Consider the following 141,505-nt stretch of genomic DNA (forward strand, 5'->3'; position numbering starts at 1 on the left):
CAGGAAGTGAGCCAAGAATAGTTCTTTTGAAAACCAACACAACTAGGCCATTGGCCTACAAAATTGGGGGAGAGGGCATTCCTTTCACAAATCTGACCCACCATGTTATTTATAGTATTTTTAAAAAGCTTTCCAGAGTTGGGTATTCAAAAAGCAGCATACATACAAGCGCAGACAGATACAAGATGCAACAGCCTCATTAGCAAGCATACAGAATACTTTGCAAAGCTACTTTGACCACACGATACAGTTATAAATTCAGCCAAAGGCAGCTTTAAACAGAAATATCTTTATAGTTTGCCTACACATTGTTGTGCCCACCACCAAGAAGACCCTATCTCTTGCATATATGACTTAATAATTTATTTATTTATTTATTTATTTATTACATTTTTATACCACCTAATAGCCAAAGCTCTCTGGGCGGTTCACAAAAATTAAAACCATAATAAAACAACCAACAGGTTAAAAGTACAAATACAAAACCAACAGTATAAAAAGCACAACCAGGATAAAAACCACGCAGCAAAATTGATATAACATTAAAATACAGAGTTTAAACAGTAAAATTTAAATTTAAGTTAAAATTAAGTGTTAAAATACTGAGAGAATAAAAAGGTCTTCAGATGGTGATGAAAGGAGTACAGTGTAGGCGCCAGGCGGACCTCTCTGGGGAACTCTTAATGGGCAGGCACTCAACAATGGCTCTTGGTGTTCTAGAAGTTAGGGCATGGGCAGAATTATATGGGGTGAAGGCAGTCCTTCCAATAGCCTGGCTCCAAGCTATTTAGAGCTTTAAAGATTAAGATCAGCATTTTGAATTGAGACTAGAAATGTATTGGCATTCAGTGTAGCCAGCACAAAATTGGTGTTAAGTGTTCCCTAGCCAAATTTTTGAACCATCTTCAGAGCCAGGCCACATAAAGCACATTGCAGTAGTATAGGTTAGAGGTAACCAGTGGAGGTAAAATGTCTTCTTGACTAAAAAACGGAACTGATGCATCAGAATAAAAGTCAGAAGATAGCTTGATAAATGTATTGAACCAGCCTTAAAACAAGTGAGACTCTTCCCTCTTCTAGGAAGATTATTCCAAAATAGAGTTGTAGGGCTAGTGAGATGTCCACCAAGCTCGGTTGTACGGCAGGAGCAAGGACAACTTACATGCTTATAGATAAATATTCTGTTTAAAAACAACTCAGTCTGAGAAGTATCTTTCCAGACCATCTCTGTTGAGGAACCAAGGGCTCTTCCCCCATTTCTTCGTAGGATGGAGTCCCTGTGATTTAGATGGGGCTCCTTCCCATGGGCACAGGCTAGCAGCACAGATAGTTTATTCAGTAGGATACAATGGCCAATGGTACTAAAAGTCACTGAGGGGCCAAATAAACCAACAAGGTCTCGCTCCCCATCCCTCTCCCAGAAAAGGTCATTCCACAGGGTGACCAAGACAGTTTCCCTTTCAAAACCAAGCCTGAAGCCTGATTGAAATAGATCTATATAATCCATTTCATTCAAGAGTGCCCAGAGTTGGCCGGCAACCACCCACTTATCTTTGGCACATTTCAATTTAATTAGATTCAAATCATCTGTTGCAATGACTGGCAACAGGTTAAGCAGGATCTGGATCTGGACCACAAGTCCATCTGCATACTCCATTCCACATTTTGTGGATAACTGTGTCACAATGCAGTGCAGAGCAACACATGCACACACACACATGGCAGGCACTGGGCAGCCAAAGGAAACAGGCAGATGGTCTGGCTGCTTTGCCGTAAGCAGAAGGCAATCAGGGAGGCAGCAGTACAAGCCAGAATAATAATAATAATAATAATAATAATAATAATAATAATAATAATAATAACAACAATAATAATTTTATTTCCCATCTCTCCCTTTGGATTGAGGTGGGGAACAACATTAAGTACTACAATACAATCTAAATCAAGCACATTAAAGTGATTAAAAGAGCATATAGAACCGATACAATATTAAAATAACAATGAGGATATTTTAAAATTCTTAGGTTTAACATTCATCTGGGTAGGCCTGCCAGAAGAGACTAGTCTTTATAGCTGTCTTAAACTCGGAGAGAGATTAACGAATCTCCTCCAGCAGGCCATTCCACAGTCTGGGAGCAGCAGAAGAAAAGTTCTCTTGGTAACAGTTGCCAACCTAGTTTTGGCTGACTGAAGTAAATTCTCCCCAGAGGACCTGAGTGTGCAGGGTGGATTGTATGGGAGAAGGCGATCCTGCAGGCAACCTGGACCCAAACCATGTAGGACTTTAAAGGTAATAACCAACACTTTGTACTTCACCTGGAACTAATCGGCATCCAATGGAGTGATTTTAATGTTGGTGTAGTATGGATGGAGCTCTTTAAGTGTATGTTTGCATGGGGAACTGAAACACTATTTGTGACAGCAGAACCAAAGAGTGATATTTTTTTCAGATGAACCAATCTGGAGAGAAGCAGGATTATCTATTGTGTTGATTAGCTTCTCTGATTTGCTTTATGCCATTTCTGGGCTCCGTCACAACTACTTTTGTGACATTCATGAATAGTGATTGATCCCTGCCCCCCGCCCCGCATCTGCTACATGGATTAGTCCAGGGGTAGGGAACAGGTTTCAGCCCAAGGGCTACATTTGATTGTGTCTAGCTTTCCAGGCCCCGTATGCTATTGATGGGCAGGGCAGAAACAAAAGTGGTCTCTCATACATTCACACATGCATCCACCATCCCATTCATACAAATCCACGTATCTCCATCACCACACACATCCATTCATAGACATGCATATACTCTTTCACAGGCATATTCCCACCCATTCTTGTGCATGCACATGCACACATGCGCGCACACACATTCACACAAAACTGAAAGAAGCTCTGGTAATGAAAGATAAATATCATTATGGGATTGGCCCTGGGGTTGGTCAGAAAGATGGGTGCCTTCAGGCCATATTTCGTAAGACCTGACAGAGGATGGTTAATAGCTGGTAACATTCTGGTAATAAGTTTGAATGGGAGCTAAGATTCCCCCAGAAAGGCAGAGATGATGGGCTGAGATGACTCATCTTTCTTTCTCCCCTGAGACAAGAGAAGAGGATGAGTGATGCCTGCGTGCGTAGCTGCACAGAAGTCAATCTTCTTACTTTAATGGATCAGTATTTGGCACTCTAGGCCACATACTGATCAAAGGTGCCCAATCCAGTTGAGCATTGCAGTAGGTGGGGAGAGTTAAAGTCCCCCTTCCACCCAGGCTAGGGCTTCATCTTTAAAGTCATGTCTCCTTTGGCCCTTAGTTTCAAATGAATGCAACAATTTTAAGCAAGGTGAAGAGATGATGGGGCCCCCACCCATGCCACTCTTCCCCCACCCTTACCAATTGGCCATCTGGTGCCCCATTCTCTCCATTCTTCCCCTTGCCCCAATTGGCAATACGCTGGTGACATGTCCTCAGGTTCCCTGCTGCTCCCTCCATGCCATTCTGTCCAGTGCTTGTCGATCGATTGTCAGGTGCACTTGGCTTCACTTCCTCCATAATGCATCCAAAAATTGATGAGCCCTAGCAATGATTACCAAGCACTTCTGGAGATTGACGAGCGCTGGTGATGACTGGTGAGCACGTCCAACCATTGACAACTGATGAGCACTGAACTGAATGGAGAGGGAGGCACAGCAGGGAGCGTGAGGAAGTGGTGCTGATTGCTTGAGAAGATACCGGTTCACTGCCAAAGAACTTGGAGGGGAGTCGTCATGATGGTGATGGGTGTTATTATTATTATTATTATTATTTATTTATTTATTTATTTATATAGCACCATCAATGTACATGGTGCTGTACAGAGTAAAACAGTAAATAGCAAGACCCTGCCGCATAGGCTTACATTCTAATAAAATCATAATAAAACAATAAGGAGGGGAAGAGAATGTAGCCAAGAAAAGGGGTGTAGCCCAGGGGGCTGGTAGGCTGGGCTGAGAGGGCCGGTGGGCCACGTTGGGCATATCGGCCAGAGATTCCCCATTGCTGTGTTAGACCATGGGAGGTGATTTGGATATGGAATATCCTGCCAGAGTGCACACTGTTGGTTCTGATGTCACTCCCTCTGTAGGTTTCTTCCAGCTGGTGGCTCTGATTTTGGTAGCGCTGTGAATCCATCCTGGGTTTCAGTCAGAACCATCCAGAACACTAAAGGATCCATCCAAGCTGCCAAACCCTATTTCCAAAATAAGTTCAATAGGAAATCTTTTAGAGTTTGGGTGGTGATGACTGAAATCCAGAATGGATTCATAGCCTCACCTAAATCGAAGCCACCAGCCTCCACCGCATACAACCAATGACTCTTTTTCCTCAGAGCAGAAAGGTGTACGGGCACTACCCGTAGTTTTAGCCAGGCTCCCCGGCTGTGTGTGAGGCAGATTAAGCAACTCTCAGCCAGCCTGGTGTGGCTGGAGAGATTTTTCAAATCAGCAAGTAGTGCTGATGTTATCTCTGGGGAATTGGAGCTCTCTCTCATAAGCAATAATGCACAAAGAAAAGCTGAAGACCAGCTTTCATGTACTTGTAGGTTTGTATATAACAACATATGTTGCTATATGTTAATAATATTTGAATTATGTTAAGAAAATAATTTCTTTAGCCTGCTCTGCGTTAATTAGTTAATTCCATTTAATAATTCAATTCCAGTTTAAGTGAGCTTTACCATTTTTGTCGAAAGCACAGGAAGAAAACAGAAAGCACCTTAGACTGGGGACCTGAGTCACATTTTAGTCCTCATTTTGAACCCAAATTATTTATTTATTTATTTATTACATTTATATACCGCCCCACAGCCGAAGCTCTCTGGGCAGTTTACAACAATTAAAAATAGTAAACATTAAAAGTATACAAAAATTAAAAAAAACATAAAAACAGTATAAAAACAACAGTATCCATTTAAAAACAACAATTCTGGGGTCCATTAAAAACAAACTTAACGTTGTTAAATGCTGTTAAAATGCCTGGGAGAAGAGAAAAGTCTTGACCTGGCGCCGAAAAGATAACAACTTTGTTACTTATATATCTCACAGCAGGTTTTAACTATATATGGGATTTTGTCATTACATATGTGTGTGTGTGTCATCACAAGTCTTTCAGATTAATTGGAAATATATGGCTACAGTCTGCTGAGAACCAGCTATAAAGAGGATTATGATGCACTTGTATTTCAGGAGCTAAGAGCACTGCTCCTATTGATTACATTGACTCAATACATTCGTTATTACATTTAAACGCTCCAATATATTCTCTCACTCCACTTATGGCTTGATTGCATTGGCACATTTGGAATGTCCCCTTTTATATCACCACATCTGTTTAATCAAGCTTATATTCCATCTGTTGCTTTGTTACGGTAAACTCAAGTTTGCAACGATGAGCAACTCATTTATTTCCTTCTCAGAGTGCTTGCACTGCAGTTTGAATTTTAAGCGCTAGGAAGGTAGTTCCTTCTTTGGCACAGTGTTACATTTTGTGTATGGTGGGGGAGAATCCATCTTTTGTTAAAATATTTTGCGGGATTTCAGAATTCACTTTTGGAGTTCCCTTAAATATCCCTCTGTTTTGCCTGCAGATACCGTTATAGAGCTGGCTACAAATTGTATTGTGGTTACTATAAAATGAATAATTGCTTGTTGTCACCAAAGCTCAGTGTTGAAGAATTTGTTTTGCCTGCATCTGCTGGTACTCCAGGTCATCAGGAGAAATGAACTACTCCCTATGTTTCCCAGCAAGGATTTTGAATGAGAACATCACCCTCTATAGTGAATTGAGGGTTAATTCTACTTTCTCTTTGGATAAACCTTCTTTGCAAATCCTGCAAGAATGGATCATTTACCCTCCATACTCCAAGACGAAGATGTTCCTGATCCCACCAATTTTTTGCCTTCTGGCAGCCATCCTGGTTATCCCTTTCATCTTATTTGTGATTTTTTCTCGTGACAACATCCGTCAGGAAACAAGGTACCTGCTGCTGGCAAATGCTTTGCTTTGTGATTTAATATATCTGATACTCTATGCTCTATCTGCCATTTTCAGTGTGTCCAACCTCAAGTTCTCAAAATTTGCCTGTGTGATCCTGTTGTTTTCGCTGGCAATGACTTACTGTGGAGGGTTATTAACAGCTGTAGCAATGGTGCTGGACACCTACTTGGCCATTTTGTGGCCTTTACATTATATCTCCATCATGCCCTCTTCACGGACAAAAGTGCTGATACTGCTGCTATGGATCTTCTCTGGGATTTTCCCTGGGATTGTCTTCTTAATACTAGAGGTCACTCAGAAATCCAATGTATGCCCAGTGGAAAACTGTTCTGTCCCAGTAATATTGGTCATGACTTTACAAGGAAATGATGCCGTGAAATTCTGCTATGTACTTTCAGTCTCAGCCCTTTTTCTCTGTCTGTCCCTCATTCTCTGCTGTTATATGATCCTGTATTTTAAAACAAAACAGTCAGGAATCTGGAAGAGCATCTTCTCTAGAGCCAGCGTGACCTTCCTGATGCATCACACGATCTTGTTCTTTCATTTCTCTCCTCTCTTGGCTGCGGTGGTGGAGTCACTGCTTTACGTCAATGCTGTCATTGGGCCACAGACAGGAGTGTGGATCTCTCTGATCATCTGCAATGTGCTGATCATTCTGCCCAAAGCCTTGTCGCCGTATCTGTGTGCGCTTCGATACCGGGAGCTATCCTCACCCCTCAAGTCCTTCCTCAGATGGAAGCGCATGACTGCGGTGTCTCCTGCTTCATCCACTTGAGCACAAATATGCACACCAGGGCAATTGTGATTCGGAGCTGTATTGGACCACTTCTAACAAACTGGAAACATTCATTTGTTGTATCAATCTGCTGACTAAGTCATTCATATTTTTTTCTCAGCCAATACTTTGTGCATGTGAAAGCAATACTGTCATGCTGAGATTTTAGCCTAATCATAGGTTGTGTTGGATCAGGTGTCCTGGTGCAGCAGTAAACTAGAAGGAAGAATTTAACCAAACGAAAGTCTTGTCCTGTGGAGAAAACTGGGAAACAAACGGACCAGGGTAACAGTCATGACTATTCTGACTTCAGGGTCACCTAACGTGCCTGGTTTTCAAGTAGGTCCAGCACGTATACTCTTCCTATATTCGTAATGGTGATCACCTACATTTCCAATTGGATCTCTGAAATACAAATATCTCCCAATCTTGTGGAATCCTATATACAGGTCAGTCCTATGCACTGTCACCTTGATTGCTGTGTTATCTGTTTGGCTTTTATTCTGTTGTTTGAGCAGAAAAATGTTGGTATTAAGCCAGAGTTATGGAATTTCTGACTTCTATACATAAATAGAAGAGAAATAGTGAGATACTGTGGGGGAAGTTTTAACAGGAAATATATTTACAATTTCCCATATTTCACCTTTATTACATTTTTTTTTTAAGCGGTCTCATCAAATACATGAATAAAGAGTTTTGAAATACTGTGACTGGATCATAGGGGGAAACTACTTTTCACAGCATTATCTAGACCAAGGGCTTGATTTGCCACTCAGAGTAGCTGTTTACAACTTAGGCGGGATCTACACTACTGCTTTAAAGCGCTTTAAAGTGCTTTATAACAGTTTTGACAACTGTTGGGGCCCAGGACACACTGCATATACAGGTTTCAAAACGTTTTCAAAGCGCTTTAAAGCGCTTTAAAAGCAGTAATGTAGATCCCCCCTTAGCCAGGTGAATGCAGAATGCTACTGTGTGTTGCTGTGTGCTTATCTTATAGACTGGAAAATCAAGACCTAAGTATGCTTAGTAAACCAGCCGTGCTGGACTAGTTTCTCAGACTGGACAGGTGGCTCCAGGCATCCACCAAGGGTTGACAAACACTAGTGAGAACCACTTTCTGTCAAAAGCAACTTGCAGCAAATGTTTTTTGTTACCAGCTTAAATTTTTTATCTGTATGTTTTATAGGTGCTGCTTGTTTATATAGGATTGGATCCAGACTTACAGTGAAATCAATGGGACAAGTTAAGCATAATGAGTAACTTAAGCCCCACTGATTTCAGTGGTTCTGTTCTAAGTATGACTAGGTCTGGATTCAACCCGTGGTTGAATGTATGGAAAAATTTGAATTTGTCTATACAGCCATTCTTCAGGAATCTACCCTGTTAATGCCATGCTGTGTTATTCACTTTTCTGTTTCTATATTCCCTTTCATAAAGAAGTATAAATACTAATTATTACTGATGTTATTCATGTTCTTAAGAGTAACCTGAGTGATTTTATCTTGACTCAAAGATGAGCATAATGGTCCTTGGGGGCCCAAAGTGTTGTGCATGGTTCAAAGAGAGAATATCATTGGAAGCTTGAGAAGGGAACCATAGCTAGACAGGGCTGTATCCCGGGGCAATCCCTGGGATCATCCTTGTGCATTCACATGACACACAGGGGATCCCGGGATCAGGGAGGGATGATCCCTCCCTTGCCCCAAGATCTTGCCCTCCCCTTCGGCCCGGCTTTTCCACGGTTCCGGGCTGAGCCCGAGACTGTGGAATGTGTGGCTGGGTGTCGCTGTTTGTCCCAGCTCCTCGCGAGTAACCACAAGGACCCGGGAACTGCACCCATTGGGGGTGGGGTGGGGGGAACGGGGGAAATATTTTTTAAAAAATATCCCTACCTTGGAGTGCACGAGCGTTCGTGCACATCTTCTGTTGTCATTAAAAAAAGAAAATGGTGGCTACGACGTCCTATCCTTCCGAGGCCGTTGCATGCCATGTGTAAACAGAGGGGGGATCTCGCGTTAAACACATCGCGAGATCTTCACCCCTCCATCGTGCAATAACAGGTAGGTCTAGCTGAGGCCGAACATGTATGTAAGCTATGGGAAAGACATGTCCAGGTTACATCATGTTTTGTCTGGGTCACATCACGACTGGGCACTTCCTTGCCCCATTGTTAACAGTATTTCCTCCCAAGATTTAAAGGTGCATGGACTTATCTACACAATCAGGATCTCAGCTTGTTATTTAAGGGTTGTTGTCCCAGAACTGCTATCCAAACAGTACAAAAATTCTGCACACATAGAAGGGACTCCAGAATGTTTCAGTTATGCACACTTGCTGAGTACCTTTGCATCATTCACAGACAAGTATTTCTGATAATGAACTCTATTCTGAAGGGGTAACAATGTTGCCATTGCTTAGATGCTGATATGAAAGAGAGGCGTCTGAAGAGCTCATGGTCTTGGTAAGGATTGTTGACTTTCAGCCTCAACCTCTGTTTCACCTCTTAAACATGCAAATCAAGAATTGAAGGGTTTATTGACCCAGGACAACGGATGGCATAAAGATGCCTAGAGTCTCAGCCATATGGGGTTGCACAAAGCAAAGAAATGCACAGAAAGGAAATGTGATGGTACTTCAAGGAGCATCATGGCCTTGAGTTCCATTTTTGGTGGAAAGTTGGGATGGAAATAAAACAAATAAATGTTGATTGATGTGTGCAGGCAAGGCCAGCCCAAGACATTTTGCTGTTTGAGGCAAAGGACACCAAGATGCCTCTCCCCATTCCATCTACAGAAGCCAACTAGAGTGTCACAGTGGTGACAGGACAGAGTCTTTCACCACACTTGAGGACAGCAGGCTAACTTAGGGGCCACAAGGCAAGCCAGGTGGCTTGCACACAGCTCTGCCCTATGACATCTTGCTGCTGCCCCTACATCTCCTGCATGAGGCAGCTGCCTCACTCCACCTAACGGTAGGGCTGGCACTATGTGCAGGACTCAGTCTCAGGATAAGATTTGAGATTACATTGTTCTGGATCCTTCATCCATATGGCTCTATGATCACCACAGTACCATGATGCTCTGTTGATTAAGGTTGTGAGAAATTAACATACAGTAGGCTTCTCTCCCAATAGTTCAGAGAAGTATTGCTAATTCAAGAAGAATTGCTAATGTAAGAACAGTAAGAAGGGCTCACTGTGGTATGCTGGCAGTGGGAATCATCTAGGCTGCCATCCTGCACTACAAGAGACATCCTAAATCATCAGTAATATTGAAGAGAAAGAGCCCTAGAACACAGGGCATAGTAGCCACATCACTTTTCAAAATGCTCTTTTGATGCATCCATCAGTGGCTCAAATCAATAACCCAACTATCTGGGGAAGAAAGTAAACATTCAACAGTACATCCTTTAATCCTTTGTAAGACTACTTTGTTTCCACAGCAACATTAAGAAAAGCATAGAAACATATACAGGGACCCTTTCTACTGAGGAGTGGATAAATAATGCTCTGTTGACACAGAAAGTTGGGCTACCAGCCAATTTGCAGGCTTAGTATGGACATAAACCACATCCGGGCAGGTGCTGTATTAGGAAAGTTCTCTTTCCCCATGAAAATGTATCGGTCATTATGCTAAGAAGATTTGGGGCCTTCCTAGACAGGGCTTTAGCCCAGTGCGAGCCCCAGGCTCACCCCTGTGCATCCAGATGATGCACAGGGTATCCCGGGCTCAGGCAGGGGTGAACCCTCCCTGGGCCCCGGGTAACCAGCACCACTTCAGGCACGGTTTTTCCTGCAGTCTCGGGCTGAGCCTGAGACCACAGGTGTGTAGCCAGGTCCGCCACTTTTCCCAGCTACCGGATTTACTCCCGAGTAGCCAGGAAAATCAGCAGAGGGGCTGCAGCGCTCCACAGAAGCGCTGTGGCCATCAGGGCTATGGTAGGGACATGGGGGGGCAGGAAACAGAGGCTGGGGAGATTGGGGGGAACCGCAGCCCAGGGAACATCGGGGGGGATTGCGGGCAGGGGACATCGGGGGATTGGACATTGCAGACGGGGGGCAGGCGGTGGATCAGACATCACAGGTGGGGGCGGGCGGGGGGAAGGAGAATGGGGCCAGGCGGGCGGATGGGGGAAGGAGAATGGGGCCGGGGGGAGATTGAGGATGGGGGGGAAGGAGAATTAACAACAACAAAAAACCTACTTACCTTTTCTGGCTCCTGCGCTGCTGCTGCCACTTTAAGAATAATAAAAAAATAGTGGCCGCAACAGCTCTCCTCCAATAAGGGCGAGATCTCACGTTATTCATAAAGTGAGTTCTCCCCTCCTCTCCCCCAGATTTTCCACCAGGTCTAGCAAGGCTCTTACAGGCATTTGAGAAACGTTCTAAAAGTGGCTAAAATGTGTTGTTATCTAAATTCCTCAAAACAAGGTCATTTTCATACAGCATTTAGACTTCCAAGGTCTATGGTCAATTTCAAACCAACATTGGCAACAGAGTGTATTCAATGTATGATCAGCTCTCCCTGCGCACTGCAACCCTTGCACAGCAAGTAGGCTTAGGAAAATGGAGCCAGTGGAAAGCATCTTTCAAGCCTAAATGCAGTTCAAGATGATTAGGGGCATCGAAATTTGGGAGGGAAAGGTACCCCTTGCCCTGCCCATATACTATAACATACACACACCAAAAATCCCCTGCACACAGCAATGAGGGGCTTCTTTGAGCCAATAGGAGCCTTTTTCCAGGTTTTACTCTCTTTATTATTTAAATTATTATTATTATTATTATTATTATTATTATTATTATTATTATTATTATTATTATTAAGCCAATGGGAGCCTTTTTCAAGCAAATGGGAGGCATTTGAGCCAATGGGAGGCTTTTTTCAAGCCCAATTGCAACAAAGGGTGTGATTTGGCAGGGGTCACAGCTGGGGAAGGAAGGATTAACCCTCCCCATGTGCTATGATCCCCCTGCCTTCCATTTGCTCCAGAGGAAAACTTTTTTCAAACTTGATCCTGGTTGGGGGTGGTATCTTCATGTGTAGTGTGTGTGAGAGAGAGAGAGGGGAGGGAGGGATATCGCCGGGATATCGCCCTACAGTTGTAGCCCACTTTTTCCGCAGTCTCGGGCTGATCCCGAGCCGGCAGAATGTGTGGGCAGACATCGCAGTTTGTCCCGGCTCCTTGCGATTACATTGGGGGTAGGGTAGGGGGAGTGGGGGAAATTGTTTAAAATAAAAACAATTTATTTTAAAAATTGATTATTTTTAAAATGTTTAAAAATTGATTATTTTAAAAATTGCACTCTTCTCCTTTAAGAAAATAAAAAACAAAATGGCAGGCACAACATCCTGTTCCTCTGAGGCCGTTGCACACCACGTGTAAATAGAGGGGGAGATCTCCCGATGACAATATCACGAGATTCTCACCCCTCCATTGGGCTAGATCTGTAAGTCTAGCTGATGCCTTTTTCTATATCTGCTTATATCTATTGTCTAGTAGAGATCGGTTTAGAGTCTTAGCCAATCAGATGGCACCATATCACAATCCAAGCAATGTTGATTTAGAAAGTGCCAAGAAAAGATTTCCTTGGAAGGACTTGGAGGCTAACTGCCAGGAAAAGGGGAGAAAAGAACATTCTTTCCCAGAATTTGTTGACCTCCCTCTGGGTAGAGAAATGTCAAAACAAAGCAATGAGATCCTGGAGTAGTGACGGAGGGGGTGGGTGTTAGGTATGTGATTTTTTGTTTTTGTTTTAATCGACTTTTCATTGTGGATGTTGGAATTGTGTGCAGTGGCGCATATGCAGGATCTTGGTTCATTGTCAAATAGCAGCAGCACTGACAATTAGTTCCTAGACAGGGGGGGGGGGGGTCTGCTTGGGGAGCCATCAAAGGTACAAATTCAGCAAGAAACAGGAACACAAACTTGTTAAAGTATTTGTGCTTCTGACTACCTGCTTATTTGATGCCTGGAGGGGGGATAATCTTTACAATGTCCCTTTACTACTTGTTTCCTCAAAACCCCGCGGCATCGCAGCTGCAGGGTGGGAATGGTAAGTCCGATGGCAGGAGGGAGCACAGGCTTTCCAGACAAAAATGCCACAATGCCAGCAGCCATTCAGGTCGTCAAGCCTGCCCCTGCCCTCTGCCTGGCCTTCCTGTGCTTCCCTTGACCATTCCTGGTGTTGATCCACCCTGGAACTGCCCAGCCTTAACCCAAAACGAGGCCACCACTGTCAGATGGAGGAAAGGAAGTGGTGACCTTTGGGCAAAGGAAAAGGTCGCAGTAAGTCAGTCACTTTTAAAAAGCAGTTCCTGGGGGGGGAACCCACGGTGGCTACAAGTTGACAGCTACGTCATATAAACAATGCAGCGCCAACTCGCAGCCACATGGACTAAACACTGCGAATAGACAAGCCCCAGGTTACAGAACTTAATCTTGCACTTCTTTCTTTTGACCTGATGATGATGATGATGATTGAATAAGTTGTTTAAGACCTACCCTTACGTAGGACATGCATAATAGGTGAGGAATGTGGAAGCACTTGTAAAGTGTGGAATGATGATGAGGGGCTGGGGAGAGGACGAATGTTAGTTCTGTTCTTCATAATTGAAGTAATACACATGGTTTTTTTTAAAGGGCCCCCCTATGATACCATTTCTTCCTGTCTCCTACTCAGATTACTGGGCACAGTACTTTAACAGTCAACATGCCCTTAAGGAAAGAGGGGCATATTAGGTGAAGAATATGTTGCGGGGGGGGAGGGGGCAAGGAGGTTTAATAGCAACAAATATTGAGAGAGAGAGAGAGAGAGAGAGAGAGAGGGAGGGAGGGAGAGAGAGAGAGAGAGAGGGCTACAAATAAGTCCAAGATGAATTCCCAAGGGAAATTAGTAAGTGTCAAAGAGAAAATAAATAATAATTAGCATGCGTTCCATGAGAAAATGATTCTACTCTGTGCCGTACTGACTGTGTCCTACGCCAGTCTCACAAACTCACTTTTCAATCCCTGTCCTCTCCCTCCATGTCTGTGTTGTCTCTTCTACAATGGCTTGTAAGTCTCTTGGCAGGGGACCACATCCTGCAATGTTCCACTCAAAATTTGGCAACGGTCCTGTCTGATACCAAACAAAATGTGAAATGTTACTAGGAACGATCTGCACAGTGCTTGAATGAATAATATTGGAGGCGGAATCAGAAATGATGTGGTTGGATCCCAGTGGTGTAGTGGTACATTCTAAAGTGCAGGAATTCATCATGACAATCCCCATTGCCCTAAAATTCAAGCAGCTGTGTTGGTGGATATATATATATATATATATATATATATATATATATATATATATTCATTCATTCATTCATTCATTCATTCATTTCTTCCAGGAGCAGGTCTTTTGTAAAGCTAAGAGGTCTTGATTTCCCATTAACCTGGCAAAATATTTTGCATTACAACAGGAATAGCTCCCAAACTTCATCGTTAGGAAAACTCATTCCCCCGCCCCAAGCTACTGTGAGAATTGCAGCTAAGCTCAGAGGGAAAGGGGAACCCGGGGGGTGGGGTGGGGGGGACTGTGGCAGAGGTCATCAGCATCCCTGCTAATAAAAATGTGCCAGCTCCACTACACCACTATTGGATCCAGACTGAGTCATTCTTCAAGTAGATCCACTGAAATCAACGAGACTCAATTTATTCATGACTAAGGTTAATGCAGTCCGTTAACCATTTTGTGGTTAGGCAGCATGGTTTAGTGCATTGTCTGAACAGGGCCTATGTCTGGATGATCCAACCTATGACCTTTAGAGAATTACACATACACCTGTCTGATAGAGAACTGCAAGCACAAAGCAGCTGTTTCAATGCATGATGCTAGTTTGCCTGTTTTTCAAAACCGAAGGGGCTTCACCGTGAGTGGATTGCCACCTGTGTTTGCATGCACTTGTGCTGATTCTGGAGTCCCTGGTCTATTCCTGGCTACGGTTCCAACTTTTCCCAACCTCCCCTACCTGGGCACTGAATCCCAGTAAGAATTGTATAATTGCCAGTAAAAGCTGGTGGCTCGGATGTCAATGGGGCGGTGAATCTGCTCTGAGTTTCAGTCATAACCACAAGTTCAATAGCTCCTTTACTGCCCTACTGACATCGGAGTCACCAGCCTCCACCAATAACTGCACATTCTACATATATACTAATGGCAAACGCATTCTCTGAGTTCCAAATCTTATCTAATCAAGTTGGCACCATCTACAAACAAGTGGGATGTATCAGCAGGCTTTGGGGAACCCTGCAGTTTGCAGAAGAACAGAAACACTTCAGGGAGGAAAACCTAAGGAGGGGAACCCCAAAACCAACACCATGAGGACCAATCCTATCAGATGACACAGAACACCAAGAGATCTCTACATTTTTTAAAAAAAAACACTGCTTTCTGCTTCCATTTTAATCTCGAGATCACTATCAGGAATACTTCCTAACTCTGCCTTGAGTTTGAACTTCCATTCAAATCAATGAAAAAAACAGGGCCTTCCAATGTCAGAATTATAGAGCATCATCAGACGAACGTTTTATCACATGCTTGTTGCTGCCCATTCACAGTTTTTCGTGGGTCCTTTTGACAATGATGTCCACAGTAGGGAACCATGATTCCCCCCCCTTTGCCATCTGATGAAGCCCATAGTGCAACGCCACTAATATACAAGGCAATTTGTTGGATTTATTTTTTTAAAGCTGATTTTATCTGTGTTTTCTGATAGCAGGATAAGGGGGGAAGCAGGAGACATCCTGCTTGATAATGATGTAATAAAATCACCCCAATAACTTCTGTGAGTGGCCTGTCATGAGTGCTCTATAAATCGCTTGTTTAGGGACAGCCTAAACAATTGGAAGAAAAGTGGGAGGGGCAGGCACCTTGGCAGATGTCAAGAAAGAAAGCCCACGGCTCTATGTTGCCTACCCCTGATTTACAGTAGGGATGGGCAACTCAGTGCCCTCCAGATGTTTTGGACTACAGTTCCCATCAGCTCAAAACACCTTGGCCAATTTTTGGGACTGATGGGAGTTGTAGTCCAAAACATCCGGAGGGCACCGAGTTGCCCACCCCTGGTCCACCTAAATGCCACCAAAAACAGCAGCCCTGCATGGCATGTTATATACATGCTACTAGAAACAGAAGCTTCCCAAATGCACTTGTCTTTGCAAGATGATCAACAGGCATACCAAAAGAAAAGATCCCCATGATATGTGTGGGTGGGTGGATGCATGAAAGTCTCCATGCGCATATGAGAGAGAGAGAGAGAGAGAGAGAGAGAGAGAGAGAGAGAGAGAGAGAGAGAGGCTCTGCATCATTTGATTATGAGAAACTAAGCCCCATGCTTAGATTAATTTGTTTTCCCTTTTTACATTATATATCATTTCTGCCGTTCCTGGAAATCATATTGCAACATCAAGCATTTTTTCCTTATTCAAGGGATTGTTTTGTACCTTCGTTCCTGGAAATTAAAAGTCCATTTAAAAATAGTATAACAGTGCCATCTACTGGGCCACAGATGGAGTTTTAGAAAAGAAAAAGAAAATGGACCTCTGATTGTACATGAAAGCAAAGAAAACAGTGGTCAAAATCCATTAACACAATGCATATTTTGATTTGATTTTGGAGCGTGTGTGTGTGTGTGTGAGAGAGAGAGAGAGAGAGAGAGAGAGAGAAAGAGAGAGAGAGAGGACGGACTTTGGCAAATAAATTAATATGTTGCCTATGTCAATAACGAGTGGAAACAGGCTGTCAGCAGCATAGCAAAATAGACATCAGAATGCTAAGTTTTCAACTAGAGAATGTGACAATAGAGGTAAAGCATGAACAAAGAAATTGAGAGGAGCAGAGCTGAAACATAGTCTTTATTAGCCATACTCTTTTTTCTAGCATGTGGTTGCTTTCTCTTTTGTGTATGCAGCAGATGGCTTATTATCCAGCGATGACCTTTCACAACAGGAAATGACACACATTATAGTACAGTGTAAGTCTGCGTATCCAATCCTATTCACGAGCAAAACATTGGCAAGAAAAAAGAGGTATTAGATTAAAGGGATGGAGCACCGTTTCAAAGGCAGCAACAGCTTGGTGAAATGATCCTTATCCCAATCACTGTTGACACCAAAAAAGTGCTCCTTCTATCTATTGAAGCACTGCCTTCCCCAATAAGAACCATCCAGAGATTTCAGATTCGCAGGGAAGGCTTTGCTTGTAGTATCCTCGAGGAATGTGGCCCGTGGGGCTACCACAGGTGGCACAGCCTTTTCGGTGGTGGCACTTTCTTCTGGTAGAGGTTTGTCTGACCCTCTGCCAAGCTGTTGTCATTTTGTTGCCAGTTGAAGACCTATTTCTTTGAGTAGGCTTTGGGGGGGTATAGACAATTGCTGATAGTTTTACTGTATTTTATTATACATCTGATTTTAGAGTGATAATTTTAATGTTGTTTGTGTGGTGTATTGTATTTTATATAGGTTGTTAGCTGCCCTGGACTCTTTGTGCAGAAGGGAGGGATATAACTTACATAAATAAATATGGGTCTTGGGATTGCCCAAGAGTATTATTTACTTAATCTCTTACATTTCTTCTATCATGGAGCTCAAGGTAGTGTACATGGGATTCCCAAGGGGTCTCCCATCCAGGCACTGATCAGCCCTGCTTAGTTTCAGCAAGCTGGCTGCATCATGTGCCTTCTCAACACAGACTGCTCAATGATGTGCTGAAGCTGTAATGAAAGTGTGGGCCTGTATTAGGAGCAGATAGGTCCCTATACCCCTGTGAGATGTCCCCCACCCACCCCCCAGAGCCTGCTGTGACATTATGGCAACCCAACCAGTATTTCATGTTGAGAGGGTGAGGGGTTCGGTGGACAAATTTTCAGCCATGCCCTATCTCTTCATTCTCCTTACTCTGTGCCCAATATCTTTCACCATCCTATCTTCTTCTACTAGTTCCTAGGTACTGTTCTTGCTTAGTCAGGCTGTTGGTCCATCTAGTTCAGTACTGTGTACACTGACAGTGGATCTCCAGGCTTTCAGGCATGGGTCTTTTCTGGTTCTCTTAAAGGTGCCAGGGTTTGAGCCTGGGACCTTTGGCATGCACATCAGGTCTCTACCACTGAACTCTGGCCCTTCCCCATATATTATTGTCTTCCCTTTCCTTTCATAGGGCTTTTCTACACGAGGCGTTTATCATGGACTTGTCATTCCCTATTCATGGGTCTTTACAGGCTCCTTAGATGATGTCATGACCCTCCAGGTTTTTTAGATCAGGGAAAGTGCAATATTTAATTGTAAAAGCAAAAGAAAATGCTTTTTTCACTTGTGTCTTTGCACTATACTGCTGTGCCACAGTGCTACCTAGAGGTTATATAGTGCAAAAGCAGGAAAGAAAATGCTCTTCATCTAGTTCTAGGATCCCAATTCTGTGATGAAACCAAAAGTAGATATAGTGGATTAACAGCTTTGTTCAGAAAAGATCCTAATCTTTTTGTGAAGAAGAGAATGTACTCATTTTGTCTTTGGACTCATTTGCTATTGTGATCAAGAACTTATTTGATCTTTAGGGTAGTGCAAAATTAAAAGAGCCCTTTAAATATGACAAAGGTTGACTTTATTTATTTAAAACATTTCTATCCCCCCTTTTCAGTAAAAATAACTTCTAAGGTAGCTAGCAAGAAAAATTGATACAAATATCCAAAGTGACATCTACCAAAAGGAAAGAAAGAAAGAAAGAAAGAAAGAAAGAAAGAAAGAAAGAAAGAAAGAAAGGAGAATGAGAGAGAGAGAGAGAGAGAGAGAGAAGAATTGCAACTCATAGAGCTCAGCTTTGCTAACTATAGGGGCATCTCACTGGTTGAACATCTCATTAGTTGACACTATAGGTCAATAAATAGCCTAGTCCGTATAGGAAGATAATTTAACACATACGCTATGCAGCAGGAAATTGAGCAAATATACACATGTTTCTTGCAAGGACTGTGACAGCCCCCTGGTTTCATCCCAATCGGACTCTTTAAAACCTTGCGGGAAATGAGGTATTTCGTGATCACTTGTCCATCTTCTTTCCTTCTCCTGAGTCTTCCTCCAAAGTCAGACAGAGACTGCCCCAGGCACGATCTTGCGGATGTATGTGTAGGACTTCCGGAGGGTGACACTCCCGTGATGGGAGACTCCACGGGGGAGGACGCATTCCTCCGTCAGTTTCCCGGTCTTGGCATCCCAGCATAGCACCGTGGCAATGACTTCGTTCTTCTCATCTCGGCCTCCAGTGATGAACAGCTTATTGTTGCAAGGAGAAATCCCGCAGCTTGCTCGTTCGTGATTTAACTGAGTCACCAGACACCACGTGTCCGTGAGCGGACTGTATGAGTAGACTGCCCTCATTGCCCCACCTGGAATGGGAAGAGAGCAGATGATTCCTCCTAACCATGTGTTTGGTTTTAAAGAAAGCCTAGGCTTCACTCCAATAAGCTAGTGTCAGATTTCCTCCACCCGCAATGCAAAGAGAGGAGAAGAGACCATCATTCTGAAGAGATAGACAGCCAACAGCTAATATCTTATACTTCTAATCCACAGCAACTGTGATTCTTCATGGCAGATCACATTAGTATAAAAATGTCCACCAGATACACTTCGAAAGGGCACTGAATATAAGAAGAGCTGTGCTGGATTAGACCTACAGTCCATCTAATCCAGCATTCTGTTCACACAGTGGTCAACCAGCTGTCAACAGGAAACCCACTAGCAGGACAAGAGTGAAATAGCACCCTCCCAACTATGTTCCCCAGCAACTGGTATACACAGGCATACTGCCTCTAATAGTAGAGGTAGCATAGAGGCATCAGGACCAGTAACCATTAATGGTCTTCTAGGACTCTTGCATAGCATTTCGACCTTCTGCCGAATTTTGGATCCTCTCCTCAAGGTAAGGAGACTCTGCAAAGGAGGCATGTGGTGCAGTCCTATGCCAGTCCATTCGGAAATGAGACCCACTGTAAACATACTCCCAGGTAAGTGTGCATAGGATTGCTACCTGAGGGAAGGCATAGAAGCAGCACCAACATTAAATGCTTCTTAGCATTATACACTGTTTTCCGAGAGCAGTGAATATGAGTTTTGTTCAAGTGCCGATTTACCGAGCTAAATGTTGTCCAATCAAAAAAATAATAGCAGATTTGAATTCCTGACATCAAAAGACATATTTTTAGATCCCCTTATTCAAAAATTTGTGAAAAATATTTTTTAACCCTCTAAATGACACTCCCTACCAATTCATACCGTTTCAGCCCTATTTGATGGTTGTTTTTGATAGGAGTAACCGGTGGTAAATTTTGAAGTACAGGCAATCATATGACAGTACCCATCGCCACACCTCCAAGGGAGAATCCAAAGTTATGTTGACCCACATCAACAAACCAGTTCTAGCAGTTTTCATCTCAATTGCCCATTCAAGACCAAGCCACCCCCAAAATACTTTGAATTACAACAATTTATTGTTGCTGGGAAAATTAATCCACCCACTGCCTGCTCCTCTTGGACTCTCTCTCTCTCTCTCTCTCTCTCTCTCTCTCTCTCCTCCCTCCCTCCCTCCTTGACTCCTTTTCCTTGTGTGTCATGTCTTTATTAGACTGTAAGCCTGAGGGCAGGGACTGTCTTTTTTGCTAAATGTAAGCCGCTCGGAGAGCCTTTTTTGGCTGAGGAGCGGGGTATAAGTATGATAAATAAAATAAATAAATAAAATACTGTGAGGATAAGAGCTAAGCTCAGAGGGAAGAGGAAACTCTGATGGGCGGGGGAGGGCAGATGCTGGCAGATGCCCTGGGAGGCCTGGCTCCACTACACCACTGGGAATACCCACATGTGCAGTGTTGTTTACATCTTTAAGAAATTTTGTAAATGTTGACATTCACATAAGGAGACTAACAATCCTAAATGACTTTTGTCAATGTTCAAAGTCATACCAGTCCATCTTGACAGTCACTTAAATGTGATTGTGAACAGCTCACAGTTCTGAATATGGCATGAATATGCCTCTATTTCCTTGCATTTAAAAAGCATGTAGGATTAACAGCATTCCCATATGAATGTCATCATTCACCAAAGTTTGGACATTCATTACAGCACATGCATGAGCAAGCATCATAACCACCATTTTTAACATTGTACCACCAGATGATTTATTATTATTATTATTATTATTATTGTTGTTGTTGTTGTTGTTGTTGTTATTAACATTTATATACTGACCCATAGCCAAAACTCTCTGGGCGGTTTACAAAGATTAAAACACTGAACATTAAAAACGATATACAAAGTTTTAAACCATAAAAAGCATTAAAATAGTTTAGATATTATCCACTTAAAACAACTATTCTGATCAGTTAAAACACAACACATGCTGTTAAATGCCTGGGAGAAGAGAAAAGTCTTGACCTGGCACTGAAAAGATAACAATGTTGGCACCAGATAATAGAAGCATATTCACAGTCCTATGAGGGAATCCTTCTGCAGCCAGTAGCCCTTATTTATTTATTTATTTATTTAAGGATTTTTATGCCGCCATTCAGCCAAAAAAGGCTCTCATGGCGGCTTACAAACGTATTTCTTGACAGTCCCTGCCTACAGGCTTACAATCTAAAAGACATGACACAAAAGGAAAGGGGATTGGGAGGGAGGAGGAGGGGGGGAAAGGAAAGCAAATTCAGGCACTACAATCTTAGTTGCAAAGTTCAGCAGTTACAGTTGACAGCAGGAGGGAGGGGGCTCTGAGCTGGAGCTGGACCCAGGCACGGTGGAGAGGTGCCTGGCTGCTGCTTCCTCCCTCACTGGTGGCCTCTCCAGAGACAGTTGGTAGCAGGAGGGAGGGGGCTCTCAGCTGGAGCTGGACCCAGGCACGGTGGAGAGGTGCCTGGCTGCTGCTTCCTCCCTCACTGGTGGCCTCTGCAGAGACAGTTGGTAGCAGGAGGGAGGGGGCTCTCAGCTGGAGCTAATATACTTATTATCATCAGTATATCACCAGCAGTAATCTTACTAAAGTATACCAGGTACTATTACTTTAATTCTTCTTATTTATACTTCTGGAAGTATTTATGTGATCCATTTAAAAACAATAGCACCAGTACCATTCCCTTACCCCAGGTGGTATTTGATTGTGTAGATTCTAAGGTTTAGTTACTGGCAGTAAGAGCATTAAGCTAAAATATACTGTGGGTGTGGGTGTGTTTGGCCCTGCCCCTTTTTGCCTTTGGCCCCGCCCACCACTGGAATGCAGCCCCCAAGAGCTTCTCCGAAATTGAATTTGGCTCTTGGGCTAAAAGAGGTTCCACACCTCTGGTGTAGACACACCAGAGCTTGATTACATTGCTTGCTTGACTTTCAACCAAAATTTTACGAAGAGTCTTCCAAGGCCACGAAACATACAACATTCATATACATATGGGGGAATGGCTGATGTACCTACCCACAACGTAGATATGGTCATGGAAACTTGTCGCATTGACACACTTTGCTTCAACAGGCATAGGGGATTTCAAGCACCAGTTGTTTGTTTTGGGGTCATAACACTGTGTTTTGTCCGTAGCCAGCTTCCCGTTGGGTCCTCCTCCGATCACATAGAGTCTCTTCTTGTAACTGGCTGCCCCAAACGAGCTCACATTAACCATGAGAGGAGCTGCCTGTATTAATTCCAAGCAAAACAAAATAATTCAAGAACATGTGCGAGATGAACTTTGATTTCGTGTGTCACGTATAATCGTTTGCTTTTATGGGAGAGTGGAAATAGACAGGGGCCAAGCGAGGATGACGGGGTGAACGGCTGAGTGTAAGATGAAGGTAAGATGCTCAAGATAAGAAATCGGTGGACCAGGAAGAAAAAGATTACAATAACTGAGGCAGGAAATAATAAGAAACTTGGCCAAAGTCTTTGCAAAATCAGGAAAAAATAAGGAAGGAATGTTTACAATGTTAAGAAAAAGGCCTCAAGACATGCAACTGAGTTTATTTGAAGGGGGAGCAGAATTAAAGCACTGGGTCAAATATGCACCTAAGGAGAAAAATTAAGGAAGAGGTTGTCAGTGTTGTGTGAAAAGGAAGATGGAAAAGAGTTTTCACAGGATAAACGATGTAGTTAGTGGCCAATAACAAAACAGTTTAATCTAATTAAATACCTGCTATAGTATGTAATATATTGCTAAACATGTGATACTAACACTGCAATTCTACATGTATCTATTCAGAAGTAAGTGTGTATAGGATTGCCAAATTTGTCTGTCTTGTGCATCCCCATCTGTGATGACTGATAATGTAGGCATTTTAATATCCAATGTATCTTCTGGCTAATTTTACAATGCATGATGAAAAATGCAAAAAATAAAAAAATTCAAAAGCATTTCCAATGCCTTGTGTGAAAACACCATTTGCCTGTTAACTAACACCTGATACTATAATGTCTTTATTTTAGTCTTATTTCCTGTTTCACCACTACTGAAAGTACATCTGTACTTTACCTCTGACCAACAGTTGTGAAAAGAATCATAGGTCTCCACACTGTTGATTCTTTGTATGCCATCGAAACCACCAAGCACATACACTTTGCCACCCAACACGGCCATTTTGTGTCTCCATCTTCCAACGTTCAAATATTCAATTTGGATCCATTTGTTAATGGATGAATTATATTTCCAGACTTCATGCTGTGTTTCTTTTCCTCCTGCAATGAATGGAATACACCAAACTAGAACCAAACATCCAGTATTTTTCCTAGGATCTTTTCATGGCCAGACCCAAAACGCCACCCACTTTACAATCCCTATAGCACTTTTTTGTAGCCCATGGGCTGTTTGTTAGAATCTTGAGAATTCTGTTGCTCATTTTTTAACTTATTTTTTACCAAAAAAAATTACTCCTTATGCCTGCCAAGATAAGCTGGACAGAATGCTTATCTGAAAAAGCTCTGAAACAAATCAACAGAAGCTAAAAAACAGTGTTATGGATGCTCAGATTTCAAAGAGCCAGGTCAAGTATTTGTCTGATTCTGTTGACTTGTGGGTAAAACTTGCAAAACAAAATTCTCATAGAAAAAGTGCAATATGATTTTGTAATTCCCCTGGGAGGAATGGAAATAATAATAATAATAATAATAATAATAATGATGATGATGATGATGATGATGATGCACATGTGAAAGAGCTGTGGAAATTGCTTTAGCAATTACTCATAAATAGAATATATAATTGGCTTCAGTAATTGATTTATGATATCTTTGCAATGGATTCCTACACAGGGCTTTTCTCATCACTCACAGGGCTAGAGCCTTGAAACTTCTTACATTTTTGCAGTCTACCTGTGTATGGATGATGCCTTGGCTGTGCGTGTGTAAGGAAGAGAAGAGAAGAGGGTGGATGACATGAGGTGGAAGCTACTTGTATCTATCAACAGTCTCTAAAATATGCTGAAACTACTTCACTACTCTCATTTACTGTATTTCCTGAACATTATCATGGGAGGGCTCTTGCCCCAAAAGGCAGCCTAGAAATATTTCAAATAAATACATAATGTTCCTTACCTGATATGTAGACTTCATTTTTTAATGTAACACAAGCAAACTCCACCCATTTTTTAAGCTCGCCCTCGATTTCTTGTTCTGAGTTGGGCAGTTTTGCCACTTCCAAACGACTGCGCCTCAACGGGTCAAAGCAAGTTACTTCTGCTACAAATTTCTCATCCTTTGTGCAGCCACCTATGATCATAAAGACCTCTGACTGGAATTCATGCATCCTGGGCTTTGTTCTTTCAGAAATGATCTAAATAAAAGCAAGAGGTAAACAGACTGGTGTCTTCTGACAGTATTACGAAAGGCCCCATTCACTCATAATCAGTCAAGGGTGGCCAATTTGTGGCACTCCAGAGGTTTTGGCCCAGAACTCCCGTCATCCCTCCTCATTGGCTACTCTGGCTAGGGATGGTGGAAGTGGCAGGCCAAAACATCTGGAAGGCAGAGTAACACTCTGCCACAAACAGAAACCAGGTATACAACAGAAATCTGATTATAGAACAAGTAGCTCTGGTTGATTCATGGAGCTCACAGAATGATCAGGCGGCACTCTCCCTTTATATGCTCCAACTGTTACTCACCTCATTCCCTGATAGATGGTACATTCTGGCTTCTTGAAGCAGAGGAAATACATCTGGGCACTGCCTGATGATTGGATCAGCTTCTACAGTCTCTACAAAATACCAAGGGTCCAGAAGAGGCAGCCGGACACTCTCGAGGACGTATGGCAGGAGAGGGAGCCTTTCCACAATGTTGTAACACACCCAGTTTATAACCGTCTCAAACACCTGAGCTTCTTCGGTGACACAGAGTTCATCACTCTTTAGCATGCAATACAGGACGTCCGCAGGCAACTCTAAGAACTCATCATAATTCAGTACTTGGGTAAAATTCTGGATAATGTAGTTCTTGACCTGCTGCTTCAGCTTATCAAGTGAATGAGCATCAGCCAATCTCAGAATGCCAACACAGTTTTCTGGATGAAGAGCTTCATTGAGGAAACTGGAGCAAGCTTCCACCATCCGCAAAAACTACAAGAGGATGCAGAATCATGTTAATAGGCACACATGCCCTGTGTTTGTCTATTTATTTTACTGCTCTTGAGAAACCTTCAAAAAGTGAGGAAGCAATGGCACTGGCTGGTATAAGATAGGCAAATGCTGTTTTTATTACATGTGGCTAGTTTATTTGGACATGCTTACTGTGGTCCACCTGTATCACCTGTGTCCTGGTATCACCACTGCACTCACACCACCCAACCCCTTGTCCTTCCCCCTCCAGTTCATTGGTTCTTGTGGTTGATGGACATTGTGATGGATGTGAGCACCTTCCCCCCACCTCCCTCTGGTTTTGTTGTCTACTGTTTTAACAATTTAGCATTTGATCGATTAGGAGCTGTTTCTGCCTTTCAAGGGGGAGAAATTGCAATGGCAGAGCAATGAGAATGGGGTTGGAGCAGCAGAAGTACGTTTGAGTGACTCAGCTCAAGCCTGGCCTCCTCTTTCATCAACAAGACTGCCTTTCAAAGCAGATGCCCCCAAGAAGGGAGGCTTTGTGACATAGCATGAGGACAGCAATACACGGTGATGGAAGGGAGGTTCAATCCCGTGTGGAGAAAAACATGGAAAATGGAGGCGAGGAGGCGAGATGACAGCAGGACAGGGATGACGTCGTGTGAGGTTGCAGGGCAAAACGGTAAACAAGGCAGGACAACAGTGCGATAAAATGCTGATGTGATGGAGCTCCATGTTTCATGTTCTGTTAAAAATGAGCACTGAAATTCTAAAGTGCCATGTTTTGTGATGTTGCATTGTTAGAGTTCTTTCCACCACACTCATATGGCCTCTTGCACTTCCTATCAAACCTGAATGCAATGCAGTCTCCGAGTTCAAATTCCATCAGCCCCAGCCAACATGGCCAATGGTCAGGGATGATGTGAGTTGTAGTCCAACATCTAGAGGGCCCAACCCTGCTTGAACAGGGTAAAAATGGGCTGGAGGATGGGAATGAGAATAGGGAGGCAATACAGTAAAATAGATAACTATAGAATTTAAAAACTGAATAGCAGTGGCTTGCATAAAAACATACAGAGAAAACTAAATGAAGCAAACAAATTTTAAGGATCTGTTTAAAGACATCCAAAGGAAGCCTGATACAGATCTCAGAGTAGGGATTTCCACAAATATGGGTCCACCACTGAAAAGCTCTGTTTTGGATAGCCACTAACCCAGTGAGCAGGGCCTCAGAGGTTACTCCTAAGGCCTGAGCAGGTTCATAGAGTTGCAGGCAATCCTTCAAATACTCTGATACCAAATCACTGTAAAGAAGCAACACTGGAATTGACAAATCACTTGGCCAGGCAGGACTGATATAGAAGAGAGGAAATGGAAAATTTTGACAGAAAGTTCTTTTAAATGTTTTGCCTAGGAGTCTGAAACACCCCAAACAGATAATGTAATGAATTATGTTTGGGATTTATGTTTGGAGGTGAATGGGGAGGAGATCACTTGGAGTATAGAATGTTAAGGTAACTGGAGGAGTGAAGTTGGAACGAAAAAGACTTAGGCCATTTCTACACCAGTCCGATAGTCTGGGCTGGTCACGGCTGAATCCCTGTGCATCCAAATGACACACAGGGACTCCCAGGGGCAGGGGGGATGGGCACAGGTTTTCCCAGGGACAAAACAACCCTGGGAAAACCCGATTCTTCCCATGGTCTCAGGATCATCCCGAGACCGCAGGAGGTATGGGCACCCATTCCACCTGGTGCCGCGCTTACTTGTGAGTAAGCATAGCACCAGAATGGGCACAAAGCCACACAGTGCAGCTTCATGCCCATCTGGTGAGGGGGTGGCAGCAATTTTGCCACCCTTGGGATGCCAGGGAGGGGATTTGGAGGGTGGTTTCGGGGTTGTTGTGCTTTTTTAAACTCACATTTCCGATGGAGTAGGGCCTTGCTCTTAAGTGACCAGCCCCAATGCTGGGGGGGGGGATGGCGCCTGTACCATTCCTGGACATGGTGTGGGTGTGTGGACCCAGGGGGAGGATCTTGGAACCAGGAAATCCTGAGATCCTCCCCCTCCCTCCCAGAAGGCCAGGAGGTGTAGAAAGGGCCATAGAGCATCATCACATGGGGGGAAATAGTGTTTCCTTACCATTATTTCTCCACCTATGCTTCTGCCCCTCATTACGTCCTCATTCTTCCCAGTTGGGAAAGAGGAAGTAAAGAAAGACCATGTGGCCCATTCAGGGGCTGCTTTTATCATGCTGCTTTTCCTGCACACAGCAGGAGATCATGGCATATTGCTTTTTTAAGAAGAAAAAAGTCAGATTTTTGTGACCTATTTTGCAACAAAAAAGATGAGAAGAAGGAGCAGGAGGCACATGAGTGGTGGACAATTTTTGTCTAAAGGATGCACACACATCCATAAGTGGGCAGCTAGCAGCTACTAGCAGCTCGTCATGTTGAGAGTTGCAATCCAACACATCTGATGGGCACCAGGTTGGGGGATGCTGTTCTAGAGCAAGGGCAGGCAGAATGTAGATCTCCAGATGTTTTGGAGTTCAACTCATAAATATCCCTATCAGCATGGGCAGTGATCAGGAATTCTGCGAGTCGATGTCCAAAACATCAGGATAGATCTATTTTCTGCCCTCATCTGTTCTAAAGTATGATGTTTTCCAGCCTTAAAGAACTCCAAAAGAGCTGCATCACATTAAATAAACTTTCTTAAACCAAATGAAGTGACAATGAATTAATCTTGAATACCTAAGCCTTGAATACTCTTCTCCCAGGCTTTTAACAGCATTTAACAACATGAGCTGAGTTTGTTTGTTTTAATGGACCCCAGAATAGCTGTTTTTATAAGGATACTGTTGTTTTTATGCTTTTTATGTTTTTAAACTTTGTATATTTGTTTTTAATGTTTACTGTTTTTAACTTTTGTAAACCGCCCAGAAAGCTTCAGCTATGGGTGGTATATAAATGCAATAAATAAATAAATAAATAAATAAAGCCAGATAGTTCTTCAGACGTCAAAATTAATTTTCAACACAAAATTAATTTTCAACACAAAATTAATTTTCAAGGCAATGGCGCTATAAAAACCTCATCTGGAAATACCTCCTATCTGTTGTTAACCATGAGTAATTGTCAGTGAAACCCACGCTTAAAGGATTTGAATACCTGCCCCAGTACTTATACAGTGCTGTTAACACAGTAAGACTGTGATAATAATGTATTTTGAGTATGTGAATGTTTTTCTAAACTGTGATGAAAGTGGTCACACTGAAAGTGATAATGAATCATGAAAGTGTATATTTTTTTGTCTGATTATATTGAGTTCATGATGACAGTTTGCAAGTATAGGTAACGACGCAATGAGTGTGAGGAATAATGTGGTTAGGATCAGGGCTTTACCAAATTATGACTTGATAGTACAATAACTGTGTCATTGTTTCTTGTGTGTTGTATGGGATCCAGAGGACTTTAGTAAAGGAAGAGCCTCTATTCCCCACCCCTTAGCTAGCAGGGCCTTTGCAAACTCAAGCGCTGCCTTGGAACCTGGTTTGCACAAGTGTCACAGGATTGGATAGAGCCTCCATTATCCCTGACGACAAATGATCCAACCCTTCCTACTGTGCTACTGCAGCCATGATTGCACTATGCGGTGCCCTTTAATACTAGACAGGACTCACATGGAAGTGGAAACTGACTAGTCTTACCCCCAAATCTAGGGATGTCCATCGTAAACAACATGAGCCCAGCTAAAATGTCAAGGCAACATCTGAATCCTCATATTGTGGAGGTCAGGCAGTGGTGGGGCAGGATGACAACTGACACAAAGCTTCTTCTTCACCTCTGCCTTGAAATTAGGTTCAGTTTCATCTCCCACGTAAGGGTGCTTCCAGTGCTACCAATCAAAAGTCACGTGTAGCCATTATTCATTCTTTTCTTCCTTAATGGGCTTGTGTATATGTGTAAAGAAAAAGGACAGAAGAAGTAGTGGGAAAACACTTTTACAAGTGGAAGATGTCATCATCTGGATCCTGCTACCCCCATAAGATTCCATGAATTAGGCAGGACGATCACATAGTAAAACCTTGTCTGGAACAGAGCTTTAATCCCTTATTTTCAGCCTGAGTGTTCTTCATTTCAGTATCAGAAGCACACATCAAAAGGTTGGAGATGAGAGACATACGACCTTGCAACAATCTCCTTCAGCCACCACACCCTCAGTCTATTATCTGTGGACTAGATGTTGGCATTAGGACTTAGGGTGCTTCCAGATGAGTATTTTATTGAGTGATCACCCTGCCTCATTCACAGAATTGGGTTTTTTTTCCCCCAGACAACATCATCATCCATTTGTAATCCTCCCATGTTTTAACTCTGTTTCTTCTGTCTTTTTTCTTAAAGCAGAAAATCTGTTAAGGAGAAAAAAGATGAATAGCTGCACTGTCCCTTCTAATTTTATTTCATTCATTTTTCATTTATTACATTTCTGTGCCACCCAATAGTCTGGGTGGCACAGAACCCTGGGCATTTTATAAAGATTAAACGCCTTAAAACAGAATACTGAAATATAATATAAAAAACATTTACATACAAAATACAAACACACACACGCACATACACACACTTATTAAGAATCAACAATGCGAAATCCCAGGACCTATTAAATACCTTGTCAAGAATGCCTGAGAGTATAGGAAGGTCTCTTAACCTGGTACCAAAAAGATAACAGTGTTGGCACCAGGCAGGCCACACTGCGAAGACTGTTTCATAATTGGGGCATGGGGGGGCACCACCGAGAAGGCCCTCTTCCTTGTTATCACCCCCCAAGCTTCCTTCAGAGCAGGCACTTAGAGGAGTTCTCTGTCTTGAAGCACCCTTACAACACTGTTCTACAAGGACTAAAAATGTGGGAAAGGTATGATTTAACCTGATCGTTTCGTTAGGGCACCCAATTTATTTATTTATTTATTTATTACATTTCTATACTGCTCAATAGCCAAAGCTCTCTGGGAGGTTCACAAAAACTAAAACCATAAAGTACATCTTAAAGTATTAAACTTAAACCACAATATAAAACCCCAATATAGAAGTACAACCAAAATAAAACTGAACAGCAATGCAGAGATTAAAAATACAGATTTAAAACAGCAAAGTTAAAAGACTAGAATGGTAAAATGGGAAAATACTGGGAAAATAAAAAGGTCTTCACCTGGCATCAGAAGGGTATAACATAGGTGCCAGGCGAATCTCCCTAGGGAGCTCACTCCATAGCCAAGGTGCCAAAGCAGAAAAGGCCCTTTTCCTTGTAGCCACCCGCCTCCCTTTTTTTGGCAAGGGCTTAAAGAGTTGGCAGAGATTTCAAGGGGCACTTGGTCCATAACTGGCATATATTTCCGAAGTGCGCATTTAATTACACACATCCTTCCTGAACCTGGTGCCCAGTGCCAGCTTCACATTTTTGAGTGCCCTTCAGCAAGACACCAGGTATCAACTCCCTCCCTCAGTGAGTCTATCTTCTCATCACCATTGTCCCCAGCTGCTATGGCTCCTTGCCCACTTATCATTGCTATCACTTGCTTGCTTGACAAGCAGAGAACCAGTGAGCAAAAAGGCAGGGGCAATGACTGCTCCTCTTTCTCACCACAACTGTTGTCTGAGGCAGGTGAACAAGTAGGTTGCAATGAGGAATAGCAACTCCAGGGAGGATCTTGGTGGGGACCTACTTGGCTATGAACCTTCAGCATGGACTGAACCATGACCCATGATGCCACCCTGCTGGTGTTCTCCAGGTGTTGGATTATAACCCCCATCATTCCCAGTCAGCATGAACATTGCCATGTTCAACACATCTGGAGAGCATTAAGGAAGGCTGCTGGGGATACTGATAGCTCAGCAGTTTTATCCCTAATGGTTGATAAAATCCCATAAATGTTTTGTTGTGTGCATGTGTTTTAATGCATCTACCCTCAAAATTGGCTAAGTATAAAGCAGAGCATGGTTTTAAAATGTAATTAAAAGGAAAAGAGAGAAGTGAAAAACCAGAGACACAATTTTTAAAGGGTCTGTGGATTTTTCAAAGTATTTACAGCAGAGTCTTGTGCTCAGAGCCGTGTCCTGTTGACACATTTAGGCTGCTTACGAAAACTGAAAGATAACAGACTTAGCCTATAAACCACTTGGTTCCTGTTTTTAAAGGTATCTGTGGGCAAATGCATAGGGAAACGAAGCTCACAAATTGGTTGTCTACATAGATTGCTAACATTAAACATATTTACTCCATTTTATCGACGTTCTCCTTTACATTATACCATCATCTCCTATTTATACCCAGCTATATCTCCCACACAGGGGTTCTAGCCATGTAGGATCAGAATTACTAGTTAATGGGGGCAAGGGGGGGGAGAAAAATAATAATCCAAAGGCAACAGTGCTGTAGTATTTGTATTAGAACCAACTAAAATATCATGAAGTTGTGAGCAAGCTTGAAAATTTACTTGAAGAACTCAAAAGCTTTGTGATATGTTAGCAGGTCCTCGTTACACCAGTCCCATCAGGGTGGGCCAGTTGGAATCAAAATGGCAGCCCCAGAAAGTCCAGATGTGCAGGCCTGGCTCCAAACAGCACCATCGCTGGGCAGACCATCTGCCTACCCCATGCGCATACTACAGAGTGGCCAGTGCCGCCATCTTAATTTAGCTGGCCCCACCTGGCATATGCATACCAAGAGTGAGAGCAGCATTATTAAGTTGGCAGTGCCATTGATGCAATTAAATCAATGCATGTTGGGATAATGCTCCAGCCAGCCCTGCCATGGGCAAGCAGCAGGCTGCCTGCCAACTGGCTAGCCACATGGAGAACATGGGTAACTGGGGGAAGGAGATCTGGAGCAGCTTGTCGAGGGCCCACCCCACAAAACCTGGAGTGGCAGTGAAGGCAGGTGGCTCCCGTTTCAGGGGGGGTGGGCAGTGTATCCGCTCTAGGTTTCAGTCAGAACTCTAATAGAGTTATCCAAAGTGCTGAACGCTATCCTGAAAATGGTTTCAGTAGCTAGAATTGCTCTTTAGAGCTCTGACTGGTTCTGACTGAAACCCAGAGTGATTCACACACATCCAACTGACATAGAAGCCCCCATCTTCCACTGGGGAATCAGCCCTAGATGTTGTGAGAAATACTAAAACCAATTTTGGTTGCAATCCTATGCACTTCTATGCTCACTTAGTGGATTAATTGATGCACACTTAATTTGTTAACTGATAAAATTAAGAGAGAGCGTGTGGTATAGTGGTTGGAGTGTTGGACTGGAAGTCAGGAGATCCAGGTTCTAGTCCCCACTCAGCCATGGAAGCCCACTTTGGGCCAGTCACAAACTCTCAGCCCAACCTACCTCACAGGATTGTTGTTGTGAGGATAAAATGGAGAGGAGGAAGATTATGTATACCGTCTTGGATTCCTTGGAGGAAAAATGTGAGATATAACTGCAATAAATAAATAAATAAATAAAATGTTCAGGGCACTGTCACAAGCAAGGCATTTATTCCCAAGTGAGTCCTACTGAACCCAGGGGGACTCATGTCTGAGTAAACATATTTAGAGTCATACTGCACACCTTGCTTGTGAAAGTGGCCTGAACATCAGTTAATCACATTTTAAGACTAGATGGAGCAGCCAATGAAAACTTAGAGTGAATCATTTCACAGTAAAATTTAGATTGCCCAAAATCTAACCCAACAGTTACCAATTGGCCATGCTTGCATTAGATTAATGGGTTAAAAGTAGCATCCAAACAAATTTAGTTCTGACACTATCCATTGATTTCGTGTAGGTCCATGTCTTAGTGCCACATGTGAATCGGGCCTATGCGTATTTTCCATATGCTAGAAGTATTTACTAACCTGAAAAAGACTGGCTGCTTCAAGGACTTTCTGCACATTTTCCTTAGTGATCAGCACTTTGCTTGTGTATGTGTAATCCAAGAGGATCTGCATTGTTTCTTCATCAACTCCCTTAATTACTATTTTTTCTTCATACTTTTCTTTTAAATCATTGCAAAACATTGCCCTAGAAAAAGAGGTCATCTGTTACAGTAAATCTAGAAAGACCAGTCATTCTGAAATAGGTTCTGGACACAATACTACTCAAATCACTTCACTTACATATATCATTTATTTGTTTTAAAGTACTTTTATCCTGTTTTTCAGCTTTAAAATATTCAAAGTGACTAACGATATATATCGGATCAGAACAAGAATAAAAGTTAACGACCAAAGCAAAACAAAAAAAGCAAACATCTAAAACATCATCAAACTGATCCATAAAACGGATGACACAACCTCGACACACTGTGGTTAAACGATGGCATCTAATTATTTTGAAAATTGTACTATTAAACAGATTGTATTAAATTGTTTTTATCTTCCTTGTTTGTATAAGTACTGTGTTGGGCTATTGTTACTTACATTGTGTACTTTAAAAAGTAAATATAAAATAAAATGCAGCATCTATTCACCTAAGGCAACCAGGGGGCCGTCTTCAAGGCACCAAATTGGTGCTGCCTTCCCCCAAACCCCTATGATTTCCTTTACCTGATGGGGTGTAATCCCAATGCCAAGGAAGGAGAGCAGGGTTTCTGGCTTTCATCAGGGTACCAGAGCCACTCTTTTTGGTTTCCGGTCACCTTCCACCATAACTGCCCCCACCCCAGATCAGCCCTGGAGCAAGGTCAGATGGCAGAACAGCCATACTGACCTCGCTCCCACCGAAAAAATTGGGCTGAGTCCCTGCCTTTTTCAAAGCGCAGCTTCACAGGAAAGCCCCGTGGTGGCTGCGAATCTGTGGCTGTGTCATTTTGCTGACGCAGCACATATTTGCTGCCACCGTGGGACTTTGGCCCTATATACCATGGGACTTTGACCCTGTATACCATGGGATTTTGGCCCAGTTGCCCTCCAGATATGTGTGTCTGCAACTCTCATCAATCCCAGCCAGCATAGCCTTGGCTGATAGGTATTGCAGACCAACACTTGTGGAGGGCACCAGGTTATGGAAGGCTGAGCTAATGTGTGCTTCAAAAGCCTGCTGGAATAAACGTGTTTTTACAGCCTACTGAAAGGCAAGCGGAGAGGCAGTCAGTTCTACTATCAAACAGCTTGTGCCATCAGAAAGTACTTCCTAATGTTCATTTGAAGCCCCCTTTCTTGTAATAAGAACCTCTTGGACCCAAACCCAATGGGTGGGGTCCTATCCTCTGGAGCAACAGAAAACAAATTTGCTCCATCATCTATGTGACAGCCCGACAAATATTTGAACATGGCTCATTGTTGTGACTCTTAATTGTCTCTTCTGCAGGCTAAACATAACTAATTCCATCAACCTTTCCTCATAGGACATCTGTGAGAGAAGGGGGATTTCTCCTCTAAAATGGGGGCTACCACCTGTAGATGTGCTTGTAATAAAAAGAGTAATTTTTCCAAACATTCTGCTGCTGGGGACACATTTTAATCCAGCAAAAAAGGGGTTTTAATTGGTTAATTGGAAGTTTGCAATTTGCTTGTTTTCCAAAAATTAGAGTGTAGGAAATCATTTTTATCCTTGACAAATCCTAAACATTTAGAAAAGGAGGGAAGAAAAATTCATGCAAAAATGTTAGTGGAGTGGGGTTGTCAGACACATTTCCTCCAATTGAATGATTGATCAAGACCTACAGGGATATCTGAATGTCATATATGAGATATAAGTGTCAGGAGATTAGCAATTAATCCAGAATTTTGGAGTGCTAATGCATACCAATACATGTAGCATAGTGGTGAAGAACATATCTAGCAGCCTTCCTCAACCTGGGGCGCTCCAGATGTGTTGGACTACAATTCACAAAATGCCCCAGCCAGCTCTGCTGGCTGGGGCATTCTGGGAGATGCAGTCCAACACATCTGGAGCGCCCCAGGTTGAGGAAGGCTGTGCTAGAGGCTAGGAGGTTCACAGATGAAGTGTCAATTCAGTCTTGAACTTCACTGGGAAGCCTTAGGCAAGTCATTATTCCTCAGTTTCAGTCCCCATCTGTAATGTGGATATAAGATAATAAAGGTTTACAGGGTTATTGTAAGGATCATGGCTGCCATCAAGGATAGGCATGGTCAGTGCCCACACCCAGCAGGGGTCTACTGACAACAGCCCCCTTGAGTTTCTTCTCCTCTTCACCATTGCAACCTGTTTGTTCACCTGCCTCTCGCTTTGGCCTAGACAACAGTGGTGGTGAGAAGGAGGAGCAGTAGATGCCAGTGCCTACATGCTCACTGCCTGTTTGCAAAGAAGCAAACAAATGGTAGCAATGTTGAAAAAGAGGATGAGGACCAATAGCAGTTTGTGACAATGGAGGTGAGAAGGCAGACTCACTGAAGGAGGGGGCCTATTGAGGGTATGTTGCCCAAGAGCCCTCAAAAACCTGAGGCCAGCACTGGTAAGGATAACTGAGTTCTGGTGCTATATCTGGATAAGATTCAGGCATGTTGTATTGGCCCCATTCTAGTTTTTTCTTGATGAGACTCGTTATTTAGATCCCTTTCAACCTGGCTTCCATCTCAGACTTTGGACTGAAGCTGTGTTGGATGGCCTACACTGGGAAATGGGCAGGGGACTGAAATTATGTTCATTTTTCTAGACTTCTCAGTAGCATTTGAGACCATTGACTATGGTATCTTTCTGGACTGCTTGGCCAGAATGGGACTGTGTGGTTCCAGGTCTAGTCATTCCTTCCTGGAGGGTTCCTCTCAGGTGGTCTAAGGACTGGGAGACTACGGCTCCACCCCTAACTTCTAACAGAATCATAGAATAGCAGAGTTGGAAGGGGACCACAAGGCCATTGAGTCCAACCCCCTGCTCAATGCAGGAATCCACCCTAAAGCATCCCTGACAGATGGTTGTCCAGCTGCCTCTTGAAGGCCTCTAGTCTGGGAGAGCCCACAACCTCCCTAGGTAACTGATTCCATTGTCGTACTGCTCTAACAGTCAGGAAGTTTTTATTATTATTATTATTATTATTATTATTTATTTATATAGCACCATCAATGTACATGGTGCTGTACAGATAACACAGTACATAGCAAGACCCTGCCGCATAGGCTTACAATCTAATAAGTTGTAGTTAACAATAAAGAGGGAAGGAGAATGCAAACAGGCACAGGGAAGTGTAAACAGGCACCGGGTAGGGTAAAGCTAATAGTATAGAGTCAGAACAAACTCAATATTTGAAGGCTATAGGGAAAAGAAAAGTTTTTAGCTGAGATGTCCAGCTGGAATCTGGCTTCCTTTAACTTGAGCCCGTTATTCCGTGTCCTGCACTCTGGGAGGATCAAGAAGAGATCCTGGCCCTCCTCTGTGTGACAACCTTTTAAGTATTTGAAGAGTGCTATCATGTCTCCCCTCAATCTTCTCTTCTCCAGGCTAAACATGCCCAGTTCTTTCAGTCTCTCTTCATAGGGCTTTGTTTCCAGACCCCTGATCATCCTGGTTGCCCTCCTCTGAACACGTTCCAGCTTGTCTGCGTCCTTCTTGAATTGTGGAGCCCAGAACTGGACGCAATACTCTAGATGAGGCCTAACCAGGGCCGAATAGAGAGAAACCAGTACCTCACGTGATTTGGAAGCTATACTTCTATTAATGCAGCCCAAAATAGCATTTGCCTTCCTTGCAGCCATATCACACTGTTGGCTCATATTCAGCTTGTGATCTACAACAATTCCAAGATCCTTCTCATTTGTAGTATTGTAGTATTGCTGAGCCAAGTATGTTCAACACATACAGGTGCTGAAAAGGTCCATCTTGACTCTCATGCTATTTAATACTTCAGCTAACCATCTCCTGAATGAGATTTGGGCAGGATCTACACTACTGCTTTAAAACAGTTTATAACAGTAGTGACAACTATTGGGGCCCAGACACACTCCATATGGAGTTTTCAAACCATTTTCAAAGTGTCATATCCTGCTTGATGTAGAGAGTGTTAAAGAAAAATGTTCTGACCAATTGTAATTTGCCTAATCAGAATTTAAAATGGTAGTGTTTGGGTGGGGTGGGGGTTCTATTACAATGTATCCTGTCTTCTTATTCTGTCCAGAAGATGGTCAGAATTTGGACGTTTTGCACAGATGTTATACCTTGTGACAGACTTATTGACCTGGTCCCTGGATCTTCGGGTGGCAGCAGTGGCAAGGAGCAGATTTGCACAACCGCATCTAGTGCACCATTCCTAAATTAGTCTGATCTGGCAAAAAGCTCTCCATGTTTTGGATACATCATGATTTCACTATTGAAATGTGCTCTCCATGGGGCTACCCTTGAAGATCGTCTGGAAGCTTCAGTTGGTGCAATAGGTTGCTAACTAGTGCACAGCATCATGATCTCAACACTCCAATACTGAAAGATCTGCAGCAGTTGCCAATTGTTTTCCGGGCTCAGTTCAAGGTGTTGGTTTTAACCTTTAAAGCTGTAAATGGCTTAAGACCTGGATATCCGAGAAACTGCCTATCTTGGTATAAACCTGCTCCATTACTCAGATCAGCAGGAGAGGCCGTTTTGAGGACGCCCTCACTTACATATGACCCAGGAGCACTCCCAAGCTACGAAGCTGCTCTTTCAGGGGAGCGCAAACTCATCCAGGACAGGCTGAATACCTCTCAGGCGCACCTCTGTCTTTTCTGTATTTAATCTCCCCTAGTTCACAATCATCCAGCCCATTCTTGAACTTAGACAACATTCAAGGGAGTAGACTTTACCTTAGAAATTCACAGCGCTGCCTGTAACGTTTTGGCCTGTTTCATTTTCACAACCCTAATGTAAAAAAGAGAGGATTCCCCTCAAACCTCGCAAAGACTGTAACACTGGCCCCAATCATGACAAAAGCAGGAACCTTTTTCTTGCAGATTTTTATTATTATTTCTCAGATCGCTTCTTAAAATGTCGGAACTTAGATAAAGTTAGGAAACTTTAACACATTCTTTCCCCCGTTATTGATTGCTTTTGCAATGTATTGTCTTCCACATGGAAGCAGCCTCCACACATGAAAGGAAAAGCTACCTAGCATTTTGAGCTAATTTTCCTCTGCCTTTGTACAGTGGTCTTAACATCTGGCTATGAATGGCTTCTAACATACCACCAAATATGGACCACTGGGAAAGCATAGAGTTCAAATCAAGTGTTTGAAAATTTTGTTTTCCCATTTCATCTGCCCGACTTCCATTGGTAGCCCTTGTACATCCAAATGGGAAAAATCTCTTTAAAAAATATATCTCTTACCTAAAATAATTGCTCGCCGCTGCAAGGACCACACGGTGGCACGAGAATTTCATGCTGCCCACACACAGGGTAACGTCCGTGAGAGAGTTTTCCAGCCGGAGGTTCTCCAAGCCATTCTGCAGCACCATGGATAGGCCTGTGTCATCAAATTTAACCCTTTCATTGACAGAGACTTCCACTAGCTCTCCCATGGTCCTGGAACACTCATTTTCCAAAGGCACCAGAGGTTCCTCCTCCAGGTTCTTCTTCACCATGTCTTCCATGTTTCTGATCAGCAGCAGCAGCAGCACATCATGCCATTGATCCTTCAATCTAAGATGGTTCCTGAGCTTCAGACAACTCACGCTGCAGAAGTAAGAAGGATTTCCTGTTTGGGCCTCCCCACTTATCTACAGCTGTCACACACACATAACAGGAAGCCTTGCACTTTCTCATCCTGTTAACACAAACAAAGTCAGTTGAGTTGTTTTTGGATCCTGCACATTTTGAGCAGTTTTAGTGTCTTTAAAGAAGACTTTAAGGTGCCTTTGAAAGAGAGGTTACAGTTAATACCAAAAACTAATATTAAAACTGTTCTGAAATCAGGTTTCTGCAGCAAAATTTGGCTGAAGTTTATCCAGACATATGTGACCAGCATGATAGGGTCATCTTGGGGTATAAACTTCATTTTATTTAATTATTGTGCATAGTACAATGAGGTTATAGTCAACAAGTGCAATAAAGGTCAACTATTCAAACAAAATTAAAAGGAACTGTGTTCCCATTCTTGTCTGAGTTACATTAACACTAGAATGTTGTTAGAGTACCCCTCATTTAATTAGATCCCTCCAAAATGATGTTTGGAGTATTGGAGGCTTATAGGCCACCATACCTTTTATTGACCAAACAATGAAAGAAAGCCGGATTTCCATGAAATGGTCATGTTTGGCCACCTCCCTCAGAACTCTGGTATGGTGGGTTAGCGTTAGTCTCTAAATTTTTGTGAACCGCCTAGAGAGCTCCGGCTATTGGGCGGTATAGAAATGTAATAAATAAATAAATAAATAAATAAAAGTACAATTTTCCAGAAATAGGTGAATCGGCCCTGTCTTGTGCAGCCCACACTTGTTTTCCAATGTTATAATATTTCTAGGCACTTGTCTAACAAACTCACACACACCCCCAAGAAACCCAGGACGACCTCACCATGTGGCAATTGCCTCTTACATTATCTATTAGAGCTAGCAGTACTAAGAAGGTCTCTGGGTCAGTGATGCAACCAAAATATTTGAAATCACCCCAAATACATAGACCACAAGTGTTGAATCTGGGGGTGGTTCCACCACAAGTGGACCAGTGTCCCAACACTCCCATCCCTTCTGGCAAAGTGGGAAGAGGAAAGGGTTCATCTGCTGAAGTATGGTTGGAGTTAAGTGTCATCTGCATATTGTTTTGATTGTCAACTCTTGGCAGAGATAATCTTAAAAGTTAGTTTGGTCCAACTGTCATTGTCTATTTGGCACTGCAGATCAGTTTTTCAACTTTGCCTATCACCCTTAGATAAGAGTCCTTTTATGTTCTCCATGGTTTGAAAGCACAAAGATTCAAAATTTGTTCGTGACCTGACGAATGCCATGGTTTTGGCCACTTTAATCTGGAATTTCTGCATCCACCCAACTCATGTTCCAACTAATAGATCATTCAGTTTTGCAACTGAAATGGGCTGCCCTTTGCCTACAAGATCCCTCAGTCAAACTCATAGTACTTTCTGTTGGCACGTGGTTTGCCACTGTGAAAACAGAACGCTGCATTAGAAGGGCTTTGGTCTGATCCGGTATGGCTCTTATGTTCTCATGTGAAACGACAGTGTTCTCAATGCAAAGTGTGAACAATTGCTAGGCGATGCAAAAAAATCTCCTTGACCTCCTTCTAATCCACTTTATATGTGTGTTGATTGAGCAGGATTTGGACCAGACGCCAGGCAGCCCATATAACAGTCAGCATATCACAAAAGATTCTCTACATCCCTGCTTATAATATTGATTAACAGCAGTAGGGGGGAAAATAGATCTATTGGCTCGGTGCTGGAGTGACTTCAATGACTGAGTCATCTTTATTATGTCTTCAGACAGGAGACTTCTGTGAGATAACACCTACTCTCCTCACCCTGGCCATAAAGCCTAAGGCAGCTTGCCACATGGTTTCTTAGAATTGCTTGGAGAATTTCCATTCCTCTGCTTGTTACTTCTAACAATACCTGGCGGAAACTTTCCACATGACTGAAAGGATCCACATGGCAAGAAGTACTATATGCAGCTGCTGTGAATAACAACATCATGCAGTCCCTCACAGGGATAAGGTTATGTGTAGGCCAGCCCTTTAATCTTTTGCTTCTTGAGTTTCCTTTAAAAGATCAAATTAGTACTATTTCCTTTCTCTTGCTGTATTAGAATGCATTGACATAAAAATTAATTTGCCTTCTAATTGGTAGCATTGGTTATAAAATCCTATGTAATTCAAATTGTAGTATCTGCTTATAAAAATTGATGAATTTGTGATGTCTTGGTAGTTGCTGCTGCTCCATTTCAGCATTGGTACCCATCATAGTTATTGATGAGTGGGGCGGAAGCCGAAACGTTTAGCTCTAAATACATTTTGAAATATATTTTGAAATTGTTCGTCTATCTATCTTTTATCCACTGCTGTGCATCCCTGTGAGTGCATACACAGCAGTTGATGATTTTTGACCCCGGTCTAAAATAGGCACGTAAAACGACACACGGCACTGTTTGTCCCAGCGAACTACATATCCCAAGACCTTTTGCAGCTGCCCCCTCGCCTGATTGGCCGGTATGTGCGTGACATCATGTGTTTTGGCTCTGGAAGGTCACATGTTTCGGGGTCTCCTTTGTTTTGAGTTGAGCTCGAACTTGAATCAGACAAAAAGAGAGAGCGAAGAAGGAGCATCGTTGCCCGGCTTTTTCTAATCCGCCCGATTCACAGGTAACGTCTTGGCTAAAAACAGCTGCCGAGTCATCTGATGCCAAAAAAATATATGCAATTGGGATCGGGTGACGGACGCAAGGCTTATTTCCATTTTGAAATGTACAGGAAGAAGTGCAAAGCAGAAATAATGCCCTTAATCGTAAGGAGTTCGAATTTAGTGTTTATAGTAACTCTCTATGTAATAATAATAATTAATAATAAATTACAACGATAGGAAAGATGCCCCTCCTAACATCTCTCCTCTCCCCTCCCCCTCTCTTCCAGGAAACTTCTTGTCAAATGAATTTCAGCGAAGTTTTAAATGTTTCTGGTTTCTGCTCTGGTTTTCTAGTTTCAAGGCAGTTCTTTGTGAAACCTACAGCACAGAGAAAATTCCTAGGTATTGTTATGTGATCAGAACAGAGATAATTATATCCTTCGTGGCGCAATTTCCTTCTTTATCTTCGTTGCTTATATTAAGCGCGCGCACGCACACGCAAATCAAAACACCGTTAGCATTGTTGAGTGCCTTGTTCGTGCACAGAGAAAGGAAGTGGAGTTCATCTGGAGGTGGAAAACAATGTGCGTGGCGGGAGGAGGGGTGACTGGAACGAGAGCTTGTTTTCTGGATCGGTTCTTTAAGGACACGTAAATACTGGATTTGCTCTATAGGGAGCGACACTGTAAATACTGTTTTCGGACTTGTACAGTTGCTAGACTTCCTGTTATCTCAAGGGACGTCTAGTATTTCGAAATCCAAAGAGATTCTGCAGTAAACTAAAGGACAGGTTTCCCCTTCTGTCCCCACTTTAAATAGACCTCTCTGCAGGACACCTATTTGCCGGGCCGGTATTAAAAGCCTACGTTGGCTAGAGGCTGCTGGCGCATCTGGATTAATCTTGCCGACATCTGGAAAGTTTGATATTATTCCTCTCCTCCCTTCCATGGCCCTACATGTTGATGTGTGCGGGGTGGGGGGAACCTTCTCGAAATCTGCTAGCTGTTTTATGCGTAGTGATAGAAGCGCAGCCCGAGAGACAGGCTGGGGCATATGTTCCCCCTCCCCACTTCCTTGCCGCAACAACATACTCGGGCTGAACCCGGGTGTTTGAACTCACTCCCCCACCCACCCCCTAGAGGTGCTTGTAAAGTGGCTAGGTTGGCTGGTAGTTCTTCTGGACCAGACCACTTTTTGGGGAGGGGGAAGTGAGGCCGCTCAGGCCTTTGTGTAGAAATGGAAATTCGACGTTTTGTTTCGAGCGAACCGCAAACGAGTGTGGGGAGGTGGAGAGAGGCGGAAAAGGATCTTTTTTTTCTCCGTCTCCCCCCCCCCCATCCCACCATTTTATAGTTTGTTCCCATCTCCTCCTCTCGACAACTGAAGGAGAGAGGGTGGGAAAGGTTGATGCGGATTGGATCACACAACAGCCGAAGAAGCGGCGGGGGTGGGGGAGATAGAGCGCTTGAAAAGTTGCCTTCTCTAGTTGGACATAAAATGTGAGGGGGCGGGGCTTGTCTGCAGGATTGTTTGGGGTGAAGGTGAACTGGAGGGTGTGCGCGGGCGCGCGAGACCGAGCAACTGCTCGGGTTCGAACCGAGGCCAGTTGCGTAACGGGCGGCGCGCGCTCTGGAGCAAGAAGGCCGGTTATTTCGCTTTGGGAACGGCTTAAGTAAGGCCTGCTGTCCTATCGGCTTGCGTACCTTCGAACACTTTCCAGCTCCTCGAGTGCCTTGAGGAGATCGAACGGCCTTTTCTCCCGTTCGGTCAGCACTAGGCAGCGTAAATACCTTTTTTAAAAAGCTATAAGGGACTGGAGGTGCTGCAAAAATCCCTAAACGAGTGGATGTCTTTTACAGTTGTGTCGCTGCAGTCTCGAAGCGACTTACAAAAGCAATACAGATATCCATAATTAATATAACAGGAGGAAAAACCAAAATCAGTACAAACCATCATTAGCACAGTGATACAAATAAAAATAAAGCATATTTCCCGCTCACCCTTTTACAGTTCAAGCCTACTAGGAAGTAAATCCCATGGAGTTCAATAGGACTTACTCCCAGGTAAGCGTGGGTAAGATTGCAGCCTTAGAAACTGCAGGGCAGGATCTACACTACTGTTTTAAAGTGCTTTATAACAGTTTTGACAACTGTTGGGGCCCAGGACACACTGCATATACAGTTTTCAAAACGTTTTTAAAGAAGTAGTGAATGGGAAATAGTGAAATCTCGGAAGAGAAACGAGAGTGAAGCTTTTCAGCCAGAGTGGTGTTTTTGTTTTTTATGAAATCAAACCAAAACCTCCTTGCAAAGGGGCTGGGTGAGATGTCTAGAGGAAAATGTCCTCAGGCACTGTTTGCAATGTGCTGTGCTATGTTGTGCTTGGGTAAGGCTGAAACCCAACCTGGTCCTGACTCTGCTCTCTTTAAGATGCTTATTTTCCCTACCTGTTGTAAGTAAGGAAAGCATCCAGAGTAGCCACAGATGATACCAAGGTGACTGAATTAGAACAAATCAAAATCAAGTCATATTTACTCATGATAGTTTCTGCAGTTGTCAATTCTTTTATAAGAACAAATGGAATGAAATTTACACTCCCAAAATAACAAAACATGGAGTAATAATACTTTGATACATTGGGCTAAATCCTGTGATATGGTGGAAGGACACCATTGAATACAACCCATTATAAAAATATTGAGCAAACCTTAAAGCTCCATGAAATGTACACTTTTTACTGATGTTAGTTAAATATCAGACTAGTTAAATACTAATACTTTTGTTTGACTCACCAACAAAATGCAAATGAAGGTTGACATAGTTTTACCTGTGTTCAACCATAGATATGCTTTATTTTATTTATGAATTGGCACTGATTCGCATGGCGCTTTGCAGAGTAACATGAACACACACACAAAAACTCCACAAGGCCTTGCTGTACGGAGTTACAATTTCAAATTTCAGCCCAGGCGTAGAGGGGCACATGGGATGAAGGAACAAAGTGAAGGAAGTAAGTTACAAGGGTAACAAAAATGAACCTGTTCAGAAGACACCTTAAACCACGGCTTTAACCACAGTGAATAAGCCTTTTTGCTTTATTCACCATGGTTAAAGCCGTGGTTTAAAGTGTCTTCTGAACAGGGCCACTGTGAGGAGATGCAGTTAGGAATACTTAAACCTCGAGGAAATCAGTGACACTATAATTCCTTTCTGCCACTTTACCTAATCTCAAATGTATCATTAGAAAAACTATCTTAAAACTGTGTGCAAGCTATAACAGTCTCACCTACACTGGAATGCTGCCGAGCAAGGTCAAGCTATCTAAAATTAAATGTTTTTGCAGAGACTGGTAGTGGTAAAGAGACTTGAGGCCACAGCTAGACCTAAGGTTTATCCTGGGACCATCTAGGGTTCGCCCCTGCCTGAGCACTGGATCCCCTGTGTGTCACCTAGATGAACAGGTTTGACCCCTGGACGATCCAGGGATCAACCTTAGGTCTAGCTATGGCCTGAGCTGTGAACCAGGAAATAAAGGCTTGCCTTAGCCATTAACTTATTTAGGTGGCCTTAAGCAAGCCATGTTCTTCCTTTGGAATATCTTATTTACTTTACAGGTATTTATTTATTTATAATTTGTTTTTAAAGCATTTATCCAGTTCTTCAGCCAAAAAGACATGACACAAAAAGAAAAAGGGATGGGGAGGATTTATATCTCAGCTTTCTATAAGTTGGCTTAGAGTCAAAATGCAAATAATATATTATTCATGGTCTAAAATACAATAAAGCATCCAATGTAATTTAAAGGTAGGAGGATTCAAAAATATTTAAAAGTGGCCCTGTTCTAAGAGAGCCCACTGGAGCAAGACAGTTTTCAAAGCTTGCCTAAAAGCAGACTATGATAGGGATGTACTTCTCTTGAAAGGTCATTCCATATTCTGGGTGCCATAAAGAAAAGGGCCCTATCTCTCATATGCACTTTTTGCCCTTCATATGGTGGGGCGACAGAAGTAAGGACATCAGAGGTAGAGTAAAGGTTATTGGGACGGTTCATATAGGAGGAGACAGTCCTGAAATACTCTGGTCGTAGTACCTTAAATTGGGCCTGGAAGCAAAGTGGCAACTAGTGAAACTAGTAAAGGAACGACTTTTTATAGTCTGCCCTGCTGGTCTCAGTTGAAACTGTGGTAACCACACTCTGGGCCTTTGGAGTTCCTAAACTGTCTTCAAGGGCAGCCTTGTGTGAAGTATATTACCACACTTTAATCTGGAAATGACTAGGTCAGAAAGGGTGCAGCTGGTGTACTAGGAGAACTTGGTAAAATATACTCCTGGCTACTGCATATCCAAGAAAAGGACAAAATCTATGAGGGCCCCTAAACTACTAACCTACTTCAAGAGGAGTGGGACTCTATACCTCCTCCAGGTTGTGTAAAGATTATTGAAATAGTGTATGTGAAGCATTGTTCTAAAATGCTATATAAATGTTAAATATTGTTGGTATAATTTAACTATTGATAGTCTCTAAGATTATATATGAAACCAGTGCTGAATGTACATAATAGCAATCAAGTGCCTTTTATGTTTAATAATAAATAGGTATAATCCAGCAAAAGATAAACAGTTTTAAGTGCCAGTTAAATCAAAGAAGCAACTTAAAGGCACTTATTTGACTAGAATCAAAGGCTGACATGTTTGAAATGAAATTATGGCAACTTGTACTCATATCTCTATAAGCTTTCTATAGGTCTGGGTAATAGTCATCATGTCTTCTAGTTGGAAACGCACCTGGCAAATTCAGTTCGTTGATTTGCGAGATAATAATACTTGCATGCGTAACTAATATATTCATATTGTTTCCATTTCAGATGCCCTAGTCATAATCAAGTTATGCCTCAAGAGTTTTGAATTGAGAGGGGAACTTCCATTTTAATTGTTAGGTATGTTCAGAAAACCCAGGAATGAATATTAAATAAGAGAACGTACGTATGGTAATTTGGGCAGCGCAGAGTGAGAAGAAAGTTTTTTCTTTTAGCCCACGTCCATCTTGCTAGCCTTCACTTCTGGATGGCTGCCAGTAGTCACTTATGCACTGGCTGCCCCATGGTAATCTGAATGTCCTGATTTTGATGACTGCTGTTGTTTTCCATCTTTAGTTTACTTCATATTATGCAGTTTTAAATGAAAATTGCATAAGCATTGCTGTTCTAATGATAAAGCTGCCTTGGGAGGGCTTCTGCCATGAAAGGTAGCCTAGAAATATTTTAAATTAATAAATAAAATTCGCCTAAGCTTCACTAAAACAATCTTATAACTTAAGCCAAAAATGCTTCTCAAGAATCTTTGGATCCTTTAGGCAGAACAATCTTAAGTGAGGTGAGAAGTTAAATAGTGTACGACCTGCTCATGTTACTCAGGGTAGAAAGTGGGAGGACAGTTTTTCCAACACAGTTCTCTGGCTGCTTCCCCCTGCCCCCAGTCTCCCTGCACAATTGGTTTCAGTGGAGAGAAAATTATCTATGGAAACTCCAGGCTGGCTTAGGTAATGGGCCCAGTCATAGGGCCTCGCAGGGGAGGTGGGTGATCCAAGGCTGCTTCTGACCTGCCCCAGAACGCCCTGCTTTGGGTGTTCAGCTGCCAGAAATATTGTCGGTGGTAATTCTTTACTTGTAGACCTCTCTATGAGCGTTCTAGGGGGCTCTGGGGTAGACATGTCCCTACCAGTGGCGTTGCTTTCTGGTAAAGGGTTACTTCTGCCTCATCCTAATCCCTTCCAGCCAGGAGATTTGAGCACTATGATTGCTCTCTTGAGTAAAATGTTAGCTCTGAAATAACACAAAGCTAATGCTAGTCCTAATGGTTAACATAAAAGTGATGGTTGTAGGAGGTATTAACCTCTTTCTCTTTGAAAGTCTTTTATGCTGAGACAAAAAGATCCAGTATAAATAATGAGCTTAGCTGTGTTAGGGAGCCTAGCTACATACATTTTCTTTGCCCCTTTTAACTGGGTTACATCACCATCATCATCTATTTATTTCTTACCCGCGTCTCCCTCTGGATCGAGGCGGGGAACAACATTAAATTCAATATAATACATAAAACTAGTTAAAAGAGCATAAAACTTGTGTGTTGAATGTGTGTTGCTCGGTGGTGTTATATGCACAACTTCTGGGAGCTTTATGTTTATAGGACTAAACCTAATTACTGACATAATGTAATGATGGTATTTGTGGTTTGAAGTAATTTTTAAACATTTTTTTTATTTTTAGCACCCAAAAGAAGATACTCATCAATCTTTTCTCCATGATATTATAAACAGTTGATGTAACAATGGTACTAATACTGGGACGCAGATTGAACAGAGGGGATAGCCGGGCCCAGGAATCCCCAGTAACCAAGCGTAAAGTTTTTGAAATGGATCCAAAGTCCTTATCAGGCCATGAATTCTTTGATTTCTCCTCTGGATCATCCCATGCTGAAAGCATACTTCAGATCTTCAATGAATTTCGCGACAGTCGCCTGTTCACAGATGTAATTATCTGTGTAGAAGGTAGAGAATTTCCCTGTCATCGAGCTGTTCTCTCAGCCTGCAGTAGCTACTTCAGAGCTATGTTTTGTAACGACCATAGAGAAAGCCGGGAGATGTTGGTAGAAATCAATGGAATTTTTGCAGAAGCTATGGATTGTTTTTTACAATACGTGTATACAGGGAAAGTAAAAATCACAACAGAGAATGTGCAATACCTCTTTGAGACATCAAGTCTCTTTCAGATAAGTGTTTTGCGTGATGCTTGTGCTAAGTTCCTGGAAGAGCAGCTGGATCCTTGCAACTGCCTAGGAATCCAGCGTTTTGCTGATACTCATTCTCTGAAAACGCTTTTTACTAAATGCAGAAATTTTGCACTGCAGAATTTTGAGGTTGTGTCCCAACATGAAGAATTTCTTGAGCTTGGAAAAGATGAACTTATTGATTATATTTGCAGTGATGAACTGGTAATCAGTAAAGAGGAGATGGTTTTTGAAGCAGTCATGCGTTGGGTTTACCGGGCTGTTGACCTCAGGCGTTCAGTGCTCCAGGAGCTCCTCACACACGTGAGGTTGCCTTTGTTACACCCTAACTACTTTGTTCAGACAGTTGAAGTGGACCAGTTGATCCAAAACTCCCCTGACTGTTATCAGCTGCTGCATGAAGCAAGAAGATACCATGTACTGGGAAACGAAATGATGTCCCCAAGAACTAGGCCGCGGAGGTAAGAGAGCTTGGTTGATTATCTTTATGTTGCATTGCAAAATAAATTCTTCATGCCTAGGACTTTAAATCTGTTAAAAATCTTTTAGTCAGATGACTAGTTAATTGACTAAAAGTGCGATCTTACCTGCAGCGGAGGTTGATAGCTCTGATTTTGGTGGGGCTGTGAATCCATTCCAGGTTTTGATCAGAACTAGTTGGAACTATAAAGGAGCTATACAAGATGCTGAACCTATTTTGGGTCTAAGGTTCAGCACCATGTATAGCTCCTTTAAAATTCTGGCCAAAACCCAGAATGGATTCACAGCCCCACTGAAATTGGAGAATCCAGCCCCCAAACCTGATAGTCCCATTAAACTCAATGAAGCTTACTTTTGAGTAGACATATATAGGATGGCACCTTTAATTGATTCTGTGCTCTGTATTACCTCTATAAAGGTATGGTCTGCTTTTTTGCTTTCATAGAAATCTGTATGTTGACAAAGTAAAAACAATATGAGGCAGAATAAGTAACTTTGGAGTGGAGAGTAATAAACATATAAGGTACAGTCCAAAGAAGGTATAGTTCAATTAAGTCTTATTGATTTCAATTATTTCAGTCTTTAGTCTTGAAAGAGCCACAGGAGTCTGTTGCAACAAAACAACAAACATGGCTCGCTTCCTGTAAACAGGACTTATTAGGAAAGTTAGCATGTTTAATAATAATTATTAATAATATATTTATTTCTTACTTGCCTCTCCCTCTGGATGGAGGTGGAGAACGACATAGAATACAAAAATATTATAAAATACATAAAACTGATTAAAACATATAAAAGTAATATATTATTAAAATAACAGGCAAACATCTTAAAATTCTACTGGGCAGGCCTGCCAGAAGAATCAGTCTTTATAGCTTTTTTATATTCAGAAAGACTGTTGAGTTGGCAAATCTCTCCCGGCAGGCCTTCCCACAGTCTGGGAGCGGCAGAAGAGAAGGTCCTCTGGGTGACAGTTGTCAATCTAGTTTTAGCTGGATGAAGTAAATTCTTTCCAGAGGACCTGAGTGTGTGGTGCGGATTATATGGAAGAAGGTGATCCTGCAGGTAACCTGGACCCAAACCATGTAGGGCTTTAAAGGTAATAACCAACACTTTATACTTCGCCTGGAAACTAATTGGCAGCCAGTGAAGTGATTTTAAAGTTGGTATAATATGGTCACCCCTAGGTGTACTGGTGAACTACCTGGCTGCCATATTTTGAACTAGTTGAAGTTTCCAGACTAGGCACAAAGGTAGCCCTATGTAAAGCGCATTGCAGAAATCAAGCCTCGAAGTTAGCAGCACATGCACTTTAGGTCTTCCAACTCTAGGAATGGGCGCAGCTAGCGTATCAGCCGAAGCTGATAGTAGGCACTTTCTTTAGTATGTGCCTGTAGATTAGGAATAATTTTTCTTGCTTTGTGATACTCAAGTTTACCGAGTGTTACCTTTTCTGAAATAATAAATATTATTTTGAGGTGTGGGGATCATACTTATTTCAATACATCAAGAGGGCAAAGCTTGAGCACTCATTTTGTTTTTCAGTTTTTTTCTGGTATTAAATTTTTCAATCAACTTTCAGGTATTGTAACTGTAAGATATTGGAGTTTCTTTTCAATATGTGCCATCTTTATTTATCTGTATCTAGATCAACTGGCTATTCTGAAGTGATAGTTGTTGTCGGAGGCTGTGAACGAGTTGGGGGGTTTAATTTGCCATACACCGAATGTTATGACCCTGTGACTGGAGAGTGGAAATCACTGGCTAAATTACCAGAATTTACAAAGTCAGAGTATGCTGTATGTGCTTTACGGAATGATATCCTTGTTTCAGGTATATATATTTTATATTAAACATGAGAGCACTAGGAGAAGATTACTATTATTGTTTTTAAAAGTCATTTTATGGAAGTACGTATCTCTTGTGGGAAACAGATGTGCAAAGCAGCACTAAGTGCATATTAGTATTGAAAAGTGAACACACAAGTTATTCATGTATCTGCTTCTTGATAATATAAAAAGTGGTAACCTGTACAACTCCCCTGAAGTTCCAAGCAAGTTCCAAGCATATGTGAAATGCACCTTTCCACAGGGAAGATGCACATTTCCCCATTCTATGTCTCTGTGGAAGCTGGTCAAGCAGATGCAATATCCAAAGTCATCCTCTGTAAACTGCTCCAGAAAGAAATGTTCTTTGGTAGAAAGAGGTAACATTGCTCAGTGGCCAAGAACGCTTGAAAACATTTACATTTAACTGATTGTTGTGAATTCTATCTTTAGAAGCATACTGGAATCACAATGTGATATTTTTCATGATTGGTAACAATAGCACACACCCCTTGTTTAATAATAATGAATATTATTGCCTCTTGTTCTTTTTAATAAGGTGGAAGAATCAACAGTCGTGATGTGTGGATTTATAATTCTCAGCTTAACATATGGATCAGAGTTGCCTCTCTAAATAAAGGGAGATGGCGTCATAAGATGGCTGTCCTTCTTGGTAAAGTAAGAGATCTTTGTTACTAAAGATACTTAATTTCCTAAGCAAGGTTGAAATGAAATAACAAAATTAGGTCTCATTTTACAAACAGATTAGTTTGCTGTAGAAGCAATTGTTCTCTTGGTTCTGATTTTGAGCCTATGCTGTGTGGAGTTGGTGTTGAAAAAGGACTGGGTTCACACAACATAAGTTACAGTGAAATGTGAGCCATGTTTCTTTCAGAGTAGCTTATTGTGTTGTTTGAACCCAGCAGGATGGCTTCAACATGGTTTGTTAACCACGCATGAGCCACCCTTGAGAACCCATGGTTTGTGGTTGGGTTATTCAGGGTGACTTGTTTTCAGACTGGCTTGTTATGATGAACAAAAAGAACTCCAAGAGGTGACCACCTCTTGGGGTTCTTTTTGTTCATATTAATTGCACCACTGCCTTGCGTTTATTTGTTATTGGCTTGTTATGATGTCTGAACCCAGCAGAGTGGCTTCAGCATGGTTTGTTTGAAGGGGCTACAGAATCACCTGACAAAAATATTGTTTGCTAAAGTCCGCCTGGCAACAGTGTGTGCTACTGCTGCCTTCCTCCCTCGTCACTGCCCCCTGCCCCTTCTCCTGCAGTTTAGGGCTTCAGCTAACAGCACATAGTTAAACTATTGAATTCACTACCAAAAGATGTCGTGATGGCAACCAATTTGGATGGCTTTAAAAGGGTGTTGGGTACATTCCTGGGGGAAATGTCTATCAATGGCTACTAGTCCTGATGGCTTTGTGCTACCTCCAATATCAGAGGCAGCAAGCCTATGTACATCACTTATTGGGGAACATGGGCGGTAGGCGGGTACTGCACCTGTGTCGTGCTTGTGGGTTCATGGTTGACAGCTGGTTGGCACTGTGTGAACAGAGTGCTGGACTAGATGAATCTTGATCCAGCATGGCTCTTCTTATGTTCTTTCAGTGACCTGCTTTTTCCGTTGTAATTCAAGAGGTTCCTCTTCCTTGCAGAACTTTGTGGGCAGGGTGTGTTTGTCTTACTCCTGGATAGGCGTGCACAACCCCAATTTGGAAATGTGGTGATTTGGGAAGGAGGGACTCCCTATCCCCAAAGGGGGGTTGAAATTCACCACCTCCAGCAGAGGGTTAAAAAAAGAAATAAAATGTCTCAAAATGTGTGGGAGGAGGAGGGAATTACAGCATGAAAACAGGAGGGGGAAAACTTAAATCCCCACTTCCTGAACTGCCGTGGACCTGAATTGGGGCCACGCACAGTTACTCAGAGGTAAGTCAATCATGCATACACACGTAGCTCTGCTTGGAAGAAGGTCACTTGTCTCACAGCTGTCAGGAGCAACTAAGGTTCCTTTTTCTTTAAGAATCAAAGGGCACCCAAAAGCTTAAAAAAAGAAAACACCTGGTTGGGATGGGGAAGGCTTTTATTCTTATTGCTTAGAAAACTCTTTGCAGTTGGTGGAGAAGGAGGAGGGTGAACAAAAGCTGCTTCTCTGGCAGGTGCAGCAAAAGGCTTAAAAAGAAAAAAAACCACTTGGCTTAATTTTAATTTCTCACAAAAGCCTGTGCAGGTACCAAAATGACAGATGTTGGGGGAGCAGTTGGAATAGTAAATAGTACTAATCGTAAAAAGGCTGCTGATATAACAAAGCTGGGAGGGGTCCTGGGATACCTCCCGGGAGTAGGCAGGATGACTAAGGAAAAACAAACTAGGCCAGGTGCCTAATCGTCTGTCAGGAGTAACGTGGGTTAGCAAGTGAACAACCAACCCACCATGGTATATTTTCAGCATGGCTTATCATGACATGTGAACCAGCCCATTTCCTTGTCAAATTTTCTCTCATAACACATAGGATCATAGAATCATAGAATAGCAGAGTTGGAAGGGGCCTACAAGGCCATCGAGTCCAACCCCCTGCTCAATGCAGGAATCCACCCTAAAGCATCCCTGACAGATGGTTGAGAAGATCACTTACCCTTTGTAGCAGCATCCTCATGTTGCATTTTCTGAATCAATATCACTGGCTGTTGCGAATAATGAGGGAGTGGGACATAGAATATGATGATGTCTTGATATAAACCTAAGGTAAATTATCCTGTCGGTTAGCAGGGGGGAATTTGACGTAGGGGTGCTGTCTTTGGCAATAATAAAAATGTGCATGTTCTTTCAGTAACCATGGTTGGTCTCATCTTGCCTACTTTATGTCTCCCCCATTCATTTATGCAGACTTTTTTCATTAAAAAAATAGTAAAATGGCTATCATTAGTACTGATGGGTGTATGCGTGGTGAGGGGGGAGTGTCTGTATATGGACCTGTATGGACCTTAGATGTGTGCAGTGTCACACCCCTGTGTGATCCATGTCAGAGTTAGGCCACGCACAAGGATTGTGAATGTAGTCCCCCAAGTGCAGTACACTTCTCCACAGGAATAAATGGATGTCATCTATTCCTAGAGTAGAAAGTCAAGGGATGTACTCGGAAACATTCCTTGCACGGGGGCTAAACCTGTTCCCTGCCTTTGGCGACCCCAACTGTCAATCAGGCCTGCTTCTATTAGTCCCATTCTCGATTGTTTCTTGGTTACACTATAGCAAATGTTGAGAAGAACTACCTTTTATTTATAGAGCCTCTCCTACTATTCCGTAATAGAGGCAGAGGTTTTTTTTAGTTCTACCATTATGAAAAAAATCTGTTCCTTATATATAAAGAATCTCCTTAATAAGATGTACAAACTGTTTAAATTTCTGAAAATAGCTCTTAAGTGGTGGTGAGGGTCATGTTTTATTGATAAAAATGGATAGGGAACAAAATTCAAGGAGGCTGGATTTTTTAGAAAATGTAAGTATGTGAGTGAGATATACCTTTTAATGGTTTTGTGGAATCTTTTGTGTAGTTATGAAGTTAAAAAGTGTCAATTTTATTCAGTGGTGAGAGGTGTGTGGTAATGTTATCCAGCACATTTATTTTATTATTTATTTACTTAAAACATTTATATCCTGTCCTATATCAATAAGATCTCAGGGCGGCATACAGATAAAAGCATACAGTATAAAACAGTAAATATACACAGCTAAAAACAAATTAAACCATAAACCAAATTAAAACAATATATAATTTAAAAGCAGTAAAACTATTAAAACAGTTAAAACAATGTGCCAATTTAATGAATTCAACCATTAAAAGCTTTGTTTAAAAGCCATGTTTTCACTTGGCGCTGGAATAAAATCAGCGTTGGCGCCAGTCGGGCCTCCAAGGGGAGGGCATTCCACAGTCGGGGTGCCACAACAGAGAAAGCCCTCTCCCTTGTCCCATCATAGCAAATGTGTTGTGCTGGTGGGATGCGGAGAAGGGCTCCTCCAACAGATCTCAAGTCTCGGGCAGGCATATATAAGGAGAGGCGCTCCCTCAAGTATCGAGATCCCAAGCCGTTTAGGGCTTTAAATGTCATTACCAACACTTTGAATTCCACCTGGAAGTGTATAGGCAGCCAGTGTAATTCCTTTAAGACTGGTGTTATGTAGTCTCTGTAAGATGTACCCGCCAGCAGTCTAGCTGCTGCATTTTGCACTAATTGCAACTTCCGAGTCGTCTTCAAGGGCAGCCCCACGTAGAGTGCATTGCAGTAGTCTAATCGGGAAGTTACCAGTGCATGCACTACTGTAGCTAGGTTGTCCCTTTCCAGGAAAGGCCATAGTTGGCAGATCAGCCGAAGCTGACCCCAAGTACTCCATGCCACAGAGTCCACCTGGGCCTCCAGTGACAAAGATGGATCTAGGAGTACTCCCAAGCTACGCACCTGCTCCTTCAGAGGGAGCGCCACCTCATCCAGAACAGGTCACTTACCCAATTCCCGGACTCGGGAACCACCAATCCACAGAGCTTCTGTCTTATTTCATTAAATAATGAAATTGATAATGTGTGACAATTGTTAAGTGTAACAATCAAAGCTGTCGTGTGAGTGTGGGAGAGGGGAAGGAAGTTGTGTGGCAGTAGCCTGATTCCTTTTGCAGCCCAACAACATGGTGGAAGAAGCAGATTATGGCAGGTTCAGCCATAGTCAAAGTAGCAGCTACCACTCACTGCTAGGACAGTTAAGGTATGTGTAAGAGTGTGTGAGGGCGTCCAAAGAATACATGGAACAACTTTTGCACCGTCTGTGAGACTGTACATTGTCTTTACTGTGTATCCAATTTTAAAGTTAAGGAAGGTGGCTTAACTTACAATTTCCACACACGAATTTGTAAGTGTCTTAATTTTCTCTTTTTTAACTGGTTTAATCCCAGAACACACATTTAAGCTTCACAATCCAACAACTTAAAACTGAAAATACTGAAGCTTTGAGGAATTTTACACTTGTGTTTGCTAAAATAAGCATGGAATAAGCATGTCCTGGTAACATTTTCTTTCTACTTTTTAAAGGTATATGTAGTTGGAGGATATGATGGGCAAAGTCGACTGAGCAGTGTAGAGTGTTACGATTCATTTTCCAATCGATGGACAGAGGTAGCATCTCTTAAAGAAGCTGTGAGTTCTCCAGCAGTTACCAGCTGTGCGGGAAAACTTTTCGTGATTGGTGGAGGTCCTGATGACAACACGTGTTCTGATAAGGTTGGGTAATTGGATTAACTTTATTTTCTGCGTACCAGTATTTTTTAAAGAACATTTGAAAATCAGTAAAAGTTACAAACAAATGAGAGTCCACAATACTCACGGTGGATCCCCAGTCCCTAACTGGAATGTCCTGTTCAGTGCTCTAGTAAGCTTGAAACAAAAAATGTTGTAGTTCTGTTCAGGGGTTGGGTTGGGAGATTACTGGAGGGAGAAAAGGAATATGAATACTAACTTCTTCTTTTTTTGTTTTGTTTTCCCACTCTCCTGATACTTTCCTTGCTTTGTTTTATAATGCTAAAAGACTTGGTGTATCAGTGTAAGAATCAGAGAAAGCTGAATTGACAGCCTCTATATTAAATATATTCAATAGACTAAAGCAGAACTAAAGTGTATTTCCTTCTTTTTAGGTTCAGTCATATGATCCTGATACTAATTCTTGGCTGCTCCGCGCAACAATACCCATTGCAAAGAGATGTATAACAGCTGTATCACTGAACAATCTCATTTATGTTGCGGGAGGACTCACAAAGGCAATATATTGCTATGATCCAGTTGAAGATTATTGGATGCACGTGCAGAATACATTCAGCAGACAGGTAGCAACCAAGAACTAATAAATATGCTCATTTCTACAATGTAGTTTCTTAACTATGGATATTTTTATATAAAATGATTGCAGAGTGGTAACTCTGTAAGATTGCATCTGTGAGAGTTCATCCATGTGAAAAACCTTATTTTTTAAAAAATATTAAGTTTACTGAAATTGCCTTTCTGTAACACTTTCAACTGGCCAAATACCAGGATTCCTGGCATGCTCAATTGGATTCCTTTTGTTTTGTTCAAATTATAAATGGATTCAAGTGAGTCTGAAGAAGTTTTTGAACAATTGTACGACAATACTGAAGCAGAGCATGAAACAGTCACTATTCCCCAATGTGTTTATCAAAATTTGAAACACATTACATGTAAATAAATAATATATTCAATTGGGACTTTAAAATGTTTACTTGAGCAGGAGCAACACAAAATCATTCTGTGATATAGGGTGCTTCATAGAAGCTTTGCAGATATCAGTCTCAGCAGAATGCCCATTGCCGAAAAGTTACTTCTTTTAGATTATAGTTCTTCATCACCTTTCCTAATTATTTAGTTAGTTATTTTTATTCTACACCTGCCAAGAAAGGTAGCAGCCAAGAAATAAAACTAGGAGTTTTATAATAAATAAATGTTTCCAACTTTTTATATAATAAAACTAGGTTTTTATGCTCAAATCTTACTGAAATCAGTGGGGAATAAGAATGCAAAAGTGCAAGATTGAATTCACTGGCAGTTGTACTAGTATAATCTCACTGCCTTGAGGGGCAGGATACTCCTCTACACCTGAGCTTCAGATTGTGCTTTATCTAACACTGTACATGCCGTTTAGCTGGTATTTTAAATAATAAATGCTCTATTGGTTCCACTTTCTATATACTACCCCATACTTCAAGTAAACAGTGGAACAGGCTAATGCTATTTTTCCTTATGGTTAAGACAAATCAAAGCTCTTCTAGTTCTGTTCCTTGTCTATTGTTCTGACATCCTTCCTCATTTGCTGCACTTATCTGCCTTAATTTTGTTTTCTCTCTATTCTTATTCTCCTATACAGGGCTTCTGTTATCTTATCCATTGTTTAATATTTATCTAGCCTCTTCCCACTATAACCCATGGAAGTTCGAGTCAGCCACAGCTGTCTACTTTGGGACAGGAATAACTAATTATTTACAAAATTATTACCTGCTGTTCCCTCTGGAGTTTATAGAAATCATTTTCCTGGGCTGAGGCTAATACGATGGCTTACTTCCAGGGGGGAAAACATAATATACTGTAGAATTCACACACCTTCAGACATTCCAGGAACATACTTATTTGTCAGCAATGAAGGGTGAATAATGTATGTAAGTGTATATTAGTAGAAAACATAAACCAAGCCCAGACCAAGGAAATATCTGATTTAGAAAGAGGTTTTATTGTAGCCTAGCATATCTCTTTCAAGGCTGTCAAAGGTAAGCTTTATTTCTACCAGACAATCAGTATGTTTTGTTCTAATTATCACATATGTCTTCATATATTTGATGAACAGGAAAACTGTGGCATGTCCGTGTGTAATGGCAAAATCTATATCCTTGGTGGGAGGCGAGAAAATGGAGACGCCACAGATACCATTCTTTGTTATGATCCTGCAACCAGCATCATCACAGGAGTAGCAGCCATGCCCAGGCCGGTCTCATATCATGGCTGCGTAACTATTCACAGATACAATGAGAAGTCCTTTAAGCTTTAAAAAGAAGAGTGTTTGAATAAAAAAAATCAGTGCATTTTACAACCGGGATTTGAAAGATTTCTGTTAAGAAAAGGAAAGCTTCCTTTTCCAAAATGTCATGTGGAAAGAAACACCATTGTGCTCATTAAAATTTAAAAAATGTGTTCAAATATAACTGTTAAATATTTCCTGTAACTATAGTTCAGTGGTTTCTGACATGTTCTGAAAATAATAGTTTATATTATTAATTTGATCAAATTCACCTTCTGTATTATCTGTAATCTAAACCTTGGATTTGGGTATGGAACAATACATTTGCAAATATTCTTGCCTATTTTATACTGAGCATTATCTGCATACTTTCATATCTTTGTGGTAAGTAGTTTTAAGTACTGTCAGCTGTATTGAAGCTTGACTTCATACCTGTGACTCACGAGATAATGGTCTAAAAAGTCACTGCTGGTCTTGTCAAACTGGCCTATTTCAATTTCTTACTTTAATTGGGCTTCTATTTATAGAACACCCATTAAAATATGTGGAAAAAACACTCTTTGAAACTCTAAACAACTTCAAAATGGCAGTGTCCTTTATTAACATGATAGACCTCTTATCAGTAAGGAATATTTTTAATATATATCCATTAAGCACTAGATATGTATAAGGACATTCAGTTAAGGAAGCAAATGAGTTTTGATTTATTCAAATACTACCATGGTGTTGTTTTGAATCTTAACTCTAAACCAAATCTTAAGGTTGCAATCTTATGATCTCTGAGGGACAACCCAGAAGCTATAGGATAGATCAGATGTCTGTCTCCCTTTGAGGGTGGAGAAAGAGGTCCACCCTCAGTGGCTGAGATCCGGAATAATGGGCTGAAGTTACAGGAAACCAGATTCCAACTTGACATCAAGGACTGTCAGAGCAGTATGACAATGGAACCAATTAGCTAGGAAGGTAATAGGATCTTGCACAGTAGAGGCATTCAAGATGCAGCTGGTCAGCTACCTGTCAGGTATGATTTAATGTGGATTTAATCTGCATTGAGCAGGGGGGCGGTTGGACTTGGTGGCCTTATAAGCCCCTTCCAATTCAACTATTCTATTAGTCAATCTTAGATGCATATTCAAAATGGCTGCCAGTGCACTCTACTAAGCCCCACATGGAAATCAATCCATGGTGGCTTAGCATTATGTGCATACAGCCTTTCAGAGTGACAATAGGATAGCACAAGGTAGAGCATGAATAAACCTGTTATACCTATTCATGTTTCCAGGGTAGATTTTCTACATTATTATCACAGAATGAGCAAATATGCATGTAATTGTCACTGCACTTTACCCTGTATATTGCTCTGGTCAGTTGTCCATGATGAATGCAATATAAGCATTTGCTGCAAATGATAATAACTGAGGCAGAATTAGTTATACTGACATGTCCAATAGTAAATTATATTTTACTTTGAACTTTCATTTCTGTTTCCTGAGCCTTACTTTGACAGGTTTACTAAATCTAAAATATGACAAGCTTTGCATTTGCATTTTATTTACAATGTGTAACAGTTATGTTGCTTTGAATATTATGATTCTTTGAAGGGCACTAGTTATGTTCGTGTAAGTCAACCAGTCTACTTTCCTCCAAGTAGAAGGAAGTAGTAAGTCTACTTTCCTCCAAGTTGAAAAGCATTGCATATTATTGTTCCACCTCCATTTTTACATCTGACGTTGTTAGCCAATGTATAAATGCTTTATTGGACGACAAGGCTTATTATCCCTTAAAATGACATCTCACTTTTATGTCAAATAGATTGCCAAGCAATGACTGAAACAATGGTCCTTACAACTACGTAATTTGGCATAAATCTGTTAGGTTATCATTCACAGAATTGTGTGGGTGTGTTTTAAAAAGATCTTGCTCAAATTTAGTAATCCATTGAGTGTTTTCTCATAAATTGATATATGACTGTATTGAAATGTTCGTATTCAGACTATAGATGCAAGTGTACATGAATTAGCATTGACTGTGCTTCTGGTTTTGGAGGCAGTTGTGCTACTGTTCAAAGGATGGGCAGAGCAAGATATGCTGGAGCAAGGTATATGAAGTTGTAGACACAGCTGTGACTTCAAGTGGGGGATTCTGCATTCTGATCCCTCGCTCACCTCTTCTTAGCTGCCACAGAGAGAATGGCAGCTGCTCCCTGAGGTTGGAAAAGCGACCTTGGATAACAACATAGAGGTCAGCAGTGGGGTTCCAGTGGGAGGGAGGGGAGAGGAGAAACTAGGAACTGCTGTATCTCATGGCCTCTCCAGCCCGACCCACAGCAGCGCAACCAATTTAGACAGGTTCAGAGGCCCATCTGGAGGGGGGAAATAAAAAAGAGGACAGAAAGGCAAAAACTGCCCCCATTACTCTTCCTGCTCTGCTAACAGCAGTCTGACAGGACATTAGATACTTGGAAGCCTCCAACAGCAGAGGCTTCCATCTAGCAGGCAGCAATCCCATAGGACTGCTGCCCTAAATGTTTTATGTAGTAAACATTCAATATTAGCTGTATGAGTGAGCAATACTGTCTCATAACCAAAGGCTCCATTTCTGTAATCAATATTATTTTCTTAAAAAAATAACATACTATATGAATACGTAAAGTGTATTCTTGGTATGCCAAACACTTGGCATGTTTCTGTAAAAAATAAAATAAAAAGCTGACATTGCTCTTTTGAGTATATGCACATTTAAAAGAAACAGTTCACATGTGGCAAGTGTTAGACACGATGTACTGGATTGTGCCGAATTGGCAACTATTTTTTCATAGCCTCTGATTTGGAACCAGCGTTGAAGTTGGCACCCGTTGTTACTGCTTCCTTAAATCCACCTTCAGTGTAGCAGATGTTATTTGGGGCACTCTCATGAAGCTAGTTAACAAGAAGTAACTCCCATTCATAGTTGTGAATAAATCAACCTGCTATCAGCTATTTGAAAATGGTACTTTAATGAATCAGGCACCTGTTTATACAGTTTGGCATCTTATACCAGAATAAGCAACTATTGCTTTGTGTAGATTACTTCAAACACCGTTTATCTGAATTTCCTTGCATGCTCACTCTCGCAGCTTAGAATCCACATAAATGGAATTTACCTGTACATCACTCAAAGGAGAAAAAACAGCTGCTCATTTTGCAGTAATTTGCATTCTTCAACAGGAGTTGTTACAGATTATAATATTGATCTTGCTCAACTGTTCATCCTGCTTTGCTGTACTGTACTGGGTCTTTTTCCCATTATGTTCATTTTCTGGCTCTAGCCTCTGACTTGCACTGCAGTGGTGCCAAATAGGTTAGCCTTTGCACAACCTGATCCTATGCATGTTTGTTTAGAAATTAGTCCCAAAGAACAAAGTGGAGCTTTCCACACCTGTGTATGGAATTACAGCCTTAAAAATATTAGTTACTGCCTTGTTCTACATCCTATGTTGACTGTGCCTTAACACTGTTCCTGAGTGTGATCCAGTTGTGGACACAAAACAAGACCATCCACTGCCTAATGATAAATCATATTTATTTGTGGACTGGGCACAATATTTCAGTTGTACTTCTGTAGCTCATCAAGACCACAGATTCTACCTCCTTAATCAGGGATTCCGGGAGATCATACTTTTCATTTGGCTTTTTTCTTCTCCAATATTGCAGTGGCATCTTGCTTTATGATATGCAGAAGTAAAATAGGTGGCAAATGTGGCAAAGAAAAAATAAAAGCAGGTTATTATACATGGTAAAGTAATCTCAGGAATTACATCATTTTCTAGTTGAAATCAAATGTATATTCAGTGATACCAAGGGAACTAAAAAATTAGATAGCATATTCAAAGACTATCCTAAGAATTACTCTCTTCACTAATTTCGTTTGGCAAACAAAGTTTGAATTCCTGTGAATAAGGACCATTGTCAGTTAACATATTTTATACACCTAGTTTTTGCATTGATGTATTGAATAATTAGTACAATAATCGTTAAGAAAAAGAGCAACTTGTGACTTAATGAAGCTCTGTATGTGTTTTTTATGCTGTACTTATGTAATATTTGTTACATTTACTTCTGAATTGCATGTATAAAATTGTGCCTGTTCTGTAAATACACTCAGCTTTTTATGGTTGTAAGCAGCATCCTGGTTATACTTGTGATCTTTTTTTACAGATTTTTTGAAGTTTATACTAAATAAGGAACAGTAGGTTACATCAGTAAATAGAGAGGCTTAGATACAAAATATTTTCTGTACAGTCAGCCAGTTTGTATGTTGAATGTAGTTACGATTGCAATAGATATCTAGGCAATTTGTTAAAGTGAGCAATTTATATACTAGACAAAATACATTTCATTGTAGTCATTTCCCATCGTGAGAAAACATTGCTCAACATATAGTAGAATTAAATATTTCACAAAATATTTCCTTACCTATGCAACAACATTTCTTGGACTCTTAACAATATTGTTCCATTTGGGAGGGATTCCAAAACTGACTTATTAACAGAATCATCATAATGCAAAACTAAATTTACATTGTTGCTTAAAAAAGGTTACTTTCGCAAATCCACCTATTAGATTTAGTGGTTTCTCTATGGCATACGAGTTAGTTTGGTAGGTTTTAAATTAGATCCTGACATGGCACATATCCTTTAAACTTTATTATGACTGACATATTTTTCTTAACAATTGTAAGATCTTAAATAGTCAGGCCAACATTCCTTCTCCATTCAATTAAAGGGTTTTCCAAATCTTTGTCAATACTACCACAAAAATGGCAGCTAATCACAAATAAAACCCACCAGATGAAATCTTTCATTTGTAACTCAAAAGATTTGAACCAGGGATAGTAATTTTAATAATAGTTTAATAATTATTATGTTGCTCTTATTAATGTACTTTATTAACATATTGCCCTAATTAAGACTTATCAGAGTTACGTTAACATTTAACTTGCATTCTTGTAGGACACAGTATATTAGTCAACATTTTAACGTGTATGTATTTATAAGTATGTGTGATTTGTTTTGGTGATCATTTTATGATAATGAAGATGATCATTTGTAAATGATACATTTAAAGCTACTGTGTATGGTATGTAGCAGTATTTAAGTGAGGGTGAAAAGCATGTGATTGTAGTTTATTTTGTATAATTAATCCAAAGAATAGAACCTGTATGTTTGTAAACAGAACTGTTATTACTGTAATCTCTACCAAAAAAAATTGAATGCAGAATAAATATAGCTAATTTGGTTTACATTTGTTTTTGGGTTTTTTGGTGTTCCTTGGGAATTTTTGCAGAGCTTAGAAAACATGAATACATAAAGGGCATGAGAGCCATATGTCCATATAGACGGGGCTTAAACAAGTTTTTTTCACTGCTTCATGTACATAGGTTTCTCAGTTACTGCAGAGGGGAAATGGCATTTTCCCTATGCTCAAAACACTTTATTTCCGCTGAGCAGGTGCAATTTTCCAACAGCAAGCAATGTTTGAATATTAGAACAATCTGAACTAGGAAAACAAAGATGTGACGTATTTCCAACTATGACCAGATATTGGTATTCACTAGTAGGGATTCTATAGCCATCTGAAAAAGATTTAAAACTAAATTGTATACAAGACTACTAGGTGTACGCACAAGCCTTGCTTTATAACTATGTATCTATATGTGGTAAAATTTCCATTATTCAAACTTCAGCTTAACCGTACACTAAACTATTTGAATTCAGCATATTTCCCCATAAATGGTTGACCTAAAAGGCCTGAACTCTCTTCAGTGTATTCCTGCAAGTAGAATTAATTATATGCTAAATGAGATTACATCCCACAGTTTGGTTGTATTATTTTGTCCTTGCGGAGATCAATCCACTTGGAATGCCTATTTTATGAAATCCACTGAAATGAATGAGAATCATGCAGGAAAGGTTCCTGGTGGGTTGTACCATAATAGCCCACCCTTACATGTCAACTCAGAAGTAAACCCCACAGAGTTCAATGGGAATAAATTATACAGGATTGCAGCCTTAGTGTGCAGTCTTATGTCCACTTGTATGAGCACCATACATGCTTATAACTGAGTCTGAGTTTACAGTTTTGGGATTGTTGGTTCATTTACATACATGCACAAACACACAAAAACAATCTAACAATTTTTAATGATGCTGAAGCCAGTTTATTCATGTTTAATTATTCAATTCAGAGTCACTGGTCAATTAAAATGGAAGTAGCAATCTCCAATCTAATCTATCCAGGAAGCATTGACTGTTTTATTTGTTACCTCAAAAAATAAGACAGTATTGTAAGTAACAGATTCCAACAGGTAGTATTTTGCCAGCTAGGTTCTGCAAGAAAAACACCACTCCCTACCTCCACTTCTGTTTCTGTTCTCTTTAGACTTGAACTTAAAAATTAAAAAAAAATAGTGCTGACTTTAAAGAAGTTAACAATGAGGAAAGCAATTTAATTAGCATGTCTGCAGACAACATCACCCTCTTGGGTGCTGACGACATTATGCAGTGAACCCACCAACTTCCGTGAGTGGCAATTCATGAGCGTACTATCAATGAGAGAAGCTCATAAAAGGATTCTGTTTGTTGGAACAAGTTGTTAACTTCAGGGATGGGTAGACTTCAGGCTTATGGAATTTACTTTGATTTTTACTAGAACTCCAAGATCCATCATCTGGATCATACACTTAGAATTAAAGAATTTGGTTTCCGGAGGGGATTCCTTCACCCTTGTAGAAGCAATTTAGAGTGTGGCCATTGTTCTCAAACCATTAGAATCTTCAAAGACAGCAACAATAACAAAAAGGGGTGGCAGAGAGAATACTACTAGAATGCTTTATCTGTGTCACTCAGTTTTGACTATTTTGTTTGTATAAAATGTTTTTATTTCTAGAGAACCTAGATCAAGCAAAATAAATCTTAATACGTTCTTCTTTTCCCTAGCAAAAAAAGAAGAAAAAATACTTCTTAGCCCAGAAATTTGTTTTGAGTACCAGAACTGAATAGGTCTCACAGTCCTTCTGCACAAAAATCCACCGCTGGTTACCCCAAGCTTTCTTCATTTCTGCAATATAATTCAGGTAGTATAATGTTCCTGCTATTGTTAAGCAATTTGGAGTTAGTAATCCTTGCTGATCTCCTGCAAATCACCCAAAGATCTACCAGTAGCTCCAGATCTAACTTCTGCCCATCCTTGGCTTACTTGGAGGTTCCCATAGTGCTTGCCCCATTTGCCCCGTGGGCTTCTGGTCAAAATCAGGACAGGACACTTATATTTAAATATGACAACAAGGACTTGTTGTGCACGACTTGATGCTGTATCTTGTGCACGACTGGATACTGTATCTGCTCATAGCAGCTAGGCTAGAAATAGTATTACAAACAGCTTTGACATGCACTGTAAAGGACTAGTATGACAAGAGTGTGGCAAATGGCACTGGCTGAGAAGATCACACAGCAAAACCAGTTGGCTAAAGGACTTGCTGAACATGACAATTTTAATGAAAATTGGTATCCATTTATTTCCTTTGTTGATAAGCACAAGGATATTAGTTGTCCATCTACCAGTTGTTGCTCCTTATGGAAACAATTTCCAGAAGGATAGCCATGTTAGTCTGTTGCAGCAAAAGCAATAAAGAGTTTTGTGGCATCTTAAAGGCTAACCAATTTATTCTAGCATATGCTTTTGTGGACTAGAGCCAACTTCATTAGATGCATCTGATGAAGTCAGCAGCGCCCATGAAAGCTTATGCCAAAATAAATAGCTTAGTCTTCAAGGTGCTAGAAGATTAGAAAGTTACTCTGGGATGATTCTGAACTTTTTTCCTTGGAACTTGCAAAAGACTATGCACCTCTCCACTGTTACGCTTGATGCTGTTGCACCATGTCCTACCTTGTTGGTGCCTGGCTGATGGCTGGTTGGCCACTGTGTGAACAGAGTGCTGGACTAGATGGACCCTCGGTCTGATCCATCATGGCTCTTCTTATGTTCTTAAGAACTTGCTTTGTTTGGCTGCATTTGTACTCAGAACTGTGAATGCAATCCGAAATGGCAAGAATTTTGTTTTTGTTTTTTCTGTTATGTTTCATCAATAAACATTTAAATAATGACATTAGCAACCCATCAGATTTTGCTACTCTAGCATCAATGGAGCAGATGATGATGATGCTTGAGAGATTCTAACAAACAGCAGTTTCTCAGAATGGGGGCAGTAAGTAGGATCAAGGGATGGAGCTTTTCCTAGTCTGTACCAATTTAGGCACCAGATGGGGGCTGGAGGATCACATTGTGGGTCTACAGGGCTCAAGCTTTCTCTGAATTTCCCAGGGAGCAAAGCCACCATCACCCCCAGTGTCAGTGCCTGGCAACATTGACAAGTCTCATGTGATGGGCCCAGTGGACTCTTCTATCCCCTCTCAATTTCAGCAGCAGCTGTAGCAAAGGACAGGACAGGATGGCTCCGTTACAGGGCATTGGTGGAGTCAGTATGACTCATCAATCTAGTTAGGATTCTCCCTGCCACAAACAGAATGTCTTTGGTCAAATGCCTTCCTCTTTGCCACAGGCAAGAACTTACTTACCAAATCTAATGTATACCTGATCTTATTGGTCCCTGAGAGCCCCTGAGGGGAACCCTGCCAAATTTTGAGTGTTTGGTCCTCCACTGGCAGCCTACAGTCATTAAGCATGTAATCCTATGCATAATTAGACCAAAATAAAAAAGGGACTAGGATTGTGTCCTAAGAGCCATCAAGTACTATTATCCGCACATCACTTCCTTTCTGAGTAAGTTGGCTGGAGAGCTAAGGTGCTGATATTATTAGCTAACCTATTGTTTAAGGAAACCCTTCTCCTAGGCACGCAGACCAAGCAGTCTCCATGTCTAAGCTCTGCCTGGGCTCTATTTTTTTGCCAGACTAACAGAGGAAGACCCAGGGTGTGAAGCTTATTCTAGCCTTGCTAGACCCTAACCCCAACTAGCTGTTTGTCCTTTCTATCCTTCTCCTTTGGTCCTTTTCCTACTCCATGTTTGTTATTTTTAGCCCTTGGTATAGTCAGGGCAGGGGAATTTGTCCGCTTTCCAAACTTAAGCTCCAGCATGCTCAGGTCAGTCAAAGCCTCGGGAAACCAAAGGCATCTTAATTCACGCAATCCTCTCCCTGAAGAACAGCTCAGCCTCTGCTGTGTGTGCCATAGAATCATAGAATAGTAGAGTTGGAAGGGGCCTATAAGACCATCAAGTCCAACCCCCCCCCCAACCCCCACTCAGTGCAGGAATTCACCCTAAAGCATACCTGACAGATGGCTGTCCAGCTGCCTCTTGAATGCCTCTAGAGCCAATTCCCCACTGAATCTGCATTTATTTCAACCTATCCCTGCAGCAGGTCCAAGTAACAGTTCTTTGATTATTTTGACTAACCAAAGTAACAGCTTTACAGTGGTTCATCTCCTCCTCAAACGTTTCCTTTTTCTTTACAAGTAAAATACATGGGCAAAATGTCTCTTGTGATTAAAATGAGTTAAGTTCTAACAAGAGGCAGATAAGCATTGCTTTGGGAAGCACTTTTGTTCAGTGCTGAAGTCTCACTATATTTAGTTTTTACTCCCAGGTTAGGGTGATAAGATTGCAGGTTTAGGTTCTTGCTCAAAACTATTTGGGGCTTCCCATTGATTTTTGTAATGTCTCCTTGTGCAAGGACTATGAACTCATCTGAACTTTTTTTAAAAAGGCTACCTTCACCTTTCCCAGGGTGGGTGCAGGGCAGTCAATTGCTCCAAAAGGTGGAGGGTCTTAAAAGCATTGGTTATTACATGGGAGAGTTGTGAGTGAAAGGGGTCACTGTCTAGATCCCCATAAAATTCTGTGAAGCAGGACAATGCCGCCAAAAAGCTTCCTTTGGAAACTGCCAACGAGCCTCATCACACGGGAAATCGTGTTTGCTTACCGTCACTTCTCCACCTGCTCGTTTGTCCCTCACTACTTCCTTAAACAAGGTGCGCATGGGCCAATCAGTGGGCCGTTTTGATCGCGCTATGGCAGCTTCCCTATTTAAAGAGAAGTCGGATTTTCTGGGGTGTTTTTTTTGTTGTTGTTGTTGTTGCACGAAGAAGGCTACAAGGGGCAGAAGGCGCGCAGGAAGCAAACGACAAAGTGAGAGGGATCCGCAAAAATCCGTGACTGCCCAGCGTGCAGTAAAATGCTTGTCTGATAAGGACAACAACGAAAGACAAAAATATTCATCGAAAATCACAACGAAGACTACAGCATTTTTTAAAAAAGAAATCAGTAAAAAGGGAGAAAATAAGGGAGAAATATTACAAACAAAAACTTTCACAGTGTGGCTTTAAAAAGTTTTAATATCACGTTAACAACAATTGTGTGTGTGTGTGAATAAAAAAGCTCTTCGGCATTTGCAAGATTGCTTGGTAAGCTCCCTCCTTTAAGGGCATCGGGTTTCCTGACCACGGCGGCTCCCGGCTTCAGGGCGAACGGGAGGCTCTCGAGGGAAGCCACCGCCTCGGCGGCTATGCAAGGGCCAGGCCAGCGCCCCCTCCATCTCTCGGCTTTGCCCAGCGCCCGCCCCTTCTCCGCTCTCCGCCTGCGCAGCCGCGCCCCTCCGACGCCCTGACAGAGGACGGAGCTGATGGCGGCTGCGCGCTGTAGGCGACGGCCTCGCTGAGCGTTGGGTTGGTTGATGCTAAGGGACCGCCAGCGGCGGCCTTCCGGGGTGTCTAGAGCAAGCCGGTGAGTCGGGCAGTCGGAGCCGGAGCTCTGCTTTTCGGTCTCGGGGGCGGAGAGGGGTAGGGCAGGCGCGTGCGGAGGGCGAGCGCCTCCTCTGGTGCGGGCTCGACTCTGGCTCCTTTGCAAGAGGGCTGGCTGGAGGCAGTCACCTCCAAGAGAGCCTGCTAAGTTTGCAGACTGTAGAACTTTGCCAGGGCTCCAAGGGAGCGAGATGTCCCAGCAATGCCCGCCTTACACCCAGATCCTAACCAACCATGTTTACTTGGAAGAAAGGCCATGGATCAGTTCGCAGTTAACTTAATTACAAGTTAGCATGCTTAAATCTGCAGCCTTGCGGACCAATCCTAACGTGGAAGCTCCCCACATGGGTTTCGGTGGGACCGTGGAGTCCACGTGCAGCCCAGTCCTAGGTAGAGTTACTCCAGCCTCTTCCAATGGATTTCAAGTAGCTTAAGCATGCTTAACTAGCTCTGTATAGGGATGGGCTGTTAGGAGCAAGCCATACAGCCTGATGTTATGCTTGCTCAGACATAAAACCCACAGTGGGACTTTTTCCCCAAGTGCACACAGGATTGGAGTTTTGTGTCTGATAAGGCTAGTCCCAAAGGCCAACTCACTGAGCTGCAAGAGTTGGTATGGGATATAATGGTGGACAATGGTGGACTGCAAGCTTTCCTCCAGTAGTGCTTGTTCTACAGACCTTCACAGAATTGGTGCCTAGTGGCTCTGAAGATGCCTTCCATTAGATGAGGACAGGGAGGTGGGGCAGCTACTTTGCAAACTAGCGTGCCACATAGACACTCTGATCTTGAATGTCTATGCCCATATCTATCTAGTCATAATATGCCTTAGAAACTCTGTATGTTGTAGTAGTGCATTGGGGCAATCATTTGTATACCTGTCTTTAAGGCGTTATTGGTTAATAATAGCTGTCAAGTTGATGTTTCACTTTCAACTTCGGTGGTTGTGAGATTGTAAAGAAAGTAGACATTAACATGTTGTTATGCCTTGTGCAATAGAACATGATGGAGAACTGAGTTGAAATAAAATACTGCTTTCACTGTCTAAAGCAGTGTTCATTTAACAGAAGTAACTGAATAGGCTGAGGAAACTGAGAAGCCTGCAACTGAGGTGCAGTAACATTAGAGGGGAATCAGATTCTTCATCTCTGACACACCTGAGGTAAAATACTGTGGAGAATGTTTTGTTTATTTATAATAGCCTTCCAATGTCTTTCTGTGTGTGATATGGTGGCAATGGCATATATATAAAAATACACCGATGTATTTTATTTCCTGAGGGAAATGAGCAGGAAAAGGAAGGTCTCTGCTTGTGCTGGGATTGAAAAAATATTTTGCAGGATTTGAGACCTATTAGAGGTTCTGCGAATGCATGCACACACCCACAAATGCACCATTATACTTGAGACTGCATTGAGATAACTTTTCAGGGATTTGGAGGCTATAGTATAGAGCTGTCATTGCTGCAGTAGACAGATCTGTTTCAACCATTTTTGTCTCTTGTTTATCCTGTCAGTCTCGGGCCAAATAGATTTTCAAGGATCTTTTAGCACTTCAAGCGTACCCTGAAAAGCTACATAGAAATATAATGGTGCTGTATCAGTAGATGTATTCATGTTTTGTGTGTGTGTGTGTGTGTGTGTGTGTGAGAGAGAGAGAGAGAGAGAGAGAGAGAGAGAGAGAGAGAGAGAGAGAGAGATTGAGATTTACTATTGCTTATGATGGTTTGGTCGTGTTTATGATGAATGACAATTTCTCTCCATCATGTCCAGAACATCTTTGCGTCTGTGTTAAAGCATTTTTAAAGTCTTTGTTGGTTATTGCAAAACAGTACAGTTCAGAATCCGGTTTGAATGAGCTGAACCACTTCATAGATCAGGGCTGGGCAATCTGAACCTTCAGCTGTTACTAAATTCCAATTCCTGTTAGCCCAGCCGGCATGGCCAATGGTCAGTGTTGATGGGACCTAGAGTTCAACATCATCTGGGGTAGAATCCAGTGGAGTGCTTATGCCCCCCCAATTCCTTCCCACCATGCCGATTTCCTTCCACACACAATGGGTCCCGCCAGTTCCATTACGCAAGCAGGACTTGCCACTAATGCAAGGAAGATTTAGCACTTGTTTCTGGAAGCAAAGCTAAGAGAATTGGCGGTGGCATAAGAGCCCCCTTGGATTCTGCCCCTAGAGAACAGCAAATCACTCACCCTTGTCATAAATCTTTGTAGCTTTAAGGAAAACAGTTGAGACTTACTCTTATTTTGTTCCAAGGTGGAGGGCTGGCTTCTGATGTGATCTTAGAAATGAAATGTCTTTCAAGATGTTTGAATTTATTGTTTTCTCTGCCCTCAGGTGAAGAGGGCGAACATGTCAGGAATCAAGAGGACGCTAGAAGAGATGGACCCAGACTATGAGGAGATCTCAGTTGTGCATTCAAATAAACATCACAAAGCAGCTGAACAATCGGGTAGAAATTTACTTTAAAATTGAGATGTAGAGGGAGGGGAGGAGGTCTCTAAAATGTGTAGAGAAATGTCATTTTTTTCTTCCACACCAACTTAGATTAGTTTGAGTATTTATTTGAGTGAAATTAAAAAGCTTGGTTAATAGATCAAGACACACCTTTCCCCATTTCATTTTTAAAACAATTAAAATTACTATATCCACACTTTACTTGAATTGAAACAATAATACTTGGCGTTTGTATAGCACTCTTTGCACATGTTCTTTGGCATCCTTCCCAATGCAAATAGTCTTGAGAGTGGAAGATATTTTCGTTGGGACCATGGTATGGGAGGATAGAAAGTAATCACTTGTACCTCAATTATGATCCTTATTACACAGAGAGATGCCTTTTATACATGTTGCAAAAACACTAAAGGCCAAGCTATACATGTAGTAGTAGATCGGTCCATATATGGGTTGTTTCAGTTTCATGTCCAAATAGACTCTTGATGAAGATGTCTTGAAATGGGTTGAGTGATTGGCTGTCGAGCCCTTGTAACTCCTGGGTTTCTTTTCAACAATCTGTGGATTTTTATTTTTTTTATCAAAGCAGATATTATCTTGTGGTTCATATATTAGCCCTGTATTTAATATTGATTTGAATATTATAATATTGGCATATTATATTCTAACATGATGTTCTAATGATTTTATTCTTTGCTTTTAGTTTTACCTTGGTTTTGTTCTGTGCTATTTTTTTGTTTGTTTTAATATTTGTACTGTATGTTTTTTAATGTATTATACACCACCCAGAGAACTTCAGTTATTAGGCAGTTTAAAAATACAGTCAATAAATATATTAATATAAACATTCACTTCTTCTGTTCCATTATGCTTGGTCTCGTCAATCTGACATTACAATGATATGTATATTTACCCATTTTTTGCACATGTTTTCCAGGCACAAGCAGAAAATTGTAATGTTAGAAATGGTCTTAAGTTTCTTAAAGTCTTCGTGGGCTCTTTTTTATAGCTCGAGATGCTGCAGTACTGAAGATCGAGGCAATTATCAAAGAGCAATTTTCAGTAGAAATGAAGAATAAAGAACATGAGATTGAAGTTATAGATCAGGTAAACAGTTCTCATGCTTACTATTTATCGGGGTGGGAAGAAGTGGTTTTTTGCAGTCACAGTAGTTCATAACTTGAGTTTCATCTCCTTTTTATATAGCGCCTGATTGAGGCAAGAAGAATGATGGATAAACTGCGTGCCTGCATTGTTGCAAACTACTACGCTTCTGCTGGTCTCCTTAAAGTTGGAGAGGTAAACACTATGGCAACAGAGCATGTGAACCCCAAAAGAAGGCACTGACATGGCAAAAAATGAAGATTGTCTTGACTTACTCTCAAATGCTTGGCATTCGTGTTTTGAAACACAGCCTGCATGAAAGCTATAAAGAAAGGGACACTTTTTCTAGGTCATCTCCAAGTGTTTGTCTGAAATGCTTTAGATTAGCTTGGGTTTTTGACTACTTAGGTTCCATTAGCCCATTAACTAATACTGAATATGGGTAATGTTTCACATTATTTAATGAAAAGTGGTTTCTTTTAACTCTGACACACAAAGTTCTTCTTCGGGGGACAAAAAACCCCTTTCAATCCAGTTCTTGGATCCAGACATATATCTAAAGTAGATTTCTTTCTTTCTTCCACTCATCCCCACTCTCTGTTGTTTTTTCTCCCCCCCCCCCCTTCCCTTTTTGGTTTTTCTACATTTGTTTTCTTTGGGAGTGGGGAGAGTCAAAATACATAGTTGATCTATATGTTTTAGATGCTGGTTGCTGACAAGCGGGTATGAGTAATTTTAGGGAAGTGTGGGTGAATGGGGACCTTGATTGGTGATATTACTCTATTAAAAAACTAATACACTATGAGTAAGCCAATATAAAACAATACGATCTGCACTGAACATGTAAACAGCCAGGATTTTAAAAGCAGGTTCAAAATACAGTTTAGATTTGTAGCTAATGAATTGAAACGAAGCAACTCATTTAACTTCATCACAGTTGAAAGCAGTTGGAACACTGACAGTGCAATCCTATATGTGTCTACTCAGAAGTAAGTCCTGGTGTTTTCAGGGGGGTTTGCTCCCAGGTAAATGTATATGGATTGCAGGCAGAGAGAAAACTCGCCTTGGTTTTTCCAAGGTTTCTTAAATTATTGGCAAGCATTGGGAGTCCACTCAGCTTAAATATCTTTCCTGCTGCTATAAGGTGACTTTAATACAGTAAAGCAAGCATGATCATGCAGCTTTGGACCCACACTGGGTAATTTTATTTGTTTTAATTTTATTAAATTATTAAGGGTTGTATTACAAATTCAATACAACCCCCAAAGAGCAGGCCTATCCTCTATTTCAGTGGTGTCCCTGAATAAGTAATTTTATTCCATATAAAAGTGAATGGCGAATAAAGAGCTGCATTTGTGCAAGGGTGGCCAGAAGGCATATCTGCATCTACTGGTAGATCTCGAGGTGATTTGCAGTGGATTGCCAAGGATTTCTGATTCCCCATTGTTTAACAAGTGCAGCAATAAAATGGCTCTACCCTACCCTAAAATATAGGCAGTAGCTGCTGGGGAACATGGGTTGGAGTGTGTTATTGCACTGTATCCTGCTTTTGGGTTCCTAGTCAATAGCTGGTTGGCCACTGTGTGAACAGAGTGCTAGACTAGTCTGATCCAACATGGCTCTTCCTATGTTCTTATACTGCTGAAATGAAGGAACCTTGGAGAAACCAGGTTTGGATTTTTGCATGAAAGAGCTGTTAGCTTCGGTCAGTTCTGGTACTCAAAACAAATCCCTAGGCTCAGCATTCTTTAATTCTATATGTATGTCTTTTACATCAGGTTCCAGTTGGTGGATCTCCAAGTTCTATTAAAAAGAAAGTAGATCTCAGAAGCCAGAAGACTGCCAATTCCTGCATTTGGGGAAACTGCTCCTGCCCCTAATAGTGTGTCTGCAGATCATGCAGGCACACGCTGTGTCCCTCAGGAGTCCCTCTAGTATACACTTCTGCCTACCTTGGCTGTTGTCATGATGAACATTTTGCTAGTAAAGGACAAAACCAACTCTTAAGGCTAGCATGACTGACTTGAAAACTGGAAGAGGAAAAAAACACAGTAGGACCATGCCTCAGAGGTTTTTTAAAATAAGCTAACTGTTTTCTTAAACTTAGAGAGAGAGAGAGAGCTGGCTAGCATGATGCTGTCATCTTTTGTGGTCCGTGCTAGCATCCAAAATAGTGTGAATGAGATAGATCTTATTGGAGACAACATGTTGGCAACTTGTGTGTGGCTAGCTGATCTGCTTGTTGCTCATACTCCTTTTTATATTCAGGCAAGAGGCTATAGCGCAGTGGTAGACCAGCTGCTTTGCATGCAGGAGGTCCTAAGTTCAACTTCTAGCATCTCCAGTTAAGAGGACCACAGCCCAAAACTCTGGAGACCCACTGCCGGTCAGAGTAAAAATATGCTGGGCTAGATAAATGTCCCGATCTAAGTCAAAGGCAGCTCTCTATGTTACTTTCCATTTTAGTTGGTTCTAATTCTGAGCAGAATTAGAATGTTGTATCTGCTGTATTATTTCAGGGAACCAAAGCCTGTGATCCTATGGTTTTTAACCATCCATCCATCAAGAAGTTTTTGGAATCTCCATCCAGATCATCATCTCCTGTTAATCAAGGGTCGGAAACCCTGTCAGTTAACCATTCGGAGAGTGAATCATCTCAACACGCGGACTACATGACGGGAAAGGACAATGGCAATCTGGAAACGGAAGAGAGATTGTCAAACAAGCACGACCAGAGACTGAGCAAGAATTCTGGACAGGTAAAACCAGACTGACGTGTTTAAAGTGGGAGGGATAAAATAAATAAATTTTATATTGGAAAGCAGGCAAAGCAAATGTATCACTGACTTCTGCTGCACCTTTCAAACCTCACAGAGGCTGTTTCCCTCAATGGGGGTGGGGGGCAGAGCTCTTTCAGCACTACATAAAGAAAAGGGTCAATTAAGGATGTGTTGTTCTTTGCTACCTATTTCCTGCTGATGCAGCATTATGAACAGTGCTAATTTAAAAATTGCTATGCTGTGGTTTTGGCTTCATTATTTATAACAGTATATGGCTCCAAGTTAACACTGTTTGCAGCTTTTAACAGCTTCAGAGCAGAGAGAGGGCAGATAAACCGTTTCTTTCGAACCCAAAATACCCTGTTTTTGAAACTACTGAGAGAATAATTGCTCTTCTTAGAGGAATGGAAACAAATTTAAATTTCCCAATATTAGGCAGGAAAAAATCATTTCACAGAAGGAGTAAGCCCACAGTGCTAATTTCAAAATTGCTATGCTGTGGTTTTGGCTTCATTATATCATTATATGGCTCCAAGTTATAAATTTAACATGGCTCCAAGTTACAAATACTACTAATACTGAGAAATGAATTTAAGTTTCCCAATATTAGTAGACCTGGACCTTCTTTTGATTAGACAGAAAAATCCTTTCACAGGAGGAGGCTGACCCTGTTGACACTTTTGTTTCCTCCGCAGTTCTGTATCACCATCCTTCCGAACAATGCATGCCTAATTAACTTCCCAGTTGGGGCATCAACACAGGCCCAGCACCGGGGTTGAGGGGGCATGGGCAGGCATCTGCCAGAGGTTTAAAAGGGTCTAGCCTTGATCCTGCTCCTCTTCCTGCTGTTGTCGTCCTCCTCCTTCTCTTTGCCCAGCTGGCCCTGCTCACAAAAGGAAGCACTGCACCAGATAGCTGGACAAGCCTGGAAGGCCTGCACTGCTCCATTTTTAAACTTTTTTAAAAAAAAAATAACATCATGTTTGAGTAGCAGCAGTCTGAACTAATCAGATGCTGCCTTTGGGGAGGATGATCAATGAAGCCACAGGAGCGGCAAGAAGACCACCCCTTTGGCAGATGCCCAGCCATTCTTGTCAGTTGGGCCTTTCTACCACCCTTTTTCTGGCAGTCCCTTATCTTCCTCTTCCTCCCCGCCTACCAGGCTGTAGGGCAGGGGTGCAGAACCTCCGGCCTAGGGGCCAAATCTGGCCCTCTGGAAGTACCCAGAAGGCTTTGTAACCTTCCCCTGGCACCAGTCCCTTCCCCTCAACCACAAATCATTCCGTGCTTTCTCGGCTTTTATGCCACTTCCTCCCTATTCTAAAGGCTTGAAATCCCTCTTCAAATAGCTTAGTTATTGGCAGAGCTTTAACCTAAAATATGCAGGTATTTTTGGCCGTACTCCTTTTGCCCTACTGCTGGAACGTAGCCCCTGAGAGATTTTCCAAAATGGAACGTTGCTCTCAGGTTGAAAGAGGTTCTGTGTCCCTTCTGTATAGGGGGAGCAGAGGAGGGAAAGTAGATTGCCAGAAGTCTGAACTTGGAGAGGGCTTTTGAAATTAGGCCGAGGGATGCAGGTTGCCCACCCCACCTTAGATGCTTGTAAAAACAAAACAAAATCTCCCTACTTGTAGCCAACCAGTGGTGCATATCCATCCAGTAGGAAGTAGTGTCTTTCAAATGAAAGTATCAGCTATGGGGCTGGACTTAATATTACTATTACTATTATTTATTGCATTTCTATACCACAATAGCTGAAGCTCTCTGGGTGGTTTACAAAAGACTAGGAAGCATCTGGCTGCCATCTCCTCTCAAAAGCCAGCCATTCCTGTGTCTCTCTGGGCCAGACATTGAAATCGTGGTGTTTGCATCTCTTGCCTATTCTTTTTTAATTGTTCTAAGCTGGAGGCATTTTAAAATATTTGTGTCATTGCTTTTATCTTTCTGTATTGCGGACTGGTGTGTACGAGCAGCTTTATTTATTTTAACTTCAGAAGGTAAATCATAGCTATTTTTTTAGCATCCGGGGGAAATATTTAGAATAAATATGTGTAATTAAGTAGATTTCTAAACATTTCATTCTCAGGGCACTTCTGGTGTTGCAAGAGATCGCAAAGTGGGGCTGAGAAATGCTGGTCTCTCAAATGAAGAGTATTCACGGCTGTTTGTGAAGAAAACCATAGTGGTTGGCAACGTCTCCAAGTTAGTATTCAAGGCCTTGTAGTTCTTTTCACTATCAAGCCAAAATAGGTCTATGGTTTTGGGCTGGCCAAATTATGGTCACCAGCCCCTTATCCCTGTGCAAGACCTCTCTCCACTACCGCCCCTCTGGCCTTCCCTGAGATGCTGCGTTAGAACGTCCCTGAGCTCTTCTGACCAGTGTTGCCCTGCCCCCACCCCCATGTGTACAGAGAGGGGAGGTATACCGGGTGGCGCTGGTTGGAGGTGTGTCACACTGAAACCTCTCCCCCTCCAGCAGGAAAGGCCAGTGGACCAGCAGCAGAGCAGCCCCGGGGAGTTCAGGAACAGGGGAATGCATAGCAGAGGAACATCACTTCCTAAACCCTGCTAGCCTCACACCAGCCCAGGCAAACGGGGTGGGGTGGTGGCTTCCCCGCCCCTTTTGGGGGGTCAGACTGTTTGTACATTTCCCCTCCCTTTCCTTAACTATGCCAGCTTTAATTCCCTGCCTTTTGTTGGGATCATGTTGGGGGAATAGGAGGGCTTCTCTCATCTGCCCTGACATGACTCTTTTCACGTGGTACCGCTGTTGCAGCAGTGATGACGGAGGAGTTTTCTGCTGTTGCAGCAATGAGGCCTACGGCAGCGGAACCCTCTCTCCTGCCGTCCACAGCAGCCAGCAGCTCCTCATCCACCCTTTCCAGGAGCCAAGGGCTGCTCCCTTGATACTTCAAAAGGGAGGGAGTGGAATTAACTTTGGTGATACTTCCCGCCCTGCCAGATACATTCCTCCTGTTAAGAGAGAAGAGAACGACAAGTCCACTCATAAATGGATGGTGTATGTCCGAGGATCCCGCCGAGAGCCCAGGATCGACCACTTTGTTAAGAAAGTCTGGTTCTTCCTTCATCCCAGCTACAAACCAAACGATCTTGTAGAAGTCAGGTAACCCAAGTTTTCAGTGAAACATCCAGCTTGCCCCAACTGAGTGACATCTTTTAAGAAGCTCAGTGACTCTTTCTTCTGATAAACACCTAGCTACTTTTCCTTCAGCTCTACCCCCAAGCTTAAAAGTATCTTGTATGATAATGAAATGATATTTCTTTCTTCCTTTCTTTTTTGTTTGTTTGATTCTTTATTTAGGAATTTTCTTTCATACCCCCATCCCCACATGTGATAGTCCAGGCATATCAATAATTATAGTAAATCAAGGCAGAAAAATACAGGATATATTGTTACATACCAGAGAGACCAATATGCTACAGGCAGAGTGTTATGAAGTTACCAACATACATTTTCTGTGGATTGGTATCAATTTATTATGTATCGTGTTTCCTGACAATTTCTTTTAAGCTGTGTTCTTTGTAGTTGAAAACTTTTTTTGAAAAGAAATGGAAACTTCTAAAATGTCCTTATTCCTAGAGAGCCTCCTTTCCACCTGACCAGACGGGGCTGGGGAGAGTTTCCTGTGAGGATTCAGATTCACTTTAAGGATAGCCGGAACAAAAGGATTGATATCATACACAATCTGAAGGTAACTTTACTGCAGAGCTCATGCATAGATGACAACGCTTCATTTTGTGTGTGCTTTCTCAAGAAATAACATAGTATACCCTGTTTTTTCACTCTAGTCTTGTCAGTATTCAGAGCAGTTGTGTCCTCTGGGGTATTAAATATACTCACAACCTGTGCATATGTGAAAGGATTTGGAACTTAACATAAGCAAGGGCTTTCTTGGTTTTCTTCAGGTTCATTGTCTGTGCAAAAAGGAGGGACAAGTTGTGCTTGCAGTGAGATCTGTGTGCACACTGAAGCACGTTAGAGCATTGAATCAAGTCAAACATGGCTCCCTCTATGTCTTAGGCAGACAAGTCGTAGATCAAATGACATCAGGTGCTAGAGCCATTCCACTGACAGCAGTGGGACATGGCCACAACTCCTGATGTCATCAAGCCCACAGAGAGCTGGGGTGGGGTCAACCATCTTGTGTCTGTGTATGTCCCATTCCCGCCCGCAGCCCAGCCCATTATGGATCCCCACTCTGGTCCAAGAAGTAAGAACATAAACTTAAGGTTTGTTCTTGTCGGATTCATGAAGACAAAAATCTTATCAGACAAATGTGTTTACCAAAGTAGGCACACTATTTTTGTTTTCATAGAGCTCTTTTAGGGAGCTCTACTGAAGAAGGGCACTGAGTATCAAACTGAAAATCTCTCAGGCTTTTTTGCAAGAAGTATCCTGCTGCTTCTATTTGGAGCAGCAGGGCAACAAACATACCAATGACTTAAAAAAAAACACGTTCCTTGTAGCATTGTTCTTAAACTATCTTGGTTTTATTTTGATGAGGTTTTCGGAAGAGGAAATTAACTGGGTTAAAAGTATTTTGTCTCCCTTTTGTCTTATTTGGAGTTCTAAGATTGGTTGCCATTCACCAACATATTTGCTGAATGTTGCTGTATTTGTAGCTTTAAATTACCATGAGAATATTTTTGTATTATAATCCAGCCTTCCTATAGTGCTTGGAACTCTTAATGGTGCTTGTATCACCTTTAAATCTGATGAATTTGCATCTCTTTCAATAATGGGGATGGTGAAGAGCACTGGGCCTCTAAGGAACACTACTTCATTTGTTGCCTTTCAGTGTGGTAGTAATTCATTATGGTTCTTTAAATGCCACTTTTCATGCAATTTGGCACTTACCTTATAGTACAAAACAAGTTTTCATTAACTCAGCATTCTTTGGAAGGCATTTCTCAAGTTGATATACACTGCATTTTTCTTTACGTAGCAAATTCAACAAAGGCAAAATGCTTTTGGTTTAGAACAAATACATAAATTCACACTAGATAAAAGCTGACTAAAGTTATACAAAGGACAGCCTAGATAGCTCACTGGTGGGATACATGGCAATGCTGTGGGTTTTTTTTGGGGGGGGGGTTAATCTAGCTTTTCTATTGCTCCCACTAAAAGCTTGTTCAAAAAAATTAGCTTAGACTAATTCTGTGACTTATCTTAACAAGGAATACAAAATAGATAAGGTGACAGCTTGGTGAAGGTGCACCTAAGTTTTAGAGTTATAAAGCATAGAATCATAGAATAGTAGAGTTGGAAGGAGCCTATAAGGTCATCGAGTCCAACCCCCTGCTCAGTGCAGGAATCTACCCTAAAGCATCCCCGACAGATGCTAGTCCAGCTGCCTCTTGAAGGCCTCTAGTGTGGGAGAACCCACAACCTCCCTAGGTAACTGATTCCATTGTCGTACTGCTCTAACAGTCAGGGAGTTTTTCCTGATGTCCATCCAGAATCTGGCTTCCTGTAACTTGAGCCCGTTATTCCGTGTCCTGCACTCTGGGAGGATCGAGAAGAGATCCTGGCCCTCTGTGTGACAACCTTTTAAGTATTTGAAGAGTGCTTGCGTGTGCCTCATTTCCATCTTGGGAAAATGATGTATTGCAAGTTTTCAAATACACAGTCACAAATGTGGAGGAGGGAGTGTCCCCCTATTTAGTAATATATGTATGTGTGTGTACATATGTGCTGTTTTTAATAATGTATTAGTTTTAAATGTTTTAATTGTATGTATTTTATGGCATTTGCATTTATGTTGTACCCCGCCTTGATCCGGAGAGAGAGGCGGGTAACAAATTATTATTATTATTATTATTATTATTATTATTATTATTATTATTATTATTACATATTTGCTAATGTTTATGTGAAAAAGAGTTAATTTTTAAAACTTAATTCTTTCATACAGTTGGATAGAACGTACACCGGTCTACAGACACTAGGTGCTGAAACGGTATGTGGGTGGTTTTTTTAAAAAAAAAAAAAGTTCTCAGTTTTTCCTTGTAACATTGTAGAATGGAAATAGTGATGGCCTTCATTGTTGAAAAACAACAACTAAGCAGCTTACATGTGGAAAATGCAATATAAATAGTGCATTGCTACATATTGATTAAATGGGCCACCAGTGAATGTAACTGGTTGCTCTGCATTGGCATGTGATGCAAATGCTTGCCACTGTCGGTTGAGGACAAGGTTTGCTGTGACCCTCGAAGGCTAGAATCCTGTACCCATTTACCTGGCAGTAAGCCCCTTTCTGCTCAGTGGAACTTCTGAAAAGACATGTATAGATGGGATTGTGCAATAAGGAATGCAAGAAATGGAAGCTTGGGGACCCAAACAGATCTTGCAGAATAGTATGGGTTTACTTCCATTGGGTAGAAGCGAGAGGACACATGGCCCTGAACATCTGGAAAGGCTCCTGAGAAACAAGCCTGAAAACATGTGATGTAAAGAGGGATGCTTTGTGGGAGTATGGATTTGTGCATAGAAAGCATGTGCTTCTTCTCCCCATATTATCCTAACTCCTGCACAGCCTACTCAGACAGACTTAGAACTCTGATATTGCCATCCCCAAGTGCTCAAATTGAGTCAGTACCCTGAGATTATATCAAAGCAGAAATGGGAGATTGTGGCCTTTTGGGGTTTGGATGTGTGACAGATATTCAAATTCTTATGGATGCCAACCAATGCATTTTGGCGAAAGCCTGCTTTAATAGCCAGCCACAAATACTTGGGTTCCTAAATAATTATGGTGGATTTTAACCATACCAGACAGTTCCCCAAAGTGAGGAGCTTCTGTTGATGGATGCAGATGGTTCGGAAACCTGTATCCTTAGTATCAAAATGTGTCATGTGAAGCTCCTGTACAGATTTTTTTTTTTTAAGAATTAGTGTGCTGTAGTGGCTAGAGTGTTGGATTGTGAGTTGGGAGATCCAGGTTCTAATCTCCACACGACCATGAAGCTCACTGGATGAATTTGGTCCAGTCACAGATTCTCAGTCCAACCTACCTCACAGGTGTGTTGTTATGAGGATAAAAAGGAAAGGATGAGGATTATGTACGTCGTCTTGGATTCCTTGGAGGAAAAAAATGCAGGAAATAAAGGTAATAAATAAATAAATGTTTCTAGTAGTCTTACAGTAGTTTTCCCTCTCCTTCTCTTCTTGAAAGGTGGTGGATGTTGAGTTGCATCGGCATTCTCTTAAAGAAGAATATCTATTTTCCCAGTCTTCAGATTCTGATTTTTCTGATGCCCCCAACTCAGTGCCTTTAAATATGCCAGCGCCTGTGAAAGCATCTTCACCAATAAAGCAAATGCATGAATCCGTTACAGATGCTTCTGCTGAAAAAGGTAAACATAGAGCAAATGCACTCATTAGCGGAAGAAGCTGCTGAGATTGTGCTGCAAAGGCCCCTGGGATATATCCCAAGACTGGGCAGGAGGACTAAGGGGGAGACAAGCCATGGCAAAGCCACAGAGCACCTGATCATCTGCTGGAAGCAACATGGTTTAGTGAGCAAACAGCAAACATGCCATAGCTTATTTTCAGGATGGTTTATCGTGTGACATGCAAACCAGCCTATAGACAGTCACTGGGTTGTGGGAAAATGTTGTAGAATATATTATAATTAATTAGGGATGTTGGAGGAATGTGTTTTGTGGATTGAGCTCCATGAGTTTTTGCCAGTTTGGCTTCCCAGATGCAAGCTTGGCGATCGCAGTTTTGTGCATATCAGGATTTGTGCAAATTGGGATTTTGTGCAAATTTGTGGCTGAGGCCATTTACGGAAATTGTGTTATCATTGGCCATGATTTTGCGCAAATCTTGATTTCCATAAATATTCCCAGCCATGAATTTGTGCAAATCGCAGCTAATGGACAAAAAAAAAAAAAAGACACAAACTCTTGATGGGCACCCACCAATTGTCTGACAGCTCTCCTCATGTGCACTCCAGGGTTGGGCAACCAATGGGAGTCTGGCGAGCAGAGTGCAACCAGGACACAGGGAATTTACCCATTCCTACAATCAATACATTCTCTTGCTGAAGCTTATTGGATACATATCCTAGATGATGTGCAATTTAAATGGCTGTGCAAAGAGAGAAACTTTTTCTGGGAGAAGTCTCTGGCCTGCCAGTCTGAAGAGGAAAGTGCCTGCTGCTTTGGAGATGGGGACATGTTGAATTTTCAGAGATGCTTCCAACAAAAGAAGGAGCAGAAATATGGAACCAAAATTAATTCTAAAGTTTCTGTTTAAGCTTTTGATGTATCTACTTATACAAACTTTCCAATGTTTCTCTTCCACCATTCCCCACCCCATATTTATCTACCAGGGTTCAGCACTGAAGCTGAAAGGCATACAACCTTTTATTCCCTGCCATCGTCCTTAGAAAGGACTCCCACTAAGCTTGTGACCCAGAAAGTTACTTTTGGCTCCCACAGCAACTCGGCTTTTCAGCCAATTGCAGCTAGTTGCAAAATAGTCCCTCAAGGTCAAATCCCAAGCCCTGCTGAATCTCCAGGCAAGTCTTTCCAGCCCATCACCATGAGCTGCAAAATAGTATCAGGTATGGTTTCATTTACGTATCTTAAGTATGTCATACAGCAAGATGAAAATAAAGTGGTTGCCCTTGAATTGGGTATGTTCTTTCTCTCTGTCTTGTAAGTTGCCAGAAAAGCCCACCAATGGTGGCCACTCATAGAATCAAAGAATAGTAGAGTTTGAAGGGGTCTATATGGCCATCGAGTCCAACTCCCTGCTCAACGCAGGAATTTTTGTGTGTGGCAAAAATACCTAGCTAATCTCCTCCCCCTATACACCAAATCAAACCCTGAGATTTTCTGAGGAGGCCTTATTGGTCATTCTGTGACCAGTAGTGTGTTGTCAGGTAATAGCACTTAAGCAAGCCTTCTCGGTAGTGGCACCCACCCTCTGGAACGCTCTCATGTATGGTTTGAGAGGCAGTAACTGATGAGGTTCAAAAGCCTGTTCAGAACACATTTTTTCACTCAGGCTTTCCTTGACTTATAATTGATCAAGACACTACTCTGTGTTTACTGCTTTCATTGTAATGTTGTTAAGGTATTTATTGTTTTACACTGTTTTTATTGGGTTTTGTATTGTATGTGTTTTTATATAAGCCACTTGGAAGTACTGGGATGTCAAACTGTATAGAAACTTCTGCAATAAACTAAATGTGCCACACAGCTCAAGTTGGAAGGAAAAGATGGTGCCATCCCTAGTATACTTCGTATAACATATGCACCACACCCAGCCCTTGGGGTAGTTTTGCTCATGGTCTTCTGAACCCAGCTCTCACAAATAATAAACTCACTCGTTTGGCTGTAAAGGCTAAATGGAAAGAAGTATTGCAAAGATGCAAATTTAGTCTAAGAGATATAAAAATATTTGGCCTAGAAGAATCCTACAGCCTTGTATGTACATAATCTTCTGCGGTTTGTTATAGGAGCTGTGATGGAAATAATGTAACATGTTTGGGTGTTCTAACTTTCTTCCCCAAAGGTGGCAACATATGGCCCTTCACATGTTTTGGCCTACAACTCTTATCAGCCCTAGCCAACAAAGCCAATGGTGAGGATTGATGGGAGTTGTGGGTCAAAACATCTGGAGGGCTGTAACTTGCCCACTCCTGCTCTACAGGAGGATGTTTCTGGAGGATACATGGCAGCTGCCTGATGTTCATGGAGCTGCTTCTGCCTTTGCAGTAGAGTTGATTCAGTTCTGTCTTTGCAATGCATCTTACAGTTCTTCAAATATAATTACATATGGACACACAATTACTCTGGGTCTCTGTCTGATATGTATAATTGGGAATTCCTTTCTGTTTCTTTAGGATCTCCAATATCAACCCCAAGTCCTTCTCCACTACCTCGTACCCCAACCTCTACTCCAGTGCATATGAAGCAAGGAACTGCCGCCCCTATAGTCAGTAACCCTTACGTTATTGTGGACAAGCCTGGCCAGCCAGTTGGAGCAGTGGCCACAAATGCAGGTATGTACTATACAGGGAGGGGGCTGCACTCTCCCACTCTCCCTGCTTCTTCCCAGTGTGTGTCTTTGTATTCTAGGAGGTGGAATACCAAACTAACTCCTTCCCCAAATAATTTAACAGCAGGAACATATGTGCTTCCTTCTTGTTTTAATTGTCATTGGTAAAGTCTGTCCCATGCTTCAGCATGCTTTAGGTCCATGGCAGCCCTATTCAGTTCTATTCCCTTTGATCATTTTGGTCTCAGATCAATATCAAGTGATGGTGCTAGATGAACTGTTAGGGTTTTGATCGCTTGCACGTTCATCCTTTGACTGTAGCATTAAGAAACACGTTGAATGTTGAAGCAAACCATTGCAGATTAATCACCACAGACATATCTCCCAATGTCAACTCGAGCACAGCACTTCTTTCCTATAAAAGTGGTCATGTTGTGTTGTGAACGTGTTTCCTTCCCTACCTCCATCTTTCTGTTTTATAGCATAACACATCAAGGAGCCCAAGAAGAGAATGGCGGTCTTTCGCATCAGGAACTTAATCAGAGCCAGTGCTATGAGATGGAAAGGTGTTCACCAGAGGTGGGGATCATGTGACCCTCCAGATCAACATCTGGAGGGCCACATGAGTGTAGTTCCCATCAACCCTAACCATCATAGCCAATGGTGAGGGATATCCAGTAACATCTGGAGGGCCATTCACTTCCTATCCCTGGTGCAGCTCACCTGAGCTGTTCCTGGTCCTGTTAGAGTCTGCACATAAGATCCACCAGGGATGTGTCAACCACATGAGTAAGAAATATAGTACTGCACCAGGATGGCCCAATGTGCGTTAAGCTGATATCCACTGTGTTTCCCAATGCATATATAGGTAGCCCTGCAAGTAAGGTTGCAAGCGTTTCTCAAGCCTCTCATGGAACGGGCTCTCCAGTCTCTAAGATCCATGGAAGCAGTTTTGTAACCTCTACTGTCAAGGTAATATACATTTGATTGACTTTCCATTTTGTTAAATACTTCCTATAAAGTAGAATGCAATGTCTTCTGTTCTTTATTTCTTACATTCATATTCCAGGGCATATGCTTCTGCAGTTGTCTGTTTCTGAAGTCTGTTTGTGGAGCTCTTGTTAAATAATCTTTCTCCAACCCTACCCCTCCACCATACCAAGTTGGGCCCACTTTTAGATGTTCTCATGAGGCTTCTCACATGCTGTGCCCCTGGGGCTCTCCCACCAAAACCACACATTTCTCAGAGCCTCGTGCATTACTTGTAATGTATTTGGGCTCAAGTATTTGGCCCAGTGGAATTTTGTGTGTTTTGGGGGTTAAGATGGGCAAAAACATGAGCAAGTTTAAAGAACTTCCATAGAAGTGGTCTTATCTTTTAAAGACAAGGCTTCAAATTGGTTTGGGAAAACAGATACAGGGACCCCTATTCAGGATAAAGATTGGGATGCTATCTGGCATAAATCACCTATCAAAATAATATCAGTCAGGACAAGAGAAGTAAATCTCACACTGGTAAAATTGGACTTTATAAACAATAATTTCTCTCTGCTAACTTTGGGGGTGTTGTAATACGCTATACCATATGCGATGGACATGTCAGGCTGTTAAAGAATATTTGGATTCTTCTTTCAAGATTTTATTGGATATTATTCATCAAGTCATAGTTCTGGACCCCCAACTATCATTATTCTCCATCTTCCAACCTACATATCCATCATAAAGCTCTAATTAGACTGCTACTGGGAGCAGCTAAAATAGAGATTGCAAAGGGATGGAAAACATCTCTAGAATATATAATTAAAGGGTGGTTTGCAAGAATTCGACAAATTGCAATAGCTAACAAATTAATGCAACATGATAGTCTCCTGAGGAATAATTAAGGAAAATGTATTCATCGAAAATTGGTTTCCTTTCATATTATATATCAATAGTGAAACTATTGTTCTTTGAACATCTGTAGATTACTCTTCATTCTGGAGAGATATCCTTACTTAAAAGTAAAGGTAAAACAAGAGTGTTACCATGTTCATATATAGTGTAATTGATGGGCAGACATATTCAGGCCTTTGTATGTATCCTCGTAAAGGATCTTTGTACGTGAAATTAAAAAATAAAAAGATATAGTGGGCAAGGAATTTTCTTTCTTTCATTTTAAACCAAAATAAAAAGACTTGTACTGTTTCAAGCAGCAGTTTGGCTGTACCAATGTGTTTTTAGGACAGGATGCCTCTGGGAACGGCGCTGTGTCATGTTATAATGTAGTTGCCAGGAGGATTGGCGGTGTGAGGGAGGAGATTGCTGCCCCTATTGTGGGCACTAGTGGCCGACATGGTACGTCATGACGCAGACGCATTTCCAGGAACGTGTCGGATCAGCCAAGCTGCTACTTGAAATGGCAGCAAGCCTTTTGGGGCTGTTAAAAAAGGGGAGGGGAATCTTGGCAGGGAAATCTTGGCAATCTCATCTCTTAAAGCTAAGATCCTTGCCCCAAAAATTCTTAAAATTCACTTACCCACGTAGGAAAGTCACAGAATCACACACACACACACACACACACACACACACACACACACACACTCTTCCAAGATCTTGAATTGTCCCATGAAAGAGGGGAGGGGATTTTCAGCAGACTTTTACTTCCTTTCTTGGAGTTTGGAGGAGCCAAAATGCACATCTGAAGCATAGTCATGTGCATTTCTTTTACCTAAGAAAATTCTACTGAGTTCAATAAAGCTGACTCCCAAATATTTGCATAGGATTGTGGCTCTAGTGCAGTTTTTGCAATGATCTTCCTTCATTGGCCTGAGAAACCTAGTAAAATAATAGGTAGCTTGAATAATGACATGTTAATATAAGAAACTGGTGGAAGAAGATTCATTCTGCAGTCACAACATGCTTCTGATTTCCAAAACACAGCTTATCTAGCAGTTTGGCATGCATTTCTGATTAAATGCCTTATTATTATTATTTATTTATTTATTTATTTAGCACCTACAATTTACTTGGTGCTGTACAAAATATACAAATAAAACAGTGATACCCTGCCTAGAGGCTTACGATCTAAAATCACATTAAAACATATGAAGGGGGGGAAGGGGTTCACAAAGCAGAAATAAGAGAATAATCATAGTAATAAGAACAGTAAATCAAGCTAAAATACCAAAAGCTATTGAAAACAAATGAGTTTTCAAACACGTTTTAACGTCTTCTCCTGCAAAGCTCCAAGCATTGTCATTTATATTGCGAGAAAAGTGTTCAGGGCAAGCAAAGAGGTTGGCAACTTTATAGCCACCACTGTCACAATAATATTTATGTAAATCTGTGGGGGTGAAAGAAATTCCAAGGCACTAATTGCAAACCTTGCTGGACAAAGTACTGGGAGCAAGACACTAAGGAATAGTGTTGCTAACTCTGGTCTTGGAAAGAAGCCTTGAAGGTACAGAGCTGGCTTGTTCTAGATAAATGTTAATTGTACTTCACAAGGTGATGTATTTCTAGCAGAACCTGGCACCTTTACCTACTGGCTTATATAACTTCTTAGTAAGGTGCAAAGATGAATATTTATGATGGGGCTGTTCCCATGTAATGGAAGCAAATTGTACTTTAATTAACCCACAATTTGCTGCAGTGCACGCCAGACACCTTCCACAGCCTTTTGGAATATTCAACACTCAATCGACCTGGTTGGTGGTTGGTATACGATCTCTGAACCCAGGCACTATAGGTTAATGATGGGTTAAATGACCAATAGTTAACCTAACTACTAATTGTAGGTTAAGTGTGAGTTGTTTAACCCACAGTTAACGTAGAATCCAGTAGCAGCCCCTGTTCAGCAGTTGAATATTCAAAATGGCTGCAGAATGTGCCTGGCATGTGCCACGATAAATTGTGGGTAAATTAATTAACCCATGATTTGCCACCATTAAATGTAAACTGGTTAATTAGTCTGATCTTCTTAAGAGGGAATGGTATTTGGTCCTTAGCTTCTCTGTTCTCTGACCAGGAGTGTGTATCTCTCCAATTATAGACTGCTTTCAACGTATGAAATAAGTTAAGTTTATCTCAGTGAAAATAACATGATTACGTGTTTTATCCCTAAATACAATATTAAGATAGATTAAAATCAGTGTGATTTATAATGTTCTTCTACTAGATTTCTGGACTTGAAATGAAAGCTAGAACATTTTGCAGACCTAGGCATAGTTTATATTTCTTACATTGGATATGCTCATTTCTTTTTGCATAGCTAGCTTAATTGTATGCTGTGTATATCCATTCTAGCAGGAGGACTCGCTCTTCGCAACCATGCCACCTCTTTGTCCAATTGGGAGTCACTCCAAGGTACAAAGCCCTAAATCTGTGACAGGAGGACCCGGAACATTTACAAAGGTACTAGGAGTCCCTTATTCTCTTTCCAGTGTGTCGCAATTGCAGCTGCTCCATTTCACAATGAGATTTGCGATAAAACATTCTAAATGTATGCTTTGAGGAGTTCTCTTGTTTCTTTCTCCTTGGGGTTCTGGCGCTGTATGTACATGGGCCAGCCCAGTACCTTTCTACCCAAACGGTTTTTTCTCTCCTTTCATTTTTTTCCCGTATCATATCCTCATGTACAATGGCTGCAGCATTTGTGAGCATTGCAATTTATCAGCTGTACAAGGGATTATATAAAGATACGTTGTTTATTGGCCACTGTATCTACTGAAATATTGTCATTGTGTCTGAAAGACAGGCATAACCATTTTCTGTAATGTTGTAATAAGAACATAGGAAGCTGCCATGTACAAAGTCAGATCTTTGGTCCATCTAGCTCAGTATTGTTGACACTGACCGGGTTTGCACATCGTAAACAACATATGGTTTGTTTAACCATGGATTGTTGTGTTGTCCAAACTGGGCCACTGGTTGACTGTGGCTCTCCAGGATCAGGCAGGAATTTTCCAGGCCCACCTAGAGATGTCAGGGATAGAATCTGGGATGTTCTGCACACAAAGCATGTGATCTACCACTGAGCCATGGTCTCTCCCCTAACACAAGAGGAGCCCTGCTGGATTTGGCCAAAGGCCTGTCTAGTCCAGCATTTTGATGGCCAACCAGATGCCTATGGGAACCCCACAAGCAGGGCATGAGCACCACAGCCCCCTCCTAATGTTTCCAGTTCCAGCATCACTGCACTTGTTTTAGTACACTTATTCAAGTAACAAAAGTGCCAGTGTTGATTTTGTATCACTTTTTATGATTTTTAAGGAAATAATGATACTTTAACTCTTTTTACAACTGCAAAGAACTGTGTGTGTGTGTGTGTGTGTGTGTGTGTGTGTGTGTGTGTGTGTGTGTTTGATCTTGACACATAAATAGTAGGTTATGTTGATATTATCTTTTGGTGACACCTGTTCTGGCCAGAGCTGAGAGATGCATTGAGCTTTAGTACTATATAGCTTCAGTACCTGGGATATTTTTGCACACGTGTGACAGTTCTGGTAACTTCTATCAAGAGCCTTTTTACAGTGACTACGGCTTTTAAAAAAGGATATGGACATAGTGTAGATTTTTGAAGTCCAGTTATGTAGGAATTATTTACTTTGTGCTCTATCCAGCAGCCTCTCTGTTTCTTGAAAAACAGGGGTGGGCAACCTGTGGCCCTTCGGATGTTGTCGTGCTACCACTGCCATCAGCCCTAGCCAGCACAGCCCAAAGTGTCTGCTGCTAGGAGTTTCAGTTCAGCAGTGTGTGGAGGGCCACAAGTTGCCCAGCACTGTTGTAAAAGATGCATGTCTGTCTGTACTGGAGCTTTAGTATGTACTCCTAAATGGAATGGGGGTGGGGGGCGTTGAATTGGTGGATCATCTGCCACCTCCAAAGCTGCACTGGCTTGTGCTGGCCAGAGCAGGAGGTGGGTGGAGGGCTCCCTTACTTTGCCTGCCATGAGGGTTTCCCCCTTTATTCCTATCCCCCATATTTCAGTGCGGGGGAGGGGGGAATTGCTCCAAGCAGTCATAGAGGGTGGCCTGATCCTGTAGCTTTCCTGCCAGATGAAGGAGGATTAGATCCAGCAGATCCAAGGCCATCCCTGGAATGGGCAGCAGACTCAAGGAGCTTTCCACAAGCATAACTGGGGCTCTGTGGTGGATACCCCCACCAACTACCTGCAGAGGTTATCTCTGCCCCAGCCAGTGTGGTGTAGTGGCTAAAGTGTTGGACTGGGAGTCGGGATATCTGGGTTCTAGTCCCCACTCAGCCATGGAAACCTACTGGATGACTTTGGGCCGGTCACAGACTCTCAGCCCAACCTACCTCACAGGGTCAGCATATATCCAATTAGCATTTTTTCCCCTCTTATCTCTTTATTTAAGACCAAGTCTGGCATTTTATATACTTTTTGATCAGATTTTTTTCTATTTCTCTAAAGACTCTGTCCCAGAACTTCTTTACCTTCCCACATGAAAACCCACTGGATGACTTTGGGCCTGTCACAGACTTGCAACCCATCCTACCTCACAGGGTGGTGGTTGTTGATGTTGTTGTTGTTGTGAGGATAAAATGGAGAGCAGGAGGATTATGTATGCTGCCTTGGGTTCCTTGGAGGAGAAAAGGCGGGGTATAAATGCAATAAATAAATAATAAAATATAAACTTCACATGGATGGCAGCAGGGAGGGCATTAGGATTTCCCTATAAATTCTTAGCTTCTGTTTGATTTTATTTAAAGGTTATAATAAAGCAAGAGCCTGGAGAACTGCCCCAGCAATCTCCAGTGCAAGCAACTGGGACAGCCTCTCAGACATCTGTACAGCAGTATGTCACTGTGAAAGGGAGTCACGTGATTGCTTTGTCACCTCAAAAGCAAGTTGTGAGCACCGGAGAGGGATCCACATCATCTAAGGTACACTGTTTTTTATTCCTTTTTTGCTTCTGTTCTTTTAATCAAATGAACGTTCCACTGAAGCTGTTCCATGCTATTGTGCATTGATGTGAATTCAACATAACTGTGGAGTTACAGAAGTCTCAAGGGCAGGTGTGCCTTTTAAAATGTTTCTGTCACCATTAGATCTGATAAAATACACTCCATCTTTCTGAAGTAAGATGTTATATCTATTTGAGGGGAAAGGAATTACATAGTTGTTGTTTTTAAGGTGGTCTTCAACCTTTCCATTCCCCAGTCCCACCTTTAAGCCCAAACTGCTTTTATTTTTATCTTTAATGAGAGTATTTTTCCTCCACCTCTTCTCTCCCTTTGTTAAGTTTTCCTCGTTTTCCTGTTTTTCTCCTTGATACAACCCACCCTAGGGCAGGTCACAGCTCAGTTGTGAATCTCAACCAACAGACTGAAGGGAGGTCTGATGTTCATCGAATCTTTCCATATGCGGGGAGTGTGGGTAGACCAGCTACAACCTCTCCTGGACAGGGATAGTCTAGCAAAAGCAGTCCATGCTCTGGTGATATCTCAGTGTCTTTCAAGATGGTTCAGAGGCTCCCATTAATTAAAAATACACTCCCCAGGATTTTAACTGGGGTGTCTCACTGGGAACATCTCTCACCAGTTTTAAGAGATCTTATGCTGTTACAGATTGGCTCCCAAACTTAATTCAGGGTGCTGGTTTCGATCTTTAAACAGGCTTTATATCTCAGCGTGGCTTGTCTTACACCTGTTCCCACACAGCTGCTAATTCAGGTTCAATTTGTGTAACTGATTAGGTAAACTGATTCTCCCTCCCCCCCCCCCCCGTTATGGTGTTGTCACTTAAGCAACATATTTTATTTTATTGTAGATCGTTAGTGTTCCAGTTGGGTCTGCTTTACCGGCTTCAGTCAAGCAGGCTGTGGCCATTAGTGGCGGACAGATACTAGTGGCAAAATCCAGCCCTTCAGTAGCAAAGGCAGTTGGTGGGAAACAAGTCGTAACCCAAGGAGTAGCAAAAGCTATTGTGAGTGGTGGTGGAGGAACCATTGTTGCTCAGCCCGTGCAGACTTTAACAAAGGCTCAGGTTCCATCGACGGGAGTTCCCAAGAGTGGATCCCAAGGTTCAGGTAAAGTTAATTGCTTTTTCTTTATTTTTGTGCAACTTCGGATATGATTACATGGGACTAACTAACCAGTAAGAACTAGCTTAATTCTAGAATATTGTGGTGATCTTTTAAATCTAGCTGTGTTCTTAGTTAAGATGGGACACTCATCATTGACTTGGTAGAGCTGAAGAAAAAGCCTGTTAGTGTTAGGCTAGTGCTATTGTGATTAATGTCGACGTAGGGCGCATCAAATGAAATTTCTCTGTCTGGTTGCTCCCATGTATTGCCACATTTCTGTATCTGTTTGGTGGTGGCGGCAGTGGTAATGATGATGATATTGGGCAGCATTCAACATCAGGCAAGCAAACTTCTGAAGATGGATCAGGACTTCCCCTTGCTCTCCTCCACCCTTCTCACAGAGCAGATTTGGAACAGGAATTCATTCTGCCAGCTGTGCCTATGTTGCTGGCAGGCAGACACCATAGACATAACTCATTATGTCCAGCATAGCGCTCTTTACCACAGCAATTGTTTCAGAGTGCGCTGTTCAGTCTTTAATCTCTCTTCTAACATGAACATTCTTCTTTCTTGTGATTCCCTTGTTTTCAAGGACCTGTGTTCCTTTGGTCAGTTTTGTTTTATCTTCCACCACCATTCTGTTCTTTGCACAGAGAACTTCCGTGCTATCTGCCCTTTTCCCATCCTTCAGTTCCTACGTCAAAGCCCTCTCCTTCCACAAGAATTGAGCTCTACAAAAGCTTCAATTATTCATACACAATCTTAGGATGTAATGTCTTGCCTCTCTCCTCCCCATGTCTAACTAGGGATTGAAAGCTGTCTACAATAAGGGTTTTGTGCTTCTTACTCTGCCATGTGAAGTGTGATGGATATTAATCCCAGTATAAAAATTGCATCATTGTAGCCATAGTGAAAGTCATCAGTGCATGATCATCAGAAGAGTAATATGCAGATATAAATAAAAATAACTATAATAGAAAAGTTTTTACTTCCTAAACTGCTATTGAAATCGTATTTTGCAAAAGGACAGTCTCTGAAAACCTGGGTAACCATCTTTGTTTCTTCTTTTCCTTCTAGTAATGGCAACACTGCAATTGCCAGCCACTAACTTGGCCAACCTGGCGAACCTACCCCCTGGCACGAAACTGTACCTCACCACCAACAGCAAGAACCCTTCTGGGAAAGGAAAACTGCTGCTTATTCCTCAAGGAGCCATTCTGCGAGCCACGAATAATGCCAGTTAGTGTTGCACAAGCGAAAACTATTTTATGGGATGCCTCTTTGAAGCATTGAATAATGGGACTAGGCTGTGCTTCATGTATGACTGTCTTGTTTGTTCCAGATCAACAATCAGGCACTTCAACAAGTGGAAGTGGAGGAACCCAAAGCACCAGCACTGGCTTATCTCAGCATCTCACCTACACATCTTACATCCTCAAACAAACACCGCAGGTTAGTCCGTAATGTGGTCTATAGACCTCTTCTCTCGCTGGGCTCTCGATAAAACAGAAGAGACTCTGGGTCAGGACGCCACTGATACTGTTGGTTAGAGCTAGGGTAGACAATCTTGTGCCCTGCAGCTGTTTTGACTACAACTCCCATCAATCCCAGCCAGTTATTGGGGATTATGGGAGGTGTAATCCAAGACAACTGGAGGGCACCACATTGCTTATCCATAGTTAGAGTACATCTGATGTCAAGTTTAAAGGAGCAAGGGGCTGGAATTGGCCTGCTAGACACCCTGTCTCTGAAAGGACACTCTGACCCAGTTCATAGAACAATGCAGGTTAACATGAGTTGACTCACAATAGTGTGTCCTGCAAACCAGCTCTCTCCATCTTCACATTATCCTTATCTCCATAATGATGATTTATGGTAAGGCAGTCATGCAGTTCACACCTTTCGCTTTGTGTTAGCCATGGCTGGGCTCAGTTCATTGAAAGAAATGGTAGTTGGAGGCGGGGAGGGGGTGTAATTTTTTAAACTTCTTGTCAAGTTAATTGCTTGCGTTTCTTAGTTGAGACTTTGTTGCTGTTGTAGGTTTATTCCAGATAATTATAATAGATGGTACTATTGAGTGCAAAAAGGGGTTATCTTTTAAAAATCAAATCAGTGAGTGCTGTAATTTATAGTAACACTGCTTACAATGAGTGTGTGTGACCCAGTTCTTCCATAACAGCAAATTGTGGGTTACTTAACCCACAGTTTGCTGTGCATGAGTGGAGTATGTGAGCACACTACCTCCTGCACACTCCTCACTGCTGCTTTTAATAGATAAGCTATGATCAGCCAGGTTGTAGATTGTGTGTGTGACACGCAAACCCAGAGCACTGGGTTGTTTAGGGTTAATTGCTGGGTTGTTTAGGGTTAACCATGGATTAACTGCTGGGTTGATCAAACATCACACTCAACAACCTATGACCCAGCCAATTGTAGCATGTTGATTAAAAGCGGAAGCAGCTGATGCTCTCTCCTCTCTCCTGCACAGCAAATCCCATGATTTGCTATTACATGCGAATCAGGTCTGTGTGTGTGTGTGTGTGTGTGTGTGTGTGTGTGCGCATAGAGCATTTAGGTATTCACTGTAGATGTTCTTTCGTACAGGGCACGTTTTTAGTTGGCCAACCATCTCACCAGAGTTCTGCAAAACAAGCATCAGGAACAGTTGTCCAAGGTAATGCGAGTGCTGGAACATCATCCTCCCAAGGACATCAGGCACTGAAAGTAATAACTGGACACAAAACTGCTGCTTTATTTGCACAGGTAACTGCAAAGCCATGATTGGGGGGTTGGATTTGGGATCCAAAGCACCACAGGCTTGTTAAGCCATAACACTTGCTCTTCTGTGCTATACAGCTAATCCTTCCTGAAACGGAGGAAACTTTCAAAAGCAAATTGTGATCAGGCATTGGTGGGGCTGTTCCAATAAAACAGAAAAAAAAAAAACCCGGACCTGCACAGAGCCATTTATCAAAAGGGGAAAGTACATCATTATAAATAGGTTTAATTCCTTCATCAAACCAATGGAATTTATTTATTTATTTTATTTATTTATATACTGCTCCATAGCCGAAGCTCTCTGGGCAGTTTACAATAGTTAAAAACAGTGAACATTAAAAAGTATACAAAATTTAAAACCATCAAAAATATAAAAAAAACCAACAGTATAAAATAACAGTATCCATTTAAACAACAACAGTTCTGGGGTCCATTAAAAAACAGACAAACTTAGCATATGTTGTTAAATGCTGTAAAATGCCTGGGAGAAGAGAAAAGTCTTGACCTGGCACCGAAAAAATAACAATGCTGGCGCCAGGTGAGCCTCATCGGGGAGATCACTCCATAATTGGGGGGCCACCACTGAAAAGGCTTTCTCCCTTCTTGCCATCCTCCAAGCTTCATACTGGAATTGAGAGTAGAGGTATAGAAGCAAGAGCACCAGAAATCTTTCCTTACCACCACCTCCCTATTTAGCTAATGGGTTACTGAACTTTTAAAAAATAAATAAATGCTACCATGCTGCCTTTTAGCAGTTCCTGTGTTTAATTGCTTCATGTACTGTGTGTGTGTATTACTTCACTGCTGACTGGTAGACACAGGCATGAAAATTGCTGGAGCCTTTTTCTTTCCATCTCCAAATCTATTATATGAAACTCCCATATCTCCAATTCTTTCTCTGATATTTCTGCTTGAATGCTTCGTCATCATCTCAAACTCAAGACGTCCAAAATGGAGCTTCTCATCTTTCCTCCTCTCCTCACAAGCTTTCTTTATCTATTAATGTTACCATCTGCCTACTTGAACAGGCACATAGCCTCAGCTTCTATGTCTGACTTCTCTCTCTCCTTTGTTCCCCACATTCGGTCCATAGCCAAGTTGTGTCTTTTCTCCCTTTCCAACATAGCAAATATGTGCCTTTTCCTCTCTGACACCTCAGCAAAATCTCTAGTTTTGGTCATCTCTGTCCTAGACTACTGCGGTCGTCTCCTCTCGGTCTTCTGATATCTCACCTTGATCCTCTCATGTTAAACAGAGTTTGTTTAACACTCTGCTGCCAAAATCAAAGAACTCTTTGTTGCTCTGATCACATGATGCTCTTCCTTAAATCCCTGCTTTCCCTTGAAAGTCCTCCATGGACATGCCCCCCTTTTTCTCTCTGCTCTTATATCCAGATACATTCCTAACCATGACCTTCGCTCCTCTAGATCCACCAGCCCCAGCCACCTGAAGGTCTCCTACTCCATCCTTTCCCCCTTGCTCTTACTTAATTTAAATTGCTCTTCAAAATCCACTTTTTCTGTGATGCCTTTGGTGCATCCCCCTAGATCCCATGCCTTATTGTAGCTTTCCTCAAGCTGGTGCCCTCCAGATATAAGGGATTGCAACTTCCATCATTCCCAGCCAATGGCCATGCTGGCTGGGAATGCTGGGAGTTGCAGTCCAGCACATCTGGAGGAGATCCAGTTGGGAGAGGCTGCCCTGCTGTATAACTTTTGTAAACCACCCAGAGAGCTTTGGCTATGGGGCGGTATATAAATGTAATAAATAAATAACTCAAGTCTGTAACTAAGTGTGAAGCATGTGCAACTGAAACAGCCGTATTTTCCTTCCCTGTTTAGCCCTTTCTTCACCTTCCTCTCCCTTGCATTGAATTTTAGATCATGAGCTTCTCAGGGCAGTGACCTGACTTCTTGTTCTCTGTAAAGCACCATGCACATGGTTGGTGCTATATGAATAATAAGCTTCCCTCTTAATCTTCATGAGCTTTTCTAATCACCTGTTTAGGCATATCTGACTTGCAAAAGCCCTAAACGGTTTGGGGCCAGGTTATTTGAAGGAACGCCTCCTCCCATATGTACCTGCCCGGACCTTAAGATCATCTACAGGGGCCCTTCTCCGTGAGCCCCTGCCAAAGGAAGTGAGGCAGGTGGCTACTAGGAGGAGGGCTTTCTCCGCTGTGGCACCCCGGTTGTGGAATGAGCTCCCCAGAGAGGTCCGCCTGGTGCCTACACTGTACTGCTTTCGTCGCCAGCTGAAGACCTTTTTATTCACTCAGTATTTTAACACTTAATTTTAACTTAAATTTAAATTTTACTGTTTAACTCTGTATTTTAATCTTATATCAATTTTTGCTGCGTGGTTTTATCCTGGTTGCGCTTTTTATACTGTATTTCGTAATTGTGCTTTTAACCTGTTGGTTGTTTTATTGTGGTTTTAATTTTTGTGAACCGCCCAGAGAGCTTCGGCTATTGGGCGGTATAAAAATGTAATAAATAAATAAATAGTGTAATTTCCACTTAAATCCATTTCTAATTTCAAAGGCAGCTTCCAGTGGCCAAGCTTCACTGATGAAAATATCAGACAATACACTGAAATCGTTACCAGCATCATCACAACTCTCAAAACCGGGCACCACTGTGCTAAGAGTAGCCGGCGGGGTGATCACCGCAGCAACGACTTCTGCCGTGACGCTTCCATCAAATGGCGTTGCACAGGTGAGGTCCAGCGTCAGTCAGCTTGTTTGTCAAGTTTCAGATGTAAGCACAACTACTCAGGGAAGTGAGGATTGTGCAAGAATGTACACTGAACACTTAATTTTTTTTACTGTGGTGAAGTCAGTGGTATTATTGCTTTTAAGCAGACATAGATTTAAAACGTTCTATTTTAGATTTTAATTAAGCATACTTTTCTGTTTGCATCAGGCAGTTCTTTAAAATATAGGTCAAAATGTGTGATTGATACTTTGAGATGGCTGGCATGATTTGTAGATGCCACTGACCACTCTCTTCCTACGGCATGTGCAAGAGAACACTGTAAGGGAGAGATACATGCCCTCACACTGTGCTATAGCAGAATTGTTATGTGGTTTATTACATTTATATCTCCACTTTCTTCCATCATGGAACTCTGTTGTCTCCCATCCAGACTGTGACCAGCCCCAGATCACCTCACTTCTGAAAAGGAGTTGGGTGGTGGTGGTGGGAGAGATACACTGCTTCCCCCCTCCCACATTCTCCCTAGGAGGGAGAGCTGGTTTCCTACACCCACAGCCCGTGATCTAGGTTTGTGGTGAAAGCACAGGGGTGCTTGCCACGAGAAAGCAGATGAGTGCATTTATGAAACCTTAATACTGAGAAAGCGATTATGAAAAAAGTGTCTCACTCAATGACACAGAACAAGATTAGTTTCCTAGGTCATTTTGATCTCCAGTTGGTATTATAAACAGTCTCCTCATTTGCACGTCATTTAGAACAGCCTTCCACCAACCTGGAGCTCCCTAGATGTGTTGACTTTCAACTCCTATCACCTCCAGCCAGCATGACCTTTGGCTAAGGATGTTGGAATTTGTAGCCCAATATGTTTGGAAGGCACCAGGTTGGGGAAGGGTGATTTTTGAACATGACCGTTTCTAATAAACATGGCTTTGAGTAATATTTTAGAGACATTGCTGTATATTATGGGGACAGCACAGGGTTCTCAACATCTTGTTTTCCTTACTTGGTTCTCCGCCGTCAAACTGGTGGGTACCAATGAGCCCACAGATGCTTCTGGTGTCCACCAGGCTCCCAGCCTCTCCTGAGTTTTTTGTTTTATTTGTTACAATTTTTAAAATCTTTTTTTTTAAAAAAATATGGGAAGCTAGCTTGCTGCAAAGTAAAGTGCTGCTCTCCATTGCCATATTTATTTGTGTTGAAAAGGGTAGTTTTGGAGACCAGACCCCTGCCTTTGCCTTGTTCTTGGTTAGGGAATAGAGAACTCGTGGGGGGGGGGGGGGGCTCGCCCAGGTTTACCAAGACCTGCTTCTCTGGCCCTGTTCCAAGGAGCCAGGCCGGACAAGCGTGTGTGAGGCATGCTGGGGGAATTGTGCACTTTCCAGAGGCCCCAGAAAGTGCACTTTGCCTTCCCCCCCCCCCCACCAATTTGGCCCTTAAAGGCCCCCTTAATTCAAGGTTAAGAGGGCCTTTAAGGCCCCAATTGGCACAAGTGGGGGGCGCAGTTTCCTCAAGGCTGGGGAAATCGCGTATTTTTCCGCTCCACTCTAATGGCCTGCCTTGGGGAAATCGTGTTTCTTACCCCCACTCCATGGGCGCCTTAAAGGCACCCATCAGTGTGGGGGAGGGGGGGAGAGGAAGAAACTAGAGTGGAGGATGAAAATATGCAAATTTTCCTGCCATTAACACAGCAGATACTGTGTACTCCCACACTAAATGTGTAAGGAATGAATGAATTCACAATGTGTATTGCTTGATGCTTTCTGCTTTTATTTCATTCTTAAGTCCAATTAAGTGAAAACTGTGTTAACCCTCTCCCTCTTCTTTCTAACACAGCAAGCAGACAGTGTAAGCTCTAGCTCATCTCCAGCTGCAGGCCCTGTAGTGAAAGCATCTGGACAGCAGCAGCAACTTCCTGTCAATGCTGGGCAAACCGCATCAGCTGTGCCTAATAAAACAAGTGCATCAGCCGTAGTAAGCATAGCTTCCTGGGTGACTGCCCCAGCTCCAGTATCTGGAAAAACTGCAGTATCAGGTAATCTATGCCTTCTCCTGGCTCTTGATGTCATTGTTTTAGCGTCAGTCTGGAATGCTTTGATTTTGGGTGCTGAAATAGCAGGATTTGGAGCGCCTGGGTACTAGGTTTGTGGCCTGCCTTGTTCCAAAAGGGATTGTAAAGTGCTGGTGTTAATATGGCTCTAGATTACAGGTGTGGATGGGTTCCATCAGCGTGGCCAGTGGTCCAGGATGATGGAAGTTGTAGTCAACAACATCTGGAGGGCCACAAGTTCCCCACCCCTACTGGAGGCTATTTAGGGTATTTTAAGGAATGCACTTTCCCACATGAATCTGTCTGAGCCTTGGGATGCATCAGAGACTCTGCCCTCTGGTCCATCATTAATAAAGATCCATTTGCCAAGTGCCAGAGATGAGGCCTCTTTCAGTGGTGGTATAGTAATTGTAGAATATCTCAGCAGGGGAGGTCTACCAACCCTCCCCTCTACCTGAAAAAAAAAATATTTTTTTTCCTTTCAGGCATTTGATAATTATTTCTATTGTTTTAGACCATATCTAGCTTTTAGTGTTCTGTTTTGTACTTGTTTCCTCATTTTAATGAGTATTTTTATTGTTGCATTTATGATTTTTATTTGGGGGGGAAATCTTATATTTAGATCCAGAGTATGAATTGTTTATAATAAAAGCTTTGGGATCGTGGCAAGAGGTTAAACTTTGTTAATAACTGTTTTGATTGGAAAACCTAAGCATGATTTAAATTCCACACTCGCCTTATATTTGGCTGCCAAAAAGCCATGGAAGTTTTAAAATCTGCTTCCAAAAGATACTTGCTTCCATGCAAAGGAAAGGAGCAAGGCCATCTGAGCCCCGTTTGGGCAGGGGGAACTCTGGCCCAGCACACTGAAGGGCACTAGTTGGCTGGAACTAGCCACTCTTCTAATTTCTGACAATAATTCTGACCTAACATCGTCTGGGGACATTGGCTACATGCAACAGCCACTCACCACTGTTCGGAGCATCACCGCCTCAACCAGATGAGCCCACCAGCCCTCCTTCCCCTCCCCCTCCCCCCAACAGAGGAGGGAGGCCCATGAGAGAGGAGGATACTTTGGCCAGGGCCCTCCTCAAAGCTGGAGCTACCCATGGCAGGAAGTTCCACTGTTGAGAACTGTCATTGACAGCTTCTCTCCATGTGCCTTTGAAGTCCTAAGAGGGTGCATGGACACGAAGCAGAGAGGGCCGTCTCAGGGTATATGTGAGCATCATGTAAGATCTGTGATTTAGACGCTCCTGTGGTTTGTTTGTTTTTAAGGGGGGTGGAGGGAATTAGTTGCAGTTGCTTATCTGATCCAGCTCTTCTATGACTGGTCTTGGTTTTATTATTGTTTCATCCTCATCTGTTCTTGTGATATCTTCAAACTATAAATCCTCAGTCATGGGAACAAAATATGTGTATGTCTGCATGTGTTTCTTTCATCACAACCAACTGTTTAACTCCATTGCTATTACTTAAGTTTCCTGTGTATAATACCAGACCTCGTTTCTTGGCAGTCAGTATTATCTGTGGTTATAATTGCTGCTTCGCTCTTGTAGAAATGCAGCTGCTGGTCCTTGCAAAAGGGCCTATATTAAATATTTTCTCATTATAATTTTAAAAATGTATATGCAAGCTTCTCATTGTATTTGTCAGTCTTTGCTTACTGGGAATTTTGAGGTAAAACTTGGGTCTAATTTCATTGCCATTTCCACACACCTCTCCATATATTTTTTTAGTTCACGGTATTGATGAGTAGACAAATACCTATATTTTGTTCAGGAAGGAATAAGAACTCTTTTTAAATGCCACTTTCATTTTAGGGTTGTTAAAGATTCACTCCAGTCAGAGCAGCCCACAACAGGCTGTGTTGACGGTTCCCAGCCAACTCAAGCAACTTGGTGTGAGCACTGCCTCCGGCGGAGTCCAGACAATTTTGATGCCTGTGAACAAAGGTAAAATGCGGTTTAAGAAGATAATGTATAGAGACGTTTATGAGATGATTTTATGTAGTTAATATCACACTCTGCCTAACATCAGATTTAAAAATTCCAACATCCACACTCAGGCAATATCTTTATTAGGACCAACAAAAAATATACAAAATTGTGAGTGCAAGCTTTCAAAATCTTCAGATCCCTTAATCTTGCAGAACGTTACACAAAACGGGGAGAATGGGGGATGGGGGAAGAAACAAATATAAAAATGCACATAAAGGAATTTTAGTGTCCGTTAGTAAAGTAATTGATCAACGCAAGCATCATGTGCTAACATTGAGAAGTCCCTACCTCTCCACATTACCAGTATTTCTCTTTTCTCTCAGTGATACAGTCGCTTTCTTCCAGCAAAGTGTCTGCTGTTACACCTGTGTCTTCAGCTAATCCAGTTGTTCCAAGCACTTCTGCAGTTTCTGTCACAAAAGGTAAAATTGTTTAGTGTTGTGATCAGATCTTGCAGTGGGTGGTGGGAATAATTATATAGGGATGCATATCGCTTACATTTGGCAATACAATGTATTACTGGTTTTTGTTTGTGACTGAATGCAGGTCAAATCCTGTAATTTCTGTAAAAGAAGAAACAAACATAAGATGGAGACATTTTTAAGGAGGGTAGAAGGCAAAGGCTTGCCAAACATATATACGGATATGAGCCTCTGAACTCCATAAGATTGAGTGACCTGTAGTCACCTGTAAGATTTGACTGTCGTGGTCAAATTCCTCAACCTTACGCTACAGATACACAATGAAATGTGTAATCCTAAAATGTGATGTATCAAAGAATGCTGTCTACCATCTCTGAAAGTACGGCTGTGCTTTTCACTTGGAAGTCCAGGGACAGGATGATGAGTTTGTAATGCAGCAGAAGCTGTTGCTCTCAGTAAAAGTAATTTTTCAAAATAATAGGATTGAAATTGGGAGTGATCGGTCAATATCTTTCTCCCCCACTTCAAATTCTCCCAGTAATCTAGTTCAGGGGTGGGAAACCTCAGGCAAGGAGGCCAAATCCAGCCTTCCTGTGGTCCTAATCTGGCTCTCCGGGGTTCCCTAGAGGGCCTCACCCGCTTTCCCTCAGACATCTATTGTTTGGTAGTTTCTTGACTTTTGTGCATTCCCCCCTCACCCTGTTCTAAAAAGTTGAAATGCCTCTCCCTCAGGCTGAATCGCCGGCAGTCAGAGCTTTCAGCTATAACATGCCGGGGCTTTTGCTTTGTCTTTTGCCCCACTGGAATGTGGCTCCTGGGAGCTTTCTCTGAAATTGAATTCAGTCCTTGTGCTGAAAGAGGTTCTCCCACCCCTTGTTCTAGATACTGCTGTTGCCTTTAATTCCACCCTCCCCTTCATTCTCAATAAAAAAAATTCTGTGATATGAATGAAGATTTTTCAGGAAAGGGTAGTAATTTTAAAACTGTTTGGGTCAATTACACGTTGGACATACATTTCTACAATAAGAAAGGACCTGGAGGTGGTGCTGATTACTTAAATAACAAGAACAAAGTCCCCAGAGGAAGTAATTTTTCTGGAAGCAACCAGTACCACGCTCTCCAGAGCTCGACAGTGCTACAAGGGAGAGGGCTGTGGAGGAGGTAGTTTTGGCATTGAGCTCCAAAGCCTCACTTCCAGCTAAATAGTTTTATAATGTTTTTAACCTTGTTTTGTCATGTTAAATAATGCTGTAACAAATAACGTTATCTATGGCTCCCTCCCAGTTTTAGTCATCAAAGTTTACTTCTGTTCCTCATTTTTCTTTTTATTGCACAGAACATTAGCTTAATAACTCTATTAACTTTTCTAGTTTGCTATTTTTATCTTTTTACCTTTTTAACCCTCAACCAGTACCATCTCCGGTTCCTGTTCTTGTCTAATAAATGCATATAAAATTGCAGCTTACCTTTTCTCCTTTGTTTATAATTGACTGAAGTATTAGCCTGGCTGGATATTTCTTTTCCTACTGTTGCTTTTAAAATTTTGTGAACTGCCCAGAGAGCTTCGGCTATTGGGAGGTATAAAAATGTAATAAATAAATAAATAAATAAAATAAATAAAAATTCCTGATAGCCATTTTTTTAATGATTCTGTTATCTTCCAAAGTTAAGCTAGAGCCTGATTCAGCAGGACAGAGTTGCGGTTCTCTGGTCTCCCAAGATGGTCAGATGACAGTAAAAGCAGAGGAGAGCTCCGAACTTGGAAATTACATCATTGGGTAATTATTTTTGCCAGGTTAAAACTACATCTACCTCATGGGGACAGGGGGTCATAACAAGTTGGGTTAGATATTTGCAGGCCACGATTTTTGTGAGATGGGAAGGAGCTCATCCCAACGCATTTGGCTAATGCAATAACCCAATGGTGTTTCTCCAAGTGAAATACTTTAATTTATTACTGGCGCTCAATCAAAAAGATCTGAGACTGTTTATAATGGTTCTTGGATAGGCCCCTGGATGAGTAGACAGCAGTGTCAGAGTTCTTGCCTACCAGAATACTAGCAGAGCTTTGCAAATGAAAACTGATAGTACCCTGGTTGGTTTTGCTGCATTGGCCCCAGTGTGTATACACTCTCTCCCAGATGCAGTGCTGAAAACCACATTTATATGCTTATGCAAACAGTGCACAGATAAATCAATTATTTTGTTGACTGGAATTCTATATTTGTTTCACAACTATCTACAAGAATGGGTATGCTACAATAGGCCATTATTATTATTATTATTATTATTAGTAGTAGTAGTAGTAGTGTTTCTTTAATTGTGAATCACTCTCTGGGAGATTCACAACAAATTACATGCATTTGAATTATGCTGTCTAGAGGGCCTCTTGCTGCTAACTTGTGTACATATATAGTGTTCGTATAACAGCAGTGTCATAAAATGATAATATCATGTGTTAACTCTTCATTCTTTACAGGACAGAATATTTAGACAACCTCCAACAACTTTTGACAGCGATAGTGAAGAAGGTTCCATTAATTGCTGAGAGAAGTAAGAATTTGAACACTGTTTTGTAGTAATTTATAGGTAGCACCACATTATATGGAAATAGGAAGCTGCCTTATCCTGAGTCAGACCATTAGTCCATCTAGCCCAGTATGATTGACACTGATGGGTAGTGGCTCCCCAGGATGTCTGCTGATGATACGCAGCTCTGTCTCCCTATGACAATGCAATCAGGTGAGGCCGTGTAGGTCCTGGACCGGTGCCTAGACTCAGTAATGGGCTGGATGAGGGCTAGTAAACTGAAACTAAATCCTGGCAAGACAGAAGCCCTGTGTGTGAGTGGTTCCTGAGCCCAGGAGATAGGCTCATTGCCTGTTCTGGATGGAGTTGCACTCCCTCAGAAAGATCAGGTTTGTAGTTTGGGGGATACTCTTAGATCCATCTCTGTTGCTGGAGGGACAAGTGGCCGCAGCAACTCAGAGTGTTTTTACCAGCTTCGGCTGGTTCGCCAGCTACGGCTTCTCCTGGACAGGGATAGCTTGGCCACGGTGGTACAGGCACTGGCAACCTCAAGATTGGATTACTGCAATGCGCTCCATGTGGGGCTGCCCTTAAAGCTGCTCCGGAAGCTGGAGCTAGTGTAGAATGCTGCACCTCGGCTGTTGTCCGGAGCTGCCCCTTTCCAGCATGTAACTCCTCTACTGAGGGAACTGCACTGGCTGCCTATTCACTACTGGGCCAGGTTTAAGGTTCTTGTACTAGTGTACAAAGCACTAAACTTGGGACCAGGATACCTGAGAGAGCACCTTCTCCCCTATCAACCTGCCCAGTCATTAAGGTCATCCAAGGGCATGCTCCTGGTGGTTCCACATAGTCCCATCCCCCGACTGGAGTCCACCAGGGGAAGAGCCTTCAGCGTGGTAGCCCCCCTCCTATGGAATTCCATGCCCCTAGAGATCAGGCAGGCGCCAACGTTATATTCCTTTCGGCGCCTCCTGAAAATGTTATTACGGGAACCCTCCCTTGATGACCAGCCATGGTTCACTTTGCATTTTGCTTCTTTTAAAAATCTATTTTTAATGTAGTTTTAGTATGTTTTTGTTTTATTATCTTGTACACCTCTCCAAAACTTTGACTGGGGAGCAGTATATAAATATCGTAAATAAATACAAGTCTAGCAGAGAAGGGTCTTTGACATCAGCTGCCACCTGACCACATAACTGGAGATGCTGGGGATTGAACTTGGGGCCTTGTGCATGTAGAACATGTATTCTACCACTGTGCTATGGCCTATCCCTGCTAATTCACCTTGACATTTCATGGTGGACAATATCAGACAAAATAGGTCAAGAAGCCTCAAAGGTTGTTCTTACATGTAAATCTTATATATACACACACACACTTGTGTGTGTACATGTGTATGGATTGCAGTACTCCTTATAATTCAAAGCATAATACTACTTAATCTTTCCTTCCCAAATTACGAGAATTAGAGGTTGTAGTCCCTGATGATGATATCAATAATACTTAGAAGAAGTCCTAAGTGTTCTAAGTGTTAGACATAGATTAGCTCAGTAATCCTTACAAATATTGATAGACTATAGATGTTTGCCTTAATACTGTGGGCAGCTTTTGTGTGGTCAATTCATCCATCTGTTGCTAATTACAGAAAACGCACATTGCCTGCCCTACCTGCATGTTGCCTTTATTGTTAACACTATTAATATTTCCCTGGTAACTAATGCACATGGATCAAGGGGAAATTGAAAACATCAGGAGCACATTTACAACTAGGTGATGTGAAGAAAACATAATGGTATGGGATGCCATAAATGCGTGTAATACCGTTTTTTAAATGTGTAATTTTAAAATCCTGTGTAATTTTCTGGGCCTCCTACTTGGAAACTATACTTGCTTCCTTAGTTTGGGACTATTTTTTTTTAACGTCTCTTACAGTTTCCTGCTCTTTTATTATATTTAGCTATTCTTTCTGCCGGCATAGTTTCATGCCTTTTCTCCAGTGTTTTTTTCAAAATGATAGACATTAAATGCTTTTTTTCCTCCTAGTTTAACAAATAAGGGCATTGACTGTGACACTGCTGCAATAACTGCTGACTGGCTTTCATTTTTGAGCAATTAGAACACTGGTTTCTCTTTTCCTTCCGTCTGTTTTCAAAGCTAGCACTCCTTTGTTGTTCTTCGGTTTACTGAAAGATGACATGAGCTCAGAAAGTACTCACATAGGCACTCATGTTCTATAAAGTGTACCGCAAAGGGAATTCAGCCTTTGGGGGGTATTGGCAGCTGAGTTGTCTCTTAAAGATGAGAAAGCTAGAAGGGGTTTGCTGCCATTAGATTGTCTGGCTGTAGCATTTATTTTGTGTAGCTTCTGGATTGCCATTCAGACTGGCAGAACTTGCAAGCAAATGTTTAAATGCTATTGATTGCCACCTTTAATGCTAAGGCTCAGGAAGCCAGTGCAACCAAAACAAACACGCACGCATGCACGCACGCACGGACACACCCACCCACCCCTCACGTACCTGCTTCAGCCAATCTTCTGTTTTCTCCATTCTATAAGTTTCCCCCCTCCAGCAATGTGACTTTTTCCTAGTTGCTACTTAACTTCATAGCAGCCATCTTCCTTAACAACACCATCTAATTCTTTTTTTAATTTATCTTGTGAGAAGATGCTTAGCTATAGCCAGTCACATAATAAATTCATCTTCATAGCTGTTAAAACCTAATGTTTCTGATGATTTTTCTCTGCTTTTTAGCTGAAAATGCCAATTCTTTCTGTGCCGGTTCTGTGGAACAGTATTATAGCTGGAATATTGGAAAACGGAGGGCCGCTGAGGTAATCTTCTTAGTGTATTCTATAAAACTGGGCTTAAACCTCAGAGAAATGTCTGAATGGAAATCTGTGGTTCTGTGAAGGTGATTCTGATTTTTAAAATCTCCTCCAAAAGCCTTTTGCCACTTCTGAAATGAAGTTACTTCTCGTATTTAGAATACATTTGTTTTAACCTTTTTAAAAAGTGAGATTTGGCTTAATATAATAAAAATAAATTTGAAGTTCCATTTCCAGTTATTTTTAACATTGTAAATGTGAAGCATTGTGTAAATGGCAATATTGTTCTTTGAGAGCTCCCCGAATCATTATTCGGTGATATCCAAGTTCTCAGTAACCTTAACTATATGGAGGCAATTGAAAGACAGCATGGTGTGGTGTAGTAGTGAGATTTCTCGATTTTTGAACTAGGACCTGGGTTAAATCCCAACTCAGACACGACATTCACTGGGTTACCTTGGCCAGTCATATACTCTCTGTTTAACTGACCTCACAGGATTGTTGTGAGGATAAAAGTAGGGGAACTGTGAAATGCTTCCTTGAGCTCCTCGGAAGAGGATGGGAAGAAATGACAATCAAACAGCCAAGTACCACTGCTATAAACAATGTATTCATTTCGATGGGACTTGCACAGGGAACAGTATAAAAGCTTAATTGAAATAAAAAGGAGGTTTGCAGCAGTAGCATCAATGGAATTAAGTTTTCCTTCGCTTTAATTTTCCCCTGGATGCTGTTTTACATGGTAAGGCAGTGTTGACTAACCTAACTGCTTGGACAGTCTTTGAACTGCAGAATTGCTGTTCGTTTGTTTTTTTAGTTGTTTTTTTATTTCTCCTTCCGATTTGACAAAATGACTCTTCTGTTGTGTGCAGAATGCTGAAAAATAGGGTGGGCGCCCTAACAAGACTTGCATTGTTCCCAGATGTAGCAAGCTGAAAGAATAAATGGGTTTGCCTCTAAAAGCAATTCTAAACTGCTGTGAGTTTAGGAAATTAAAAGTCAGAGCTAATCAAAGCAAGTTTAGTTTTATCTGTGTTGGCATGCCCAGATGTAGAGCCACAGATACCTGTAATATGTGCATTCTGGATGCTGATCCCTGAGTCAATGGTTGCAAACCCACATATGGACTAACAGGATCAATATACTACCCTGTTTCCCCAAAAATAAGACAGTGTCTTAAATTAATTTTTGCTCCCAAAGATGCGCTAGGTCTTATTTTCCGGGGATGTCTTATTTTTCCATGAAGAAGAATACAGTACACATTTATTGTTGAACAAAAAAAAGGTCTTATTTTCGGGGGGATGCCTTATATTACAGCGAGAGGCAAAACTGGAAGTAGGTCTTATTTTCGGGGGATGTCTTACTTTCGGGGAAACAGGGTAGCACAACTTCTAGTGTGCTATACTAGCACAATATCCTACCAAAGCAGCTCTTTTATCCCTCAAGAGAAGCACCTCTTCTGCTTGGAATGATCTCAAAGCACACTATCACAAGGGTGGGCAGACTTCAAGCTTGAGGGATCTACTTTGTTTTTTTCTTAGAAACCTGAGGTCCACCAAATGCAAAATCATGGCTTAGGAGCACAGGAACATACTTTAAGAATTAAGGACTGGGGCACCTTAGAGCAATCAGCCCAGGATTATTATTTTTTCAGTACCGAAACTGAGCTCACAGTCCTGTCACACACAAATCCACTCCTAGTTTAACCCCCAAGATTTCTTCCATCTCGGCAGCCTCGTTTAGAAGGAGTAGGAGGGTGTGTATAACAACACACAGCAGTCTAGCAACTGAGCCCATAACTCTTAAACCCTCTTGTAGAGAATATTTAGGTGCCTGTTTTCCTGATTTCATCTTGCATCTGATGAAATGGACTCTATTCTATGAAAGCTTATGCTGCAATATATATACATTTAAGAATATACCATAATTGGTTGTATTCTAACTTGTGCGAAACGTGAATATGAAACACTTTGATACTAAATCTAGCTCTTGTTCTTTCTGGCTTTATTCATTCCAGTGGCAACGAGCACTGACAGTAAGGAAAATCCTCCAAGAAATGATAGAGAAACACCCTAAATTTCACAGCATTGTTCCTCTGAAAACAAAGCAGGTTGTACATTGGTGTCGCTACCGAGGGTATACACCACCTGACCCAGAAGCTCTTCGGAATGAAGATTCCATAGAAGATGTGTTAACACAAATAGACAGTGAGCCAGGTAAGGAATCTTATTCCAGAACCTCAAAAGGTCCATGTTGCCCCCAAAGTTGCACATTAGGCTTCTGTTCTTAGGCTCTGGGTGCCAGTTTAGTTTTGTCCTGGACGTTTCAGTCTGTGCTTGTGGAATCATGCATTAAAACACTACATTTATGATTTTTTGCTCTTGATACAAAGTTTGTTTTTTATTCTCTAGTAGGTTGGACCAGATTCAAGAGAACATATTAGGGTATTCATGCTTATTGTGGGAGTTGCAGCCCAATACATCTGGAAGGCACCGGGATGGGGAAGGCGGAAATAGAATAGCCTGTCGCTTGTTCATAGAATCATAGAATAGTAGAGTTGGAAGGGGCCTACAAGGCCATCGAGTCCAACTCCCTGCTCAATGCAGGAATCCACCCTAAAGCATCCCTGACAGATGGTTGTCCAGCTGCCTCTTGAAGGCCTCTAGTGTGGGAGAGCCCACAACCTCCCTAGGTAACTGATTCCACAGCTCTTCCAAAGCTGACCAAGTTTAGGAGTCACCAAGCAGTGCTTCATGACATCCATAATTGTTATAAGAAATGGGTTTATTTCAGGGCTGCATTCTGTTTCCTGTGGCAAAGGTGCAAACAGTAACCCACCGTCCAAAGTTAAGGTGCATAATGCCTAAAGCAAGCCAAGTTATTTTCGCACCTGAGGTAGAAAATATGGCAAGCATCATCTCCCTTTGCCTAATGGTAGGACTGGCTCATAGATCTGCTTCCCTCCCTAACTCTCCCCAGCATTGTATTGTTTGTTTAATGTTCAGTTCCCACTTTTGTACTTACAACACATTTCTATATGTGCCTCCTTGGAAATAAGTCCCATTGAGTTCAAAGGGGCTTCTTCCTAGGTAAGTGTGCATAGGATTTTTACTTTTACTAAAAAAAAAAGTGATATGTTTCTATCCTCTACCAGAATACTGGACATGTATTTAAGCTGAGGGTTTTATTTCTTGGGAAAGGCCTGGTTTTAAATGGCAATGAGATTAGGGAGTAAAGAAGAAATTTATTTTAATAGACAAGAGAGGCTGCTGCTTCCACATAGAAGGCTCCTAGCGCTACCTGTCAAAATTCATTGTGCAACTATTCCATCTTCCCCTCCTTAAAGGATTTTCTCTGGTAAGAAAAATGACAGAAGCAGCAGTGGGAAAGACACAGACTACAAATGGGAGGCAATGATGTCTGAGCCTCCAGTAAAATTGCATGAACAATGGCACAATAAAAGCTTCATCAGAGGCCAAAACAGGCATTACTTTCAATCCGTATCTAGCAGCTCTGTATTTTTTCATCTCCTCTCTGTGCTTCGATTCTGATCTGGTTCAAGCCCTCCACATCAACTCCAAATTAAAAAATGGGGGGAAATGGCATAGATGCTAAGTATGGCTTTAAAGCTATAGCTGTTTTGGCCTAGAAGCACCCTGGGAAGGGATGCAACTTTTGCAGTGGAAACAATGATTCCAAGTTGTTCTACCCCAAACATGCAGCTGCAGAAGTGGAAATACAATCAGGTCTATCTGAGAAGCACCTGATATAATAAAAAGGGAGGGGTGCGGATTTGGTTTCTGCTGACAGTCTCTGGTGACTTGATACACATTTCACAGTGCTGCTTTTGAAGGAAAGGTCACATGCGCAGAGACTGTAGGCAAGCTTAAAATGGACTAACATCACAAGCAGTGTGACTTTGTGTGGCCCACAGGTTGTGCGTCAAGTACAATTCATTCTGAAGTGGATTCCTGAAGTGTGTTCCTGTTGGTCTCTGGCAGCCTTTCCCCTATGGACATTTTGGATTTTAATTCCCATTAGCCCCATTCAGCATGGCCAATTGGTAGGAAACCTGAGTACTGTGATCTAAAATATCTTGAGAGTACCGCATTGGGGAAGGCTGGTCCATAGAAATTTACAATGTAACACTTCCCAAATCCTCCACTTTTGTAACTGTGTATAATAGAGTTTTCAAAAGCTAATATTTTTCCCATTAAGATAGAACATGTATGTACAAACATATTAAGGGTTTTTTTTAAAAAAAGAAATAGTTAAAGGCTGCCTTCTCCCTTCTCTCTCTCTCTCTCTCTCTCTCACACACACACACACACACGGCACATCACTTTCACATGTACATTTTTAAAAAGTGTATTGAACAGAGAGTGTTCATTCTCTCCAGTCCCTAAAACTGTTCTTTTGTTCTGTTTTAAATCTATATTTTCTAAATCTCTGTATTATTGCTAGGTTTTATTTATTTAAATAATTAGTTTTATTTATTTAAATAATTTATTATTTTTATTTAGGTTTTATTTATTTATTTTATTATTGCTAGGTTTTATACTGTAGTTTTAAGATCTTAAATTGTATTTTATGCAGTATTTTTATGGTTTTAATTGCTGTGAACAGTCCAGAGAGCTTAGGCTATTAGGTGGTATAGAAATGTAATTAATAAATAAATAAATAAATAAAAGCTAGCATGGGACTTCAAAAAAAAAAAAAAAAAGATGGTCAGATAGACTTTCCCCCCACAGTTGTTCCCAAAGCAAAGCCCCCTCCCTCACTTTCCTTATATTTATCTAGTTATCCAGCTATTGAAATTGAAGTGGGAATAGAGCCACCATAACAGGAGGAGGCAAATTGCTCTGAAAATGTTAGTCCATACACAGCCTTGGTTTCTGTTTTTAATGGCTTTCCTTTGAGGTATAATGGTGATGCTAACATGATTCGTCATGTTGTCAACAGAGGCCATGTTCAGGTATCAGTTGGGCTTTAGCAATTAGGTCCTTTTCTCCTTGCAGTGAGCATGAACTATGAACATCTTCTGGTAGCATACCCTTAGGTATAGATTTATTTGCAAAACTGTTTTCTGTCTCTTTTGTTCCTGATTGCTTCTTGGAAAAGAATGCTCATCTTCTTACACTACCGGGGAAGAGATATGTCAAAAGCTTGAAGAGCTAGAGCAGTTCCTCAAGCAAGAACCAGACAATGATGAGGAAGTAGACATTCTCAACATTATTGAGCCTCTGAAAATAAACATTAAAACGGAGCAAGAGGAGAAACAAGCAGAGGCAAAATTCTACATGACACCCCAGCCTGCATCAGAGTTCGTGCGTGACACTGTACAACAGGTAAAGTGAAATGTGTTGAAAAGCTAAATGAAAATAATTCATTGCCTTGAGCTCTTAACAGCAATCAATTTATGTTGATCATTTGTTAGCTTCCATGAAGCAAGTAAATAATTTAATAGAGCAAGTAGTTCAGTGAATAGTAAAGACTATCCAGTACAATTTTTTTCTGTGTAATAACCTTATAAAAAGAAGCAGTTACTGGACTTTGCTAAAACATATGTCTAAAAGTAGCATTGGCTGTATTGCACTGCCAAGAATTACCTGAATTAGACAACCCCTTATTAAAGAGATGTTGCGCTATCCAATAGACAATGAAGCAGATGTTTTTGCTGAATCAGGTGCAGGCTATGATCCATAGGTGCAAAAGGCAACACCAAAGTGGTGACCCACTAATTAAGCATTTTGTTTTGCTACCCACAACAGTATCTCAAAATCCCAAAAGCACCCATCATTCCAAAAAAGTGGAGGACCCCCCTACTTTACAAGGTTGATGGGAGCTTGTTGGTACTAATGGACAGCCTGAAGTGCCCTTCTTTAGGGTTAACGGCCCTGAAAAGAAGTTGTCACTCGTAGACAGCAACTGATGCAGAACTAGGGGCCTTAGGCCATAGCACAGCCTTCCCCATCCAGGTGCCTCCCAGATGTTTTGGAATATCACTGCCATAACCCCTGACCATTGACTATGGTGGCTGGGAGTCATCTAGACCATCTGGAAGGCACCAAGATATGTAAGGCTGCCACAGAGTGGAAAGATCACGGGACGCCATGCACAGCCGGCAGTCCTAGCCCAGGGATCCAGACATTGCCATGTAATGTGTCCTGCCATAAATCACCTCTCCTGAGCCAGTAAGCAATTATGTCAAGCTGTTTTCAGAATCTGGGAGTAACATACTGTTTCCCCTTTTTCCATTTCAGTTGCTGTTCTTGGGCTATCAAACAGCAAGTTTTGAACTTAAAAATCTAAGCTTTTCCCAATATTTTGCAAATCTGTATGTGTAGTAATTCGGAGAAAGTGAGCGGAGAAATCTGCAAGCCTTTTTTTCCCAGTAGACTTAATTGGAATCAGTTGTAGTGAGTTATTGCTATGTGAATACAGTTCGTCATTGATCTATGATAGCTGAAAGGAAAACTTGCTATTTTTCAGCTTTCTGGATTTGGAGGACTCTCTTGTGTTTAGGAAGTAGAATTTGAAGCCAGCATGCTAGCTGGGAATGATGGGAGTTGCATTCCAACACATCTGCAGGGCACCAGGTTGGAGAAAGCTCAGATAATTGATGTGTATGTTTCTTTGGAAGTGTCCCTAGGCATATTTAGTAGGAAGTGTCCCAGTGTGTTCATTGCGACTTACTCCCTTAGGATGCAGTCTTAGAGAATGACCCTGTTCAGACAACACACTAAGCAGCCATGGTGGTTAAGCATTTTGAACTAAACATTATGGCTTAGCGTGCCATGTGAAACATTCATAACCATGGTGGCTACATAACCATGATTTAAACATGCTCACTAACCATTTACAGCAAAAGGGTTAGCGGCCTAACTATGGTTTAGCGTGTTGTCTGAACAGGCCCTTTCAGAACAAAAAGCAGGCTGCAGTCCTATGAATACTTGCCAAGGAGTAATGTGTTGGACTCCAGCTGTGTTGGATTTAGAGTTCAGTGGAACTCTTAAATAATTATTACCACCAGTCCTAATAGTTAGTCCACTAGCTTCTCAAAAAAATATGTGATGAAAAGTGGTTGTAGTAACCAAGAGTCGTATCCTTTTCTTCACCTGCTCATTTTATAGATAGGAATTTCCCTTCAGCCCGTAGAGCTGCACAAGAACATCTATGCATCGGTTATAGAAGATATGATTTTAAAGGTAAGCTGTTATACAACACTAATCCAGCAATGCAAAACATGGATTGCTAAAAAGATTGTGCCCAGCATTTTGCAATGTGAGATATTTTTAACTATATTTTATAAGGCATGGTTTGTATGATAACTGAAAGCATTCCTTGGCTGTTTACCTTTGAAACTTTCTCTATAACAGGCTACAGAACAACTGGCCAGTGACATACTAAGAGAAGCATTGGCTGTGGGCTGTCAAACAGCTCCTCGCCACAGGTATACTTTTTATTATTTGATATTATTATTTGATATTATTTGCTTATTTTTATTATTACATTTAGATCCCTCCTTTTTTTTCTCTTGCAAGAAACCCAAGGCAGTGTACGTTATCCCTCCTCCTCTCCACTTTATCCTCAGAACAACCTCTGAGATAGGTTAGGCTGAGAGTCGGGGTCTGGTCAAAAGTCACGCAGGGTACTGGTCCAACACACTCATTACTAAACCACCCCCAGCTCTGCTAGTTTTGTCTTAGTTTAGTTTTCACTCATACTTTATCAATCAGGGTGGCCAGCCAGTTTCCCCGAAGGCTGCATGTGGCAATGGGCAGTGGATTGGGAGAGCGCATGCCGTGGGGGTGTGGCCAAAGTCAGCAGTGTCTGGGGCCAGCGTTCCCCTCGTCCACCCCCATTTTCTCTTTCTTACCCTCTCCATTTCAGCATCTGGGGAGGAGAAGTTTAAAGCTTCCCTTCCCACACATTTCACTCACCCCTGCTGCCCAGCTGATTGGTGCTGGGAATAGCTTTTCCTAGCACTAATAAGCTGGGCAGGAGAAAGGGGTATGCAATTTAAATGGGGCGGGAGGGGGGAGGAATAGCCCACAGGGATACTGTCCTACGTGCCTCCTCCCTGTCACTGTCCCACTCCCACCAACCCACTAAACAGCTGAGGGGTGGGGTTTTGGGGGAATTCATGGATTTGGCCACCCAGGGCAGGCCACAGCCTAGGCCTCCAAGAACCACATTCATGCCAGGAGTTGCTCACCTGCATTGTAAATCATCTGGCATGGATTCATTGGACAGAATCTGTAATAATTATTTGGGGGACTATAAATTTAAAATGCTTTAGGGTGCAATCCTATGCATATTTAGACAGGAAAAAAGTCATACAACTTCCAGTATGCCCCAGCCATGCTGGGAGTTGAAGGACTTTTTTTCCTGCCTAAACATGCATAGGATTGTACCCTTAGTCTCCAAAAGACTCTTGGACTGTGGTGAGACATCGCTCCACGTCTTCTGGCCCCTTCTGGCCAAGAAGGCTTTGTGCTTGAGTTCCTCAAGCAGTTGCTTCTTCCCTCCCCTCCATGTCACATAGCAAACTACTTTTGGAACTGAGCAGTTTATGATACGGCTTTGCAGTTCATAGAAATCAAAACTTCACCCATCATTTTCAAGCCCTTGCGGGTGCCTAAAGTACCTCTTTGGATCCCAGCAATAGATGAGGGTTTGGAAGCAGAAAGTCTCAGGTTCAACCCCTGACCTCTCCCATTAAAAGCATCAGGTAGCAGATGATGGGAAGGGTGTTTGCTGGAGACCCTGGAGAACCACGGTCATTACCGGGCTAGATAGACAAATAGTCTGCCCTGGTATAAGGCAGCTTCCTGTACGATATATTTTGAATACTTACATCTATATAATTTTTGGTTTGATAAATATTGCTTATTTAATTATAAGGCAAGTGAAATGCAGTTAAAAATTAAGCAGTTAACTCTACTTTTCATAAAGTGATCCCAAAGCACTTTTTAAAACTACGGTGTACAAACCTGCTCCCTATTTATACCTGCACTTCTATTTGCTTAACATTCAGCCTCCCCCAACCTGTTGCTCTCCAGATGTGTTTGACTACACAACTCCCATAATGCCCAGCAAGTGCCCCTGCTGGCTGGAGATTATGGGAGTTGTGATCCAATACATCTACAGGGCACCCAGTTGGGGAAGGGTGGCTTAAATTATCCCTTGTGGCTTTTGTTACCCACAAGGGATAGGATGTGTTTAATCAAGTGCTATGCAGATGCTTGATTAATTACATTCCATTGGCATATTCTCTCTATAGGACTCCAAGAGAGATCACAGTGATGAATATTCACCAAGCCATCTGTAACATTCCCTTCCTGGACTTCCTCACAAACAAGCATATGGGAATATTGAATGATGAACAGTGATCCAGACTGAAATGCGTCGAAAGCCAGATTAAAAGCCCTGGTGCAACCAGATCTTAATGTGTCTAGATACATATTTTTTAGTGTTGGGGCTCAGTTACCTGGAATACTACAAATTCAAGTTTCAAATACAAGAGGAAAAAGTTTAAAAGATTTTGTTTCAAGAATATATTAACCTTTTCCAGAAAACATGTAAACTTTTCTTTAAAAAAAAAAAAAAACAGTTCCAAATTTCAGATGCCTGATTTCATTGAAAGTTTCTCCTAAGTTAGCTTGCTATGATAGTTATAATAGCATTTTAGATCATGGCCTAGATTACTGGGGTAATGTGTTTGCATGGAAATCACTCATTGCAGACACCTATTAATGTAATCCAGTAAATACAAGCTTCCCTAACTCTAGAGACTAGCTGCCGCTGGCATTGAAATGAAATGCAGAGTTATAGCCTGGCTTGGATTACCAGAATGAGCCTAGCCTATGCCTGATCTTATGCACTCCCCTCTCCTCCTCTAACAGGACCTGGAACTCAGAAGCTTTTGCTTCATAAGAAGGTCCTTGCTGGATCAGACCAAAGGCCCGTCTAGTCCAGCATTCTGTTCTTACAGTGGCCAACCAGATGCCTATAGGAAGCCCTGAAGTAGGACATGAGTGCAGTAACACACTCCCACTTACATTTCCAGCGACTAGCATTAGAGGCATTTTGCCTGATACTGGAGGTAATATATTTTCTGTAATATATTCTGGTTTTTATTAAGCATGTTGTAGGATCCCAAACAAACAGTAGTTTGTCTTAACTATTATTAGTGGAATCAAATCAACTTCAACCTGTATTTTTAAAATGTGGTTTATTTTCATTAACCATGTTTAAGATAAGCCACAGTTTAATATTTGGGTGATATGCTAAACTGCAGTCAATCCAAAAACAGAAACAGAATCTCCTTGTGACTGCGCCAGACAGAGGGGAGTGCGCAAGCCTGGCACGAGGCTAGGTTCATTTTTGTAACGCTACATCCAAAAGCAACCAATGAGCAGCTTAGACAGGTACACATAAAGGTAGCAAATATTTATCCTGTTATGGTATAAAATGGCAAACCAGACATCACAAACGCTCAAAAGTCTGCATGGAGTAGGTTGGAAGTTTATTCAAGACATTTATAATCTGAAATCTGCTGTTCAAAGGAAGTAGTTTCATACATTCATGTCACTTGCCTAGTTTGGTTTTTATCCCGCAAGAAATAATGTCCTGTCTCTCACCCCTATCCCGTTGAGATGCCATTGGCTAAGATGCTTTACTTGGCCAGCAAAACAAACCTTTAACAGCATAGAGAGTAGAGCTTTCCTGTATTTTTGTTCAGTCTGTTCATAACTTTATTTTGTTTGCTGATTTTAGTATCTTGAATTGTGAAGAGCCATTCTAGATCTCCATTTCAATCCCTGACAATAAGAATGATTTAGCCCACATTAAGATGGGCCATTTGAACATAGTATTTTTGCTAGAAGAAAGAGTTTCCTTCCAAATTTGACAGTTTTTATGTCCGTGACTCCTAGCCTGTTTTGGGGATTAGGCACTCTTAACTAGGGTGACCATATGGAAAGGGGGACAGGGCTCCTGTATCTTTAACAGTTGCATAGAAAAGGGAATTTTAGCGTAATTTGTATCCATGCAGCACCTGGTAAAATTCCCTCTTCATCACAATAGTTTAAGCTGCAGGAGCCCTGCCCTCTTTTGTCTCTGGTCACTCTAGTATAGCTCCTGCAGCTTTAACAGTTGTAATGAAGAAGGAATTTCACCAGGTGCTGCATGCAGATGACGCTAAAATTCCCTTTTTGACGCAACAGTTAAAGATACAGGAGCCTTGTCCTCCTTTTCATATGATCATCCTACTCTTGACACTCCAAGGGCTAAAAAAAAAAATATCAGTCCATTTGCACTTCTCGACACTGTCCACGTGTGGCTCCTTCCTCTTGTAATCGCCACTGCTCCCTTTGTGCTTGCTTTACTGAAAAGTAGGGGAGGAGGGTTGAATTGGCTGGCTTGTTATTTTGGGTATCTGCCACATTGGGGTGGGGAGGTTTCGTTTGAGAAGGATTAGCCTTCCCTCCTTGAGTGCTACAGTCCCAATCTGCATTATCCCCTCCCCTTTCTTTTGAGTAAAACGAAAACAGAAAGGGTGCTGTCACTACCTATTTAACATTTAAATAGGCATTCAACTGGCCCTTCTAGTTAGTGGTAACGTTTTTGCTATCAGCCCTTCTATCTGTCAACTTTACTTGAAGGAGAGAAATCTAAACATATAACAAGATCATTGAAACCAAGATTAATCAATCTAACAAAGATAGACTTCTATCTTGATGTGGTGAAGGAGCTATTTCTGAATGCAATAGAAGAAAATCTGTCCATTCAAAACTTAGCATGCTTCAGTTTTGACTTGATTTTGCCAGTTCTTTCTTTCATTGGGAAATGAGATTGTTGTTACTCTAGACTGGTTTCTTTAACAAGTTTTTTCAGTGAAACTGAAGTAATACTGTTTCCAGATGCCCAAATTGCTTTTGCTGAACCAGAGTAACCTCCTTGAAATTAGTAGAAGGCTACCATTTGTCCAAATTGGCCCTTGGCTTAAACTCTGTGCATTGTATTATAATGTATAATTGTGTAATATACATTTACAATAAATTTTCTTTATTAAACACTATGGGGCTAGACTTTGGTTTTCTTTTCTGTGCTAAGCCTGTGCTGCTTTCTTGTACATCTGCAGTGCAGACCAGGGTGGGCGGGGGGGTGATTGGCAGCTGCCAGGTTAATGCAGGGTTCTTTCAACTTGTACTCCCACTTACGATGCTAATTCATTCTTTCACTCTGAGGACCCTCTCTTTCACAACAGACACATGCAGAGTATTCTCTAAACTTTCGAAAAGAATACACAGTACTCTTTTCTTCCTCACAGAACTAACCACCATAAAGATGGAACCACGAAAATACAGATTTTTACCTCCATTTCTGGTTTCTTAAGCATCCATGTCCTAAGCTGCTTTTCACAAAATTTATTTATTTTTATTTATATTCTGCCTTTCCATAAAAAACAACAACAGTGCTTAGGTAGCTAACAATAAAATCCAGGTTAAAAATAAAATCTTAATTAAATCATAACATAAAAACCAATCAACTACAACAATAAAAAATACCACTGGAAAAGCGATAAAGAGCTATGCTTTATCTACCTACTGTATAAACTCACAAACTTCTGATATAAAAATCGATACCCCTATTCTTGTACCACTGCCTGAGCTCATCTGTGTGGTGAACTGAGGGACAGATTTCTTTGAACTGTGTGCCCTGCCCTCAGTCTATTCACAGAACCTCTTGTAAAAGTTTTAAAAGCCTTGGTAGACCGCTTCATACTATATGTTCTCCAGGTTGGTGTGAGGAAGGCATCCCACAATGGGTTAACTCCCCCTATCGCCCAGGAAAAGCAGGGACTCACATGACTGAGTTTTAAGCCCTCTATTGGTCTGAAGCTCCTCCTAGCCAGTTCGTCCCTGCTTTGGGTGTAAATCCAGGTAATGTAACCCCAGCATGACATGGGAAAGTAGGATGGAACTCTACAAGGCAAGAATTATAATTAAACCGGATGTAAAAGACAGGAATTGCATAAAAAATAGCAACAGCATAAACAGGACCAGCATTAGCATCTGACGTGGTGGGGCAAATGTTAGTGTCCATGGGCCCACCACAACTGAGAATGGCCTCCCCATTTTTCATACAGTGAGGGAAAATGCTAACCTGCAGGATTCTGAATCAAATCCAGTTGAGAGTATATGATCCTTAGACTAGTAACTTTCAAAGTCTAAAGTGTCAGTTCAGTAAAATGCCAGCAGTGCTGCGTCAGAAAAGTTAGAATTTCTCTTCTAAATTGTCTGTACCTGTTGATGCTTTTATCTCCATTTTCCGGCAAACGATATTTATTGTAAAAAATGTTCTAAACTGAGATATTTCTACATATTCAGTAATAACCCTGTACCTAGTTAGGCAAAATGTTTCTGGAATGAAGAGGAGTGGGGATTCGATGAAGTTCGAAAGACCCTCTGCATAGACTTGGAATCACACAATCCTGCATTTAGGTTGCCCTCTTAAGCAGTATCTAAAGAGAATTCTTGCTGAGTAGAAATTGTCCACAGCCCATGAGGAAACACTGGTAAATTCCAGTGAAATTGTCAATATTAGTTGTGTGCGCTTTTAACAAAATTCAGCCTAATTACCAAGCTCTGTGAGTGATTCCTCCCAAGCCCCCTATACCCCAGGACTATGAAGATAGGAACTATATATTTTATCTATTCTGCTGGGAAATACTTTTCCCGATCTAAAAACAAGTCCGCCTTGTGAATGAGCAAATAGTAGAAAGAGGTCAATTGTCATACTACTAAATAACAGTGAGTCTTGCAGAATATCTGTTGCTACAGCAACCAGTTACCATCAGAATAGAGATAAGGCACGGATTCAAGGCAAGTTCTGTTGATGGAAGAATCTTAAGACTGTTTCAAGCATTGGAAATAGTGTGAAACAGTCCTGTACAGCATTGCATGGGTTTATTGCACCTGAATACATATTGTTCATACAAATGCTGTTGTGATTAACCACACCTTTTAGTGTGTACACCTTCTCTAAATGAGCCTTTTAACCTGTCACTTTACTGAAGCTTCTGCTTCCAAATTTGTGGGATTAAGATTGCCTCCTTAACAGGATTTTTCTCACTGTGTTTCTATATGTTCCATTTCACAACCACTAGGTGGTGCTGTGGTATAGCAGAATTGCGTGAATACTCCAAGGTTTTATGCTGCCATTCTTAGAAACGCCAGACTTTAATCGTTAGGTGGGGAAATGCAGTAATGATTACAAAGAACAGGAAAGGCGCTGGAAGATGACAAAGTCATGTAAAGTGCCCACAAACTACCGTGAGTTACAAGTGCACAATAAATGCCTCTTGTAGAAAGGCTCATATTTACTGGCAGCCAGAGCTTGACGCTAAAATATGCTTGTATTTTTGCCCCCACCTGCCACTGGAATGTGGTCCCTGAAAACTAATCCAAAATGGAATTTGGTCTTCAGGCTGGAAGAGGTTCAGCATCTCTGATTTTTACCCAAGTGTTGTGTTGCAGACAGAACTATAATGGATGCATAATGGATCAGATGTTGATTTCCTTCTAGGAGCTTGCAGTAGGATGTTGATGGTAAATATATCCAACATGAAATCACTTATTCCTTGTATTCACACATTAAGAGTATGCACACTTTGGTTGTCACAAATGTTAATCCTTATATCTTGAAACAAAGAGTTATGAAGCAGCCTCTCAAGATACATTTGGACAAGAAACCACATGTATGCAAAACTACTCAGATTGTGCAGAGCTGGCTCCATAAAGACCTAACCAGGGTGCAAATCTTTGACAAGTGATTGGGATTTGTTTATAATGCACTTTCACTACCTTACCACTAGAATTTACTGTGTCCCTTATATCCCAGTACTTTTTTCTCCTAGTCTTCTCTTGTTTATTCCTAATTTGGTTTGTATGCTTCTTGAAGCAGAGACCTTTTTTGTTTTGGTTACACTTGTGATACATACGTTGCGAGGAGGAGGTCAATGTCCCTCTTCCCCAGAAACATAGAAGTTCTGCTCAGTTCTGCTCAGAAGTTCAGTCCAACCATATATGGCATCAGAGTGAAGTGCATTGGCTTGATCTAACGTGAGAAAGTCATTAACCAGAAAGAGTGGATCTGCTCTACTGGGACCACAAAAGGTTATTCTGGAGGGTGGGAGCACCTAGAAAGTACATAGTAGTGCTCCTATACCACCTGCAGACCACCCAAAATGATCAGAACTGGAAGTTATCCCAATGCATAGTTCGCACACTTTGTGGGGAGACAAAAATGGGAAGTACAGGAATCCATCCAGGCACCCTATCCAAAAAGCTGATCACATTTAGGGGGGAAGAAAGGACAGAGGGACTCAGTAGCATATGCAACTTTCCAGTCTTGGTTCTCTAGAATAGAGTCTGGAGGTGAAGCAGACAGCTTACAAACATTATTGTTCCTAATATGCATGCAATCCATTAAAATATTTCAGTACTCAGACAGTTTCCAGTAGGCTAAAGACTGTGGTGGAGAGGAGTGGGGAGAAGAAAAGAACCTGTAGCCAAAATACATTTTTATTAAATTATCTTTGAGTCCATAAAATACAAACTTCATGTATAGCTGCTTTGTTGTCATCTGTTTTTTTTTCCTTTTTAAGAAATATATTAAATCAACAACAGAAACCAAATAGGCAGTGTGGTTTTCTTTTTTCTGGTTAGTAGAAGTCAAGATTGCAAATAACCGAACCAGTTCAACCTCAGCTGTTTAAAAACATCAGAAAGAGATCAATCAAGCAGAAATAACAGGTTTTTACTCAGAAACATTCAACATGCAAAGAAGGATATTTTAAACACATTCCTGCAAAATCATTACTGTTCCACCCCCCCAACCCAAAATTATGTCTGCTTATTCGATTGTGTAGGCTCACCTAGCAAAGGGCCCTTGTAGGAAAATGGAAGGAAGCAATATTGCCCTTTGCCCTTCAGATAAGCACCCCAGTTATGAAAAAGATGGTGGCTTTGTTCCCAAAACCATGCCTGAGAGGCTTTGGAGTTCTGTTTCTCAAACAGGAGCCCCCTCGCTGTTGGAAAATGATTTTGAAACAGGAGACTTTCAGTGATATTGCATGTGAATTTGGTATTCAAAGAAAACAAAATAAAAATTCCCTTGAAGACAACTAAAGTAACTCAAGTCATTGAAACCAATCCAGTGTAAGTATACAACTAAGGAGTTCTGCACTAATGATAGCTGGGACTTCGGAACACTCAGCTTCCTCTGGATTTCACCTAACTTTTACAACTTCTTGCTCAACCATTTATGAAAGATAATGACTGCATACTATTGGCCACATTTTCTTCATTCTAATGGCCAAATGTCAAATATGAGTGCCCCAATACGAAGCTCCTTAGGAGTCCAGTGCATGCACACACAGACGTCCTGCTCAGCATGGGTCCATCTGATTGCTAGAATAGCAGAGACCCTCCAGAGATTATGCCTATACACAGGGGTCACAGGGACCAGGGCAACAGATTGGGTGATATGTGGCCCCTGCTGCCCCCTGAAGCTGTCCCTGCCCACCCAAACCAAATTCATGGGCTGTTCCCCCCAAATAGGAAAAAAAAATGGCATCCATAGCATTATGGAGTGCCAAAGGGGTCAAATTTAGCTTGTTTGCAAAGTAAGTTTGACTCGTTTAGCATTCCAAGCTCTAACGTGGCGCCTTCTGGCCCACAGCGGAAATCTGGGAGGAAAAAATTCCCACTGCACCTCCGGAAGTTGCCCACACTTGATCATTAGTGTGACATTTACAAAAGTAAATGGAAAATATTGTTGGCAATTAGTTAACCTTTTATAAATTCTTTCGATAAAAATGTATACAATCTATGTGGAACTGAACACAAACTAAGAAATGGTTTATTAAAAGAGCCTAGGCAAAAATTACTCCTGTGTTAACACTATAGAAAAATGTACTTGTAGAATAATGAAATTTAAAGATGATCCCTCTTTGAAAATTACATTATATAACAGCTACTATGTAACATTAATTTCTTTAGCACTAGCATCACTGATATACAGGTAATAATTTAGGATTTTCAAGGCAATAAATTTTCTATCTTGCATACTCAAAAACAATTAATGTTAAATAAAAGAATACTAAGCATACTCTCTTTTTCTGAAAACCAAAATCATCTATTATATATATGTACAGTATTTACATACACATTAAATAACTTATGTTGGTCATTGCTTTAAATTGCAGTGCTTTGAGCGCTACCAGTTCTCAATAAAAGCTGGTACTTTGTTCAGAATGTTGCAATTTCTCTTGTGCTGCTTTATGAGGTTTTCTCTCCTCAGAATTTAACAGCTTCCCCAATCCAGCCCTAAAGACACCACAGGGCCTTCAGAGTAGCTGTACCAAGGTTGTGAATGCAGTTCCAATACATAAACGTACCTCAGTGCCAATAAATGTAAGGCCTACTACTTTGGGCAGATATTTCAAAGCTATAGTAGGCCCTGCAGGATCAGTTGGCGCTGGGTATTTAAGTTGGGGAATGTTTATGGTGCAGTTATCCTTTGGTTGTATGTTGTTTTGAGTTGTATTTTTATGTTTCTTATTTTATTGTGATGCTTTGATATAAGCCACCTCAGGGCTCTGTAGAGTAGGCAGAGTATAAAGTCACCTCACTTTTAAAACATTCAGTTTTCATTCCATTGTGTTGCTTTGTGGGGGGTGTCCTTTGGCCTACTAAAGATGGGGGATCAGAATAATTCTGGATCTAGTCTTGATTTTCAATTCCAGAGTGAAGTCTAGACCTTCCCCTTGGGAGTGTTTTGATGTGGAAGGTGGCAATGCATTGCTCTCACATACCTATATAAGGTAGAGTGACCATATGAAAAGGAGGACAGGGCTCCTGTATCTTTAACAGTTGTATTGAAAAGGGAATTTCAGCAGGTGTCATTTGTATATATGGAAAACCTGGTGAAATTCCCTCTTCATCACAATAGTTAAAGCTACAGGTGCCCTGCCCTCTTTTAAATCTGGTCACTCTAGTATAGCTCCTGCACCTTTAACTGTTGGGATGAAGAGGGAATTTCACCAGGTTCTCCATATATACAAATGACACCTGCTGAAATTCCCTTTTATATGTAACTGTTAAAGATACAGCAGCCCTGTCCTCCTTTTCATATGGTCACCCTAATATAAGGGAGCTTATGCCTTGCCTCAGATAACCAAGGGCTGGATGCTTACGAAAGTAAATGAGGTTTGGCCAGTTCAGGAGACAATGAAGATGAAGATGAGAGATGGGAATACCTTTTCCCACAAGAAAAGTCATCTTGCCACAACCCACATGCCCTTCCAAAGAGTTCCAGGACATAAACAAAATCTGGGGTGTATTTAATTGCAGTAAGAGCTGAGGGGCCTCTGGAAGATAAAGTATTGCTTCTGTTCGGAGGGTGGGTGGGTGTGCGTGTATTTTTCCAGAACCCTCCAAAGTCCAGTCAGCATTTGTGTGAAGCACCATGTTCTAGGATAAACTGGTCAAGAATACCTTGAATGACACTCAGCAAGGGGATATCAAAGTCCCTGCAACAACATAAGAGATGTTTCAAGACTGATTCCCAGATTTAAAAGGCAAGGTTCAAAAGCTATCCAGAGTCTCTTCTACTGACCTCTTGTCAAAGTGGCTGGAAAATAATATTGGGGAAAGGGAAGTTTGCTATACCCCTTACCCAGTCCCCTGTGAACTTGTTTTAAATGCTGCCTTTTGCTGACTGATGTCAATATCTTCAATGTGAATCCAGCCCAGCCAGTAATTCTATCAAGCCTCTTTCTATTAAAGTAGGTCATTCTCCCCAGTATATTATGCCATCTCCAACTCAAGTGCTTTACAATTTACATGTTCATGATAGATGCATAAATTCTGAAAATTACTGTAGCTGCTTTTAATCATCCTTGCACTTATCTCAACACCACTCATGAAAGTTGCATAGCTGTACATGTTCACAACTTTAACATTCAAGCTGCCTGGATGGGAAATGGGCATTCATACGTTGAGGATGCGAGACGGCGCCTGGAAAACGGCAGAAGGGTTTGGAGAAAACTTAGCCTTCGCTTCTGGGATCTGGAAAAAGTGAAGGAGAAGGCACAGATTAGGCCTGTTATTGCATGCACACACACACAAAAGGTGTGGCCACCAGTTACCCTTCCAATTAATACTACCAAGTTATTCTCTATGCTCTAAAATATTCCAGGTGTGTGGTTATTTTTACTGTTCAGAGTCCCCCATGTTTGCAGCCCGATGCTATGGACACCCTTCAGCCCTAATAACAGAACAGCATACATGCACTGTAGGGATAGGCATTTTAAATGGGTATGGTCTGGTTTTGTTTGTATTTTATGCTTTTTATGGTTTTAAATTTTGTATGTTTGTTTTTAATGTTCACTGTTTTTAACTTTTGAAAACCACCCAGAGAGCTTCAGCTATGGGGCTGTATATAAATGTAATAAATAATAATTTGTCCATAGTCGTGTGCAGGGTATTTTGTTAGGGTGTGCACCCAGGTCATTTTTTAAAAAAATTTATAGGCGAACATTTATTGAATACTCAATCATAAAGGACATTATTTTTATTCATTTATTTATTAAACATTGTAGACACGCATGCCCTACTCCACCTTCGGCTTGCCAGTCCCCACAATAAACCTCAGAAAACCCGATTCTTCTGAGATATGTCAGGTTTGTCAGGATTCCCTGCCGTGTGCAGGGGAGGTTGTGCTATAAAATGCCCACTAGAGGGCGTTGTCCCATTGAAATGTACAGGCCATGTGGTTGCTGCTCTCTTGTCCCTATAATTTTGCTTGTTTCAAACATGGAAGAGAACCAGGAAGACAGCCACAGTAAGGAAACATGATTCTCCACCCACCACCCCGTCTGAAAGTCCTCACTATTCCCTGCATATGGGTGGCCAACATAGGGGAGCTATTTTCAGCTGCACCATGGGCAAATGAGTATATTTGAACTGATTGTGACCTTTCTGTTTGACATGCATGAAGTGAAAAGTGAAGGACAGAATCCCTTAAACCTCTTACCATGTTTAGAATTGCAGAGTTTATTCTTCCTCAGATTCCTCCCTGAAGGAAAAGGTTTTTTTATTGATAGATGGTGATAGGGTAGAATTGGAAGTAAAGTTTCTCAAAACCTGAGAGACCCTTTTCCCCAAAATATCTCCTATCCCAGCTCCTTATATACACATGACAGTTGATCATATGCACACGATTATATTTACATCACGGCTGAGAATTTAAACGTATGGTAAATTCTCAGAATAGAATTTCACTATACGCTAGAATTTCACTATATGTGGTTAGCAACATTAAACTGATGGAAGGAAGAAATTCCTTCTCTCAAGCTCTGAATTAATACCCATTTGGACAACAAACCTTCCGAGTTTTTTATATGTGAACTGTTTAAAATCATGGCCTTTTAACAAAGCTTTTAATGGTTGAATTCACTAAGTTGGCACGTTGTTTTAACTGTTTTTAAATTATATATTGTTTTAACTTGGTTTATGGTCTAATTTGTTTTTAGCTGTGTATATTTACTGTTTTATACTGTATGCTTTTATCTGTACGCCGCCCTGAGATCTTATTGATATAGGGCGGGATATAAATGTTTTAAATAAATAAATAGAATACACAATATATTTCTGTTCTGATTTTAAAAAACACAAAAGCCACAATTCAGTGCCCATTCATGCACATTTAAATGACACAGAAATCAATGGCACTTAATTGTGTCAAATGGCACTGAATTGTGACCAGACAGTCCTGTGGCTTTTAGGATGCAATCCTATGCATGTTTAGACAGAAAAAAGTCCTTCAACTCCCAGCATCCACCAGCCAGCCATGGTTTGACATTTTGTAGAACTTTTTTTCCGTCTAAACATGCATAGGATTGTACCATTAAAGACTAATTGGCTGATAACCCCTTTCCATCTTATGTGTCCTCCAGACAACAACTGGGGTCAGGTTCAGGGTTTCTTATACCTCAGATCATGCTTATTAATTATTATTATTATTATTATTATTATTATTATTATTATTATTTATTTATTTATTTATTTATATAGCACCATCAATGTACATGGTGCTGTACAGAGTAAAACAGTAAATAGCAAGGCCCTGCCACATAGGCTTACAATCCAGAACTAATGGATATAAGTTTTGTGGTCACTGTAGCTAAGGTTATAAATGGTATTTATTTATTTATTTATTACATTTTTATACCGCCCAATAGCCGAAGCTCTCTGGGCGGTTCACAAAAATTAAAACCATGATAAAACAACCAACAGGTTAAAAGCACAAATACAAAATGCAGTATAAAAAGCACAACCAGGATAAAACCACGCAGCAAAATTGATATAAGATTAAAATACAGAGTTAAAACAGTAAAATTTAAATTGAAGTTAAAATTAAGTGTTAAAATACTGAGTGAATAAAAAGGTCTTTAGCTGGCGACGAAAGGAGTACAGTGTAGGCGCCAGGCAGACCTCTCTGGGGAGCTCATTCTACAACCGGGGTGCCACAGCGGAGAAAGCCCTCCTCCTAGTAGCCATGGTTATTAGTCATGTTGACTATATGGTACCTCCAGTATCAGAGGCAGTATGCCTCTCAATACCAGTTGCTGTAGAACATGAGTGGGAGGGTGCTATTGCGCTCTTGTCCTGCTTATGGGCTTCCCGTAAGTATCTGATTAGCCACTGTGGGAACAGAATGCTGGACTAGATAGGCCTTTAGTCTGATCCAGCAGAGCTCTTATGACACCGAATTACGGAAAGGCCAGCAATTCCTAAGTTCCTTACGGACAGAAGGAAATCAGATCTCAATTATTGCAGGGGTGTAGCTGGTTCACATGACATGACAGCCCTTTATAGGTTAATTAACCTTTGAGGATCCACAGAGCATGCCACCTGCCATTCTGACTATGCAACTCTTGATTGGCGGGGGGGGGGGCCATCCAAAACCAGCCATTGGGGCTTATGTGAGGCTTAAAAACCCTTCGCATAACCTTACAACAAGCTGAGGGTTATGTGCAGGTTGTTTAACCCTCATTTAACCCTCACTGGCCAGGTTTGGATGACACGCCGCAACTCCCAATTGGGGGCTGCATATGTAAAATTGTGCCCACCGGCACCACAGCTCCTTCCTTGTGTGTTAAATAACCCATGGTGATGTGCAGCATGTCATGCAAAGCAGCTCACTGCCTTAAGATATCTCTTATGAAACCCAAAGATCTCTGTTTCCTTGATCAAGCTAGAAAAGCAAAAACATCTGCACAATCTGTGGATTTCTGCAGTTAGAGATGCACAGCCCAATCCTATGCACGTAAACTCGGATACGAGCCCTTCTGGGTTCAATAGGGCTTACTCTCAGGAAAGAGTGCACAAAATAGCCGTCTTAATCTTGTATCCTCTCTTACCTCAGGTTGATTTAGTTGCCAGAGGTTTGTAATTGTAAAACCCTTGATTAAAAACAAACCGGAGAACATTAAAAGGAAATAGGACCTGGCTGCTATTTAACTCATTAGAAGCTCTCCTTGATATAACCGCTTCAAGGAGGATTTTTAAACAGAGAGCTACCTGGCTAAATTAATTTATCACCCTGAGGTTGGCTTTTTCCGCATTAAGATACAAATCAATGCCTATAAAGGTGGTTGAAGGTCATTACCAGGAGATTAGTCTTGAGTGCTGCCAGGGTATCTGTGATTCTGGAGATACTGAGGATTTTCCAGATATTAGAATGAGATGGCTTTCGCCTATTCTGGAAAAAAAATAGTTCCATGCCCATTATAGCCAAAATTACATTTAAAGGACTTGGGGATTATGAGCTGTATAGCCTCATTTGCCCTCATAGCAAGCAGAATTAAAGCCCAATGGATTATGCCTTTAGGGCACCAATCTAGTGAATTTTAAATCATATTTTTAGATATGTACTATTTTACAATGTTTGGTGCTTATGGGAATTCTGTACAAATTGTGTGGGATGCCAGTTTGTATTTGCTTTCTTTTTAAGATGCCGTCTTTGGCTTGTGCATCAATAAACTTGACTGACTGACTGTGCATAAAAACAAACGCTGCAACAAAACAATTAGGCTGCAATCCTATACCAACCTACCTGGGAGTAAGCCCCACTGAACTCAGTGGGACTTACTTCTAAGTAGACATGCATAGGACTGTGCTATGCATCTTCAAGGTCTCAGGTTCTGACCCTGATTCACTTCAAATAAGGGAGAGCCAAGCAAGCACCCATCAGGCTGGGTGCACATCTACTGGCATCCACATGAGATCTCTCTTGCTGAATCAGAGCACCTGTCTTTTTGCTAAGACAGTTACTCCTTTGAAATGTGAAGCATCGTTCTCACTGTAGTTTCTGGACTGTGCCTACTCACATTCACAAACTTTTCCATTTCAAAGGCTTTGTGAAGTACATTTACCTTAAAGTCTGCTTTGTAGCTAGATTCTTGCACAAAGTGATCCTCTGGAATCACGAAACCTTGTGTTGTCTTTGTGGGCCTTGATCGTTTTGCCCCAGTCCATGGACGATACTCACGCCTAAAATGAGTTTGCAACGTGAAAGCAAGGTGTCTAACATGGTACAATGAGCTGACACTGCTGCTTTGAAGGACAGAAGGAAAGTTTGGACTGCTTGCTTATCATATTGTAAATGGCAAACTGCAAATATAGATTTCATTTTCATTTTGTTTATTACGTTTCTATACCTGCCCAATCTCTGGGCAGCTTATAAATATTAAAACCCAAGAAATATAATAACATGAAACTATCTGCGTACAAAAATCTAAAATAATTCTGCACAATCATCAATAAAAAACCCAAGACGCATTAAAAAATGTTATCATATGCTATCAAATGCCTGGGAGCAGAAGAAAGTCTTAACCTGGTGCTAGAATGATAACAAAGTTGGCGCCAGGTGAACCTTACTGAGGGGAGCATTCCACAATTGGGGGCCACCACTGAGAAGACCGTCTCCCTTCTTGGCATCCTCCAAACCTCCCTCTGAGAAGGCACTTGGAGAAGGGCCTCAGGTGAAAATCGTAGTGTATGGGTAGGTTCATATCAGGATAGGTGCTCCTGTTATAAACCTACTATTACATATATGTTAAATTCATTTTTAAAATTATATTCCTCCTTCATCTACCCAGGACTAAAATAAAGTTAATAGGGAATATAAGTAGATTGTGATACTCTGAAACCAGCACAAAAAGAGAGATGGATGCAACTCTGACAGAACTGCATTATATATGGATTTCAGATTAGAAATTAAAAAATCTGCCCACTTCTTTGGTGGTGTTACACTTACAGACATCCTCTGTCCCCGGGAAATGCATTGCCCTTCCCTTGTCCTTGATAATAACTGGAAACTGTTGCTATTTCAATAAAGTCCCTTGAATTAGATTTCAGTAGATAGCAGAATCAATGTACCAGATACACCCTATGATGTTTTGGGGCTGCATACAAAATCATGCTGTGTACAGAACAGCTGCCCCATCTTGGAACAAGCTGAGCCAAGATTAAAAACAAATTAAAATGAGTTTGGTGGCGTGTGTGTGCTTCCCCCTACCCTGTTTTTGTTTTTGACAGCAAGATTTCCAGGGGGCTAAGTAATCTAGGATATTGCTAGGGAAGGAAAAGGACAACTAATGAGCCAGTCTAAAGGACAGGAGGGGTGGGGTGGATGAAGCCAGGATTTGGGAAAGCCACTGCTGATCATATCAGCTGGGGGAGAACAATCCTGTTTGAAGCATGGCTTGTCTATAGCAAGAAGGGCTTGTGATCCACAGAACTTAACAGGGTGGCAGGAGTCATGCAAAGAATCCACCATGCTTGGGATTTCTCACACTGGGATGGTGGTGGAGGAGAGGGGCTTCCCTGAGAAAAGATTGGGAAAGAAGAAATAACATTTTCTGCTATTTGCTTTCTCATTATAGTGTACAGTATATGAAAGGTAGGACCACTTTCCTAGGAGTAAGCCAAGGATTTACTTCTGAGTAGACATGTACAGGATTGCACTCTTAATTCTCCTGGAACAGCCTTTCCCAAGCTGGTGCCTTCCAGCTGTTTTGGACTTCAATCCCCATCAGCCCTAGCTAACCTGGCTGATGTTCAGGAATATTGGGAGTTGTAGCCCAAAACATCAGGAATGTTTGGGGAATGCTGTAGTCTGAATCATCTGGAGAGCATCAGGGAAGGCTGTCATGGAATGTGTCATTCTATTTCCCTTTTAACTGTTTTGCTTTAAATCAAAGCTTGTAACAGTTATTTTGTGGGAAGTTTGAGGACTAGGACTATGGAGCGTAGACTATGAAGATAGGGCTCCTGCATCTTTAACAGTTGTATTGAAAAGGGAATTTCAGCAGGTGTCATTTGTATGGTTGCAGCACCTGCTGAAATTCCCTTTTCAATACAACTGATAAAGATACAGGAACCCTGTCCTCATTTTCATATGGTCACCCTAATGGAGTGGGGCGACGCTGGGCAAATCTTCTAACGTTGCTGGGAAAGCATATTGTTTCTATGAGAGGCGCCATGGCTGAAGCCTGTCTGGATATCAGACTGCTGGGACCTGGAAATCCTTACCACCCCTACCCGGATCCCAAATTAGATTGTGGTGACCTGGGCTATTTCGTAAATAAAGCTTTGCCTACATAGAAAGCACTTTGGTATTGGAGAGCGTGGGAGGGAGAGGGGGTACCTGCACAGAGATCTCACACATCAGTGTTGCTGTGGGAAAATGCGTTGAGATGCTACAGGGGGTCCCGCCTTTCGAGCACATGCACATGGCAGCTGCTAATGTAGCCTAGTGGTTAGAGTGATTGGTCTAGGACTAGAGAGACTCAGCTTCAAATCCTCACCCAGCTCACTGGGTGACCGTGGGCCAGGTCTCACCTACACCTCATCGTTGTTGTGCGAATATAATGAGTGGGGGACTGTAAACACCACCTTGGGTTCCTTTGAGAAAAAGCGGGTTATAATAAATGTACTAGATAAACGGGATATACATGTATAATAAACTGGAGACGGGGAGGTCCATGTAAGCTGCCTACGCTTTCTTGCAAGGGGGGGGAGGTGGCATATAAATGTCAGAAGAAATCAATAAATGACTATAGGAAGGATAACACAGAATTCCTAACCTACCAAATGCCAGCACAAAAGTGCAGGCACACACAAACGTGATGTATGCAGTTACCCCCGTCGGCAAGTGGGGGGGGGGATGCGCTCTGCACATGCTCAGAGACACCATCCTCCTTTATCCTTGCTTTTCCAGGGCTGTTCTACTGACCCGCGCGAAGCCCTGCCGAGAGAAGCGCGCCTGGCGGAGGCGGTTTCCATTCGTCACCTACCTGTAGGAAGTGGTCTTAGGGACGCCTGGCGGCGGGGAGGACGGCCACACCTGTTTAAAGCCGCCGTACTTGCTGCCTACCTCCTGGCCGGCCGCCGGCAGCACGTACACGTGGGAGGCCCCCGGGATCGGGCCGGCGTGGGCAGCGGTGGCGGAGGAGCCTCCCGCGGCGGCGGCGGCGGGGGCGGGGGCGGCAGAGGCGGGGGGCGCTCCCGGGGGCTCCCCCCGCCTGCCCTCGCCGACCCAGGGCAGGGCGTCCCGCTTCTGCACCGGCCACGCGCGGAAATCCTGCTGGTACTGAGTCTCTGCGGCGAAGGGCTCCTTGCGCCGATGGCTCGCCTTTTTCGACGGCCTCTTGGCGACCCCCAGGCCCTCCTGCGGCGGCTGCTGCAGCGACGGGGCGGACGCCGACGCGGGCAGAGCGGCGGCGGCGGCGGAGGCCCGCGGCGGGGCCGGGGCCCGGCTGCCGCTGGTGCTGCCACCTGTTGGGATGCGCGGTTGCTGGGGCCCGCCGCCCCCGGCCGCCTCCGCCCACTCCTCGGCCGGCTCTTCGATGTCGGAGTAATTGTGGATGGTGAGCGGCACGGCCAGGTCCGACTTGTCCAGCTGGTTCCAGAACCGCGCCAGGCAGCACACTCGGCTGATGCAGGGCCAAGCCATGACGGCGGCGGCGGCGGCGGCACCACCATGCAAGGACGCAGGGACCGAGGGATGGAGCGGCGGCGGCGGCGGGAGGGACCGGGGGGGGGCTTCTCTCACCGGGAGGAGGAGGGGAGTTCTGCAGCAAGAGAGGCGGCTTCCCCCCGCGCGCAGTTACGCTTCCAGCTCGCCCCGTCGCTTGTCAAGATCACCACCTCCTCCTCCTCTTCCTCCTCCCGGTTTGGTCAATATCAGCCCCTCTTTAGTAGGCTGCCAAACACGTGATGGCCCTGTGCACCATCACTCCCCCCGCACCCCGCCCTCGGGCTGACAGAAGGAGCTTAACGCTGCAGCATCTGCCAGGAATGCAAAAAGCATGGGGTTGGGGAGGAAGAAGAGAGCCGGCGGGGCGGGGTGGGGTGGGGTGACACACAGCACCAGTCACTGAGCTTTCTGCCGTCCCATCCTACCGCTTGTCCTCTCTCTAGGAAAGACCCTGCACTGCTTGCCTCGCTCATCATTGCATCCAGCCCAGTCATTATGCCTAACTACAGGCTTTTAAAGAGCTTCTCATAGAGAGTTGATGATACCGAAGTACATGGGCCAATGCGTTCTAATGACAGCCGGGGGGGGGGGGGGGGGAGAGAGAGAGAGAGAGAGAGATGATCAGATGCTAGGGTTGACCCAGCATGAATCAAAGTAAAGGGGGAAATAAGGAAGAGGCAGTGTACCTTTTTCCATCTAAAGCAGTGGCAATATTCGCGGGTTTCACAAGGGAATCTAGAGCTATACGCACAGATTGCAGGAATTATACAAACACCCACTCCTAAAGCACTGAGATCAGCATTTCCTCCTCCTGCAGGCTCTCCTTAGCTTGCTGTATTCAAGTAGAATATTTACAAGTACACAGGTGTATTTTGGAAGCAACAAAGTATGCAACTTCTGCCCAGTAAGAACTCATGGCCATGCATGCATGCGCGCGCGCGCACACACACACACACACACACACACGGCTGATGTTTTAACACTTTGCATGTAACAATTCACATGGCTTGTTGCTTATGAGATACTGCATTTTTGTTTAAGGATCATGGAGAAAAGAAAACCTCCAGTGCAAAACAGCAAACAATTCCTCAAGGTGGGAGTTGTCGTTTGGAATGAAGGTTGCAATTCTATACACACTTTCCTAGGAGTAAGCTCCGCTGAGCACCATAGGTCTTACTTCCACATAAACATGCAAGGGATGGAGTTGCTAGTATCATACCAAATGGCACAGTGTAACACTGTGATCCAGCTGACATAATCAGTTACAGTAATCTACTGAATAATTAAATTTCCCCACTGTATAATGAACAAGAACATAAGTTATTGATCTTTATATGATTAGTTTCAGTCAAGTAATGAAAAATTACAGAGCATATCATTAATTAAATACATGTCTGATTTTAAAAGTAGATATTCCTGATCAAAATGCTATTTGATATTTTCAAATAAAAACTCACATCATGAAACACAAAGGGCAATCACACTGAGTCCAATCCAGAGATGTGCAAGCAGAAGAAATTCTGACAACGGTGCTGTTCTATGAACTGTTGTGCAAGAGCTGGCAGAAGACGTTTTGAAACATTGTGCAAACAGAAGCACACCTCCGGTTTTGTTTTATTTTCTCATGCAAGGATCTTGCCCTAAGTCAGAAAAGTCCCACCCCATTTAGAATATAGGTACAGGACCTCCTCCACCTTCAATATGTTACCCTGGTTTCATTTTTGTAACACAGTTGGCTCACAAATGGAACTGAGAGCAGACTATAAAAACAGATAAAAGGAAAATTAAGAGATACAAGCACACTACCTATTATAAGTTCATGCTGTTTTTAACTGTATTTTCAACATTTATACTCTGCCCTTCTAACAATTCTTAGTGATTCAATCCTCTGCATGTTTACACAGAAAAAAGGTTTTACAAAAAGTCCCACCATGCTGACTGGGGAATGCTAGGAGTTGTAGGACTTTTTCTGTCTAAACATGCATAGGATGGCACCTTAAAGCAGCTTACAGTCAAAGGATTGGATCAAGACTCATGCACACTTATAGATGATCTATTGATCAATGGTTTTAAGTTAATCATGACTAACTTAAATGCCACTGATTTCAATGGGTCTACTCGAAGTATAACTAACCCCAAATCCTTTTCATATACAATGGTTTCTAGAGGTACAAAAAATCCAAGAAACTACCCAAGAGTTTTTGTGGAACCTTAAAGATTAATCTATTTATTATGGCATAGAATGGTGTTTCTTCTTGAAGATGGTGTCAGAGAACGAAGCTTTCTTCACTTTAAGCCAAACTCTCTCATCTTCTGGATTTCCTACAAACTGGCCTTGAGCTAGGTTTAACCACCAATACCTTAAAGCAACAAGTGGCAGCCTTGAGGACTGTTCTGTGATCTGTAGTTCCCCTCCCCTCCTGCAAGTCAAGCAATTTTCTAAAGGGGGTGGTTCTTCTGTCACCACCTGCCATACACAGATTCCCTACATGGGATCTCAATTTAGTTCCCCATGTGCTCACCAAATCACCATTTGAGACTCTCCATTTGATTCCCCTCAGAGAATTAATCCGGAAGGTGGTGTTCCTTGTGCAGTCACCTCCCCTAGGAAGGTTGGAGAACTCTGTGCCCTTTCTGTCCTAGAAGAGCTGTGCATTTTTCATCCAAACAGGGTGATTCTTCATACCAATTCATTTATTCCAAAAGTGAACTCTGCCTTTTGATGGTCTTGGGACATTGTCCTGCCTAATTTTTGTCCCAACCCTTCCCAGCCTAGAGAACAGTTATGGCATTAGTTAGATGTGCAGAGAGCACTTAAAATATACATCAAGATATGAGACACTCTGACAGCCTTTTTGTCTCCTACAAACTGCGCCATCAGAGTGTTTGCTCCACTCCTCCATTGACGGAGAATGGGAAGTTTGACTTACTGAGAAGTGTCCTTCTGGTCATCCAAGAGGCCCATCCTGGGTTTGCAGTGACTCCTATCGCATGAGGTATTGGGGGGGGGGGCTTAGTTTTCATGTAGATAGGGCTTCCTTGGCCTCCATCCCATCCAGTACTAATTTGCTCTGTCCCTCCCTCCCCCCGTTGGTGGGAATTGTTTATCAGTTCTAAGATATGGTGTGTAGTTTCAGTTGATTCTACTGCTTTCAGGAAGCCTGCAATGAGTGGGAGAGGGTCCTGTTCCAGGGGTAGAAATGAAATTTTATGGGCTATGTCTTCTCAAGCTGGAGGAGTTAACCCTTTGCTGTTGGTTCCACTCCCCAATGACCAAGACATTTCACAGTAAACCCAACTTTACACTTTTATCAATTTATGCTTATTTTTATCTAATTTAGATATTTTAATTTGATTTGTGATAGTCCTGAGCACTTGTGAAATGTGTATGATTGCTACCTTTTGTTTCCAAAAAAATATTGCACATAGGCCCAGTGCCTCTGAGCATGTTCAGAGTCCTTTTCCCATTCAGAGGAAATTGTTCCTAGGATCTATGGACAGATTGCCTTTCCTTGGTTAAGATTAAGCTTTCTTGATTATGCTATGTTCCAGTTAGAGGCTGGAATATAGCACAGTGCCTCAGCTTGTCTAAGTGGCAGTATGTCCAATGGTGGTTGGGGGAGAGATGGCACTCAGTAATTTTAACAGAGGTGGTGGATTTGTAGAGATGACTTAGCCCAGTATACCTTAGAGCAACACGTGTGCAGTCTTGCTGAATGCTGCTGACAAAATGCTGCTACCCACCAGCTTTCTTAACAAGAGCTTAGAGCTGTATGGTGCAGCACAGTGTGCATGCTTCATACTCACAGCACAAAATATCTCACTGAGTTCCTGTAAGCTACACTACAATTGCAGCCACCCCATCCCATCCGTTTCCTTAGCGTATTTATACACGTTAATAGCAAACACATCAGCCAAGTTGTTACATTTTCATCTGGCTTGCTTTCTCCAACCCTGGCAACCAGCCAAGAGAGTAAAAAGTCTGGCCAGGCTAGCAGTCTATTTGGATGTGCATGTTATGCTTCCTCCTGAACCCTGTGTCCCAGTTCTTCTTCAGAGATGCCAGCTGTTACAGCACATTGCCAGGAGGAAAAACTAGGCCAGATGGCTTAAGTGGGAAGGGAGAGGGCAAAAACTCCCCAAAGAATGTTGCACAGCACCAAGAGGTTTTTCCTAAATGAGATATACGGGATTCTGACTCCTGTGAGGCTAGGAGTTCCTCACCCCATCAATTAACCAGTATCCCAACCCTGGCAGGTGCCACCCAAACAAGTGGCATAAAATAGATTGAAAGGCTAACAGCATTGGCCAGACATGCCTCCTTACAAGAATGACAAAGCATTAGTTGTAGGACAATTAGAACAAAAGAAATTAGGCAGCAGAAGGACAATGCAACAGCAGAGTGAAGTCTTCTTTCCCCTCCTTCCAGCAATCCAAGGCTGGGACGGGTCAGACCTAACATTTCTGAGCTTCCAAATGGTTTAGAGGACCAGGAATAATTCCTGTGCTCACATGATTAACTTAATGAGTAACTTCCTCATTTGATCAAACAGAATTGACCAGATCAGATGTAATAGCAAATACTGGTTTAAATTAGGAAGTTGTTCATTAGAGTATGAGAGGGAGTATGTGAACATAGGACTCAGTCTGGGTTGGAGGATCAGAAGTGCTATATCTGAACCAAGGGCAGTATCCAATAGTGACTGCCTGCAAGCGGTCAGACCCACCAATTCCACTGCACAAGCAGCACCCACCACTTGAACAATGGAGATTTAGCATTTCCAGAGGGAACCTGAAATAAGTGGAAACACTCGTTTCTGGAACAGGGAAGTTGGCGGATCTCACATAAGGGAAACCTGCTAACCTGACCTTTTCCAGAAATGAACATTCCTGCTAGTTTTGGGACTCATCCTCAGAACTAAATCTCTGTCGCACAAGTGGTGGGAGCCACTTGCACAACAGGGTCAGCAAGGCTGGCTACTCGGGGAACAGAAGTGGTGGTGGGCCCCGCTCACTGAGAGGCAGTGTTGGATACTGCCCCAAGCTATTAAGTAACCTTTTGTCAGTATAGTATGGATGCTTTCTGAAAATATTGCTGATGTGTCAGGGGAAAGCATCGATAAGGATTAACATTTTCCAACACCACTATACACTAGTCAGTTTAAAGTCCTACATTGTTTCTACATGACTAGGCAAGAAAGTGAGCAATTAAACAAACATATAGATATTAACTTTAAAATCCTGGGGTTAAAACAAATTAGAGATCTACAGTTTTATTTACAAGCTTTGATAGTTAACATATAGGAGGGCTACAATAACCCTACCTTTTCCCTTTCTAATTTTTTTGTTAAATTCTATGGGAAAGATATAGCATTGTTTCAGTAATGAACTTTGGCTAAACTTGTTCATTTTGTGTTTTCAACAAGACTGTGTATAAGGAAACATTAATGTCTTATTTTCCTTGTGCAAAACTGTCATGTTTTTTTCCTGTCTTTAAATACTGCCAAATCAAGCTCATCTGTGACAGATTTC

The 141,505-nt window shown here is 41.9% G+C and overlaps 5 protein-coding genes across 9 annotated transcripts; 3 read left to right on the plus strand and 2 right to left on the minus strand.

The window, feature by feature from the left end:
* Positions 1-5,747: 5,747 nt before the first annotated feature.
* Positions 5,748-6,800, plus strand: GPR148 (G protein-coupled receptor 148). Its single transcript, XM_063133237.1, has one exon. It carries the CDS (start codon positions 5,748-5,750, stop codon positions 6,798-6,800), a length of 1,053 nt encoding a protein of 350 aa, XP_062989307.1.
* Positions 6,801-18,501: 11,701 nt separating this feature from the next.
* Positions 18,502-38,994, minus strand: KLHL6 (kelch like family member 6). Its single transcript, XM_063131546.1, has 7 exons — positions 38,684-38,994; positions 33,289-33,454; positions 24,960-25,409; positions 24,391-24,628; positions 23,333-23,535; positions 22,288-22,501; positions 18,502-19,219 (listed from the first exon to the last, which is right to left on the minus strand). Exons 1-7 carry the CDS (start codon positions 38,944-38,946, stop codon positions 18,918-18,920), a joined length of 1,836 nt encoding a protein of 611 aa, XP_062987616.1. The 5' UTR covers positions 38,947-38,994; the 3' UTR covers positions 18,502-18,917.
* Positions 38,995-41,569: 2,575 nt separating this feature from the next.
* KLHL24 (kelch like family member 24) lies at positions 41,570-63,599 on the plus strand. Of its 5 annotated transcripts, none has more exons than XR_010025727.1 (9): positions 41,570-41,665; positions 46,510-46,581; positions 47,911-48,891; positions 50,559-50,743; positions 51,296-51,414; positions 55,833-56,021; positions 56,432-56,620; positions 58,147-59,940; positions 59,983-63,599. XR_010025727.1 is itself a non-coding variant. In XM_063132449.1 (9 exons), the coding sequence occupies exons 4-9, from the start codon at positions 47,972-47,974 to the stop codon at positions 58,345-58,347; spliced, it is 1,803 nt and encodes a 600-aa protein (XP_062988519.1). In that variant the 5' UTR covers positions 41,570-41,665; positions 41,933-42,047; positions 46,510-46,581; positions 47,911-47,971; the 3' UTR covers positions 58,348-63,599. The 5 variants fall into 5 exon arrangements, 4 of the variants coding, with proteins under 4 accessions (XP_062988519.1, XP_062988518.1, XP_062988520.1 ...); XM_063132449.1 differs by adding an exon at positions 41,933-42,047 and having other exon boundaries at positions 58,147-63,599; XM_063132448.1 differs by having other exon boundaries at positions 58,147-63,599.
* A 5,429-nt stretch (positions 63,600-69,028) lies between these two features.
* Positions 69,029-120,935, plus strand: YEATS2 (YEATS domain containing 2). The gene is made up of 32 exons (XM_063132453.1): positions 69,029-69,096; positions 70,181-70,275; positions 71,464-71,578; positions 72,590-72,687; positions 72,787-72,879; positions 75,204-75,443; positions 77,551-77,666; positions 78,427-78,588; positions 79,066-79,177; positions 81,401-81,445; positions 82,664-82,844; positions 83,828-84,061; positions 85,349-85,507; positions 86,372-86,475; positions 89,788-89,895; positions 92,215-92,388; positions 93,275-93,533; positions 94,608-94,769; positions 94,873-94,982; positions 96,135-96,293; positions 98,852-99,025; positions 100,859-101,057; positions 102,896-103,027; positions 103,396-103,494; positions 105,161-105,272; positions 105,974-106,047; positions 108,780-108,859; positions 110,871-111,069; positions 113,975-114,201; positions 115,987-116,061; positions 116,233-116,306; positions 118,140-120,935. Exons 3-32 carry the CDS (start codon positions 71,479-71,481, stop codon positions 118,246-118,248), a joined length of 4,170 nt encoding a protein of 1,389 aa, XP_062988523.1. The 5' UTR covers positions 69,029-69,096; positions 70,181-70,275; positions 71,464-71,478; the 3' UTR covers positions 118,249-120,935.
* Positions 120,936-127,569: 6,634 nt separating this feature from the next.
* MAP6D1 (MAP6 domain containing 1) lies at positions 127,570-135,967 on the minus strand. The gene is made up of 3 exons (XM_063133238.1): positions 135,291-135,967; positions 132,366-132,483; positions 127,570-127,995 (listed from the first exon to the last, which is right to left on the minus strand). The coding sequence occupies exons 1-3, from the start codon at positions 135,947-135,949 to the stop codon at positions 127,918-127,920; spliced, it is 855 nt and encodes a 284-aa protein (XP_062989308.1). The 5' UTR covers positions 135,950-135,967; the 3' UTR covers positions 127,570-127,917.
* Between the last annotated feature and the right edge of the window lie 5,538 nt (positions 135,968-141,505).

Source organism: Elgaria multicarinata, chromosome 8 (assembly GCF_023053635.1).
Source record: "Elgaria multicarinata webbii isolate HBS135686 ecotype San Diego chromosome 8, rElgMul1.1.pri, whole genome shotgun sequence".
In the NCBI taxonomy this organism is placed as follows: Eukaryota; Metazoa; Chordata; class Lepidosauria; order Squamata; family Anguidae; genus Elgaria; species Elgaria multicarinata.

Excerpts from the sequence above, each read along its gene's own strand:
- GPR148 (XM_063133237.1), top strand. The coding sequence starts at position 5,748 with ATGAACTACTCCCTATGTTTCCCAGCAAGGATTTTGAATGAGAACATC.
- KLHL6 (XM_063131546.1), bottom strand. The coding sequence starts at position 38,946 with ATGGAAGACATGGTGAAGAAGAACCTGGAGGAGGAACCTCTGGTGCCT. Across the intron at positions 25,410-33,288 it reads AAGCAGCCAGTCTTTTTCAG|TTTTTGCGGATGGTGGAAGC; the intron begins GTTAGTAAATAC and ends ATCCTCTTGTAG. Across the intron at positions 24,629-24,959 it reads ACCATCTATCAGGGAATGAG|ATCATTTCTGAAAGAACAAA; the intron begins GTGAGTAACAGT and ends GCTTTTATTTAG.
- KLHL24 (XM_063132449.1), top strand. The coding sequence starts at position 47,972 with ATGGTACTAATACTGGGACGCAGATTGAACAGAGGGGATAGCCGGGCC. Across the intron at positions 48,892-50,558 it reads CCAAGAACTAGGCCGCGGAG|ATCAACTGGCTATTCTGAAG; the intron begins GTAAGAGAGCTT and ends ATCTGTATCTAG. Across the intron at positions 56,022-56,431 it reads ACAACACGTGTTCTGATAAG|GTTCAGTCATATGATCCTGA; the intron begins GTTGGGTAATTG and ends CCTTCTTTTTAG.
- YEATS2 (XM_063132453.1), top strand. The coding sequence starts at position 71,479 with ATGTCAGGAATCAAGAGGACGCTAGAAGAGATGGACCCAGACTATGAG. Across the intron at positions 86,476-89,787 it reads TTGTAACCTCTACTGTCAAG|CAGGAGGACTCGCTCTTCGC; the intron begins GTAATATACATT and ends TATCCATTCTAG. Across the intron at positions 94,983-96,134 it reads TCCTCAAACAAACACCGCAG|GGCACGTTTTTAGTTGGCCA; the intron begins GTTAGTCCGTAA and ends TCTTTCGTACAG.
- MAP6D1 (XM_063133238.1), bottom strand. The coding sequence starts at position 135,949 with ATGGCTTGGCCCTGCATCAGCCGAGTGTGCTGCCTGGCGCGGTTCTGG. Across the intron at positions 132,484-135,290 it reads CCTAAGACCACTTCCTACAG|GCGTGAGTATCGTCCATGGA; the intron begins GTAGGTGACGAA and ends AACTCATTTTAG. Across the intron at positions 127,996-132,365 it reads GCTACAAAGCAGACTTTAAG|ATCCCAGAAGCGAAGGCTAA; the intron begins GTAAATGTACTT and ends CACTTTTTCCAG.